Source organism: Melanostigma gelatinosum, assembly GCF_949748355.1.
Source record: "Melanostigma gelatinosum genome assembly, chromosome: 3".
Taxonomy (NCBI): Eukaryota; Metazoa; Chordata; class Actinopteri; order Perciformes; family Zoarcidae; genus Melanostigma; species Melanostigma gelatinosum.
Genome location: NC_136636.1, coordinates 26,486,246 through 26,625,090, shown reverse-complemented (window position 1 = coordinate 26,625,090; position 138,845 = coordinate 26,486,246). Strand labels below are relative to the sequence as shown.

The window sequence follows — 138,845 nt, the reverse complement described above, 5'->3', positions numbered from 1 at the left end:
ACCCAACTGAGAGTAATACTGATGTGAGCGTGATCGAGGCCTCGTGGAAAGGTGGTTTTATTCACTGGCTGCTCACAAGGCCAGCTGCAGCAGTCACAGTGCAGCAGTACAGAATAGTTGAATTCATTTATAAACCAACAGCACAAGGTTTTGTTTTGTGTTCATCAAACGTTTAGACGTTCACATGTAGTTTTTATGGTGGAATAAAGACCAGAATGGTGTACTTATTCATACTCAAATACATGATCATGACCAAGCACATTTGACATTTGCTTTGACCATGCAATAAATATCAAACCATAGAGGTCAGAGGTCCCCCCCCCCCCAGTCATGTAATTACTAATCCCAACTAGTCAGCAAGGTAGCTGGCTTGCGAGATACCGACTGGTAGCGTTAGCTGAAGTGACTTCATGTATTTTTCGGAGCTGGTAATTCAGTGTGGTTTCCCAGCTACATTAGGCTAATTAGTCAGGCGGCAACCTCCGGTTCTGCCGAGTGAAGCCAATGCAGAAATGTCTTAAAACTTGCATTCTCTCTACTGACCAGCAGGGGGCGACTCCTCTGGTTGTATAGAAGTCTGTGAGAAAATGACTCTACTTCTCTCTTGATTTATTACCTCAGTGAACATTGTAAACATGAGTTTATGGTCTCAGTCTCTAGTTCCAAGTCTTCTTCAATACAGCATGATGTTCATTTGGTAAATTATGGTCCAGTTAGAGTCAACTAGACCATAAAGCAGAATATGATTTAGGGCGGGACTACTCGTCTCTATGTCACTCCTCCACATTCCAAATATGGTAACTTCCGTTCTTTGGCTGCAAAAGAACCAACATGGCGACGGCCGTAAACCAAGATGGTGACAGCGAAATCACCGAGCTCGAGGCTTCAAAACGGCAGTCCACAAACCAACGGGTGACGTCACCATGACTACGACCACTTTTTATGTACAGTCTATGTAATTAGTTCAATACATGTTATACAATACATCTTGATGGAGGGAAAACGAAACATCAGCTAAGCTAGTCCTGCTAGTGGCAGGACTAGCTTCAACTTTTGACTCCTGTGGAATTTAAACTATATTTAAACTTATTAACATAAAGATTGTTTTATTATATCTATCACAGTATATTGTCCGTAATAGAAATGGGAGCTGGACAGACGGATACAGCAAAACAATGACACATTTAATCAACATGAAGTTTTGTTAAACAAACCAGTACAAAAGGCACATTGCATTCTCTGAAGGTTGTCCAGTTCACTTCCTCCCAGCATGTGTTTTGAAATACATATTTTTATAGCTGCAGCACATTAACGTTTTTCCACAGAACCTCGACTGCAAATGACTCTTCATTTCCTTTTCTTATTAGCGGACCGCCTGCATATTTTTTCATTTCACATTATTTGTGTTTTGCTATCCAACTCCAACTGCTGGCTCAAGGTCAGGACACATGTAGCTGCACGCCGTAAATAAATGTGTTCAGCGTTTTTGAGCGAGCGTGTGTTACTCAGGAGTGTTGTACACGGTCATTGTGCCGAGGCCTCGTGACACAAACATCTATGATCTGCACTTTGTGCTCGAGCTCTGTAAACAGAGGAGCCAACCAACAGATGCAATGCATTTAACTCTGCAACACACAAATGCAAACATCTGCTAGCACAGTTGAGCAGTTATTTTTAGAGTATTTTTGTTTCTGAGAGCCAGCTCAAGCAGAATGCAGTAGATTGGTAAATCAGTGATTGTTACAAGCCAGACTACTTTTACTGTTTAAATGTTTATTATACTTCACAAAAGTTTAGTTGTGATATTCTCATATTTTTATCATCTATAGTTTGTAAATTAGCTGACTTTAGTGTAGTTATTGTACTGTTATATTCATGGTCAGTGTTATGTATTTCTATGTTTCAACTGTAAAATGTCTTGCTGCATCAAAACTCTAAGAACCAAATTTAAGGGATTCCTATCAAAAATGTTTTATGTTATGTATTATTAATAACAAAAACCAAATAAAAATAAATCACTGTAAATATATCATCATCAATATCATTATATTTGTCTAAAAATTCAGCATCAGTGGGGCTGTAATAATATCAGTAATATTTGTGAGAAACGGTACTTGTATTGCTGTCATAACAGTTATCATAGTATCTCTGATTTCATTGTGGATGACGTGGAAATAAATTACACTCAGCTGGCACTGGGAGTCTCCCAAGTACAATTACTCTGTTTACATGCAGTAGTAGGGGAGGCAAATTGCTTTTAAAAGCGCTCTTTAAGGTCATGCTTTTGTTGCTGTACATAAGCCCAATGTTTACCCGAGTATTTTAAGGCAACTGAAAGCCACGCCACGCATCAACAAGTGTCTTAAATGGCTGCACAAAAGGGCCCGACTGAGGCAAAGAACGCTCACCTAATCCTCTGGAAGAGGCTCCTGCCGCCGCCGAGAACCAAGCGAGGCCCCTTTAACAAGGTGCCGAAGTCTTTTAAGCACTGAGCAAACAAACAAACAATCATTCGCTGCATTTCCTGGACTCGGTTCCCGAAACAATTGCACGCACGACGCATCTACCCGGCGGCGCGTCCAGAGCTGTGCGGGATGAGCGGTCATCTGTGTGTGATTATTGGTTCTGCATGGGAATTCCAATGACGTGCTGCGCTGGCGAGGCAGCGCTACCCCTCTCTGAAACAAGCGGGGATTTATTTTCGAGCCTCTGCCTTTTCTCCACGGCCAGATTGCCCGGAGAGATTGGCTTTCTCCGGGCTGTGTAACAGATACCACCTAAATCATTAGGGCTCATTCATTGCCATGTGCCACTCTGCGGCTCAGGTTCCTGCGACCCCGAGGTCAAGCGGCTGAGAGCTCCCTGACCCCCAGCACTTCCTCTGAATATTAACAGGGTAGTTATGTAGTCAAAAGCCCTGATATAGAACATTGGTTCATTTAGATAATAGCCAATCAGGCGGAGCGGCGAGGAGTGCAGTGATCTCCACAGGATGGCTGGGCCTTTATGTGGCTTACTGAGGGCATAATGACAGCAAACAGAGGAAGCGTAGGCCTCTCTGGCTGAAATTATGCGGTCACATGCCTGCTGGCTGTAATGCTTTCCTTTAACCCAGCTAAGTTGGGCTCCTGATGGGGGGACAAATGCACACCCGGTGGAGTTTAAAAGGGCCACCGTGGTGAAAAAGACATTTACCATGCAACCTCCACACACAAAGTGTTCCAAAAACTATCGGCGATAAAATATTCAAATGATTTTTGAAAGATTGTTTGCGTGAGTTGAAACTGGAAATGATTAGATTGTGGTGAGAGAAGTCAGCGCGGTCCCGTGCGATCCAAACTGGAGTACACAGGCCTAAATCACTCATGTTAAATTACAACTAGCTGGTGTCGAAGCCTCTTGGACACGCATGCCTTGTTAAAAGGAAATTGTCCCTGCAATCAGTGAAGCGTCTTTTAATAGTTTGATTGTGGCTATTCAATTGGAAGTTATCTGAAGCAATCCTGTCCTGTTTGACTGCCAGCTGTTCACGCACAGCCACGCTATCAGGCCTTTAATCAGTGAAACATGGCTGCGTGTTTGTGGAGCTGTAATGGAGCATGGCGGCCGCTCGAGGCTCTCATGGAGACGGACAGCAGCCACATTGTCACCCCTTTTGTGCTCAATCGTCCATGTGCCGGAGGAGACATGTGAGGGGAGGATGAGAAGTTGTCGGAGAGCCGACGAAAAGATAAGAAGTTATTTTCTTCTAACTCATGCTTTAAGGCAGGCCTACCTAGTATTTGACCTACCAGAGCCGTATACAGCATATCTACCATGGCGTCATTCCTCTGTCGTTCCCTGATTGCAAAGAAATAAAAACAAAATGGCAAAGGCCAAAATGCCGAATCAGGGCTTCGAGAGGGCAGTCCAAAACCCAATGGGTGATATCACAACGACTTCGTCCACTTCTAACACACAGGCGATGCTGTAGACCTGGCTTTGTACTAAGGTCTTACTAGGAAAAGAAATGATGGAAACAAATGGACTCAATGAGCTGTTGAGATATTTCTACAGCGTAGGATGACAGGTTCCAAAAGCGTTACTAGACTCTTTCCATCTTGACGCCGTTGGTCACTGCTGAGCGATTAACACCTACTCTGTGTGTGAAATGTTCCACTGGTTTGGGTGCATGCACCTCGCACACATTAGACATTCCAACTGCAGCAGAAAACAAAGGGAAGAAGTCATTCTGCAGAGAACGTGAGATAACGAGCCTCCCTCGCCGCCGCTGGACGCTCCCATACGGAGCCCGAGGGACCGCCATCCTAAGCTTGAACGCACGACAATTACAGCCACATTCTCCCCCAACCTCAGTGAGTAAATAAACACCCCGAAACGAGTGGATAATCATCGCGGCCACTTTTGTCTCATTGCTGAATCGAGAGGACACACGGAGGCGGCCCTCCACTATAAATAGTTGGCGGCAATCAAAGAAAATAAATGAACTGTCAGAGCGAAAGTATTCACAAGCACGACAAAATGTTAAGTAATTATCAGTAAATTTGTTGCATTTCTGAGTAAGTGGTAGCAGATAAGCCTCTGACAGGGAGGCAGTGGTGTGTGACTGGCTGATTTGGAACGCTAAGGCGGCCCGGCTCTGTGTAAACCCTCAACCCCAGCAACAACAACAGCAAAAGAAATGCAAAAGCCCACTCTACATCCCACACTGACCGCATCTCAACGGGGAGGAACGCTAAAGACATCTGCAGGGCCATTACACTCACTTATCTGCACATCAAGGAGCGCTCGGCTGCTGTGCCACTCCTGCTCCCCCCCTCCCAAAAATGGCTATTTGTTTGTCTATTAATGACCTATAGGGGCATTTTTTACATCTTCCACTTTGCTTTTCTTCGCTCACTTCTCCGCTGACTTTCTTTAAAGTTGTTTACGGAAACAAATTCTGACTGAGTGCGCAAAATAAATGAAATGCGTAATGGAAAATTGACAAGCATAACATTATCCTGCGCTCATCTGAGAGGTCTGAAGAAAATGTAGCGTTCGGGTGCCTCGAGATTCTCCCAACATTACCATATTTGTGCACCATATGACATGATTTATAGACAATCATGTGATGATTTACATCTTGTTGTTGGCCTCATTCATGTGGCTTACTGAGCAGGATTTGCAGAGCCCGCCTCGCTGATTACAGAGAGAGTTGCGCTGCTAAAACAATGTACTGCAGTCAGCGCGAGCACTGAGAAACGCTTTATAATCAAGGGCTATTTTTAGGCATTTTGAATCTTGGAGTAATTGTGGAATTTGTTCAAAGTCTTTGTTGGAAATCTTAAACAACACAGATTGACAGTGAGCGAGTGGAGCAGAGAGCACATCATGCATGCAGTTGGATGGATGTGTTACCTGCACAAAGTTGTGTTTCACCAGCCCATTCGCAGAACAACAATTGTCGCATTGTACGTTTCTGCAAACCAGATACAGTCAGCATGGACATTTTGTATTTTTGTTAATGTGGACTTTTTGTATTCCTGCAGAGCAAGGGACATAATATATGGAGAGGCCTTTATTGAGATTGTGTAGTAAAGTGACGAGTATAAATAGTGAGAAAGTGGGTGGGAGGGACTTCACCCAGGAGACGGGGACAACCATGTAAAACCAAAAGTAAACGTTGACTTTAGGCTTGTTACGTAACGTTGTTATGCTTGTTAGGCTTTGTACGTAACATTACGTAAGAAGGTCTGCTAAGGGCGGGTGGTATTTATTCACAGTAGTTACGTTGTTACATTACGTTGTTACCTTGCTACCTTGTTAATCTACCTTGTTAGGCTACTTGTTAATCTACCTTGTTAATCTACCTTGTTAATCTACCTTGTTAATCTACCTTGTTAGGCTACCGTGTTAGGCTACCTTGTTAGGCTACTTGTTCATCTACTTTGTTAATCTACCTTGTTAGGCTACCTTGTTAATCTACTTTGTTAATCTACCTTGTTAGGCTACCTTGTTAATCTACCTTGTTAATCTACCTTGTTAGGCTACCTTGCTAATCTACCTTGTTAATCTACCTTGTTAGGCAACCTTGTTAATCTACCTTGTTAGGCAACCTTGTTAGGCTACTTGTTAATCTACTTTGTTAATCTACCTTGTTAGGCTACCTTGTTAGGCTACTTGTTAATCTACCTTGTTAATCTACCTTGTTAGGCTACTTTGCTAATCTACCTTGTTAGGCTACCTTGCTAATCTACCTTGTTAGGCAACCTTGTTAATCTACCTTGTTAGGCTACCTTGTTAGGCTACCTTGCTAATCTACCTTGTTAGGCTACCTTGCTAATCTACCTTGTTAGGCAACCTTGTTAATCTACCTTGTTAGGCTACCTTGTTAGGCTACTTTGTTAATCTACCTTGTTAATCTACCTTGTTAGGCTACCTTGTTAGGCTACTTGTTAATCTACCTGGTTAGGCTACCTTGTTAATCTACCTTGTTAATCTACCTTGTTAGGCTACCTTGTTAATCTACCTTGTTAGGCTACATTGTTAATCTACCTTGTTAATCTACCTTGTTAGGATACTTGTTAATCTACCTTGTTAGGCTACCTTGTTAATCTACCTTGTTAGGCTACCTTGTTAGGCTACTTGTTAATCTACCTTGTTAGGCTACCTTGTTAGGCTACTTGTTAATCTACCTTGTTAATCTACCTTGTTAGGATACTTGTTAATCTACCTTGTTAGGATACCTTGTTAATCTACCTTGTTAGGCTACATTGTTAATCTACCTTGTTAATCTACCTTGTTAGGATACTTGTTAATCTACCTTGTTAGGATACCTTGTTAATCTACCTTGTTAGGCTACATTGTTAATCTACCTTGTTAATCTACCTTGTTAGGATACTTGTTAATCTACCTTGTTAGGATACCTTGTTAATCTACCTTGTTAGGCTACCTTGTTAGGCTACTTGTTAATCTACCTTGTTAGGCTACCTTGTTAGGCTACTTGTTAATCTACCTTGTTAGGCTACCTTGCTAATCTACCTTGTTAGGCTACCTTGTTAATCTACTTTGTTAATCTACCTTGTTAGGCTACTTGTTAATCTACCTTGTTAGGCTACCTTGTTAGGCTACCTTGTTAATCTACCTTGTTAGGCTACCTTGTTAATCTACCTTGTTAGGCTACCTTGTTAATCTACCTTGTTAGGCTACCTTGTGTCCAGCAGTTAAACGTGCACGGACCTAGAAAAGGTCCATGATTGACATGAGTTTTATTCTCAACACTTGATTGACATGAGTTTCATTCTCAACACTTGTTAATCTACCTTGTTAGGCTACTTGTTAATCTACTTTGTTAGGCTACCTTGTTAATCTACCTTGTTAGGCTACTTGTTAATCTACCTTGTTAGGCTACCTTGTTAATCGACCCTGTTTGGTTACCTTCTCTGTAACAAATTAGCTTAACAGCGATACCTTGTTACATTATTCTCTCTACACAAACTATGACGTATTTTCTAACCTCAATGAAGTAGTTTTGTTGCCTTAACCTAACCAGTGGTTTCACTTTGATAACCACGTGTTGTTGTGAGTTTCTGCAAGCGCGTCAGAAGACTGATGTGAAACGTATTGGTGAAACATATTTTTGGTTGAGAAACGTCACCATTCTTTGTTGTTTGCAGAAAAAAAAATGCAAAATTTTTCTGTGACTGGTTTGGTTCACCTAAAGAGTGTAAAGGTGGGACTTTCCAGAGCCATGTGGCGGCAACCTCCTCCACACAACCCCTTTTTGGAGCTCCTCAATGCAACAATAAGCAAATGACAGATAAGGAATGATTTGCGAAAAGCAAAACCTCAAAAATAAACAAACCATTACGCCGTGCCACGGGAGAGCTGGGTTAGCGCTTCTAATTCAGGTGAATTGCAGACAAATTTCCCCCGGCTGGCACACTTGCAGCTGTAATAATACAGAGCGAGCTGCAGAGTGGCTGGGGCCACAGACCGGCCTGCACAGTGTCCACACATGGCCAGTCTGGCAGCAACACCTCCCATGGCAGACCTGACTACAGAGTGAAAATGGTGCATATATTATTAACATATGTTTTACAAAATGTTCAAATGTAATTAAGGTACTTTTTAGGTAACCTTATTTATTTAAAATGTCAATCTTAAAAACACGTATAAATAATATACACACCTGAACTGTATGCGTGTGTGTGTGTGTGTGTTGTGTTTACGCAGTGCTGAACGAGGGCCGAACCCAGATCAGAAAGACAAAGCCGGGTAAATTCGTCCGTATTTTCTTTACCAGGAGCAGCGTGTTTATTTTCTGCTTCTTCGGTTTCAAAGCGTGGGCACCAAACTGCAAAGGAAACACGAATGATTAAAATGAAAGTGCTTTGATTGGACGCTGTTTTCTAGCCCGTGGCACAAACATTTGCAGTCTTTTGTCCTTTTATAGGGATTTTAATGACCTGTTGGGATCACTCGGCCTTAAATGATGTGTTACAGGAAATAAACTTCAGAGACATATGCCTCACCGTTGCCCTGAGTCGCATTATGTAAAGCACATTTAACGGTTTGGATGTTTACAACTGTTAAAGCTTTGAACGCTTAAAAAAAAAAGAAGAAAAAAAAAGAAAAAGCAGTATCCAGCAGCTCTCACTTATGATTAAGCCGAATGTGAACAGCGAAGTGGGAGTTCTGCAAAGAGGCCAGAAAGCATCCAGGACATGTTCACTTTGAATCCCCCGTCAGCGAGGCCACACACTCTCATGCATATTTTTCACCACGGACACAGTTCGGAGTCCGAGGAGACCTCGCTCATCAGCGGGCCCCCGGACCGGCCGGTGTGTGCCGAGCGCGGCGGCAGGCGGAGCAATGACACGGTCCCGAGCGCCCTGATTGCAGGCATCTTGAAAAGATCTGGCTGGCTCGGGCTCACTACAGGTCCCGCTTTCAGTGGGCTGTCATTACCGCGGAGGTGAGCTCTCATACGCCGACCATCACACACATACACACACACACGCGCGCGCACACACACGGGGATGAATGAGCGCACTGAGGCCTGGGCCTGATCAAGCGAGCGCCGGCCCGGGAGTCGGTGTAAGGAAATCCTCTGGTGGGACTATCGGAGAGCATTAGAGCGGCCCCGGCTCCGGAGCACGCAGCTGCAGGGAGAGCACACTGGGGCAGTATTTCAGCCACCGCTTTAATCCTAACATAAATATGTTTGCCAAATTGGGGGGAAGAATAGGCTTAATTTACCTATTTCACAAATATTCTATGTAACGGGGATTAATTACTTATGCAGACGTTAATCATCAAATAGCAATGTGAGGCAGGAGCAAATAAGGACCCACCACCTTCACCCAGACCTGACGGAGCGGATAAAGCTGCCTTTTCATTCAGTGTCACACGGCTAGATTTCCTGTCATTCACTCGGTAGAGATAATTTATTAACGTCTGCGTACCTTCAGGTCAGTTTCTGTGTGTGTAGGTGTGTGTGTCAGAGCTGTCTGACAGGTGTGCTGTACCTCTCCCTCATAGACTTAACACATGCAATCAGAGACTGTTTGTAAACAGTCTGCCCTTTCTCAAAAGTGCCTCGGAGATTTGCCCAAGGAAGTGAAATTGCTGCAAAACGACCTCATTTGGCAACGGGCTTCAACTTGTATGCTTGGGTGAGCGTAATTGCTGGTGCTGGTGCTGGTGGTGGTGGTGGGGGTGGGGGTGGGGGTCCAGCTTTGGGTTTGCTATCTCTGGGCATTCCTTCCCCTAATAACAACTTGCGAGTGAAATCAAAACCCGCTCTGTGTTCGCTCCGAGAGGTGATTATAGCTTGGGGGGGGGGCGTTAGGATTTCAAATGGACCAAATTGGGCTGCTCTGTTTACGTTCGCCTGAGATTTATCATAGAATTTGTGATTTCATTTTAAATGGATTAGCCCCACGCATTCTGTTTCGGAGCAATTGTGCTCAAGTGGAGCGTGCACGGCGACGGATTGGCCTCGGAAAATTGGTTTCATTATTGGAAATGATCTGCTGTTTGCACAACAAGCAACGAGTGTAATCTGCCTCCTCTTGTTGTCGGTGGAGAAAATGAGGATGTTACTGTTGGCCCGCTGATGTCAAGCATGATGCATCTGTGGAGACTAAGAGCTGAGCTTGTTGGTACTACTGGTGGAGTGGTTTGATCAGTGGCGGCTGGTCAATAGAGGGCCATGGGGCCCCACCATGAGCCACACAAAAAAACAAAATATTAGAATAATCATAAATTATACAAATTGTGAATATTTGTGTTTTTGAACTATGGAATGTACCCAGTAATGTCTGTAAAATATGATATCTGCGCAAAATATATGCTTTTCCTGCTCGTCCTCTCAGCCTGTGTGCTCTCTGCTCGTGCTCTGTCTGTGTGCACGACACTCTGAGAACGCGCAGCTTGGGGGGCCTAATCGTTTTGGCCCAAAAGAGGCGGGTCTATGAAGCAGTTTAGCCAATTGCTGATTCAAGATATAAATGAGTGACATACAATTTAGCCAATCAGCGTCCTCAAATAGATTCAGTGTGGGGCCTGATCGATCAGGCCCCCCTCGCTGCGCGTTCTCATCAGGAGAAGTCTCTACAGGCGCCCGCACCAGCGCGAGCACTCCTCCTCCAAGACCCGTTTGAGAGGAGAACTTTGGTGGAGATTCTGCAGCCAAAGAGCTGATATCAGATCAGCCTGACCTCACAATCAGACAGCAGACTCGCGGGAAAGGGAAGCAGTACATGCGAAGCTTCTGTACTAGCTGTACACCAGACAGGTTTGGCTAGCTGGATGACGTCATGCTAATCATTTATTTAGCTTTTTAAAACAACGGGGACGGATCCAGCACGGACAGTTACAGGAGTGAGGGATGAGGAGGTAAGGAAACATGAGAACACCAGGGTAGGGAGTGAGGGATGAGGAGGTAAGGAAACATGAGAACACCAGGGTAGGGAGTGAGGGATGAGGAGGTAAGGAAACATGAGAACACCAGGACACACATGAGAACTCTGTCAAGCTACATATTAGACAAAGTGAACATCTTTTCTTCTACATAGCTGTCCTCAGTCTCATCTGCTTAACTTGGTCATGGAGGCATCAACATGTAATAGAGATGTTAAATTAACAGTGAAAACTCATCATAGCTTAATTTAACATCAGTATTCATAATTACACTTCATGTTTACTTCTCCTGATCTTTACCTCCTATAACAAGGTCCATAGGGGCATCTCAATAAATTAACATGTTATATTATATTATATAAGTGTTATTTACTGATTGTTTTCGTGTTGGAATACATGTTAAATATTTAACTGCCAATGAGTGTTTGATACTTACATTTTTTTTGCATTAAATCATACTGGGATGTTTGCTGAAATTGATAGGATGGCCCTACCTAGAACATTTTCCACCAGCCGCCACTGGGTTTGATCTGTGTGTGTGTGTGTGTGTGTGTGTGTGTGTGTGTGTTGGTAGACGTGACCCGGGCCAGGCGCAGAGCTTCATGTCAGGGGTGTCAGGCAGGCCGAGCCGTAGCTGTCAACAGCAATGCTTTATGGCAGCATTTCCTCTGCTGCTCTGACATGTGCTGTCACCTCGGTGTGGTAGACACTTCCATCTGCCCGCCAACAGCCACTGCTGTCAGTAAACACACACACACACACACACACACACACACACACACACACACAGGAGAACACCCACTATCAGATATCCCCGACACACACACACACCCCTGTTGTCTGCCAAGAAAACGATCAGGATACGGGATTAGGAATATTTCAGTCGTTGACAGCTTTTCCCCGGAATAATTTAACGACTTGGCTCTGAAGTCGGTGACATTCTTCATCACATATCATTTTTAATTGTGTGTTGTTTTTGCCGCTATGAGTGCATTTGGCTTTCACTAATGTGGGTACTTGAAGGCCAATATAGATTGCTGTTATCTTGTGCTGTTTTTTTCACTGTCTTTGTGTGTGCAGGGTTCTTTTATTTGGGCTTTGTGCAGGCACCTCATTGATATCAGTGATGGACTGTAAATGGGTACCAATGCTGTTCTGGGGAGTTTTAATCACCCGCTGCAGAACCCTCCTTTCCTGGGCCGTGCCCAAACCACAGCAGGTTGTAATGTTTCCAGTCAGGAGGCTTTGCAACTTGTCTGTCTCGTGTTTCCATAAGAAATACAGCTGTTTTTGAGCACTCTATACCAGGGTGGCGATGTGAGATGACATTTTTCAGGTTTTCTGTGATGCCGATTCCCAGGAACCTAAACTAGCTCCAGTTTAACTGCAGTGATGCAAACACCCTTGTCTGCACCAGTGGAGCGGCTGTGTGTCTTCGCCTCCTTTTTCTCTGAAATCAACAATCAGCTCTTTGGTTTTGTTGATGTCGAGCAGTAGGTAATTCTCTGAGCACCGTACTCTGAGATTGTTGACTTCCTCCCAACATTAAGTCTCATCGTTGTAAGAAATATGGCCGATAAAGATGGAGTTCCTTCCATGTCGGGGACATTTACATGTTAAAAACCCAAGTACTCAGGGCTTTTCTTTAAAATGCTGTTAACCAGGTGGGAAGGACTGCCTGAACCTCAACTTTAGCCATTTTAGCAGCGTGTGACAATGTCTGTCCAGTGGTTTGGCATTTGACTGACTTTGTTCCAAAATATCTATACAACAATCTACAGTATTGAAAGGATTGAAATGGATTTCTTCTACCCCTATATTGACAGGAAAAATAGGACTGGATTCCTATCCGCTTCGGATTTGACATTAATGCTATGATAGCCACATGCTAAACTATAGAAAATGCAGTTAAAATGATAATACAAATTTTAGAAATGTTTCTATCGGATCAGAGTATAAAACTGACAAAATGTAAGACAAAACATAAAGTGTGCTGGTGTGTCACAACCTAGCTAAATGCAAAATAAGACATACATAAATGCATATGAACATCAATGTAACATTTACACTTGTATATTACGTTAAACATACATTAAAAACATGCTAATTGTAACTTGTCTTTAACATATTAACAAGCTATCATGATGAACATGTTAGCATGATGCTACATGGTACTTGTTTATTAACATCAGCATATTAACGTGTGCGTAACATGCCTACTGTTAGCAAATCAGTTAACATACTGTACATTTGCTAGCATAGCATGTCAACTGCTAGCAAGACTACAGGCTGTCTTGTTTTAGGATAACAGCTCCAGAATATATTTACTGAGATCACAAAGTTGACTAACATGTGTCTGGCTGAATACCCGGTAAATATGTATAATGTAGGTCTTCTCATAGTTTATTTAGATTTCAATACTTTTTTTCAAGTGGATACAAGAGAGTGCACAGCCCACATGGGATCAAAACACAAAACCTAAAAAACACGAATTGTATCAGCAACGTGATTAATCCGTCTAACATACATGTTCTAAATGTGAGTAGCAATAATCAACACACACAGGATATCAGTCTTTTCAACTTCCTGTTACAGGGGTCACCTCCATCTTTGGAAAGATCATGGTGCAGCCCAACAAAGGCAGCAGATGAGTCACGCCGTCAGCGAGGGGGCGGGGCCCCGGACGGACCACCCCTCTGGAGCGGCAGGACACGCTGTTTGTTAAGGCGTGATGAATTGGCCGCATGCTTGAACCCAAAGGTTGGCAAATTAACAGTTAATTAGCGCTTGATAAATGACAGATCGGCACAACCCCTCCACCGCTGCAGTCCGCTCCCTCTCCCGCTATCTCGCCGAGGCAAGTGTTTATGTGCTGGTAACAAGTGTCGGGGCAGACTGTTATGTCTGCGTTTTGTCACACGGCGCGATTGTTTTCAGATGTGCCCCCCCCCCCAACACACACCCTCCACAGCCAACCACCCACCAACCCATCCCTGTTTCAGTGCTGCACCCATATACCTCTGGTACATCCAGTGGCGTGAACCTCCTAACCCCTTCACCTGGCTCTGTAAGTGTAAAAAAATATTGTCAAAAAGGAACAATTATATAAAGCTAATGTTCCTCTCCTCGCACTGATTAAACCCCATTAAAACTGATATATTTAGCATTTCTTTCCCCATTAAAATAATTCCTTCATGCTGTAAAGTGGCTTGAAGTGCCAAAGTTATTTGGGAAGTTCATTAACTGAATCTTCACTGTTTAAAGGAGCCATGGCAGAAGTGAATAAGTAGAAAGACCTATTTATGGTAGCAGTCCCAAGAATCCATCTCCCTTTAAACTTCTGCTTGTGTATTTGTCCATTCACGAAGAATTTATATGAACAAGTAGGCTTTTCTTACTTGACCTCTGTGAAAAAAATAAATACTGGATATTTTGTTATTAGGTGCAAATTAGTGTCAGTTAAAATGCGTTTCCTCCCCTGACGTGTTCTTCACTGAAGGTAATTTCCAAATAAAAGCGAGCAAAATTACACAATAACAGTGCGTTGGCCTCACCATCTGTTACCCTGCATGCCATTTGATTGAGTTGTTCTGAGGGGAGAAGACAGTTTTGTGAAATATGTCCCGAACTGCTTTCGAGTCATTCATGTTTCAGCAGCAGGGGGGTAGAGGAAACAGCAGCATGTATGGACATTCATTACTGAGGACTTGGCATGGGGCGGGGGAGGGGGGGGGGGGGTAGTAATGGTGTTTCAGCTCGGTGAATGACTGCCAGAACAAAGTACACACAGTGCTGGGGCTCCACCGCCACAGAGGGCCGTGGCTATTCGCTGAAACCTCCAAGTAGGAGTATTGTGTGACAAAATCATCACAGGATATGAATTCATGCGTCTCTGACGGCCTTGTTTTCCAAAGATTAACAAAACAGTTGGTGGGAAATCGAAGCGTCCACACCGAATTCAGCAAAGTCTGATTCGTTTCAACCCCCCGTGCCGTTTCTTTTCTCCTCGGATCATTTCTTCTGAAAAGGCTTATCGGGGACGTAGCATTCATCACCTCTGAATTAGCGGCAGCGAGAAAGCAGGAAAAAAAAACAGAGACCCCGCAGACCTGGAAGGTGATCATTATCATTATCCTGAGCCAACCCAGTGAGCACTAACCCGGATTTCAACGTTGATTTCTGGTTGAAAAAGCGTTGATATGGGGTCTGAACGTCTAAGACGTATTTTAACCGTCTTTTGAACCGGCTAAATTACGGTTACAATATCAACGTGTCACAAACACCAATTTGTTTTAAAATATTGATGTTTGTTCAGTTGTAGGTTGAAAGACACGCGATTTTGGTTACTTTAAACGTATTTCTCCAAAATCATATTCCGCTGTCCGTTCATATGTGGTCTACACGAAGACGTTATTTCAACGCATTCAATGTCTCATATAAAACGTCGTAAATATGGAACTATAGACTGTGTGCTGTCAACAAGAAGCTCACAGGACATCATAATGAGAGCAGAGCACATTATGTCTGCATATGTTCACTAAAATACAACTCTGTGTTTACTGCTGGAATACGCATGCGCACGGACTCTGCATTGTTCTAAGTTAGAGGCTGGAAACACGACAAGGTTTGAGCTAGCTAGCTCTAACTGAGTGATGAGGAAGTGAACGAGCTAAACGGAATAAACGAGGCTTCACGCTAACGACACACTCTGTAAGTACTTGAACTACTTTATTTCAGTATTGCAAACCAAAATATCATTACCATACCATTAATATCATGTTGCTCATCATGCGGGCGAGGCTGCTAGCTTGTTAGCATGTAGCGTTAGCATGTTACGAACAGTAAACCTAAACAGTAAACAGTAGACATGTGTTAGTTAATGTACTGTACTAACGTTAATACGATCGTGGTCAAAACATTGTTGTTTAGGTTATGGCAACATATAAACAATATTGTGTAATATCCAGGTCAGCATCGTTCCGTTGAAGACACGTTTAAAAGACGTCTATGGTCTCCGGTGTAGAGACGTTCAAAACTGGTCTAAAAGTCAATGCGTTTTTTAATACAGCATCCTCAAACGTTTGCGTCCCCCTTTTACCCATCCGAAACAGAAACAATCTGGTTCCGTCCTGGACGGCGTGGCACGTCCTCTGTGTGTGTGTGTGTGGGGGGGGGGGGGTTGTTCTAGTTTCTGGGTGCCATTTTATGCTTGCTGAGTGCCGGGCGCCATGCGTCGCTAACGTCAGCAGCATTACTCTTATTGTTTCATGGTTAGTTGAACACACAGCTAATATTCAGATGGCAGGAGTTGAAGCGAGCAGGCCGTGGAATATGAAGTGAAAATATGCGAGTGGGAGGTCTGCAAGTGTGTGTGTGAGTGTGAGTAGGGGAGGGGCATCTGGAGTCTGTTCCTGACAGAACAGTGCCTCTCTCGGCCATTTCCTTCAAACAGCAATCAGGCAGAATCAAAGCAGCTGCTCTGCTCTTCAATACTCCAATTGCGCTAATCAACTCCGTTTTGCAGCTCCTCGACCCGGCTGCACCGCCTCCTGAACACACACACACGCACTTCCACAGACTGGGTGCAGTGTGGCTCAGACCACCATTCCAAAGTCCAGTCAGAAATAATAACACTTATTTTATAGGGACTGAACACATGTTGAAGAGAACGCAGGCGGGGAAATGGTGACTGTTAAATATCCGCACAAACCATCCTGCTCATTTCTGGTAAAATGCAGCAGGGGAGGTAAAAATGCCACATTCTTCTCCTTGGATCTGTTACTCTGCAGCAGCTGCTGTGTCTATTGTACATGACAATTCCAGTCCAAACAACATGGCACTAATCCGCCCAATTTCCACCCGCTCAGACGACACCAATTCAGGTTAATCTTGCATGTTGAAAGCTGCACAGCGGTGATCCAAACAAACGTCTGGAGCAGGTTTTCGCCTGTACCTCTGGGATGCTCCGGTAAAAGAAAATAAAAAATGGCGCTAATTGTTCGGACTTTCCGGAGCGGTTTCAGTCCAGAGTGAGCCTGCAAATTCGTTTTGGGACTCGCTGTGATCACCGTTACATCAATCCGAACATTTAGCAACACAAAGCGGAGGAAGTGAGAAAGCGCACAGAAAGTGTTTCAATGTGGTCTGGCCGCGTATAGCCTTGGCCCTGGGAAAGACTTCCTCTGTGGAGTATTTAATGTTGGAAGCTCTCTCTCTCCAAACACAGAGCACCTGGGACAACAGCGGGCCGTTCCAGAGCCGGTGTTAATCAGCAGCTACGCAGGCTGGCAATCAGCGGCACCCACAAGAATACAATTAATACGGTGTGCTGGCTCTGGATGCGGCCCTGCCGCCTCACTTATGCAAACAAGAAATTACAGCGCTAAACTGCTCTTCATTCGGGAGAATCTGTGTGGTACATCCAGAGAAAATCTTCTTGATTGCTGCGAGGATTTCAAAGACTGCATGGGAACTGGATGAAAGACGGGGGGGGGGGGGGGCACAAGCAGCTTTAAAAGCATTCTTTTGCTCCGCTGCAGTCAATTACTTTCTTCTGTTTCAGTCAGACAAAACACGTCCTCTGGAATTTGTTCAGAGTCACTCCACATCGCTCATTCCAGGCAGAGGTATCCCTGACTCGTTTCACTCTCAGCTGCCAAGGAGTATGTTGCCATTACAGGATCATTCTGGTTTATTGCCTTGTAACTTATTTTTTCATCGGTTCATTTCTGTCAATCATCATATACTCCCCAAAGTAATGCCTGCGATCTAGGGAAACAATGACATCGCTACGTTCATTGACTTGATAGTCCGACAATTGAAAACATTACAGACGAGCCTGAAAGAGGCTAAAGCGGAGCGGAGGTTGAACTGTGTAAATCAGCTCTCTGTGGGTCCAGCACAACAAGTGACCCCTCTCACATGACACATGTTAATACAAAATATTGATTATTGCAGCTTTAAAGTGACTCAGTGGAGTAACACTTCTCACACGTGTTGTCACTGCATCGGGATCCTGACCTGAAATATTCCCACTGTTTACCCTAACCTCATTATCGCTCGAGACCAATTTAATTGACCGTAACATTATGAAGAGAAATGAAGCGTAACATGACCTCAAAACCAGCGAAACTGCAGGGGATGCCTCTGAGAGCGCACTTCTCAGCACTGCACTATCGAACAAGCTGCAGACTAATAGCCTGCTTAAAAAAAAGAGAAGTGCACACCGGCAGCGTTTTAGAGTGGTCAGTCCCGTCATTAAGTTAATGCTCGTCCACAGTTTGGTCTAAACACAGTGCCTTTTATGGAATTATCCTAATTAGTGTGACCATTAGCCTTAATGGGGAGTAATGGCCAGTTAGATGTTATTTGGTAAAACAACACGCCAGGGGCTGGAGGTGTTTTATTACAGCGCTATATTGGGCTGATTTCTGGAAGGTAAAGAATGTTTCCAGATCGCAGGCAAAAAAAAAATTGGCCGGGTGCTAATTCAGTTTCCACATCCAGCAGAGCGGGGACCACCCACCAGGAGAAGCAAGACGCTCGCCGCACGTTAATAATTAAGCCTGCAATGACGGCTTCACTCAGCTTTGTGTTTGACGGACTTGATTCATGAACTCGACCCGTCTTCTCTCACACACCCAAATTCTTGGATCTGGTCTTTTTCCACTCCACGGATAATTCTTTAAAAAAAAAAAAATGTTACACTGCTGATTCCGTTATTCACAGCAATGCAGGATTAGATCAAACAAATGTCAGATACGATTTAATGCCATTTCTAACCGTAGAGCGCCTTCAGGGGAATCGTTTTCACATTACACCACTCCGTTTCTTGCAGGAGTTTTGCCGGAGTGTATTTCACAGAGGAACTGTAGCTTCTTAAGTTTGTGACTAAATGTTTTACAGCTTAGTTTAGCAGCGGTTTGGAAAGCGAACCCTGGGAACACAATCAGCTCTGGCTCTGCTCACACGGCGGGGACCACGGTCTGCAATGTTGATTCTCTGTGTTTGCACTGCTCTCCCCGTGGGATGCCACGCAGGCTGAAGCCACATATATGAAATGTTGTGCGTATCTGCAGGGCTGCTGAAATCACAAACGGGCAAGGACAAAAAAAATTGCATTGTGAGACAACTTAACTCACGTGTCTTCAAATGATTTCCAGATCGGGCAATAATCACCATTTCCAGGGGAATTCCTTCACACCAGAGCTTCTGTAAACACAGCCAATAACGAGTTAATTGCTTTCACGGGGTGAATGATAACCAGCTATTCGGCGAAGTCCCGAGTGTGAAATGTGGATACAATGTCACCACGTGCGGCGTCTCAGAGATTTATGACACATCCACAAACTAGTTTAATTCCAGCGTCTGTGTTTGAACTTTGCCACGGGCCATTTGCCTCACACAAGCCACCACCATTCTTGAGCTGACTGCGTATTGTCTGTCTTTATGAATCACGGACAGTGAATAGGACACGTCCTCCCCTTAGATAAACCTTTCACGTCCGTGATGAATGGGGATATAATCACATTTCAATCACAGATCTGTTACTAACACGCTTCATTGTGTTTGTCGTTGAGGTCAGTGGGTAAAAAAAATCATTCAAGTGCCATTGATGGTTTTACTCTTGAAACACAAATAAATGTGATATTTGTGGCTATTATTTTGTTTTTCTTTTATCATGCTAAATACTGTCTGTTTATAAACAATATCTTTTCCCCCTTTAATAACACACAAAGGTGACTGCCAGTTGTTTGAATCTTGGCTTGAATGGAGTTTCATGCGCATGTGTCGGTGCTCGTTGGTGAGCCTTTGTCTTTAACAATTTTCGTAGCGGAGAAAGCTGACTCACAGCTGTAAGTTGATCCAAACAATGTCGGGGGACCCATTTGGAATGTTATCAGCTGATTGAATGGGCGTTATCAGCAGTTATCGCTAACATTTCAGTGCCTCAGACGAGGTAAACTTGCACCCTCCAAGTTGTGAAAGTGAAACTCAAAGTTGTGAATTCAAGCAAAACAACTTAAGGTTTAGGCAACTCAACTACTGTAGGTTCAGAAAAATATCGTAGTTTGGGTTAAAATAAGTAGGCTACTCAGTAAAAGTACAGTAAAATAAGTCGTTGACTTGTGGTGTCACAAACAGTGGTCTCCTGGGTGAAAGTCCTGTTTGTTTGACCCATCCATCGCCCTCAACCACCACCCCAAATAGTCGCTCTTTATTAGGGTTGGGTACCGAAACCCGGTGCCAATATGGCACCGGTATCTACCGGACCGAAACACAATGCAGATTTCGGTGCCTGAGCCGATTTAAATACTGTTTTTACACTACTCTGATGACTCCGTCCTGGCAGCCTCGGTCCTCCGCTCCGCACTCATAGTATTATTACAACCGGACGAGCCGTGCGCGCTTATAAACAAACCCCTCCGTCATTCTGGCGACGCTTCGGCCATGATTTAAAAAAAAAAAAACGAGACCGAGATCTGTCAAACAGCTGGCAGGCTACTCACTTCCTCCATCGACATCCGGGTACTTAGCGCTGGCGCTTATAAGGACAACATCCACAGGCCCGCGGAACCTTCTTCTTCTTTGAGGTGTAGTGGCGGTTGGCAAACGATGAATTGGCGCATTACCGCCACCAACTGGTAAAATTAAATTAGTCAGGAGAGGTGTTTTATTTTGCCAGAGAAGGCAAATATGCTCATATTTCTCCGTCATCATCTTGGATTACGACCGTCACCATGAGTGATAGAGATGCTGTATACGTCTCTGGTAGCGGCAGCAACCTGTCAATCACTGTAAGCCCGCCCTAAAGCATACTCCTCTTGACCATAATATACTAAATGAACATCATGCTGACGTGAAACTAGAGATTGAGACCATAAACTCATGTTTACAATGTTTACTGAGGGAATAAATCAAGAGAGAAGTAGTCATTTACTCATAGACTTCTATACAACCAGAGGAGTCGCCCCCTGGTGGACACTAGAGAGAATGCAAGTTTTAAGACACTTTCGCATTGCTTCAGTCAACAGAACCAGAGGTTTCCTGACGTTCCAGCCAAACCCTCGACAGAACTGTAAGCATCAATAGGAACAGCCAATCAATAGGCCTGTGCTGAACAGGCATGCACATAGAGAATGTGAGATGTCAATGACATTTGCAAAATATCTACACTATCTACTGCACATCTGTGCCTCCAAAATGGCAACTGTAAAATCCTGTAAACTTGCACACAGCGTGCTTATTTCCATCAAACCAGCAGGTTTGTGCTGATTTAATCACAGATACAGAAGAAGAAGAGCGTCCATAATCTGACATCATTATTTATTTAACACGGGTTGATGGTGGAAACCTTTTTCACAATTGTGACTCAATCTGAGCATCCATGTAAAACTGGGAGAATGAGATCACGTTGAAAACATGTTGAGCCTAACAAACGTCTCATCAGGCCGTGGAATGCTCCGGCTCAAACTCCACCCAGCTCCACTCAACAGAAACTCACAGACAATGATTTCAGTCGTTTGACGTACAATCAGAGACAAGCTGCTGCCCATCTGACATGTGCTGGCTTATCAATTTCAATCTTTCTGCCTTTTTAAACACATGACCCAAAGTCAACGAGAAAATCACGTGGATGCTTTGAGTCAGACATGAAGCTCTGTGATTGTCAGGCTACTTCATTTAGCGTGACTGGAGTTTCTGCAGCCACTGCAGTGTTTGCTCTGCACACTCTGATTCAAGAGGTGCACTTTAGAGCCTCTGTGGGTTCTATTTGCCTCATCATCATTCAGAAGATCTGCTTAGCACTAAACATGCTTACATATACTTGCCCAAGAAATGCACTTTATGCAACAATGGCTTCACTATATTTTCACACGATTGATCTCCGATACGAGTACAAGAAGATGTTTTTCTAATCCTAACTGAGCAGTTTTGTTTGTTTAAACCTAACGTTGTTTTGTTTCAATTCACAATGTTAAGTTTCACTTTCACGTGTTAGGTGCAGTTTGGCCCATTTGAAGCATTACGTTGTGTTCACACCAAACACGAAGACAACCTTAGTGTACGAGGTCAATGCAAAGACACGAATAGACGCTAATTCGTGGCAGGAAGTGACGTGACGTTGCACAAATACATGAAATTCGTGTCATTCATTCGCTGTTTGGAATATTTCAGCTCGAGGAAATGTGCGAGACACTGAAGCCTGTCGGCGTTGAGCTTCTCCTCCTGTCGTCCGGACGTTGTTGAGTCAGAAATAGTTGAAAAGAGCCGTCTGTCGTCACCCAGCAATCGTGTTCAGTCAGCTCATAACATTGAAAATGGCTGGATTTGAGATGTAGTTTCCCTTCAACAAAATTCATGTAAGACCCAATTCTACATAGTGAGAAGCTGAGTGAGACCAGGGGTTTGAAGAACCCATGTTCTCACTCAAACACTTGTATTCATTTTACAAGAATTAACTCACGACTAGGATTCATGTTTGTCTTTATTGCACACTGAAGCAGAGCTGGTGTGCACTTCATCATCTGCATGGCTCAAGTGTTTGCTGCATGTTAAATGAAAAAAAGATGAAAACCTCATTAGGTACACCTCTCTGCTCATGTGGAAACCTCGTCTTCAGGTGTTCATTATCTCTTCTACTATCAGTTCCACCTGAGTGACTTCTGCCTTCGGCGCCGTTATCAGACTTGCTGCGCTCGTCTTTCAAAAAAAGGCAAAGAAGTGTTCGTAGCATGAAAGCAAGTTGGTTCATTTGTGATCGTGAGATGACAGCATGAAAAGTTACGCAAGCTGAAAATGAACCTTGTTACCTGCCAACGTACTTCTCAAGTAGGGCTGCTTGATCATGAAGGTGCATTCCCTAATTTGAATTGACAGTCGCTTTAGCAATTTCATTCAGTTCTGTCTTTCAAGTTGAAAATTCAATTTAAGAGCAATTATTACTTTAATGTTGATGTATGTATGTGTGTATATAATATATATATACATCTATATATATTATATACACACATTCTAAAGCATTTTTTAAGTTTTTTTCAGACAACCTTCAGAAAATCCATTGCTCCAAATCCCATGAATAAATTCATTTTTGATGTGTCAATGACATTAAAAGTAAATAAGTAGAAATGAAAAAAAAATGAAATATCTGATGAATAGTATATTTCTCAAAAACACTTTTTATGGGCTATTTAAGACATTTTGAATTATTACTTTAATTATCGTACAACATAACGTGAAACACAGCACTGCCTGATTAGAGTTCAACAAATCCTCATCAAATGTGTGCAGAAAACGTGCGCGTCTGTCAGCTCATGTTTTAACACAGCTTGTGAGTTTACGTCCACATCACGAGGACCCCGTGTGGAAGTCTCATGTTTCAGCGTGGAGCTGGCAGGAGGACATTTGTTTTCGTTTCTGGGGGTAAGTGGAGGAGAATGAATGGCTGCACAGTGATAAGTAACTCTTGTAATTAAATGCTCAGTATTTCACACAAACTAAAATAATTTCAGACACAATATTGAAAAACATGTCATAAATCCGTATGCCATGCAGACTGGAAACTACAGTATAGTTATTTTGATTTAATGAGAAAATGTGTGTGAGTTACTTTTTATTTAAAATTGGGCATAAAATAGTACTACTTCATGTAGTATTTCTGGATCTTTTTTAAATTTTATGAAGTTTGATGCAACGTTATTTATCAGGGCTGCAACTAAAATCTACGGAATAGCTTTTATTCTGTAGATTAGTTAAATTTATTTTACATTTAAAAGCCGCTTTACACTTCAATTACAGGTATTGCTGTATACAATAATATAATACTCTGCAAGTAGCCATGAGTACTTTTGTCTAATACTTCAACAAACATAGGACTTTAACACAGGAGACCGATTGTCGTGTCTCGTGTGTAACAAAAGCCAACGTTGCCTTTACGTCTTTTACGCTAAGTTACGTGAGAGAGTCTGAGAAGTTATTCATTTATGCACGTTGCATTTTTGCATTGCATTGTTACATTATGTTGTTACATTAAGTTGTTAAGTTGCGTTAAATTGTGTAATTACATTTCGTTGTTATGTTATGTTTTTGTTACGTTTCCTTGTGACGCATTTATGAAACGTATTTTTCGTTCAGAAACATGCATAAACGCACAATGGCATTTTTTCGGCCTCCTTTGTCGTCACTTTACTCAACAAAAAATGTAATGCAAGACTTGTAATGTACGTCAACATTGCTACTTTCACATTAATAAAAGATAATAAATGAAAATGATAAATAATACTGCCACCTCTGTGAGACCGAATGTGTGTCATTTATGTTTCTGTTTCCACTTCCTTCTTTTGAATAGGTCACAGTGAAAACCGCTTTTCATTGTGACCTATTCATGTAGACAAAATCAACAAAAATGATTCTAACTTCTGTCTGCAGTTTAATTGCTGCTTAATAAGAAAACTAAAATAAAAGCACATTTATATTCTTCTTTAATGACCCCGGGAGGAAAAGGGATTGTTGCAGCCGAAACAGTAACAGGATACAGCAAAGAAACAGTGAATATACACAGCTGTAAATAAACATAAACCACTTTAAACTTGTACGTTATTTGAGGATTGATAGCATTATTCAAAGTAACAGCAGCAGCGTCCATGATAAACAGTGAAAAACGTCATGATAATATGACGCAATGAAGAAATAATGTTCCATTATTACAAATAAGATGGATATAGTAAAGTGAAGAGATATATATGTGACTGCAGATCTAAAGGCTGGACAATGGATATATTTTGTAGATATTTAACTTATTTCATAAAATTAAACATTGACATGTTAATAATTGACGTATATGTTGTAAATAAGCCTCCTAAATTACACTTCTGTACACAGACTGACTCTGTCTCCCTACACTTGGAGTATAATTTATTTACCAAAAAAGAGACAAAACACACACAAAGATGATTTTGACTGATAGCATTTTTATTTTGTTTTTCAAATGTTCTATAGATATTAAGAGAACATTGTTTTTGTGAATTATTTTGCCCACAATAAAGCTGAAGTGAAAATCTGACAGTGTTACAGCCCTAAAAAGCATGAAACAAATGACCAATATATAGTTATTATTAGATCTCCATTTTCAGAGAGTGTGCCGCTCACTCGTGTCAAAACGTCACTCCAATCTAAATTAGCGTCAGCACTCTTGAGATAAGGCGGGACAGTTTTGGTCACCATGATCGTCTGATCTGGAGCATCACAGCCCACAGTTGTGTGCTGAAGGCCCTGAGTGTTGCAGTATTGTTTGTTAACTGCTGTCCTGTGCATGCGGCTGATCCACGTGCCGCAGTGAGGGCGAGCAGGATCCCATCTGGGATTGGTAAAAAGTCCCTCCAGTTCCCCCTGGAGACGTTTCTGATCTTCCCTGATTACATGTGGCAGCCTCTGACCTGCACTGAAGGCCCCTCTCCTGACATGGGGGATTGACGATTATCGATGCAGAAACCTCTGTTAATTCAACGTACTGCTGCAGCTGGATAACTGTTTCGAACATCATTCTGACGGAATCAAGTTTATTTTGGGATAAAGAACGATGGTTGTGAGGTATGCTTTTTATTTTACATTTTTTTTCTATGCTGTAAAGTCCCAGCGTTGAGCTTGTATCTCTCTGATGCTGCATGTAATTCCAGATTTAGTCCAGGGCCTGTGGAAACTGGAGCTCCCGCTTTGATTGAGTGAATCACCTGCTGTGGAAATTATAAACACCGAGCAGGAATTTACATTAGGCAGCCAGTGGAAAAGTGCTCTGTGCTGATGGCTTTGTCTGAGCGACGGAGTAATAAAATCTCTTTTGTATACAAGACATATTTCATCAAGGTATCTGCACTTCTTCACTCCGACTCTTTAAAAGCCATTTCATCCATCTTCAAATGGAGCAGCGAGAACCGAGTGTGATGATGTTGAAACATGTTAACTGCGAGGACACTGCGTCTTTTGTGCTTAGCTTTTCGGAGTGAAAATTGCCGCCCTTCAATCTCATTTTTGCCGTAGTGGAGAATTGTCATGCTGTGCAGGAAATCGCACAGACACGATGAAATGCCTTCAATTAAACGATGAGTGATTGCAGGCAAAGTTCAACCGAGACCAGGCACCGAGGAGCACGTACGCAGTGGGAAAAAAGCGACCTGTTTTTGCTGTGTAGTCATGGAAGTCTGTTGAAAACTTCCTTCTGATGCTAAAGTGCCGTTGCATGTTAAAACACTTAAAAGGAGCAGAATAAGCAGTTTGTTTCAAATCATGTGACCATAAGAAGCCTACGAAAGTGGGACCAATGAGTGCAGACTGAGCAATATTATTCAAAGAAACCAAAAGGCACACCTAAAGGGGAGATTTTGTCCATTATTAGTGTGAGATTGGAGTCTATTAGCAGCTCTCTTTTGCCCGACCATGTGTACCAGCCAGAGGCCTTTTGCCCTTCTACCTCTGTGACTCGACTCAGAGCTCACCAGAGGGAATTCCTCTAAGTTTGTTTTGCTGTTTCTTTTGGCCAAAAGCAACTCCTGCTGCAAAAGAAACCCCGGGAGCGCACAGAGCTAAAGTGTTGCAAGGTCTAATGGCGTAAATGAATGTTGCCGAGTTTTTTCCTTCACAGCTATCTGGGATATGCTGATTATGTGGGTTGTCTACAAAAAAATAAATAAGCACCATTTGAAAAAGGCTTTTGTACGTCTCTGATTGGTCTTTGCTCGAAACAGTTCCTGGGCCCTTTAGCTTGTTAGCTTTGTGCTCAAAGTAAGTGTTCATCCGCAAGTTAACCGTCCAAACCAAGACAGTGAACACGCCCGCCCCTAAATGTCAAAGGAACGCAGCGTTTTCACTAACAGTAATGTAATGATTGATTTTCAAATAGTAATCCATAAAAGAGAAACTTGACTTTTTCTGTGGTGCACACATCAGCACATATATGCTTGTTGGCATATGATGTTAATACAGGGAACTTTCTTTCTGCTTTAAAATGGCTTGTATCCGTCTGCTTGGATTTGAAAGTTTGGTTATGTCACATTCTCTTGGCCCCCCTAGCTCCACCCGACTCCCTGTGTTTGCAGCAGAGGCACAGAGAGCTTCTTATAGCTGGTAAGCTCTAACCAGCAGCTCTACGTCTCCATGTCCCCCCCCCCCCCCCCCCCCATGTCCCCTCAAACATATACAGGACTTTCACCAAGGAAACCGCTGTTAGTGTCCTGTGTTTATCCAAATAAACATTTACTTATTTTACACTACTTATGTAATGTAACTTCTGTTCTTCTCTAATGCCAGTTACGTAACAGGCATACTTATTGTACCTACTAGAGGGGTAGATAGAGCGTCATACTTCGGTATTTGACGAGATGGGAGTGAGAACGTGTTGGTCAAATGTCGCTGGGAAGTAGGACAGTGATATATTCTGATCCTCATCAACTTGAAGATCTCCCACTCGTGTGTGGGCTTTTCATAGAAAACAATGGGTGCTGATGTTTTCATACGCATCTTTTGCCGCCCTTATTGAAAAAAAAGTAACAACATTACTGTAACATGTCGGTCAGTAATGCTTTTCCACTCAATCACCTGTCCTTTTCAGCTTTACCCTGACAACATATTTACCATACCAGCTTTTCAGTGTGGTTTGAGTTAAAAAGTAATTTGTTGATACTGAGCTGTTGATACTGGTCCAGATCGAGGATTTAGCTCCACCATTAAGGCTCCGTCTGAGCACGAGCTACAGTTGCTGTGTGCAGCTCTTCAGCAGCAGCAGCCCCGGGCCCCGGAGTAGGGCAGGCATTTAAATCCACACTTGCTGTCACTTTAAGTGCACTTGAGGCCTCATTTATCGCAGAGCACTTGTAAACTTTCCCATTTCCACAAGAACGAAGAAGAAATAAAAACGAAGTGTGCGTCGATTGAGGATGTTAAGTGTAGTTTTCCATTTGTCAACGGCTGGGGAAGCAGCCAGGCAGATGTGCGCGGCGTCCGGCCTTTCTCGGGCTTTTTCTCTGAAGACATTAGCGTGCCACAGCGAGAGAGCACTCTCATCCTGAAGAATTTCAATGATGCGATTAATTGCTAATCTGCTTCACCGTTTCGACCAGCTCTGCTTCGGGACAACTCTTCCGACAAAATCCGGAGTTCTTGAACATCTCACGGAGACCACCAGAAACAAGTGGAGCGTGCAGGAAGAGGCTGAGCTCAGTGACAACATAAATGGGCATAAAAATGTTCTAAATATCACATTGTGGTTTGAAAATCTTTTAATTAGACGGCTTTGGCTTTCACTCTGAGGGGTTATGACCAAAAAGGTTTCCAGTGTGGTGAAGGCCAGGTACACCTTGCTATCATAAGAAAGAACCAGTCTGGGTTCAGTTTGATTGAAACGCTTGTGGAAATGGCAGAAGATGGGTGAGAGGGAGCGACGGAGCGGGGGCGTACACTCCCTTCAGCGAGAGAACACATGGATTTGGGTCTGCTAAACGTCAACATGAGTAAGCCATGTATCACTTAGTTTCCATGATTCCTACACAATTAAATCATTAAGTGTCATTAAGGGACTTGTGTAATAGCCCCTCTGGTGCTGGCGGAGGACTGCAGAGAGATCCAGCTCAGCGCCTGCTGCTTTGCCCATACTATACTTTACTTGTTAATCTGCAGGTTATTACAACATCGTATCTCCGTTATGAAGCCGCGTTAAAGCCACACACTCGCTCCCATTGTGGTCTTTGCCCAGAACTGAGTAAAAAATCTGAACTCGGCACAATCACTGGGGAAGTATGAAGTTTTACTGTAAATTTTGTGACGGAGGGGAAAAAAAGGAGGAAAAAGAGGTTTAATGTTCTGCATCCACTTTGGATGGCCACGCCAGGTCAACATTCTGGAAAAATGAAAGAGCGGTTATGAGTGGAAACACTTGTATTTAGATCATTACTTCACACGGCAATTATTACATACGGAGCGTAATGAGTCATTGCGAGAAGATTAACTCGCTAATCTCCAGGAAACATAAGACCTGGAGCACACCGAGCATGCAGAAAAACATCCAGAATTATGAAATGATGTTTCATGCTCGCTATTGTAAACAGAGTTAACCGATGCTGTTTTTTTTAAATAGAAAACAAAGCGTCACCGAGGGCCTCGGCCGTGCCAAAGCTCTGGAGAACATTTGCTGAAGAGGAAACGTAAGCTATGTTCCGTCCTCGCTCCTTTCGACGTTAAAGACACTAACTGGAAGCATTACAAGCTGGGCAGCGCGCTGTAGCGTTTCACCTCATACCTCTTAATGAATAGACTCGTAATAACTCCAGCAGGCGGGTCTGCGATTACCCTCTCTTGGAAAACAAATGGCTTTTATTCCCCGGAATACCAACGCAGCATTATGCGCGTCTATGCAAAATGCCTTGTGTACTCGCTGCTTGGGTAACAAATTGCCATATCATGTGTTACAATTACCTCCTCAGTTTGGCCAGCCAATACATCTTCCCCAATGGAGTGAGTTGAAAGCTATGAATTATGGCCATATTTCAGTCTAAAAGAAACAAACCACTAATTGCGACGTGGCCTCTCGGTAATTTTCAACAAGGAGGGCCCAGAAAGGCACTCCGGCATTGGGGAAATCATTTGCTGCTGCTCCTGCTTTATTTTGGTTTCAAATAACAGACACTACTAATTTGGTGTGGGCCTGACCCCTCGCCCCCCCGCCCCCGCTCCTCAAACCCCCCTCATGCCCCGTGGGGAAAACTCCAATCAGCCCACATCTCCACCAACTTTTTTCCCCTCCTACCTCTTCTTTTGCAACCCCCCCCCCCAACCGGTGAACTGAGGACCGCCTTTCTGAAATGTTTCTGCTAATTCCCATTTCCTTTATAATCACAGTCTTTCATGTGAGTGGCTGGCTTGGGCCCGGCTGGGGTGGGGGGGGGGGGGGGGGTTGTGGTAATTACTCCAGGGTCCCGGGCATTAACCCGGCCAGGTGTCACTGGATGGCCTGTTTACCTCTGTGATTAATGAATGGACCGCCAGTCTCTCGCCCACCCCCCACCCCGCCGCTCTTTTATTCGGCACGGAGCGTGCCACTGAATCAATTTGCCGAGCACTGACAGGTCTGAGCCACATCAGGCCTCCGAGGCCAGTCGGTCCACCCGGGGGCCCCGTCTCTCCTTACCGGACCGGCTCATCTGTTAGCGGCGCTTAGCTAATTAGGACAGAGTTTCATGGATCGGCAAACAAAGGGAAGCGCGCGCACTGAGATAACATTTGTGTGCAGCGGATTGACGCAACAGCGTTTAAGAAGCGTATTTCTCTCATTAATAACGGAACCAAGTGGATAATAATGGAGTATACAAAGAATGAAGGCTGTGTGCCCCACATGGTAGAAGAAAAAGAAAAGACAAACCTTTATAACTTTTTGTAAACCATAATTACGTCTTTTCTATCATCCTGTCTTGTAGTGGCAGAGGGAAAGCTCACGAGCCACTTCAGGTTCAGGATCCAGAGCCGATAATAAGCCTCTACCTGGCTTGCATTAAAAGATTAACTTTTCATCGTTACCCCCGACTGTACAATAGACCAGGCCAGACCTCACCTGTCGAGACGGTAAATATGTTTTACCATCTCGCAGGCCTGCAGCAGAGCTATTATCCACAGTGCGATGAAAAGGGGTGTGAAAGCAGAACGGTGTCGTCCTGCTCACGTCTGTCAGAGAGGATGTGGAGGGAGAGGAGCGCGCAGGGCTTTGTGTACACAGGTGATTACCGAATCAGCATGTCCTCTCTTAAGAGGGGCCAACGAGGGTTCACGTCACTCAGCCGCGAGTGAGCCGCCCAAAAGCCAAATGCGGCCTCATTGCTATGATACTAACACAATAACACATGAGACACAGTGGGGTGGGGGGGGAGCTTATTTCCAGCTAATGTGCATCTGTCTTTACAGTGGTGGAAGCAACAAGTAAGTAGCTTTTTGTGCAACAGATTCTCAGGGTCAGGAGTTCACATCATATAGTAGGAATAGCCACATATTTAATTCAATTTAATTAATTTTATTATTATATGTAGCCATGGGAGACATGGTGTTTTTCACTCTTTCTGATGACTTTTCAGATGTTATGTCGGTTTCCTTTTCCAGCTCTTTTTTCTCTCTTCACTTTTACAGCCACACACCAATAATTACATTCTTCATCTTCAATCAGAAAAACTGTGAGAAGAAATTAGTTTCAGTGCTCCCCGAGCGGTGTAGAAACACTTTAGAGGTGCCAGTCCTTTCAGCCAAGTTGTCACTTCTCACTCCAAACCTTTATGAGGCCCATTCAAGTGAGTCACTGAGACGTGATAATAAAACGATCCTGCGCGCTGTAATCACTGCGTGTCACGACAGAACACATTCCTTCTTGTGCATGGAGGCTGAACTGGCGTGCCATGACATCAGCTCACAGTGAACATTAAGACAGACCATTAACAAAGCTGGTGAGTTACAAACCGCCGCTGCTATCATCCCGGAGCTCTTAATGGATTGCGTTTTCATTGTGTCAGCCAACACTCGGGTGACCTTTACTTACGGGGCGGTTGGAGCTTTGCTGTACACTTCCAGCAGCTGTTTATTCACACACTTGTCTGTCAAAACAACACGGTTGAGTCAGGCGGAGGTGGGCTGTTGGGTCAGAGGAGCGGGGGGGGGGGGGGGGGGGTAAAGTTGTTGTGACTACCACAGGTGGAGACGTGGAGAGGGAGAGGCGTGACAAGTGGAGCTGTCACTGAGGAATGCTCCAGTGTAGAGGAACGCGTCTTGGGTTGACGGCACAGGTGTACTGGACGCTCAGATGGATTAATACAGTGTTAATGAAACAAAAACATGTCAAAATTACCCTGCGCTCAATGCAGTGTTTTAACACCTGCGGTTGGCTCTGCTGTTTGCACTTGCATGTCAGCTTATGCTGCGTTTCACAGGCCCGGGGCGGACCGGAGGAATTAGGCTATCATAACATCGCTGTGAAATATTACATTTTGTGACTGCAACGCGCACAATTACAATTACAAAGGGATCACAGTGGTGATTAGTACGGAAGACAAAACATACTGTTTCAGACGCAAAGTATGCATGGTGTCCGTGTGTGGCCTTGTGTTATTTTGTTTTACAAACTGTAGCCTGATATTTATTCCATTACCTAAATGCCATTATGATTAACAAACGTGAACTAAACTGGGGGCTCTTAACACACACATGGCAATAGGTTCTCTTTCACGGTGCATCCATTTTCAGTTTAAAAATCTTATGAGTCACATTTATGATTAATAATTACTGTGTGTATTAATCAGTGGTGGAGGAGTATTTACTTTCAGGGCGGTTCAGCTGTGTTCTCTTCTGTTATTTTGCGAATGGAACCGCCCACTCAGTCGTTAGCAAAAAGTTGTGACGTAGGTTACCAAAGCAGGCTAATCTATGAGTTGCTGAATGATGTGAACGCTAGCATTAGCTGAGTCAACGTTAGCTGCGTTAAGTTTGGAAATAACTGAAAGGGTTGGTTTGGATTTTTTGAAGTGGGGTTGTATGTGTTCTCCCATGTTCTGCAAGGTAAAATCACTGAATTTGTCAATGGAGTCTATTGGCTTTGAAGAGAAGCAATATAACTGATTCAGTTTCCAGCCAAACAGAAGTGTCTGGCGGCGAGGTAATGCGGCTGTGAACGGGGCAGCAGGAAAATGTATTTTAGCCACCTGAAAAAAATCAATATTAGTTTAAGTGTACGCTATAATTATAATATTTTCACCGCTTTATCTATCCCAACCTGAAACTGTTCTACCAGTCTTCAAAGCCACGGGACTCCTTTTGACAAAAAACTGTATTTTACTTCACCCCTGTGAGCATTAACCCGGATTTCAACGTTGATTTCTGGTTGAAAAAGCGTTGAAATGGAGGCTGAACGTCTTAGACCTTTTTTCAACATGTTTTAAACCGGCTAAATTACGGTTACAATATCAACCTGTCACAAAACACCAATTTCTTTTAAAATATTGATGGTTTGTTCAGTTGTAGGTTGAAAGAGATGCGATTTTGGTTACTTTAAACGTATTTCTCCAAAATCATATTATGCTGTCCGTTCATATATGGTCTACGCGGAGACGTGATTTCAACCCATTCAATGTCTCATATAAAACGTCGTAAATATGGAACTATAGACTGTGTGCTGTCAACAAGAAGCTCCCAGGACATCATAATGAGAGCAGAGCACATTATGTCTGCATATGTTCACTAAAATACAACTCAGTGTTTACTGCTGGAATACGCATGCGCACGGACTCTGCATTTTTCTAAGGTACAGGCTGGCTGGAAACACCGCACTATTTGAGCTAGCTAGCTAGAGCTTACTGAGTTCAAGAGCGAAGTGAACGAGCTGACGACGTACTCTGTAAGTACTTGAACTACTTTATTCCAATATTGCAAACCGAAATATCATTGCCATACCATTAATATCATGTTATGCTCATCATGCGGGCGAGGCTGCTAGCTTGTAGTTTAGCTTGTATAGCGATAGCATGTTATGAACGGTAAACATAGACATGTGTGTTAGTTAATGTTGGAGACACTTTCTTTGTGGACTGTCCCTGTAGCCCAACGTTATAAAATAGAGTATACTGTGTAATATCCAGGTCAGCATCGTTCCGTTCAAAACACGTTTAAAATACGTCTATGGTCTCTGGTGTAGAGACGTTCAAAACTGGTCTAAAAGTCAATATGTTTTCGAATACTTGTTTTATTTACAGATGTCCAGCTTGAAAATATGGCAGGTCTCTTGAAACCGGCTCCTGTGTGGCTTTGAAAGCGACATTTAAAGAAGGAAAAGGAGATTATGTTTTTATATGAAGAACATTGTTGTATTTATATTGTGCTTTAATAAATACAAATTAACTGTTGCTGTGTCACTTGGTCTTTTGTCCTGTAAGTGGAAACTGTTGATGTGTTATATACCCAGAAGCACTGTAAGCATTTCGGCGTTGAATACACGGTTAAAACACGGTGAGGTTGAATACACGGTTAAATCACGGTGAGGTTGAATACACGGTTAAATCACGTTGAAAAGTGAAAGGTTTTTAGCCGACTATTTGTAGACGTTGATTCAACGCTCACGTTTAGACCAGATATCAACGTGATGTCCAATACTGGCTTTCAACTGATAAATGTGGATGTGGTTTCTTAGTAAGCCTCTAAGTCATGATATATTAGTATTAGCACAATGTAGAGGACAAAAAATTGTAGTATTGCAAATCACGTTTAAATCTGGTCTAAGCTTCAACGTTGAATCAACGTCTACAAATAGTTGGCGAAAAAAACCTCACTTTTGAACCAATTCTGAACGTCTTTTCAACGGAAAAATGGTCACTGGGCTAAGAAACCACATCCACATTTATCAGTTGAAAGGACATCACGTTTAAATCTGGTCTAAGCTTCAACGTTGAATCAACGTCTACAAATAGTCGGTGAAAAAACTTTCACTTTTGAACCAATTCTGAACGTCAGTGGCGGCTGGTCAATAGAGGGCCATGGGGCATGGCCCCACCATGAGCCACACAAAAATATATATATATATTATAATAATCATAAATTATACAAATTGTCAATATTTGTGTTTTTGAACTATGGAATGTACCCAGTAATGTGTGTAAAATATGATATCTGCGCAAAATATATGCTTTTCCTGCTCGTCCTCTCTGCCTGTGTGCTCGTCTGCTCGTCCTCTCCGCCTGTGTGCACGACACTCTGAGAACGTGCAGCTAGGGGGGCCTGATCGTTTTGGCCCAAAAGAGACGGGTCTATGAAGCAGTTTAGCCAATTGCTGATTCAAGATATAAATGACTGACATACAATTTAATTCAATTCAATTCAATTCAATTCAATTTATTTTTGTATAGCCCAAAATCACAAATTACAAATTTGCCTCAGAGGGCTTTACAATATGTACACATTTGACATCCTCTTGTCCCGGGACCCTCACATCAGAACAGGAAAAACTCCCCAAAAAAACCCTTTAACGGGGAGGAAAGAGGAAGAAACCTGTGGGAGAGCAATAGAGGAGGGATCCCTCTCCCAGGATGGACAGAAGTGCAATGATGTCATGTGTAGAACAGGATAGTGAATTACAATACATTCAATGTATGACACAACCACGACAGGAGGTAAGACCAGGTCCAGGTTTAACCCAGATACACAGGAACCTGTGAGGCGAGAAAGCACAGAGACTCTGGTGAAGAAGCAGGTCAATAATGTGCATTAATGGTATCGGTAGTATGAAATAGTAATGTGAGTAATAATAAAAGTGATATTAGCAGTTGGAGTCAGCAGGGCCATGGTAGGAGGAAGGACCAGGGTCCAGATGAAACCATGCTCCATGGAAACCTGTGAGGAGAGGAAGCACAATGACTCCGGGGAAGAGACAAAATCAGTACTGTGCATTAATGGTATCGGTAATAGGATTAATAATGTTAATAATGAAGATCGTAGTAGGTGTCAGCAGGGCCATGGCTGGTTGAAGAACCATTGTCCAGATAAAACTGCGGTCATCCTGTGAGGCGAGAAAGCACAAATACTCCGGGGAAGAAGTAAAGTTAGTAATGAGCATTAATGGGACATCAATGCATACAGACGGAGGTGAAGAAGAGGAGGAGAGAGGTGCTCAGTGTAGGAAGTCCCCCTGTAGTTTTTGCCTATACCAGTTTGTCCATGGGCCGGTCCAAGGCAAGCCAGAGCCAGCCCTAACTATAAGCACTATCAAAGAGGAAAGTCTTAAGCCTACTCTTAAATGTGGTGAGTGTGTCTGCCCCCCGGACTGAAACGGGAAGCTGGTTCCACAGAAGAGGAGCTTGGTAACTGAAGGCTCTGGCTCCCATCCTACTTTTTAAGACTCTAGGAACCACAAGTAACCTTGAATAAATGGATCGCAGCTCTCTAGTAGGGCAGTATGGTACTATAAGCTCTTTAAGATATGATGGAGCCTGACCAATTTGGGCTGTGTAGGTAAGTAAAAGGATTTTAAATTATATTCTAGATTTTACAGGGAGCCAGTGCAGAGAAGCTAATACAGGAGTAATATGATCTCTCCTCTTAGTTCTTGTAATGCTGCGTTCACACCGGTCGCGTTGATTTTTTGACGCACTGCAAAAAAGCGTCCAACGCACTGCACAATCGCGTCCAACGCGCCGCCGGTCGTGTTCACACCAAACGCCGCAAAATCTCGTAGCGCCGGAGAGGGGGCGTGGTTTATCGTCCTGGAAGCCGTTCACATGGCCGCCATTTATTTCCGCTGTCAACCATGAAAGGAACAAGGACAATTGCTGCTTTGTACGTGTTGTGGAAGTCCCTCAAACATCGGATTGCCAAACGCGGTCATGTCTGGTTCATAATATTGTCCAGAGGAGCTCCGTGGATTGTATCGAGCTGTATTCACTGTGTCTAGCAAGCCACAGGTCGCTGTTTACACCAGCTGTATGAACACAACATAAACTGATTTGGCTGTGATTCAACGGCAATAAACCGACAAAAAGGGACTCCGAAATAACTACGTAATGATGCAGATTTGTACTTGTCTTCTCCGACAACAAGGGACTCCGAAATAACTACGTAATGATGCTGATTTGTACTTGTCTTCTCACTGGAGCTCGGACGGATCGGTGCTAGGCTATGCTAACATTGTAGCAGCTCCACCAACAGTTAGAATAACGTCATGTAGACGCTGATAGGCTATTGCGCCGGGGCGTAACGCGAATATTTCGCCGAAGTTGAAAAATTTCAACTCACGCGTTTGGGGCAATTTGGCGCAAATTCGCGTCTGCCGCGCCATCGTAAATTCTCATCGCGTCTGTGCATAGACTTTGTATGTAATCTACTCGCGTGAATAATTCGCGCCGCGACATTTTCATTATAAATGTCTTCCAGACGGCAGAGTTGATAGACCCAAAGTTATTTGTATCCACTGCAAAGGCAAATTTTCTTATCACCGGAGTACATCGAGTCTGAAGTATCACTTAAATGCAATACACACCGTTGATCCCAGCAAATCACCCACCCTTACAAACAGTGGAGGGAGGCTTCGGCAGACTACGTTCTGCCTACTATAGATAGACAAAAGCAAGACAAGCTGCCACAGCGAAGTGGATAGCTACAAACTGCAGCCGATTAGTATTGTGGAAGATGTCGGTCTGAGGAACGTTCTCAGGATCACAACAAATGATGGCACGTATGAGCCTCAAGACGCACCATCACAAGAAGAATACACGAGTTGTATGAACAGGAGAGGACTACAAAAGCGACAGCATTACAACGTGCACTAGCTGTTGCTCTCACTGGAGACTACTGGACATCACTGGGTAACCATCATCACCTCGGAGTTACAGCATTATATTGATGAACAGTAGAGCTGCATTCACATGCTCTGACTGTCATGAAGACACAAGACAGACATTTTGCTGAAATGTGCTAAAACATTGTATTCCTGTTGCACAGCAGTGGAACGTTTCACATACAGCCAGCACACTGAGCGCAGAGAGTGAAGAGATAGAACTGCGACTGTGTAAAGGGAATACTGCTGTTAAAAAGAACCTTTGTTTTAAGTGTTTGCAAACCAAATGTTATTGCACTTTTGTTCATATGGCAGTACTTTTAAAATAAAAGTCCGCAATACACTACTTTTGAATTCATTATTGAACTTTGCACATAACAAATTTGTTGCGATTAATCGCAACAAATTGTACAAAAATCGTAATCGTTGCCCAGCACTAATGTATATATATATATCGAACGTCATCATGCAGAACTCTAGAAGGGCTTGGGAAAATAGCATTTTTTGAGCTAAAACAGACATACTTTGACCAAAATTTGAGTGTTAGGATTTGAATACACCACAGCTTTATATAAACTATAACTACAGATTTATATAAAACTGCGGATTTATATAAAACCCTCAAAAACTAGTGGACCTGCCCTTAAGTACAGAGATATATTCGAAAATGCACTTATACGATACAATATAGTAAAGTTAAAAGAACTCATTGTGCATCATTCAAGGAAGTTGTTACCCACTATAACTATCAGATACATGTGAATAAAAAATTCCCATATTCCCTTTTGAAATGTAATGAAGTGGCATAAAGTGATGGTTTCGTAAAGTTGAAATACTCCAACATTTAACTAAAGTACAGTACTTGAGTAAATGTACCGAGTTACATTCGATCAATGTAATTAAAGACTTTATATTTTGTTCAATTTGAGTGCATTAGCTGTGATATTAATCCTCCTGGTGTTCGAGCTGAAGATGTGGAAAATGTCTCAGCGTATGACTTTGACAGATGATAACAAATGTATTATTGAAAGGTATGAATTTCTGATGAATTACGGCACAGATCCATTCGCTGAAACCTGATGAGGCAGAGCCAAACTTGACTGGATTTATTGTATGGAAATGCCGCTTCGCCATCTTGAATGGACATTAACAACTCTTCAACATTGTGGCAAGAAATGGCCTCGTCTCTGCGGTGGCAATATTAGACGGTTAATGAAAAGTTTTCGGTGAAATAAAATTGTCTTTTTCTCACTTATGTCTCCCATTTTTTCCTTTCCACACCCTTTCAGTGAGTTTCCTTAATAAGATGCAATTTGTCACACTTCTGTGTGCCATTTGGAGAAAATGGGAACCTTAACGATCAGCAGATTTGAACCGCTCCGTCTGCAGAAATTTGGAGGCAACAGAGCATTGCAAAAAAATCATCGCTTGTTATTTCCAGTACAATGGAAGGAGGTGGTTACTTTAAGAGCTGTGACATTACCTTGACACCCAGCTGACACTTGTCACTACAAGTTCAAACTGCTCTTCTCTTGAATGGGAATTGAAAATAAAATATTTGATAACTGATGTTCTGTTCAAATAAATTTCTCTATCGGATAAATTAGCTATGACAACATTAGGCCCAGTGCCCGTTCCCCACTAGGCTAATGTTGTCTTAGCTAACAATCTCGAAACGAAACCGTCTGAGAAGTAATGTGTGGCAGAAAAATAATGGCGAAATGTACGGCTAATGCTAATGGAAATAACGTTAGCTTATCACTCAGGGAGGCAGCAAAGGCCCTGTGAATGAATGAAACAACTTAGTTCCTGGTTTTGGATTCGGCCACACGAGTTGCGTTTGAATTTATTTGCTCAAAGCACTTACGGGTTTTAATTTGTTCTAACTAGAAAAACCCTCAGTTGGTGCGTACATAGAAGGCGAGAAGCAGCTGGGAAACTCTTATATACAAACATGCGGCAAGAGCAATCTTCGACCGCCATCCATCAGAGGCTTCCTTTGTAGGTGCAGGTAGTTTGGCAGGAGGGTCATCGGTCAGCGTCTGGTTTACGCTTCCATCTCCCTGTTCCAGGCCGGAGTAGGCTGACTAGGGTGGGGTGGGGTGGGGTGGGGGGGGGTCACGGCAGAGATCGGGGTCCCTTGGATGGGAGCCCTTGACCTGCGCCTCCATTTAAAAGCTATAAAGGAAGCCCTGCTCCAATCTAATGTTTTCCACCGAGGTGCCAGGGGAGGCAGCGGCGGACACCTGCACTATGTCATCGTGTTTGGATTGGGAGCTGACGCTGATAGGGCCAGCTGGACCTCTCTATCATTAGATCCAACAGCGCTTACAATAACAGAAGAAGAAGGCAACACAGAAACACATTAGATTTCACCGTATTTACGGCATTCGATGACAAGAGCGCGGCTCACAATCCAACTTGGACATTAGCTGGCTAAATTGATGCAGAGCACTTACGGAGCTCATCCAGCGCTCTAGTGTCCGGCGCGAAGATGCTTGTCTGCTGTAAATATTAGGCTGGAGGAACATTTTTAGCTTGTCAAAACAAAGCCCCGCAATGGCTTTTAACGTCCTTAATCTTTTGGATGATTGTTCAAAACAGATTCTTGACTCACTCCGCCTTACATCTGTTCAAACAGCTCCCTTCACATTTTCCTAAAACTGTGCGGCCGTGGAGGGCAAGGCAATGGCATTTCAGTTCAACTTACCCCGGCTCAATTTATGGTCATTTAAAAAATATATAGAAATAACACATATATTCTACACAGTGAAAATTACAGAAGTTATTGGATTACTCATGTATATTAGCTTGTTTATGAAAGTCTTGTGAATAAACTTTTTTCCATAATTAATAATGAAATCTGAGTGAGATTTCTCAAAATTACAGGAATATTTTCCCTTCTTTGTAGGCTGTTATGACTGAAGTCTACCACCATTTTGGCTTCAACATTTGCTAAAGATACATTATTATTAACATCAGAGATGACAGGTCCAGAGTTTAACCAAACAATGTCATCCTGAAGTTAAACATTTTTCTTTCAGAACTATATGAGTGTTTTGCATGTTTGAGGAACTACAAATCATGTAAACTTTACATTTTTGAAAGGTACAATTTTTAAAGTTGTACAGCTTTTTTATACGGTCTCCAGTCTCCCTTGGTTTTCATACATTTTTTAATTTTAATTATAATTGTCAACAAATCCCATAAATGGACCAAAACCAACAATGGAAGTTTATCCATTAATGTTCTTTGACTTCTCTACCATGTCTGTGGCCTCCATTGGTTCCAACTGGAGACAAAAGAATCCTCAATAATGGGTCACGAATTTATACATTCATCCAAAATTAAATAAAAGATCTCAGTTATTTCATAAAACATCTTGGCACTGTAGTAAGTCATTCAGTGCAGCGGTGGTGCTCACTGATGTATTTTCAATGACGGTGTAGTTTTATTAGAGGAATAGGAAATATAAAGCTTTGAAGAACTTGATACTTGATCTTACATTAAAGCTACAGTCAATAACTATAATACAAATCAATTTTTGTCACATTTGCTCAAACAGTCACTATATACTAACCGTAGTACACAAGACAGATAATCCTCTGCCTCCTTTTAGTGCTCTTAATGGCTTTTGCAAGATTCCACCGTCCCCTAAGAAAAACACCCAATCAGAGCTGAGGAGTCTGTCAATCAACTCGTTAAGTTCATAAACTACGGCCAAATTGGGCTCATCAAATATGACTGAAGATTCTGTTTCTGTGTTGTCTTTTTCTGGCCTCAAATGTTTTTGGAAAATGATTAGTAAACTGTTCAGCTGTAAAATAGGAACGTTTGTGACCAACAGTCGAGGCAAAACCAAGCTCCGCCCACTGACCCGAGCAAACATTTTACAGCTAAACAGTACACCAAAACATGTCCCTCTATTCTAACACGATATTTATTGTAGTAATTTTACATATCACATGTAAGTCTCCAAATTAATTTTTGTGATGGTACAGAAATTATGGAAAAAATTTGGAAAAAAGACATTTCTCAAACACAACAGGTTTGCTAATGAGCAACAATGCAGACATAGTGAATGAGTTAAAACACTGGTAAAAGACCAACTTTGTCTTTTTATTTACTTTTTTTATTTACAGTGGATAAAATCTTTTCATTTTCTGTGAAATCTTTTGAGATGTCCCCCCCCCCCCCCCCCCCCCATGCAGGCGAGGTGAGGAGTGCGTACAGCGGTTGAGCTGCTTTCCTTCACTCAGTGTGTGTGTATGTGTGTGGGTGTGGTGGGTCCTGTTGCTAAATCTAAATTGAAGCTAATTACTGGATTTGTTTTCTGTCAAGGTTTCCCCCTCACTGTTTCCATAAACATGAACACCTACAGAACTCGCTTTATAATTGGGCCACAATTCTGCTGCTTCTTGACCGCAAAACGTTTTACACTGTCGCTCGTCCGCAGCTATCGCGAGCCACGTGAACTTTCATTCAAAGCCAGCAGCATTCCTTCAAAAGGAAATCAGAGATATCGGTCGTTTTTTTTTGAGCTGGCGGTGCTAGGAGGGAAACGGAAAGAGAGGAAAAAGACGAGAACGATAGGGAGGGTGGAGAGCAGCCTTGGGCAAGGTTAGCAGAAAGGCACCCATCTGGCAGTGGGAGGTTTGACTGGCACATAGTTAAACAGTGATGCAGTTTGACAAATTTCAAACAGAGCTTATGAAAAAGATAACATAAACACAATAGTCGGTCCAGGGCTCGGCATCCACCTGTGTGTCACCCCGGAGTGTGAGCTAAAGGCCACCGCTAATGAGCAGAGTTGCGCTGCATGCTCGGATTAAGGTCTCTGTAAAGTAAATCACTGTCAGATAGAGGCACGGTGTTTATAGCGCACCATTAATATTTTGATCGGTGTGTTTAAGAGAGCCGGCTCCTTAATGCACACTGTCCAGGGGCTTTTAATGGGATGCACTGGCATATCTGCCTCTGCCCCCCCAGAGTATGTTAACAGGTCATGAATCTTTTGCCAATTTAGGCGCCATACTGTTAAGACAGATTTTTTTTTCTTTCCTTCTTCGTTGAGACAAGAGTCTGTGTATGGCTCAGTGAGATATTCTTGGCGGCTGCAGTGGTATTTGGTCAATATTGGGGGGGGGGGGGCAGTGGGTGGAAGGGGGGATATTGATTGTACACCCATCTTTGATATGACTGTAGCAAAGTAACACTTGTATAATGTGTCATTGTGGCCTGGGTGGCCATGGAACAAGACCTTTTTTACATGTGAAGTGTCATGACGAATGTTTTGAAGTGTGGTTTGGCAGCAACAACCTTCAACTTTCATTTATTTATTTTCTGGTGTGAAAATATTACGCTGCTTCAGTCACCCTAGAAGTACTACATTAAAGAGCAGTTAGCATTATCACATCAGGAAAGTTTTTGTAAACCTCACAATTTGCCCAGTCTTTGTGTGTCTGTTGAACATGTTTATGTAGCAATTAAAAGCTATTGATCATCAATAGTGAGACCAATGTAAGCTTCTGTTCAGCAACAAAATTAATCCAAATTACCAAACAACCTAGGCCTATGAAAGAAAATGCACTAGGATGAGTAGATAAGCCAGTTAATTGTTTCTAATTTAATCGTGAGCCAAGACATGTGACGCAGTATAAAGAAAGTCCACACGGGGAGGAGGTCAGAGGTGGTGGGTGGATCTGAGAAACACCCACCAGACAGTAGACCAGTGTTTGTGTCCCATGTGAAACCATAAGGCACATGTGTCAAATTCAAGGCCCGCCACGTCATTTCATGTGGCCCGCGAATCCGCCAGCAAAAAAAATAAAAAAAAGATTTCTTTTTTTTTTTGGAAAAATAATTAAAAGTTAGACTTGAAAATAAAAGTATCCCCATGGTTGAAATTATGAGATAGAAAGTTAAAATTATGAGACAGCATGTTGTCTGTGTACCGACATTAAAACTATCACAACAGGTGGACAGGAGAGGCAACAGCCCGAAAAGAGGTTTTCCAACGATTGAAAAAGATCGACAAATAATCCCAAAATGTCCACGAAGAGAAAAATTGATGCAGAGGGAAGAAAATGTAATGAAAGATGTGAAAGCGAATACATGTTTGTGCTTCAAGGAGAACAACGGGTCTGTCTTCTGTGTTATGAGGCGTGTCGGTGATGAAGGATACAATTCACGTCAGCATTTTGACACCAAACACGGAGCTAAATTTAGCCTCCAAGAAAAACATCAAATTGTCCAAGAATTAAAAGGCAGACTGCAATCACAGCAGAATATATTCACACAGATACAGCCCAGTGCATGCTGAAGGTATGTGAGCAGTGCTCCGACCAGATACAGACTTTTACAAATGTCAGTTTGTGAAGAAACACCATCGGAGACCGAGTTCATGAACTAGCAGCAATCTAACAACACAGCTAGCCGAAGAGACGAGCAGGTACTTGTGTTTTTAATTAGCTGTTGATGAAAGCACAGACAACACAGATACATCATCTATCCATGTTCATCAGACCTGACTCTCAGTGAGCAGCTCTTGGATGTAGCTGCCATGCACAGGACGACGACAGGGAGGAACATTAGTGATGCAGAGAGGTGACACAAACAGCTTTAAACAAAGTTAATGTAATACCTTGTGTTTGATATTTGTCTTTGTTATTTTCTTTAATAGTTTGATATTTGATAGAGTCATGTGGGTTTCTTAACCCTCAATTAAAATGATTTATGTTATAATAACAGAAATGTGTTTAAATATCATTTTTCATTTATATAACTGCATGTACAATATTTTTACACTTGAATAAACAACAATCAAATGCAGAGAGTTATTTAACAATATGTTAGGAGAAGTTAGTTGTACAGTCTTACAGTTACAACCGGCCCTTTGAGGGCGACCGTGATGCTGATGTGGCCCAGAGTGGAAATGAGTTTGACACCCCTGCCATAAGGCATTGTTGACTTATTTGGCACATAACTCCCGTAGTTAATTAACACCAATTCCACAGTTATTTGAACCCTAACAGTGACTTATTTATCACGTAACATATGTTTGTGACAAATAAGACTGTTTATTTAACCTCAACATTGACCTTTTGTGTCACATAATTTCCATAGTTATTTAAACGTTGATTGACTTGTAACTTCAGTACTTAGTCGCCACTTCCGCAGTCGTTTTAACCCAACACTAAATAACTGAAACCGAAACCGATACATGAAACCGTCTACTCTAACAGAGCCAGAAATGCTTTAACCAGAGGTATGAATGAACAATTCCAGATAATTAAAACTTGGGGTTAAGCTTTTGCAGCTTTGTCCATCATTTCTATCAGTTACAATAACATTGTAACTGATACAAGTTAATTGCTGAGATCTGGAAACATGTTGACATTGCTACAGTAAAGTCTGAAGGGCCTACAAATATAAGCAATGGCACAATCATAGAGGCCAATAGTTAAGCTTGAAAGTCGCGAATAATTCCTATTTATAGAGGAAAAATGTGTGAGGAGTCAGCAGTTCAATGACTGAGTATAAAACAGTCAATAAAATATGTCTTTCAAAAAGTGTGAATCACTGCAACCACGAGAGGTCTTTGAGCATACAGTCATAAATCAGACGAAAAATATTAGGCTGATGGATCCAGTAGTATGCGAGATTAGCTGTGGACAGACAGACAGATACACACATGAGTGAACACATAATCTCCCAGGCGGAGATACGGTAATAATTCATCGGTGCACTCTCTGTGTGTGCTATATCACAGTTGAACTAGGATGTCGATATGTCACCTTTATAATGTGATCATATGATCTGATGTCACTATCAACATGGAAGCATTCCAACTATTGTTATCCTGTTTCTTTATTGTTGGAATGCTATTAAGCATTCCAACAATGCGTAATTCAGCTTTCCGATATCTTTTAAACTTTTTGAACTGCAGCAATTTAACTTTTATGATTTTTCAGCCCTTTTCTGACTTTATAATGGGTGTGTATTGCACAGCTTAGAGTGTGTGATGTCACCGCTAGAGTGAAGAGCAGCTTGAGATTCTTGTGAAAAAAACATTTGTGTTTTGCCACTGTGTCCACAATCTTCACTCTTCATGCATAATTTCTGGATGTAGAAGTAGCTAATATTGTCCTTGTCGTAGAAAAATTATTCCACAGATTTCCACATTTGACACAGAAGCCGTTAATTGAGAGGAAAACCAACTTTCTGCTCCATAGAGACCAATGTTAAATTTTGCTTCAAAAACATCTTCCACAGAACACGGTACCCCATTTCTATATCTTTCCCCCCTCCTCCACCCCCCCCCCCACACACACACGCCATTTTAAAATAAAAGCCCCACAGAATGAATCCTAACTGAAATGCTTGTGATGAAGCCTGTCATTTAATAACCTCTGTTTATGTGTGTCAAACATTATGATTATGTCTCCTCTCCCCCTCCCTCCCCCACCCAGTCCCACCCTTTCAAAATAAAAGCCTCATGGATTAACTGTATTTAAACGTTTAGCTCAAAATTTGGCTTTTTTGTTGAAATAATGAATGCTCTTACTAATACTGCGACAACTACTACTACTGCTAATATTTCTTATTATCACTACTACTACTTCAACTTTTGCTGTTGCTACTATTACTACTACTGCTACTGCTATTACTGCTACCATAAATATTATTACTACCACTACTGCTATTACTTATACCACAACTGCTAATACTGCTATTCCTGCTACTACCAGTACTAATAACCTGTACTAATACTACTACAGCTATTAGTATGACTGCTACTAGTACTACTACTACTGCTACTTCAAAAACTGACTTTACTGTTATATAAAATACTACGACCACTACTACAGCTATTACTACGACTACTTCTACTACTTCTTCTAATTACTAATACTTCGACTACAACTTCTACTACTACTGCTACTACAAATATCACTACTGCTACAGCTAGTACTTATACAAATGCTACTAATACTTATACTGCTAAGAATACTTCTACTACAACTTCTACTACTACTACAACAAATATCACTACCGCTGGAATTCTTTTAAGCTACAGAAACCGTTCGAATATCTAAATGTTCAGCTCTTTCAGGAGGGGTGATATGACTTCATATTTGTAATCTTTCAACTTTTTGAATTATTAAGCTTTTTGCAATTTTTTTTAAATTGGATATCTATTTTCAGCAATGTTTTTGAGATTCATTTCAGCTTTCAGCATTCCAACGCATTTTCAGCAGGAAATGCATTTTCTAGTTCCACTATTTCTTCCGTCGACCTTTTTTTGAAACTCTTCTTCTCCTTCATATTTGAAGCTACAGAAACCGTTCAATGATCAAAATGTTCAGCTCTTTCAGCAGAGGGGTGCTATATATCTTCATATTTCTAACCTTTAAACTTTTTGAATTATTAAGCTTTTAGCAACTTTTTTTTGAATGGGTTTCTATGGAGAAGATTTTCAAATCCTCTTAAACTTCTTCAACTTTCAAATCCTTCAACTTCCTCATACTTTCAGCTACTGTCACCATTTCAACTTTAAAATGTTGAGAAAACCCTGAATTATTGCCGCATAATTCATAATTTCTGATATCTTTTAAACTTTTTGAACTGGAGCAATTTAAGTTTTATGATTTTTCAGCCCTTTTCTGACTTTATAATGGATGTGTATTGCGCAGCTTAGAGTGCACCAATTAGTGATGTTGATAAACACACAGACACACATGCACTCCTCTCTCTCACTCACTCAGTCACTCACACACGCATGCACGCACGCACTCTCTCTCTCGCACGCACGCACGCACTCTCTCTCTCACACGCACGCTCTCTCTCTCTCTCTCTCTCTCACACTCACCCACGCACGCTCTCTCTCTCTCTCGCTCTCATGCAGGCACGCTCTCTCTCTCTCACACGCACGCTCTCTCTCGCTCTCTCACACGCACGCACGCTCTCTCTCACACGCACGCACTCTCTCTCTCACACGCACTCACGCAAGCTCTCTCTCACACGCATGCATGCACGCTCTCTCACTCTCTCTCTCTCTCTCACACACACTCTCTCTCTCTCACATGCACGCACGCACACTCTCTCTCTCGCACGCACGCGCCCTCTCTCTCTCACACGCACGCACGCTCTCTCTCTCTCACACGCACTCACGCAAGCTCTCTCTCACACGCATGCATGCACGCTCTCTCTCTCTCTCGCACGCACGCACGCTCGCACACTCTCTCACTCTCTCTCTCTCTCTCACACACACTCTCTCTCTCTCACATGCACGCACGCACACTCTCTCTCTCGCACGCACGCACACTCTCTCTCTCTCTCTCTCTCTCACACGCACTCACTCACACACACACACACACACACACACACACACAGTCATTTCAGGTCTTTTAGAGCAGTGATTCTTAACCATAGGGCCGCGGCCCATGATTGGGCCGCGAGCGCCACCTAGAGGGCCGCGAAAAACTTTCAGTTTTGCACTTGTGGGCCGCGAGGGCCGCGGGACCGCATAGGTTATCAATTGAAGACACCAGAGATATTACTGTTATCCTTGAGACGCTCAGTTACGATATAGCTTCCCACCACCTGGTGGCGGTAATGCGTCAGTCAGTTGTTTAACAAGCTGCAATAAGCAGAAGAAGACACTCAGCTAGCCGCTAGCCTGTAGCGAAAGTTATGGATAAGTTATTAAAAAGAAAAAATGAAGACGACAGTGGTGCCATACTCCCCAAAAGTCTAAATGTGTGCGCAAGTACAACCCTGACTTTCTTAAGTACGGCTTTGTGAACGGAGGCAACGAGGCAGAGCCGAGTGCTCAGTGTGTGGAATGTGAGCTAATGCTATCAAACAAAGCTCTGTAATGCTATCAAACAAAGCTCTGAAGCCTTCAGAAATAAAGCGACACGTAGCGACGAAACATCCAACGCTCGTGGGAAAGTCTGTTGGGCTTCTTGTTGTGTATGCAGGTTTACATACACATGATAATAAATGTCTTTGTGATCATCACATTGTATCATCTCATTTATTTAACAAGGGTTTTGCCTGTTCAACACCGGCATCCTCGATCCCCTCCCCTTCCGGTCCTACGGCTTGTTTGCGCAAATGCGTCACAAAACATGTCCGTGTTTGGTATCCCAGCATGCCCAAAATCCTCATCTTTGCAAAGAAATCATCGATTGTCTTTCATTTCTTATGATTTCTCCACAAAAGGAGCCCCCACACACACTGTCCAATGTCGCCATAACCGCTGCAAGTCGTATCTTGCAGAATTTCGACGGAAAAAGACACATTACAGACCCGACAACGTGCTAGCGGATGTTACCATGGAGCTACTGCCTTCAGAAAACGCTAGTACTTACAGTACAAACCTTATCCTCCTCTTCCATAAGCCGTCAACCAACGTTTGCGGAACTGAGCTATTCTCATTCTCGTTCGTGTCGCAGCCATTAAGCGCAGCAAGTCCGCTACTCACACACCATGTCTTCGACCATATATACATAGTTTTTGCAATTTGCAGAGGCTAATAATAAAAGGAAAATAATATAATATCAAAATATAAAGGGAGAAACACCTTTAGTGTGTCAGAATATCATGTGGTTACCATGTGTCCATTTGGGTCTCCAAATGTCCTTTTAGAGCTCCACCTGGATCTCTTCATGGAAGAAACACTGTAGAATGGTCATACTTTGTCCAATCTTCTTCAAATGTGAGGCAGTTGTTCACTGATAGTGTAGTTAGAGCCCTATACTGTCCTTTACCTGTACAGATACAGCCACCGGCAGTTATTTATACTGAAAGATACTTTTTTATTTTATGCAGACAAAAATCTTAAATTTTTACTGACTCCAAAGGCCCACTGCTCTGTTTCTGTATGACCTACAGGTTGTCTGACACTTTTGATGCATATAGTCAGAGTGGGCCCCGGGACACTTTGTACTTGAAAAGTTGGGCCCCCAGGTCAAAAAGGTTAAGAACCCCTGTTTTAGAGGACCTCCCCCCCACACACACACCCACCCCATTTTAAAATAAAAGCCGCACACATATGATTTGTTGCAGCTGTTACGTGTTGCAGCTCGGCCAATCAGATATGAGGATTCTGATAAGTTTCCTGATTCGAGTGACATTTACACACACCGCGACACAAGAGGGAGAGACGAGGAAAGACATGGCAGAGCAGGACATTAGTCATGTAAGCTGTAAAAGATAAAACATAGTACAATCTCCAAATGAGAAAGTTTGCCAGAGATATCAGAGTCTCTCTTGCCCTCTCTCTCTCTCTCACTAATTCTTTCCTCTCTCTCACTAATTCTTTCTTCTCTCTCTCACTAATTCTTTCCTCTCTCTCTCTCTCCCTGTCTGTGTCTCTCTCATACAGTCATTCAGGTCTTAGAGACTTTTAGAGGACCCCCCACACACACACACACACCCCATTTCAAAATAAAAGCCCCAAAGACTGAATTCTAATTGAAATGCTTGTGATGAAGCCAGGCATTTAATAACCTCTGTTTATGTGTGTCAGACATTATGATTATGTCTCCTCTCCCCCTTTCCCCCCACCCAGCACCACCCTTTCAAAATAAAAGCCCCATGGATTAAGCTCAAAATTAGGCTTTTTTGTTAAAAAAATGAATGCTCTTACAAATACTGCGACAACTACTACTGCTGCTGCTAATATAGTATTACTGCTACTGCTACTACTACTTCGACTATAACTTTTGCTGTTGCTACTGTTACTACTACTGCTACTGCTATTACTGCTACATCAATATTATTACTACCACTACTGCTATTACTACCACTACTACTATTACTTATACGACAACTGCTACTACTACTACTGCTATTCATGCTACTAAAAGTAGTAATACTACTACAGCTATTAGTACGACTGCTACTAGTACTACTACTACTGCTACATCTTCTACTGCCATTACTAGTACTACTACTACTACTACTGTGATATTAAATACTACGACCAATACTACAGCAATTACTATGACTACTGATACTACGTCTTCTACTACTTCTTCTAATTACTAATACTTCTACTACTAATAATACTTCTACTACAACTACAACTTCTACTACTACTACAAATATCACTACTACTACTAGTAGTACTTATTCTAATGCTACTAATACTTCTACTAATAATACTTATACTACAACTTATACTACTACAAATATCACCACTGATGAATTTTTTTAAGCCACAGAAACTGTTCAAATATCAAAATGTTCAGCTCTTTCAGGAGAGGGGTGATATGACTTTTCATATTTGTAATCTTTAAACTTTTTGAATTATTAAGCTTTTTGCAATTTGTTTTTGAATTGAATATCTATTTTCAGCAATGTTTTTGCGATTGATTTCAGTTTTCAGCATTCCAACGCATTTTCAGCAGGAAATGCTTTTTCTAGTTATTATTATTATTCCCAGGGCTTCAACTACTTTCTTGCGGCTTCTCTGCGGCTGATCCCAACGCACATTGCACCATTTAGTGTCTGTATGAGACACACCAGGCTTTCGAGTAAGAGCAGGAGGACGGGCTGGATGGATGGGTCAAACAAACACTTTGACCCAGGTGACCGCTGTTGGTGTGCCAACAAAAGTCACGAACTTATTTCAAGTCTGTTACGTAAAGTACTTAACTTGCGCCTCATCAAGTTAATGATGCACCTCATAGCCTACGTAACTATCCTATGGAATAAAATACTTATTTTAACCCAAACAGGCAGGGGGTCCTTACCAAGTGTCTCTATGTGATGAGCCAACTGGTTGGAAACGGGAAATGAACAGCAGTGTCCTGTGTTAAACTGTTGACCCAGCCATCCACCTCTCCTTCCTCCCTATGTGGACTTTGTGGCTCTAATGAGGTCACCTAACTCCCTCCTCTGCTCCTGTCGAAATCACGCGGCCACTAGAGGGCGCTGTCAATATATCGTAAACACATGTCGTTTTTGTATATCTGCTGATGCTGTCGCTCGTGGTAGGAGGACGGCCTCACTGAATTAGATGGACTGAGGAATAGATCATAAAGCTTGAGCAGATAGGAGGATGGATAAGGGATTAGGTCCTCTATCGTCGTCCTCCATGTTTTCCATGCACATCTTTTACATCCATGTTAAGGAATCCTTTCCACATATCTTGCCACCAGTCACGGCTATACAATTGCGATTATAACTGTCACCTCTTGTTACCGTCTCCAAGGCCATCATAGAATTACTTACAGTCCCTGTGCCAGGAGTTTCTGATTGTTTTCACTGAAATCCACATATGGCCCATGAGGAAACCTCTCCAGTGATTCCAGAGCCATGTGAGGCACATCTGGGAGATTACTACCGCCGCATCTTCCAGTCGACAAACACCGAAGGCCTTATGCTATTTTAATTCACGCTGAATAGTCCAACAGCCCGCAATCAATCCAAATGAGAGAGGATTGGACACACCACAGAAGGTTGTAAAATGAAAAGCAATTGCCGGAAATTGTGAAGTATAATTGTGTTGTGCATGTCTTGTTCAAATAACTACCCAGACAACATGGATTCAGAAACCCTCTGCAACCCACGGGGTCGCCGGAGATCCCGGCCGACATTACTGTCTGGAAAGCTGAGACTCTTGTGGACTCATTGAGCCCAATTGTATTCATGTGTGATGATGTTAGTCCCCATAGTAGCCATTTCACATAGGGAGACCATTTTTGGAAACTTGACGTCACTGTATAAAATGACCTGTTGTGACCTCAAGGATAATCACAGCGTCATGAAACTCCATGTAAACCACCAACTAATAAACCTGGAGAAGAAGGACAAAAATGCGTCCATGTTGGTCTCAAAGAGTTAAAGATGTCACTTGTAGGACTAGTGTTTGTGAAATATTGTAACCCTACGGCTGAAACAATACCCTGAACAAAACGTCATCGTGGATTTGTGACATAGCCACACCGATTTTCTGCTTCATGCTTTCATCTTTGATCTTTGTTTAATGGATTTAGAATTACTGATAATTGCAATAATATGATGCAGCTGCAGTCAAGCTGTCATAATTTCATAAACGGTGAAAACATTCCTTGTACCTGTTTGTAATTGGTCTAACGGGAATCATTTGTCCATTCATACACGTTTTTTTCAACAATGTATTAATCTTTGAAAACAATCTTTCACTGCACTTTCCTATAAAGTTAAAAGACATTTTGGATAAAAATGTCAACACAAAAAAATAAGGGCAGGATTTACACTTGGGTTGGGGACTTTTCAAAATTCAGTTTTTGGGCCGGGCTGTGTCTAATCTATGTAGTGCACTAAATGTACTGTCTGGTAGTGGCACAAATGAATGATTAGTAAGTGTCAATTCACTTCTCAATATAGATTAAACAATGTTTACTTGTATAGAAGTCTATGAGAAAATGACTCCGCTTCTCACTTGATTTATTGTGTCTATTGTTTGTGGTCTCAATCTCTAGTTTCAAGTCTTGTTGACTCAAAATCTTTCAAAAAGTGTAAATCACTGCAACCACGAGAGGTCTTTGAGCATACAGTCATAAATCAGACGAAAAATATTAGGCTGATGGGTCCAGTAGTATGCGAGATTAGCTGTGGACAGACAGACAGATACACACATGAGTGAACACATAATCTCCTCCCAGGCGGAGATACGGTAATAATTCCTCTGTGCACTCTCTGTGAGTGCACAACTACAGTACAATAAGTCAGAGTGGAGCCAGGAGGTGATTCTTTAACCTGTGACGGGTGTTTACAGTTTAAGTAATAATCTTACCGCTTGCCTTTGTTTTCCCTTCAAAACAAGTTTGTCTAACCTGATGGTTTGTCTCAAACAACACAAAAATATAAGTCATGTTGTTATAATCCAGAGGAGTTAAACATTTAAAGCTTCGAGCTTCTCAAATGTGATGGATGTTCTCCACCTTTTATCATTGTACATTTCTGGACAAAAACAAGCAATTGATGACTTTATATTTATTGAACATTCAAAGAAGAATCACTTATCAGTTACAGCCCGAACCCAAACTCAAACTGCTTTAATATTCATAATGTCAGAGCCTCGTGGAACCGTGACTGATTCTTGAACTAGAAAACAACCCTTCAGAGGATCAAGTGGTGCTTTAAAGCAGCTTCTCTGAAGACCGTCTGCTGATTCCCCTGTTAGTACAGAGCACGTCGACCTCCACTACCAATACTTTACATCATAACTTCAGATAATAACCTCTGAACTAAACATGTTCTGTTTAGCTTCTGGAGTCACCTGGTGAGTCATGCGACATGATAAGAATCAGCAGTCAGTAGCTCTAAAGGCTCTAATGTTTTCTCACAGTGTTTCTCTGGTGTTCGAACTAAGTTTCCGCTCCTTGAGTTTCATCTGTTTTCATAATCTTTATCACTTAAGGCCCAGTGCCTTTGTGCGGCCCCTGCCCAGCTGCTTTCCCCCCTCTAGCCAGGGCAGAAATGCTTAAGGCTATCAGCCACATCTAAATAAGAAGATAAATACGAACACGGAACACATCCGCAGTGAGTCATGGAGGGCTTTAATGAGGAATGAAGCTTTTTCCACACAGTTGTACGGCGATAAGAAGTCCGTAGTGAAGGATCTGTCCAAACAGCTCTTTTGGAAGCGATGTGAAGAGGGTGTGACAAACTGTCACGACTTTGTATTTAGTTTAAAGTGTTGGGAAGAAGCCTCAGTGTTTTAGGGAGATATGTATAAGAGGTCAACCCGGTCGATTGTTGGCTTTATCGGTTTCTGCAAAGCAGGGGACACGTTTAATGTTGACGTTTCTGAATAAAACTAAAACTTGTTTCATAAATAAGTTTCATATCTGCCTCATATCAGGCTTGCAGAAATATGTGGTCAACGTTGTGAAATTGGTTAGGTTAAGGCAAAACCTCATGGTTTGTGTTCAAATATGGTTGCAACGGTACATCGGTATACCACAGTATACCACAGTATTACAATTCTCATACCCGGCATTGATAAAGAAAACAACACAAGTGAGTTTGTGTGAGTTTAAGGTGCAGGCGGGAGCTGCCCACCTGCAGTACATCTGAGTGCTAATAATCAGAGAATGTTATTTTAAAAGCTCACAGCTGATGTTATTTTTCAATTTGTAGGTAATTTCACATGCTATAGTGCTGATAACATGTAAAGCATGACATGATAACATGTTCAGTTATATAACATGTTATAGTTGCATGCCAATATTGATCAGGTTTAAAATTGTGTTTATTATAATTGTGTTCTCAATCATTTAAGGATCATTGTAACTGATAATAATAATACAAATAATGATAGTAATAATGATAGTAATAGTTTAATACAGTGAAATTGTTCATCAGAGATGGTTATGGTTCTGTGAAAATCTCATACCGTTACCTAACCCTGGTGAAAATAATAACCTTAAAATGTAGCGTTAGAATGTAGCGTAACAACGTACCGTAAACAAACTGCCCAACGGTTACTTCTGGTTTTACATGGGACAAGAACAGCTGTCTCCTGGGTGAAAGTCCTGTGTTTGTCGCCCTTTGTGGACTTTCCTGCTGGTCATACTCGTTATTAATCTGTGGCAACTGTGGCTCAGTGGTAGAGCGGGTCGTCTTTCAATCAATCCCTGGCTCTGCTCGTCCATGTCCTCGGGCAAGACACTACGCTGTTTCTGTGGCGTATGTATGGTTATGTATGGTTAGATAGTCCTTGAGGGCAGGTGGCACCTTGCATGGTAGCCCAGGTAGTATGAATGGGTGTGAATGGGTGACTGAACACGAAATATTAAAGCTCTTTGAGTTCCATTTAGCATTTTAACCATGTAAGTCTCAGTAACTGTCGCTCATTTTACTGCATCATGTTCTCTGACTGAAAGCAAAATTTCCACATTGAACTGCTCCCAAAAAAAGGAACAATGTGTACGCATTGTGCACTAATTACTACAAAAGTTAAGCAAGAATATATATTTCTGGGGCTGGAGAAGTAAAAAGATTTGGTTGCGTTCTGAAGAGCAAACTAAAGAGGAATCTTTCACTAAAGCGAATGAACGACTGGATAAATCCTTTAGCTATGCACCACGGGTAACATGAGTCTTGAAGTTGTTACCAACGATAGATGGCCGCCTTGTCATGTCTTACTTTTGAAAAGCCAGAGAAAGTGGGATTGCCTTTCAAGTTGGATTTTGAAAGGGAAAGGGGGTTTTGTGCTGTAATTGCTATATAATGAGGGTATTCACTGACCTCCTGCCACATCTTGGCCATGTTTTTATTATTTACTCGTCCAACGAAAGGCACAGACTCCGCTAAACAGATGGAAAAAACATGTCTCTCCAGCTCCTGCAGGAATTTGATTTCTCCCCAACAGCTGTCTTGCTTTATACAAGCATGAAGTCAGGGAATCGACCATCTCAAATCAATCACGCCGGCTGACATTTCCTGCAAACTGTGCTCGCGGAGGGGCTGAGGGGGGAGCATCGGGACACTGGAGGAAACCGACGGGCTGATGTGCTCTTGTTTATGTCCTCTAATGCCTTCTCCCATTAGCTGTGAGACGGAGAGCCGTGATCTGAGCCACAGGAAATCACCTGACACCTGCAGGAGGAAACTTTACTTTTACACAATCTCCATTAGGTCTTGAAATGAGTCTGAGTGCATCGTGATGATGATGGACCAGTTCGCTACTATGAAAATTCACATTTCTTTTTGTTGACAGTAATAGGCAGCAACACCATTAATGGGTAAATCCCATGATATTTTCATGTATGAAAACGTTTTTTAACTACCTACTGCTAAACTGTTACAACCCAGATTTTAAAAACAACCATCTCAGTGGTCAATTTAGAGATTTTGGGCTATTTGCTTTCATGTTTTCTTTCAGATTTGTGAAAAGAAAACATCCAAAATATACATATAGGTGTTTATATTATCAATTTGTTTATTTGCATCTGTAGATTTATTCTAAATTCACCAAAAGTTACCATTAGATATGCTTTGTTTGGATTGTATAAGGAAAACTTAATTTGTAATACAAATAATAATCGTACAAATGTCAGTAATGAACTGGTGAAGTTTGATGGTGATATCTATTAGTTAACATGTTTAACCCTGTTCACCTGGAGTGTCTTCAAAATTATATATAATGTAATTTTATACATGTCGCCTAAAGGAGTTTTTTCTCAGACTCTGATCCAGAAACCTCGACTTCAGCAGCTCTTACATACACCAAACTTTACACTTTCATTCCTCTCTATATTATGAAGGTTTTTACAAAGGGGTTTGTTCATATATTATTCAGAGCCTGATTTATGAACCATTTTATGACTAAAAACATGGAGAAAATGTTTTGTTTTTTTGCCTGTTGACAGTGTTTTCTGATTTATGATAGAAATGATGAGTGAACAATGATTGAACAATGCTGTCACAGTGCCCAGTGGAGTTTTCTTGTAAACCAACCAAAGTTATATTTGCATTCAGTGTTGCTCGCCAAAACTCATTGTGTGCTTCTAAGAGGTCCAGCAAAACGTGTTGAATGAATTTGCGTCCATTGTATTGGGGAAGCAGTGGAAATCTCCATGCGGCTAAATACCTCCAAAGGTAGGAAGACAATATGTTTGTCTGTCATTTTGTGGTGAACAGACCCTTTAAACGTCATCGTTAGAAAATAAAATAAAAAATACAATGTCATAATACTGAGTACAATGCGAGACAGAGAGGTGATTTATGGGAAATGTAGTGCAGTGAAGAGTCTGCTGAACGCCAAATATATTCAAAAATGTAAAAAGCATGACTCTAATGGATCAGTATAGTTACCATGATGATCATAATAATGATACTATTACCAGTGTTGATATTATATTTCAGCCACACTTTGCATGTCTGACAATAGGTCTTATTCCCAGGGGTGTATTTTTTGGAGGAAAGAAACATAAACAAATTATATAAATTATATCTATATGGCAGCTAGAATGTTCATTTGGCTCCTTCTGAATTATAAAACGTGACTCTGAAGTCTGAGTACACATAGAAAATAGTATTTATTTGAACTGCAGCCCTGGGTGAGTGCCCACTCGCTGGCACAAGTTGTCGCAGAGAGTGAAACAGTGAGGGCTTTTATTCCCCGTCGCCTCAAACTGCAAATGTTGCTCCGCGGTTCACTTCATGCCCCCCTCAGAGTGCTGAGAGTTCAGCCCCGTAATGAATGGGAGTCACACTGAGCTATTTATAAAGCGCAGTCTGTGAACGCGTCATGGGTTAATGTGGCTGCAGCTGATTACCGGGATAATTGATTATCATGCAAAATGGAGAATTACTTTGGAAATGAATCATTAAATGATTTTTAGTTACAGTGCATATTTACATCACGACTGTTGAAACGGTCATGTTACTAAGAGAAGTGTTGCTAAATCATACCTGACTTATGAAGAACCTAATTGGTTGGCAGCTTGAAGCTTTCAGGTTTCTTTAGTTCAAAAATATACCTTTTCACTTAAGTTTTGTGTGATTTAGCCACGCACATTGTTTTTCATTTTTACCGGTATTGCAGCACATTGCTGGCTGGCAGAAACAAACATGCCACGTGGTTCTGGTTAACTTTGTGAAACAGTTGGTTAGGTTTAGGCAAAGAAATTGATGAAATATGAAAGTTGATTGAAGTTAGTGAAACATACCACACAACAACCCTAACAACGTACCTACCATAAATAAACATCAGTCAACGTAAACGTAAACAAACGTAAAGTTAACATTATTATAACACCTAACTTTCATACCAGCTAACGATCAATAACGGCGTCACAACTTTGTCACCTGCTCTGCGTGTCGCTCATTTTTTTTACGTCGCTTGCTCTGTCCGAATGCAAAAACAGCAACATTTAACGTATCCGTGGTTTACAGAAAGGTACAATGGCAACATTTTTTCCTGGCGACTGGGCTGTGAGATATCTGTTTCTGAGTTTCATATTGGCTAACAAACTAAATTCTCTACAGGAACACAGGGCCTTAGGTTCAGGTAAGAATGCAGGACCCACCTTATGGCGTCTATCATTTATTTTGGCAGCAGAACAAGTAAAGATCACAACACGGACCGACTATCACCTTATAAAGTTGTTGTGGACAACAGTTTTGCTTGTGTCCACCTGATGAATGAAATATTATCTTCTCTTTCGCCACCCATTTTGAATGTTATCAGGCAATTGAACTACTACTACACTAATGCTTCAAACAGTCCAAACTGCCTCACGTTGAGTGAAAGCTTCATACATTCTACAGTTGGCCAGGTGGACAACATGTCTCAGCAAGATGATGTTCAAGAAGGACCATCAACAAGCACAGATGTGCTTAGTTACACTGACATTCTGTGACTGTTCTTCTTTTTTGTGGGCTTCACCAGAGCTTTGGGTACATTATATAAACTAAACCTGAATGCTCTGCTATACCAACTTGTACCAACTTGTGAGAAAACGGAAAATCCAGAAAAAAGTATTTCCTATATTTTAAATACAAAATACATGTATTGTATTTAGTTACATTTTCTGAAAGTATAAGTTCAGCTTCAGGAAAAGACCCAATCACCGACCTCCTGGGTGAAAGTCCTGTGTTTGTTTAACCCAACCATTCGTATCAGTGATCAACCATGTGAAGAAATGATGCCGGCCTTCTGAACCTTCTACCACTGTGGGTGTTTTAGCTCTGCTTTGGTCCCCACCAAGTCCTGACTCTTCAGAATATAGGGAGCTGAGTGGTGCTGAGGTTCATTACTATGATTCTACTTGGTCATTGTTAATAGAAGAATATAGCAGCTTTAAGGCCCTCATCATGTCAGTTGATACTGTGCTCGCTAATTCACAATAAACAAGCATCAACTTTAGCACCACAGAACAGATTCCATTCACCCAGTGCTGGAGGAAGTATTCATATCCTTTACTTGAGTAAAAGTACGAATAACACATTGTAAAAATATTCAGTTGCACTGGAAATGTGAAAATATGTAAGTATAATCAGGAAAATGCACTTAAATGTATGAAAAGTAAATGTACTCCATGTGGCTGTTATATTGATTATACCGTATATTACAGGACGGCAATTAAGTATTATTGACATTAGGGAGTAATATGTTGAGTATTTTCTCCATTGATTTTTTTTCAATGGAGAAAATACTGAAAACTGTAAAGGGAATAATGAATAAAATAAAATGTAAACAAATAAAATATTAAAGCTACTATCAAAACAGTTTCCAATTCATTTTCAGTCAGTCCGCTAATTGTTTAATCGACTAATTATTTCATACTGTTGGGTAGCTTAATTTATAACAAAATATCATATGATATAACTGATTTGCATGTTTTATTTGTGTTTAAGTAAAAAGTGCAATATTTGAAGGGTTGTGGAGTAGAAGTAGAAACCACAAAAAAAAACTCAAGTCAAGTACAAATACCTCAAATTTGTACAAAAGTACTTACTTACATTCCAACACGGAATTCCCCTCAGGCAGAAATCTTGCAGCCAAATATCTTAATATGTAAAACCCAAACTATCGACATGGCTACATGCCACTATGGAAGGTGAGAAAATATATTTTTAATCTTGAGATATTCTGGTGCCCTCAGAATAACAGTAACTTACCTAATATAATAACACTGAACACTTGTTTCATATTTAGCCCATCGTGCCCCGATGTCACACCAGCAGTATCTGTAACACTGGTGGGCTTGGTAATGACACGTGTAGCTTCTTAAGTCTTTTTCTGTGAATGGACGTAGACATTCTGGTATTCACGGGATTCTGAAATATTTTTTCCTTTTGCTCCTACTTCCTACGCCTATTGAACGATAACAACAAATAAATATAATAATAATAATTGAGAAAAGAGGCATGTTGGGTGAAAACAGAAGAGAGGAACAGCAGAGCCGATGTGGAGCCGGGGCCTGCACAGAGTTGGGTTTCAGTCTAATTGGGATACGGCCGCATGTGCAGTTTTGGCACATACGTTGGATTAATCAGGGGCTCTTTAATCGTGGAGAACCCCCACCAGACCCACCAGACCCCCAGCCTGGGCTCTGTCTAAGCGCGGACCTTTTGACTCCACAAACACCCGCTCTCTAAAAAATTGGGGTCAACCGCTCATTGCTTGCACTGGAGCGCCATTTCGTGCCACCACAAAAAAGCCCCCCCCCCCCCCCCCCCCCTCTTTAATGAATAAATTGCTCCAAGTGAGTGTGGCTGTTGGAGAATCTGCGGATTCCTGGCGGCTGACTCTTCCCTCCTGATTGCAATTTATGTCGGAAGTCGTTTGCTGTGCCGACTCCAAAGCCCTGCAGGAGGGAGGATGTGCATGTGGACAGAGCCTTCGTCCTCCAGCAGAGGCCTCCTCACACACTCACGAGGAACACTTACTCATCGATAATAGCGAGAAATGCTTCTTTAAGAAATGTGCTCACGTTTCTGTTCCTTGTCACTGGGACTCTTTTTGCCAACCTCAGTTCTGAAGTTTGGGTCAACCCATCATTGGTCTGCATACCGATTAACCATTTGCTTGGATGATGATGATGAGGATGGTGTGTGTGTGTGTGTGTGTAGTGGGGACGTGCAGATGTCCATGTGGCTCTTTAGGTGCAACTGAGAACTGTACAAGACCACCGTACAGAAAAAGAAAAGAAAAAAGGAAGGTATTGCAGATGATTAGGAATTTGAAGAATCTGGATTCCATGATTTTGCACACAGAGAATGAAAATAACTATATAAAGTTCATTAAGCCTCAGAGGCATCGCCGCACTTCCACTGCTTAATATAAATATAATGAGCTCATAATTTCAAGTGTTATTACATATAGAATAGAATAGAATAGAATTAATACTATCTTTATCCCTTTAAGGGGGAAATGTTTCTCTGCATTTGACCCATCCCTGTATAGGGAGCAGTGGGCTGCCAATGACAGGCGCCCGGGGAGCCGGGGGTTCAGTGTATTGCTCAGGTACACTTCCACACGTGACACGTCCCAGTCGGGGATCGAACCGTGAACCGTTGACCTTCCGGTTCCCAGACGACCTCTTAACCCAGTGCGCCATGGTCGCCCAAAACTATATATATATAAAATATATATATATCGTTATAGTTATATATAGTTATATATATATTTTTGCATATATATAAAATATATGCAATAAATAATTTATGTATATATATGTATATTGTAACCAAGAATAACTTGCTTTTGTGTTGATGTGATGACACTGAAATAAGTGCTGAAAACTGCTGATAAGTGGAATGCGTGTGGATACAGATGTTTAATTCAGACCGTTAGTTCGTATTTTTAAAAAGACACGTTTCTTTTAAAGTGAATGACCTCTTGCTTTCTTCTTTCTGTTTGCAGCGCTTTCATACGCGCCGACCCTCGCCACAGGATGACCTCCTTGATGACGACGCCTTCGCCTCAAGGCCACCATGCAGGGCCGCAGTGAAAGCTCGTGGAAAGCAGCAGCAGAACGTGGAAACGTGTAGGCCAATGTTTCCAGTGTTTGAGCTGCTTTTCACACCGCGACACATTTAACAAGCTGCACAGTTGCATTGAGTTGTTTTCTGATGCAAAACTGAATGAGCTGTTTTCATGTCCGTCACAGATGTTTTTTTTTAAATCACTTCAGCCATCAGTCTCTTGATTTGGCATCATTTTTTATCATAAATATAATTATTTTGTCTACAAAGTAAGAGTGAAACGTTTGCGTATTGCTATTTTTTACAGGTTGTTAAGTTTGAACGGTGCCCAAATACATCTCTTCACTCGATGTCAGTGTGTATTAATGTATATGTGCATAATGCAAATGTGGATGATTTTAACATTATAATTCAGTGGGTTCTATTGTCCATCTCATGTTATGCATAATCTTATTTTGATTTGACCTTATTGTAATTTAAATCTTATTTCATCAAGTGTTTTTTTTTTTATTTCCCATTTTATTCTAACCATGCCTCTCTATCCCTGTTTTTAGGTTCATTTTAAGCCTGTCTTCTCTAATTCTAAAGCACTTCGTGCTGCATTTCTTGTACGCCAGGTGCTATAGTTTATTGTTCCTATTACAATTATTATAATTAGTATTATTATTACAAGCTTAAGCACAGTAGCAGGAAACCAACCATGACTTGATGGAAGTTTTATGATAACAGTAATTTACTCATTGGGTTTTTGACAATATGTCTTGATCAAACAGGTGTGTTTCGTTGTGAGACAGACTGGAGGTGTTAACACTGTTCTCAATCAACATGCCATAATAAGAGCCTGCAAGTTGGAGCGCGTGTCCCGCTAAATTAATATGAAACACTGTGTCGTCCTCAGCTGCGTCCGCTCTGTTCATTCATCGGCCGTTTTAATAGTAGAATAAAGAGCGCGAGACTATGAGCCCATTAAATGAAACGTGGTCGTGTGCTGCCGACCCGATGTGAGCTCACGTGACAGATCCACTTGTTTTCATTTTTCAGATGCACAGATGTTTGTTTTTGACGCAGAGAGCGCGAAATACATACTTCATGTTTCCTTTAATTAGAGAGCTGAGCAGCAGGTTTACTGTATGAATAAGCACTGAGTAAAATATGTATATTCACAACGAGAAGTGAAACAAACCGTAACAACGCGCATTTAGCTTATTAAATATATTTACGCCCTCTAACGGGTGGCTTTATTGATCTGATTTCAATAACGTTTTTTAGATGCATATTAATATGTTCTAGAAAACAAGAAAGTAGCATTGAAATATTACCTTACGCAAAAAAAATGCAAGGAAAAACCGATATTATTTCAGGAAAGTAGCAGTTAATTAATTCGTATTAATAAACAGAGCACGTGAGGAAATGTGTGTGTGTGTGTGTGTGTGTGTGTGTGTGTGTGTGTGTGTGTGTGTGTGTGTGTGTGTGTGTGTGTGTGTGTGTGTGTGTGTGTGATCCTTTAAATTAAATCTATTTGATCTTTTCAAACTGATTTGGGTGCTTTTGTCCCTCTGGACGTGACAACATTGTTATTACATTGTTATTATCAAGTTATTAGACGTCATTATCAATTACCAATTGAAGGATTTTAAATGTAAATGCTGGAAGAAAGCACATGTGCGATATGACAAATATAATGTCTGTGGAAATAAAAGGTCTCCTCGACATCAAGGAATGATTAAAATCATGTTTAAAAAAAGCTGCGGGTAAAAGCCGACCTGCTGTTGCCGTTGATGCTAATACATATATTAAACTTATTAAACCTGTGTCTGGTCTTTGAGGGCTGATGTGACGTTCAATGGTAACTCGTAAAAAACAAAACAAAGTAAAATTTAAAAAAATCGGATCTCTATGTAGTGTGACTCCTCTTGCTTTTAAAAGCTCATCCAAGAACAACCAACAGCCCAGCCTAAGAAAATGTGTCCGTTGGCAAAAAGAAAAAATGGAGGTTTTCTCTGCTTTAGTACAAACACACAGCAGTAAGATGGATCATGTGAATACAACACTGGGCCTTAGAAGTAGAAAAATGAATTATAGCAAAGCCAACACTTTAAGCAGGGAATATGTTTTCTCCACCTGCAGCAGAAAATGTGTATTTTTCATCGGTGGGAAGAGTCAGCATCACTTCCTCTTTCACACAACACAATCATTAATCTGCATCGGAACAAGAAAGCCACTCAACCAGCAGCCGGAAACACTGAATAAGTCTGGCTGTTATTATCAATGCGTGGGCAGCGATAATGCAACATGGAGAGATGTAACCATATTAGGCCCTGAGCCGCGTGAACGCCACTGACTGATGAGCCTGTAAGCTATATCATCATCACCATCATCATCACATCCACTTGTTCTCATGAGGCTGCCTCTTCTATAATAAATATGAGAACAGTATAATTGTGAAAATATATTTAATCACTAGACATAGCATAGTTACATAAAGGTAATGCAAAAACACAGATCTCCGTAGAATATAAAGGGGTAGACCTACTGCGAAGGTTTGAGCTCCCTCCTCAACAGCAGCAAGTTCACCACGAGGGGAGGGCGTGGTAAAAAACAACAACAACAACAACACGCGGCTGCTAGAGGATGTCGGCGCGTGTTAACAGTTCAGGCTATCCTGCAAAGGGGCCCGCGAGCCTTCTTTGGAGCCTGCGCGAGACGGTCCAGCTAAAGAAGCACCGGCGCCCTCCTGCTCCATCCGGAAGAAGAAAACACAAAAATCACGCCGTGTCCCCGGATGCTCTGCACGAGCCGGGAGTGTCCGCGCGGGGAGTGTCCGCGCGGCCGGGGAGTCACTCCTCCAGAGCGTTCTCCGAGTGGGAGCTCGAGCCTTCGGACTGCCGGTCGGCGGCGGTTCGCTCCTGTTCGGAGAGCTGCTCGCTGCTGGGGATGGAGTTCTTCTTCGGGCGGCCTTTTGGCTTGGTGGGGGACTCCAGGCCTCCCCCCTGCAACACCTGCGGGTTGAACATGAGCAGAGAAATCTGTTGATGATGTACGTTCACATAAAGAAGAAGAAAAGTGACTCACACCAACACACACACACAACAAATACAGTTACAGACAGCCGTTCCCCCTCAATTCCAAATTAATTAAGATATGACAGATGCCATCTCATCTCCTAAAAAGGTCCAAACAGGCTTAAATCTCCACCACTGCGATGCATTCACTCAACGTTTCCCATCGACATCTGTTGAAATAACACAAAACAGACTACTCGCTGTTTTTGTGTTGTTGTTCAGGCCTAACCTCATATCAAATGACCACTACCGCATTATCATCATCATATTCGTAATCATCATCACCATCATCACCACAATGAGGAATAACTTACAATTTTCTTCCATTTCATCCGTCTGTTCTGGTACCATGTTTTCACTTGCAGCTGACTGAGGCCCAGAGACTCAGCCAGGTCTATTCTGTGAGGAACAGATACATCAATGCGATCAATAACTCCACATCACATCATGCTGCTTGAGCTTTGTTTCTATTGTCTGTATTATGGATCAGTCGCTTCTATAACTCAGCATAATCAATTATTTAAATGATCTTATGCTGATAGGGTTACCAATTGCTGCTTGCAAACAATACCCTTTGCATTTTGATAAACCCCTACATTATAACATTGCCTGTTTTTGTGAAAATGTTGGCAAAATATTGTAGTTTGGTGGGTAGTTTTTTTGACTCCACGTGTTTGTACTTGATTACTTTTATAGGAACACAATACAAGTATTTTAGCATTGCAAAGAAGACTTTGAAACATAATTGTAGGGGGAAGCGTTTACAAATGGTAGGCCAAGCGGTTAATAGAGAAAATAATATCAATAATAATACACAAATTAGATAAAATAGCGACAGTTATTTCGAGTCAAAATGTTGGCTATAAGGGCGGTAAAATCAACCAGTCTCGTAGACCCACCTATCGGGCGTAGACAGATACTTCTGCTTCTCGAAGCGCTTCTCCAGCCCCATGAGCTGCAGCTCGGTGAACACGGTGCGGCTCCTGCGGCCCTTCTTGCTCTTGCCGCCTCCGTCGGCCCCGTGCTCCAGCTTCCCGCGGAGGTGCAGGTCCAGCGGCAGGTGGTGAGACGCCGGGCCGCCGATATGCAGGCCCGACGCCGCGGACAGCAGCTGGGCGCCGAGCGGGGAGCCGAGCGAGCAGGACAGCGGGGACATGGGGAACTTGAGGAGGCTCGTCTGGTCGGCTTTTAGGACTGGAGGGACCGGTGGGGGCAAGACACGGAGAGGTTTGTTTTTAGTATAGCTCAAGTTACTGCTATAGGTTCGCTTCAGGACGCGGTTTGACCAGTCTGATGGGTGTGCGGTTGTCCATAGGCGCCACACACATTTCTAACTACTTCAGGTCAGACTTCAGGGCCGATTTATGATATGAATATGCAGTTAGGTTAAACTAGCAACAACTATGGGGCCTCATAATTGAATGCTCTGAAACGTTAGAATAAGACATGTCCTGTTATTTGTTTAGTATTGTGTTCTATTAAAACAGATATAGGCCCTATGCATCTGTATTTTTAATAAGGCAGGAACCAGCTGGACATAAACTATAATTTCATCTGTCTACATGTAGGCCTAGATCAATTCTAACATCAGTTCAAGTGGAAAAAGGCCTGGCACTGAGTTTATATGTTTAATGATGAAGTCAGTAAATAAATATGAACAAAATAAATCTAAAATATACAAATATAAATGCAGATGTCTGATTATAACGCTTGGCCACATCATATTTTGAAAATATTTATTTTTAAACAGGAATGAATATCAGTAAAAAACACAACATTTATAATTATTTGTTCTTTTTATCCACTGATTATTCTGAAACCTGACCGAGAATCCACAATTTACTCATGCAACTTAAAAATAAATGTCGTATTTTATTTTATATGAAAATAATTTTATCTCGTTTGTAGCCGTTATGTTGTTTTGTTTCCCCAAGTAAACAAATGAGACGTTTACTTTTCTTTTCAATAGACTTGAATTCGCCCCGGTTGTCTCCTTTAACTGACACATTTACTCCATAATGTCGGTTGTATGTCACTCTTGCACAATTGTTGCAAATCATTAGCTGCAACTCGATTCAAAATTATTTTCTTTTTAATCCTGCATGTGTCAGAAGTTTCATTATTTTCCCTCGAAAGACTCTTTTTTAATCAGGAGCAAAATACGCACTTAAAATTGTATATGCATCTAAAATTTATGAATCTAAATTCAAATTTTAAATCTATGTTATCCTTATTAATACTATATATTTACAAATATTACATATATTATATTATCATCTATTATCTTCAGTTCTCTCACATCGCCTCTTTCTACTCATTCATCCGCGCACAGCCGCCTCTTACCCAGCTGGTTATGGAAAGGCCGGGCGGACAAGAGAGCCTGCACCCCGAACTTAAGCAGCTCCCCGGCCGGAGCCGACGCTTTGTGCTCCGGGTGGTCGGTCAGGATCTCCTCTATCATGAAACTCCTGTAGCGGTGAGTCCTGTGGTCGTGCAGCGGAGCCTCCGGAGCATAGTAATGCGCCCCAATGTCCAAATGATGCTGCATAGTCTGGCCGTGCGCTCACCCCAAAACAGACACCGAGCGCGTGCACCGAATATCGCTCCCTGCAGTGGCCCAAGCCAGCTGTCACATTCCCGCTGCGGAGCCTCTGTAGTCCGGGGATCGAGACGGCGGATCAAAGTTATCCTCCAGGTGGGGAGAAATACTAAGCACAGGCCGCGAGACGGCTTCTCGCGTCCCGTGTCGGTTTACTTCGCGCCGGGTTTGGTTCTACTTGGAGAAGAAGTGTGGAACCAGGAGCGAACCTTTGACCGAAAACTCCCGAAGCCGGCTGCGTTCATGCCCACTCCGCTGCTCCTGCTGCTGTGTGTGTGCGTGTGTGTGTGCGCGCGAGCGGCGGAGGTCTGAGCTAATCTTCAGCCGCTGAGCGCGTCACCTTGGCAGTGAGCGGAGGAATAAGGCTTTGGGTTTTATGGGTCTCGTCGCGGAGCTCCGCCTCCTCTCGGGGCTCGTCCGCTTGGAGCCAAAGTTACATGCAAAGCCGCACTTGTCCTGCATGGATTTATATGCAAAGGGTAGAAAATAAGGACGGACACTTGAAATGTCCTGCAGGTGACTTTGCGACTTATAAATCATGTTGACGATGGCAGGTTGTACAATAAGCGTATCATTTATTTTCTACAATTAACACTTGAACTCATGAAGGGCATTTAGAAATGGCAAGGTACAAAATGTAAACCATACTTTGGTGTTTACTTTTTACCATTTTACTTAAGATTTCATATAAAAATGTTTTTCTTTTTCCAACACTGACGATGAGGAAGTTCTTGGGTAGCTGATGAGATTTAATATAGAAACTACATTTTTGTGATTTAGAGGATATATCAGTGCTCCACTTCAGTCTGTCAGGCGCCACTGAGGTAAAAGGAAAACAAATTAATTCTAGAGGTTAAAAACAAAAAACACACCAGAGCACCTCTGAGATTTCTTTCCCCTTTGTGGTTATTTGCCTCAAAAGATTGTGAAACATCTCCCACAGCATATTTTTAGCATGCCTCAGGGCTGCTGCGAGAAGAGCTGAAAACCTCAGGGAACCGTTGAATGCTTCACAGCTGGTGGTCTATTCAAATGTGTTTTTTACATTTGAAATCTCATTTTGTTGAACCCTTTCGTTCACATGACACAGTTTACAGCCGACGAAACATAACTTGCATCATCACTGAACACGTTGGAAACTAAACAACGCAACAATCAGATGTTCATCTCAAAAATGGTTTCCAATATAAGCAGCATAGAATAACATGTTGTCATGGAATGCACAACTGGGAAGGCCCATTGCAGTTGTAAGTGTAGAAGTACCTGCTAAATGATGCAGTATTGTTCGAGACCCCTTTGAGTAAAACTGGAGAACAGCGTTTCCTAAAAAAAACACTAGTTTTAATGGCCATACGTTATCCAATAAAGCATGAAATGAAAGCATGAAATATTAATATATTTTACACTAACACGACTTAACAAAGGCTCATATTTTAAACTATTTTTACTTTGAGGAACTTTCATTTTGTGTTTTGATTTTGGTCACCTCTGTGGACAATAGTGGTAGTGCTTCAGAGCACCAGAGTCCCTTTAGACTCAGTCTGCCCCTCTCAGTCCTGGTTCTGGTTCTGCCGTGTCTCCCTTCCCTCCAGGGGGTCCAGCAATACGGCCTGGGTCTCCAGCAGCGTGGTGTCAGTGTTGGCTTCCAGCGGGGACCGGAGGAGCAGAGAGGAGAAGCTCTGCTCCTGGAGGAGCTGAGCTTCTCCTCGTCCTGCGGGAGCTTCCGAATGCAGGTCGAGGGCGGAAGCAAAGCCGGATCTGGGTCTGTCCACGGTGGACCGGTCTCTGCTGGAGGAACTGGGTCTGTCCACGGTGGACCGGTCTCTGCTGGAGGATCTGGGTCTGTCCACGGTGGACCGGTCTCTGCTGGAGGATCTGGGTCTGTCCACGGTGGACCGGTCTCTGCTGGAGGAACTGGGTCTGTCCACGGTGGACCGGTCTCTGCTGGAGGATCTGGGTCTGTCCACGGTGGACCGGTCTCTGCTGGAGGATCTGGGTCTGTCCACGGTGGACCGGTCTCTGCTGGAGGATCTGGGTCTGTCCACGGTGGACCGGTCTCTGCTGGAGGATCTGGGTCTGTCCACGGTGGACCGGTCTCTGCTGAAGGATCTGGGTCTGTCCACGGTGGACCGGTCTCTGCTGGAGGATCTGGGTCTGTCCACGGTGGACCGGTCTCTGCTGGAGGACCTGGGTCTGTCCACGGTGGACCGGTCTCTGCTGGAGGATCTGGGTCTGTCCACAGTGGACCGGTCTCTGCTGGAGGATCTGGGTCTGTCCACGGTGGACCGGTCTCTGCTGGAGGATCTGGGTCTGTCCACGGTGGGCCGGTCGCTGCTGGAGGACCTGGGTCTGTCCACGGTGGACCGGTCTCTGCTGTAGGACCTGGGTCTGTCCACGGTGGACCGGTCTCTGCTGGAGGATCTGGGTCTGTCCACAGTGGACCGGTCTCTGCTGGAGGATCTGGGTCTGTCCACAGTGGACCGGTCTCTGCTGGAGGATCTGGGTCTGTCCACGGTGGACCGGTCTCTGCTGGAGGATCTGGGTCTGTCCACGGTGGACCGGTCTCTGCTGGAGGATCTGGGTCTGTCCACGGTGGACCGGTCTCTGCTGGAGGATCTGGGTCTGTCCACGGTGGACTGGTCTCTGCTGGAGGATCTGGGTCTGTCCACGGTGGGCCGGTCTCTGCTGGAGGATCTGGGTCTGTCCACGGTGGACCGGTCTCTGCTGGAGGATCTGGGTCTGTCCACGGTGGACCGGTCTCTGATGGAGGATCTGGGTCTGTCCACGGTGGACCGGTCTCTGCTGGAGGATCTGGGTCTGTCCACGGTGGGCCGGTCTCTGCTGGAGGATCTGGGTCTGTCCACGGTGGACCGGTCTCTGATGGAGGATCTGGGTCTGTCCACGGTGGACCGGTCTCTGCTGGAGGATCTGGGTCTGTCCACGGTGGACCGGTCTCTGCCGGAGGCCCTGCTGGAGTCTGAGCTGAAGCAGTTTCTGGTGAACCTGCATGATTTCATCCGGTGGCACCGATGACGAACATTAAGAATAACTCCATAGAAATAGACAATCTTCTCTCCGATGGTCTTGTTTACTGATGTAGGTCATGAGAATCAGGATTAAACTGAGACGGTTTCATAATGAGGTTTAAAGTTCCTCACAGAAACGTTAAGTGTGCAGAACAGGAGAATCGGGATAAGAGTCTTATTGATCATTTGAATTAGTTGTCTTAGCTCTCGATACAATAGAGTGTTCTGTAAAAGCAATTTTGTAAAATCATGAATCCTCCAAAATAATGTGTGTTATGTCATGTTGTGTGACACAAAGTCAGTCTTCTGAGGAAAATAAGAAGAAAAAAAGTTCAGAATTGATTTGCCCTTGCTGTATTCAAATGAGTTGGCTTCGGTCATAGATAATACATAAGCAAATGATCAAATAGTTCCTGTGAATCGTAATCAGTATTCTTTCTAACATTGTAGAAGAAGCCGTTCTTCCCATCTGCCAAGTCAATCAAACATTTGTGTGTAAAAACTCATCTGGTCTTCAGGAACAAGTAGTAAATAACGGATTCGTTCAAGTTGTTCATATTTGCCACAATCGAGTTTCCATCTCCAGCTGGCTTTCGTTCAACACGCCTTCCCCCGCTGGTCACTTCTCAGACTGCAAGGACAGTTTCCATCATCATCGCCACTAATGCAGTAGAAAGGAATGAAATACACGATACCCAAAGATAGTAGCAACATGTCTGACTAACAACACCAACAGCAGGTCATAACTCTGTTACTTGCACCAACAACATTGATCAAATCTTGCAAATCCTTTGACATTCAGTCCATTCTTGTGCGAGAGATATTTATCGACAGTGTTGTAAACTATATGATCAGGCCAATATGTTACTTTTGCATGTTTAGTGTGTGTTCTGTCAATGTAATGTGTTCATTATTTTCAAAAGTCATTATTGCCAAAGTCAGAACTATTGTACGAACAACGTAGTTGATTTTTGGAAAGAAGTGAGAGCTCTTAACTGTAAAACATCTTTACCATGCACTATAGATGGAATCTCAGGAACAGACAACATTGCTGAGTTATGGCGACAGCATTATAGCACCTTATTGAACTGCATCAAAAGTGATTTGTACAGCGTGGACAGTTCTGAGAGTAATGAGTCAATGGCAATTACATCATATGAGGTGCACCAAGCTATCAACAAACTGTCTGAAGGCAAAGCAAGTGGTTTAGACCATATTACTGATGAACACCTTAAATATGCTAGTCCGAGGTTAGCTCCTCTCCTCGCTATTTGTTTTACTGGCTTCATGATTCACGGCTTGTTACCAGACTCAATGCTGTCTGTTCTCTTAGTGCCAGTCATTCAAAACAAAGCTGGTAAAGTATGTAGCCTAGAGAATTACAGGCCCATTGCTTTGGCCAGCGTCCTGTCAAAAGTCCTGGAAAGAATTCTGCTGGACAGAATACAGGACTTCATCACCTCCACAGATAACCAGTTCGGCTTCAAAGCCAAACATGGCACTGACTTGTGTATATATGCCTTAAAGACATTGTCAACAAATACAGAGGTCAAAACTCATCACTTCTTATGTGTTTTATTGATGCCTCCAAAGCTTTTGATCGTGTTAATCATAGTAAATTATTTTTTAAACTGAGCCAAAGAGGTGTCCCCACATACATTGTGAGAATTCTGGCTTACTGGTATGCGCACCAGACTATGCAAGTAAAATGGGGTAAAAGTGTGTCAGCCCCATTTGGGGTTAGCAATGGTGTCAGACAAGGGGGAATTTTGTCCCCAATTCTGTTTAATCTGTATATTGATGATCTGTCCAAGCAACTGAAAGCCTGTACTACTGGTGCATGATTGGAAATACTCTGGTTAATCACATCATGTATGCAGATGATCTGGTGATCTTTAGTCCTTCTAGCGCTGGTCCTAGGAAATATTAGGTTTTTTTCAATTGTGTATTTTATACTGATGTATATCAGTATAAAATATATATATTTATTATTATTTTTCTCCCATTGCAACTCAACAGCATGATTTTAATAAAACAGCCACTAGGCAGCACCAGAGGACCTCAGAAAGAGATACACGGAGCTATCGCCTCTCTTTTCAGGGATCTTTATTCTGTCAACCAGTCACAGACCGCACTGCTTCTTTTACAGATTAGGAAGAAATGATTTTCTCTGAGAGGTAATTAAAGACCTCAGCGTGGAATTCAATCACACCCACAGACACACACGATTCCCTAATGTGGTAGGATGAGCAAGACAGTTCTACAATACGAGATTTAGTCAGTGAAACAGTTGCAGTATTAAAAAAAACAACGGATAAATGGGATTTAAATAAAAAGAATAAAAAAGAATGAAAAATAAACATAAGTGTAAAGAAAAGGCCTTCAAATGAAGTTATTACAGGGCTGTGTGCTCAGTGTGTAAACTTTCACCAGCACAGCACCAATATGTTCTCTTTTTAATTTCTCATGGAAGAAAATGATAATACAATTGTATTATCACGAACCCCTTCAGTATTTTTCAATGAGATATCGACAGTACCACCATTACAACGATGATAACTGAGCTCCGTCTGTGGTCACGTGACGCAACGGCACCGGTCTATGACAACATGTCAGGTTGCTAAGTTAGCTAGTGAGCTAGCTGCACTTAGCGGACCAAATGATGTGGCTAGAGAAAAATCCCGATTTGCTACGTGCCACCAACAAAACAACCACGCAGTCAGAGAGATGAATCGGCTGTGTCAGACATTGTATAGACAACCCCGGACTCGGACGAGAGGATAACGGTGAGTCAGGCCCTCTCCAGCTACCATGCTAGCTTCAGTTAACGCTAACACAGTACGGCGAGCTAACTAGCTAACGTTCGCGTCAGGGCTCGCAGCATCAGCACCAGACACAACATTTCACTGGCCAGCCTAACGCTAGCCTTTCTGCGCCAAAAGACACGTTGTGACTTCCAAACTTGACAGTACAACCACAACTAACGCGACGTCAGTGCGCTTTAACGTTCAGCTCATTAACGTTAATAAGAGAGCTGAAGTTAATGCAGCTTTGTTCGCCGACTCAAGTGTCCAGACGTTGATTTGTATCCGCCGGCACACTCTCACCGCTCGGTATCAGGTCTCACACCCGTACCGTTAGTCAGACGAGGTGATATGATATCTGTTCGGGCTTTTAAATGGCTTTAATATTGTTGTGTAATATACGTGTTGCTCTCGTGCACACACCAGCGTGCTCTCCCTCACCATCATCTGACTTCAATGAGAAGAAGTAGTCCCGTATCCAGCATGTGTAACCTCGTGCTTCTGTAATAGACCTCATGGCAGACGCTTGTCATAAGAAAAGCACGGGTGAATAACACCGTCGTTAATGTCATCAATTACACTTGTGCCATGACAAGTCAGAGCCATATTTACTATACAGTGCGTCATATTTACTGTGCCATTTGATTTGAGTGACTGAAGTCTATAAACTACTAGTGCCCTTGCGTGTTGCATTATGTAGAAGTCTTAATTGACTGCTCAATGTTGAGTGAACTGAGTGTCTTGTCTAATAGGGAATAGTGAGTGAACGACATCGTAAATTAAGACACAGCATAGAACGTCTGTTTAAAATTCCTAAAGAGCACCACATGTACAGATTAACCCATTTAAAACATGTTAATAACAACTGCTAGTCTTTGCTAGCTCGCTCTTACCATGATGGAAGTAGCTTGATTGAGCTAATTGCAGAGTTTTAATTCATCTATTTCCATTCGTTCTTTATTGTGAAGCCCAAGTATCTCCCCCGTTAGTCTAGTTGCTCATATTATATGCATTTGACAAATTAGTTGATTTATTTGGCAAATGAATGGACTATGTCTGCTTATGATGTGGTAAAAGCTTTGTTTCCATCTATTACCCAGTTGTTTCCATTTCTGTTCTTGTTATTTCCTTTTTATTTCCATAAATTCCACTTTGAATATTCCTGCCATTTCCCGGGCACAGACAGATTTAGATGAAACATGGTGTGAGGAGCGCCATATTTCTTTATCAACACACTCAGTGGAGTATGACTCTCACATCCCACTCTCGTCAGCAGCGTCCCTGAGAGACTCGGCCTTCACACCGTCTCTCTCGTGTCCGTGAGCGTATGGCTCCACCGCAAAGTGTTTCGGTTCATCTGCTCTCGATCAGCGGCCGAGTGAAAACATTTATTTGCCGTCCCTATATTAGCTCGGTGTCATATCATTGTTAATATTTGATGTGCATACGTCACACTTGTCATGAAGAACAGCCTTCTCGTTCACCAGCCTGTTATCAAGAGCTTCCTACAAACGGTGCCAGGCGGTGTCGGGCTCCGGCAGGACGGGCCGCTTCTTCTCCGGCCGTGCTGCTGGAAACGCTTCAACCGGTGTCATACTAGATCTTGGTGCCATATTAGTTTGTACCAAGAAGTGTGGATTACAGTGTAAAATAAGCCCCAAAATCAGCTGTGGGGGGGAAAGACGGGCTGTTAACTTTACACCATCAATATTCATGTGCTACAGAAGTCTTGCTCTTAACACGAGTGCACAGTGACATAAATGTGACTTGTCTCTGAAGCTGTCAAAGATGTTTTTTACGAACAAATTGTCGAACTCGACGGGTGACGTCACAATGACTACGTCCACTTCTCACATATAGTGTATGGTTTTATCCAGTGACTCTTTATCAGACAGTACCCTGGGTACTTTGGGTCTTTCTCATGAAGTATTTTAAGTCTTATACTTCAACAGTTTTTTGAAAAACAATTTTCCCAAATAAGATCCCGTGGTGGTCCACCAGAAGAGACGGGACTTTGCCTCTCTATAGTACAGTTTAAATACATGTAAACAACTTCCCCAAAATCTAGAGTCCTGCACTAATTAGCCTCCTGCTGTTTTTCTGTTCCCATCATGGTAACTACTGCTGGTGCAGTCCGACAGCTCCGGGTGTCCAGCAAAAGTCTCCACACCTAGAAAAACATGCTAATGATGGAGAGAGGAAGGAGAAAGCAAAAGGTCAGGGAATCATTTGCCCGTCGAGAAGTTACCCTGCTCAATTGTTAATGGAGCTGTGAAGGTGCCCAGTTTCACTCCTGCAGCACCAGTTCAGGCCGAGCACCGAGGCCCATCAGAGCTCCGGGTGTAACGGGAGACGCCCTCGGTTCCCGGAGTGATGCTGACACACCGGGAGACCCGTGTGTCACGACCCTGATATCAGGCTGCAAAAAATCAGATGTGCAAGTCAAGAAGTGCGGCCCTGGAGCAGCACACAATAGCAGGTGGATGTGTGTTCACTTGGATAATTGATGAGCGTGGCATCAGCCCAGGGACATAGGAGGGATTTAGCTTCACCTCGCACATGCAGTGTAAAGCGTTCTTTGTAACTCAGCACCTCCTCAGCTCCCACCGCTGCCACCAGGCCCTTCCCACCTGCCTCCCAGAGGTGCAGCCGTCAGACTGACACGTGAGCCACTGTTGCCCGGCAAAGACGACCCAGGGGAGAGAAGGGGGGGGGGGGGGGCAAAGTGGCTCAAAGTGCCCCCCCCCCCCCTTCTCTCCCCTGGGTCGTCTTTGCCGGGCAACGGCGCTCCTCGCATCTCATTTGCGTGTGCACCTTGTTAACGTTTGCGTTATCAGCACCACCCCCGAAGCTTCCGCTGGCGAGGCTGTGTACTTCGTTTCCTTTTGTTGTTGTTTTTTATCCGCCTTTGACACGCAGTGTTTATCCTCCCATTTCAGCCCCTGCCATGGCAGCCGGTGTCAGCATACTGAGCGACCTGCCTTACTCCGTCAGTGGAGCTCGCAGTGCAGAGAGCGGCACGGAGATGGAGACAGGTAGGAGAGCTCAGCAACACTAACGCAACACAAGAGCTATTTCTTTTGTAATGCAGTGCAATGGCACAGGACTGTAGACTTGAAATGGTTTCATTCAGTGAAGATAATTTGCCTTTTTTATATCATGTTGAAGAGATGAAGACGAAATTGTAATTGGGGCTGAGTGGTAATTTGCAGGCCGGCTTCAGCATCAAGACAAATGTTGTGGGTGAAACAAACAAGTGATTTATTCAATAATGTGAAGGTTTTCATGTAGCTGGACACGGAGTGTGAGATGGATAAAGTCTACTTCAGGCTTCAGATGAAGGGCACAGCACACCTATTACCCGACAAGGATTGTTTGCTGATGATGACTTTACAGGTTAAACAACACCCGTCCACTCCGTTTACATTCAACAGGAGAACACTCCAGGATCCTTTTAGTACTGATGCTGGATATTAGTCATTTGTCATGAATAAGACATCTGTCATCATGGATGTGACAGATCACGATCACATCTTTTCAATAATTCATTTCTTTCTGATGCAGTCAGAGCTTCAATTGGTTTTATAGATATCGCTCTGATATCTCTGCCACGAGGAAAAGATTGAAACCTCTCACAATTTCTCTCTTCTGGAGCAATTTCCTAATTTGACCAATCCTTAAAATTGCTGTTTTCAGTCACTATGAGGAACTTTCAACGGGCTGTGAAACCGTCTCAGTTTAATCCTGATCCTCTATATGACCTACATCAGTAAACGAGACCATCAGTGGGGAGATTGTCTATTTCTATATAGTTATTGTTAATGCTTGTCATCGGTGACACCGGGTCAGATTTGGCGCGGAATTTAGAGTAAATGGAGGACCAGCAGAAACTCCTTCAGCTCAGACTCCAGCGGGGCCTCCAGCAGAGACCAGCGGGGCGCTGACAGATCCGGCTCTGCTGCCACCTTCAACCTGCAGGCGGGAGGAGGAGACATCAGCTCCTGGCAGCAGCAGCATCTCCTCCTCCTCCTAATTATAATAATTGAAAATCAATCAACAACCAAAAAAGCCTTTAACTGTAAGATACGTAAGTGATGAGTATCAGTGATTAAAACAATTTATTAAATATATATAACAGGTGTTTCAGATTACATTACATTATATAGCACTAAATGAATTGACGTTATTGTCAAATATTGCCATATTTTTGGGGGATTTGGGAACATAATTAAGACTGGGAGTAAGCAGTGTTTCTTCCTTAGCACGCTTATGTGCTCAAATGTTCCCTTCTGATATATGAAGGTCAGGTGTTGCTCTGGTGCTGATTGTAAGACGAGATAATAAGCCAGGTGAAGAAGAGAAGGAGAAGCAGACTGGTGAATGTCTGTCATGTCATGTGATCTCTGCTGCTCAGAGTACTGTACTAAGGGGTCTGTACTAAGGGGTCAGACACACTAACAGTTTAGCGTACTAAATAGCATGCTAGGGTGGAATTTTGCCAGTCAGCTCTTTGATCAGGCGACAAACAGGCGTTTCCCATCATGCCCTTGGGTCTTGCAGCCGGTGGAAAAAAAACGCTGGGGCCGCATCGATGTCTCGAGTTCATCGTTGCTCAAATATTAATTAAATATTTTCCTAGGCCATGGAAATAACACATTTGAATTCTTCATTTAGGGGGTGTTGCCCTTTAATTGCTATTGTTTAATGGTAGCAGGCAATAGGCATGATGTTCTCCATGAAACGATCTCGGAGCTCCAGCTGGTGGATGGTTTTATGAGTAGAAGTGTTGTTGATTCAGTGCTTCACTCCTGTGTGTACAGTGCTCAATGCACGGCTCCTCTTCCTCTTTCATGAACAAGCCGCCCCTCACATCTGTGTGTGTAATCGGTGTGTGTGCAACATTCGCCCCCGTCCACCTCCCACCGACGACTTTGGAGACTGTCGTCATGGCGACGCATCAAATGCTGCTGATGAAACTGATCGGCCGCCTCTGTTTGCCGACGGGTGATTGTCGGGTGATGATTCACCACTGGCACAGAGCCGTCCAGCCGGTCACTTCTGTCAGTACAGAGACGCCGGCAGCAGTGACATGCGGCCGCACAGAGGACGGCGCTCCGTATTCGGGGAGATGGCGGGAAGCGTGAGGAGGCGTGACCGCTGGCACTCGGCCCCGGAGGTCCTGCTGAAGGTCCTGCAGCGCAGACGCAGCGCCGCCCTGGAGACGCTCTCCTCCTCCTTCCACAGAGTCATGGCGACTGTCAGAGAGAGACGTATCCACCACACTGGTTTATTTAGGGCTTTGACGATGACTTCAGCTGCAGGGAAAGCATGCACTAAGCACCGATGAGTATTGTCAAACTGTTCTTATGTTTATTTTCTTTGTTGTTGTGTCCCCCCCCAGCCAATGCCAGGGTCCCTACAGCAAAGTACACCAAGATGGGGGAGACCCTGAGGCACGTCATCCCCGGTCACATGCAGTGCTCCATGGCCTGCGGTGGGAAAGCCTGCAAATACGAGAACCCCTCTCGCTGGAGCGATGAGGAGCAAGCCGTCAAAGGACTCTACTCGTCCTGGTACGTTGGCCGGTCTTCATACTGTTGTTGTTCCTCTCAGCGCTGTGCCCGGTCGCTGTGGGTCACTGGAGTCCACATCAATAGTTACATGAAAAGCCAATACGTTCGTTCTGCCTTTTGTGTTACACTATGGTCTGATTGTTGTTTTAAATGGAAACATTGAACACGCTTTTGTTTCGGTGCATCAGTGTGTTTGCAGGGGAGACTCTACAAGCAGAACCATAGTTGTAGAGCATAGAGCACATAGAGGATAACAAGTGGAAAGAAAACATCCACAATACATCTTCAAGTGTTTACTTTACTAATTTGTGTATTTGATTTGTAGATTTCTCTTAAAATTCAAGAAAAGTTTCAATTAGATAATGCCTTATTTGCATATTTCAACAAAAAATACAAACAAATAAATGTGTATTCATGAAAGCAATCAACTGTGGAATATCTTTACCGTACTCAAAATATTTCATTTTACTAAACATATCTGTTTCTTCTAAATATTATTTTTTTTACTCTGTTTGATATTATGAGCTCTTTAGAGTTGTGTTTGACTTGATAACTACTCCATATTTCCACTTCTTTCTTTCTGATTTTTCTGATCAACACAACTCCCCCTAACTTGTCATATTCTCCACTTCCAGGATTACTGACAACTTGCTAGCTATGGCAAGGCCTTCCACTGAAATCATAGAGAAATATAATGTAATTGATCAGTTTCAAAGGTACAGTAGTCTCCTTCTTTCTCACCTCATTTGAATCTGAGCTTTACTAACATTTCGATTCACAGTGAAACGGAGGCTGCTCGCCGTCATTGCTCTGGAATGAATGTGTTGTGTTGACTCAGGTGTGCTTTGAAGACGGTCATTAACCTGCAGCGGCCTGGAGAACACGCCAGCTGTGGCAACCCGCTGGAGCAGGAGAGCGGCTTCACTTATCGGCCCGAAACCTTCATGGAGACAGGAAGTGAGCGTCCACATCCACCAACACATTCTGTAGGCAGACACACAGCACACCTGAACCAAATGCTGCTTGATTACAACAATTAACAGTTAGCAGAAAGAGCTAGCTAGCCAACAACGACCCATAAATGAACACATACACACGCATGATTCATGAACTACGAGCTAGACATAACGTTTTAGCATCTTCTCATGCTCTCACACGCTTTTGAAGCCTAGAGTTCAGCATTTTAGCCATCGGCATCTTGGATTTTGGCCGTCGCCATCTTGGTTTTTGTCGATGTACTGATTAATGTATTTTATTTCTGTGCCTAACGTAGCGAATGCTAAGCTTGTTTAGCCAGCAAGCTCACGGACAGTCTGGGAGCCTTGATCGATCAATGTGGATACAGTTAATATGTTCAAAACACATGTATATACAGCGGGATATTTGTGTGATTTAAACAGCCGCCTATGTAGATTACTCGTCACTAAACGCGACAAAAATGTCCTTGTAGCGTAAAACAAAGCGTCAGACATGCGTCTCAAAGATTCAGTGTGAGTTTAACAAGATGAAAGCGTATCTGCTCCGTGAGATGTGCCAGTGAAGGACAACAGTTTCACTGAGGATTGGGCAAAACCGCTGAGAATAGACTGGACAACAGCGTGGTAGTGACCTGTCAATCACAAGGTAGCCCCGCCCTAAAGCATACCCTGTTCTATTTGACTCTAAATGGAGCATAATGTACAAAATGAACATCATGCTGTATTGAAGAAGAGTTGAAAGTAGAGCTTGAGACCATAAACACATGTTCACAATGCAATAAATCAAGAGAGAAGTAGAGTCATTTTCTCATAGACTTCTATACCACCAGAGGAGTCGCCCCCTGGTGGCTAGTTGTAAGACTGCAATCAGGGTACTTCCATATTGGCTTCACTTTTCAGAAGCGGAGCTGAGAGTGGTTATTTCCACAGAAGGCTCACTGATGTAGTTACACTATGGGAGGAGTAAAGCTTACACATGTGTACACTAGAGAGACAAACACGTTCCAACATGTGGCTAAGATGCGTCTCAGTCACATTTCTGTCTCTCGTGAATTCTTCTCAGAGGCCGTGACTTCTGTGTTTACATTGTCGATCGCTGTCTGATTAGACGTGAATGGAAATGTACATATTAGTGAGGGCTTTACGAGCTCACTTTACTGAACATAAATCATGGTTTTGTTTCTAAATTTGTGGTGCAACCCATTTTTGATGAAGAGTAGACTGCATGGCCCCAGAATAGAGGTGGAAATCAATCTCAGTAGTGGGTATAAGATAAGGGACTACTGTTGATTCAACATGTACTTCGGACCATCAATGTTTTATGTTTTTCCACATCGGGAACGTGATGTGATCCCTAGTAACCAAGGATTACCGAGGGATCCCACTTTTGTTGTCTTTGGAGGTTGATTCCTTACTGAGAAGCTCTCCTGACATCTTTCCCCAAGAAAGATCCTCAGAGCATCAGAGCATCAGAGCATCAGACTGATCATCACGAGTCTGACCGTGCTGTAGGAATTAACTGCTGCATCAGAGGAGTACTCTTTTAATGTAAAAGACACATACTGTATGTCTTTGTGATGCACTTCCATCACTTTATCAGATAGATGTATTATCATGTGGATGCTGACCAGCTCTGAATTCCTCTGGCTTTGTGTGTCTCAGTTTATTACTACAACTTTGGGTGGAAGGATTACGGTGTGGCCTCTCTGACTACGATCCTTGACATGGTGAAAGTCATGTCATTTGCCGTCCAAGAGGGGAAAATGGCTGTCCACTGCCACGCCGGTCTTGGAAGAACAGGTGTGTAACACTGGTCAATTTGGCATATGGCTTCAAGGGCATTTGTGTTGTTGTTCAGGTTTTTATATCATTCTGTATCTTCCCAGTGGTGTTCCTTATGTATCCAAACATTCACATTTTGGTCGAAGTACGTATCTTTTAGCGGCGTAATTCTATTTTCTCAAGCCCTTTTAAAAACTGTTCCCCATGTGACCTGATGTATACGATACATCCTTAAAGTCACTGTACGACATACAGTAAATTAAGAGGTGGTCGGCACGCTCCCAGTTTGGAAAAGCAGACCGGAAGCTAAGCAATGTACCGCTGTGGACGCCACGTTAGTTGGGATCAGAAAGTCAAACAAAGTAAACCTATGGATGCAGCGGCGGACCACCAACGCCCGTGTTCTGCGAGATGAAATTACTGTTTTGGTCAAAGGAGTCCGGTGGCTTACAATACAGTGATATAATTGCTTCAGTTCTCCGACAGAAAGGTCTGTCTGACGGAAGGTAAAGCTGTGAAAATATTCTAAATATAGCTTAGGACGAGGAACTGAAGCCTAATATTGACACAGCTAATGCTAGTATTCACATTATCCGTAGCTTTATTGATTAGCTTTCTTTGGTAGCCTTCTTCCCTGTTTTTTGCTCACAGCTCAGTAGGTGTTTCTATTTAAAAACCCTGAAAAGAATGCAGATGGACCCGCCCTTTAAATCCTCATCTATTTGTTATGGAAGAATTTTACCTCACAACAAGAGAGAAGGCCAGAGCACATGTGACTGCCATGTGGCCGGCTTTGTGCCGTCGACACACACGCTGCGATAATAACGCTACCCAAACTGGTTTACAATTATAAGGAATTTAATTCCACTGATGTAAGTACATTTACAGTTATACATTGGAGTGTACACTCCTATGACATATTAAAACAATAAAACCCCATTTGCAAAAACCTCACCCGGCTCCTCCGGTGTAACACGTCTGTCGTCCGGGAGCCATCACAGAACAAGGGCGAGGAAAAAAGTCTTAAATTAAACCTCCCACATCTGTTCGAAACACCTCCTCCTCCGTTTATCCCGATTCCTATTGGCTATCCTCCAGGAGCGTATTCACTTGTCTGGCCCTGTGTTTACTATCACATTCAATGACTGTCAGTTACGTTTTAATCTCATCTATAATAATCCTTCAAAATAAAAGTTTATACTTCTGCAACTTGGCAGATGTTTCATGCTTATGTTTATCTTAATTATGCATTCTCAAAACCCTTATGATTATGACTAACTATGAATTATTAATTATGAATTATTAAACACTTTTATTATATCTACTAACTACAGTTTTTTACTCAAATTTCTTACAATTCCCCCCTAACTCACAGTTCACTGTGAGTTAGCTACTCAAATGTAGTTAGTTATGCAAATGTCCCTGGAGACCTCCCCCCTACTCAATCCAGGGAAAGGCTCCCTATCTATCTAAACCGAGGCAAAGAATTCATGCACACAGATATCATTTCAAGTATTTCTGTTCAGTTCGTTTCAAGATAGAGTGCGTTGAGAGTCACTGCCTTCCACGTCTTGGGGCTGGCAGGATCAGGATACACCCTGTAGGCTAGAGAACACATACTGAGAAGCCTTGACTGTTCTTTTACACGTGACAAAATTACATTTCTTAATCTTTACACCCTAAAATCCCTTTATAACCCAATTAAACAAAAAATTTAATCTCCAAATACTCATCCAAAACAATCCGTCTATTTTCCAAACTTCCAACATCTCACTGGATGTTTTAGAAGTCCATCTGGATGGTCAGGAACCGCTCGTGAAGTCCCTCTGGTGGCCTCATCTAGACTGTGGCCATCAGAAGCTCCAATTCGTCCTCATCCTCGTCACATAACTGGTTGCCTGGACTGGTGTCTGGCTCATCGGTGAAACAATAAACCCCTGTAGAGGTCCACGGATGCACGGGAACCCCCATCCACAGACAACTCGGAGGCTTATGATGACAGCACACAGAATAATTACGATTGCCAAAAATGTATGTTTTCACTGGCTAAGCATACTTCCCAACCAGTCGGTGAATGGATTCGTGACACCAGAGTTGTCTGCTAGCTCTTGGCTGAGTGCTGTCAGTCCCTCCAGAGCCCTGGTCACCGATCCATCAGGAGCTGTGTTATTTGGAATGAAAGTGCAGCACGCAGACCCAAACATCTGGCACACGCCACTTTTCTCTGCTAAATCATATCTAATGCCATTCTGTTCTGCAAGGTCATTAAACTAGTCTTCGCCAGCTGTGCATGCAGTCCTGATATGGCGTCACTGGTGAAGTTTACTAAACGCTGTTGGTTATAGTAAATGTAGTTGATCCAATCGACATTTTTATTAATCATCACCCTCTGAGAGAAAACAGATTCTAAATCTGCTGCTATTTGATTTCTGGCTTGAAAGTCATTAGACACCCCCCTTGGCAGTCTTATGACATCTTATGTACACTTGGTCATCAAAGGCCCCCTTCGGGCCGCCGGCATCTCTTTTGGATCTTCTGTTAGCATGTGGGCGTGGAGAGATGAGTTCTCCATAAGTTGCATCAGTGACAGGCAAGATATAGGTGACTGTTGCTACAATTTGCTTTAATTTGCAATAATACTACCTACATTGGGCCCTTAGCGGTATCTGAGACTATACAATCAAATGGACCCTCTGTAACTTTGAACAGAGGTGGGGTATTATATTCTACAGGTGGGTAATGCCAGTGCAGCCTCTGACAAGTGTGTTGGAGGGGCAAAGTGTCATCAGTAAACAGAGTTAAAATACAACTAATTCAGGACTTAGGAGTCTGAATCTTGAAGGAACTGGTGTTGCTAGGGGTCTAGATCCTAAACACACAATACAATCTGTACTACTGGCTTGAAGCCGTATATTGTACCCACCATAAATTCCCATCTGCCATTCCGGTTTCCACCCCTTACCTCATTCTCTGCGTCAGTCGTATGTCGAACCTGGTCTTTTACAGGCTTAACAATAATCCTAATGAGCCCTTGTGGGGCAGGACTATCAGTAGCCTTTCCCTGTATTACGTAAAGTCCTCAGTCAGTCAATTTAGGTAAGTCTTAAAGGATTACATCTACCCACCCCCTTTGTACACATCACAGGCATAATATGATAACAGCTTCCCATACTTTTGTGTGGCAGGCCCACACTCGTCAGTTATGATGCACACGGTTTTGGTCATCCACCCGCAGGCGTGTTCATACTTGGGACTGGAATTTACTTCACAGAAGTCGAACTGGACCGTTGATGTTGTACCTTCTTTGAACATAGGAGTGAGAGTTACATTTTCATAGGTGAGTGTCGTCAGAGAAGCCTCTCTACGTGGTCTAAGATCGGTTTGATTAGCTACTGAGGCTAAATGTCGAATCCTGATGTAGTCATGCATGTGTTCTGGTTCCTGTCTGTGGTTAATTCCACATACTAAGAGGGAAGCTACTGAAATCAGGAAGAAAGTAATTAGAGACTTCCATAACCCACTGACCCTAGAGTCTCCTAATGGACGCCCTCGCTTAAACTGTGGGGGAAAACGTCATCTTCAGTACTGTCTAAACCCCTCTTTTGAGGTGTCTTTGGCTTCAAATTTTCCTGTCTGATGTTCAATCCTGTCTCTGCGAGTGTCTTACTCGTTACCTTCGCTGCTGCACAGTGAGTGAGGTGGTGTCATGTGAGGTTGCCAATACTACCTCCCATGGACCGGTCCACCTTGGTTCACTCCACTTGCGTTTGTGGACTTTTATCCACACCAGACTGCCTGGTGACACATCAGCCTGCTTCCTTTCGTCAGCTGCTGCTTCTGCGTTTGTCACCTGAGGAAACAACACTCGGCTCATGTTAGTTAGAGCTCCCGTATATTTCTCAATTTCTAGAGTTAGCAAGTCTAGTTGTGGTTTATCATGACGTTATTAAATCTCAAAATTTGTGAGTAGCACCTTTACTGAAAACGATTCTAAATGTGGATCTACAAAAAATGTTTGACACCTTACCATATCCCCCCTTCACCTCGATATCTCTGCTGTAAGGGATCACATGGCAACCATCTATGTATCTTGCCTATACAGTGAACCCCCCCATGGTCCTGGTGACAGCATGGGCATCTGTTGATGTCTCACGGGAGGAGGTCCAGCTGGACCTGGTCGTAGGTGCTGCTGATGTTGTGGTGGGAACGGAGCATGTTGTGGTGCTGCACTGATCTGTCTTCCTCTCCTTTTATGTGGGCAATCTCTTACCCAATGACCTTCTCTCCCACATACGTAGCACACTCCTTTACTTACAAGACCCCCACGCCCCCCTTTATCGTTACCTCTCCCTCTGTTGGATGCACCACTTCTGCATCGTGGTGGGGGCTGATTGTACACCACCGTGGGGGCTGGTACTGCTAGATTTTGTTGCTGCTGGGCTTCTGCTGCTATCATCTGTTTCTTGGCCTGAACTTTTCTATTTAATTCTCTGTCGACCTCTGCTACTTGCAGTTTCAGCAGTCGCCGCTGCATTCTCTTTATATCCTCGTCTTCTTTACTTTCTGCTCGTCTTTCCTCTATCTGCTGTTGCAAATCTTTTCTAATGCGTTCTACTTCTGTTACTTCACATTTTAGTCTTCTTACCAGTGCTCCTACTTCCTTACTCTGCTTCTTTAATGTAAACATTATGCAGCCTAGGAGTATTCAAATGTGTGTATTAAATGTGCATGCTTGTCATCACCTGAATCAAAGTCAACTCACCCTCTGTGCTGTATGGCGTGTGGCCGCTGACTCCAAAACTGGGATCCGCTGCTCCACTTCCCAGGTCTGGACCCTCAGCCACGCACCTTGACTGAAACAAACACAGAACTGCCAAAAGTTCAGCAGTAAATGTTAGCATACGTCTGTAGTGTAAGAGAGGTCAACGATCTCTCAAATATGTTGCGCCGTCCGTGTCAATATTGATTCTTAGGAACTATGTAAAATAGTAAATGTACCAAAATTAGTCAATACTGGATATGTGAAGGAATCTCGAATCCAAAATTGAAGCTGGAATTCCGAAATCAAACTCAACATCTAAATCCGAATCACAATCACAATCCAGTTCCAAATCAGAATTCGAAAGGTTTAAAATTGGAAGTAAAATGAAATTAAAAAACAATGAATAATTAATCAATTAAATATTAAATTCAACTTTAAAAATCAATAACTGTGTTCAAAGATATTCAACCAGAAATACCAATGTAAGTCAAACTGTTGAACTGCACTTACACTCTGGTCTGCACAATACTGAGTCACAATTAAGTTCAAGAATTGAAGAAACACAACTGAAACCATTAATCTTTGTTAAAATGCTGAACTAAAACCAAAGTCAACGACTAAAGTTATAATGCTTAATTAAAACTAAGGTCAGGATATAAGCTCACAGCTCTTAGACAATGAATCTCTGAAAAATTCAGATTCTAAACACTTCTTTACGGTCACCTGCAGTTATTCCTTCTGTTTAATTGTTTTTAAATCTCCTTTTCTTTTGCCTTATGTTTTGATGCTTTTAATGGTTTTATGTGAAGCACTTTGAGCTGTGCTATACAAATAAACTTGCCTTGCCGTCTGCGCCGAACCGGAAGTTGTTCTGCGCCAAACCGGAAGTTGTCATGAAACCGGCTTTTTTACAGATATGCTATCCGCAATGCTAACGAAAAAACGGAGCTTCTGATAAAGCGTACGCACACACAAGTATCACCAAAATCCCACACTTTAATTCCACTCATACGCCTTCTGTCTCCTCTCTCAATCCAGCCGTTATTTTATTTTATAAGCACTTATTTTACATACATCGTACCGCAACGCCGGAGCTACACGTAGCTAGCGTTAGCTCCCCACAGCGCGGTCATGCAATATCAATCATTTTAAACGTATTTCCACGCTGCTAAAACACAGACTAGTCACACGTATTATTGGACTTATTTAGTCATCATTTTAAACGTATTTCCACGCTGCTAAAACACAGACTAGTCACACGTATTATTGTTATTATTAACCCTTAAACCTCCGGTTAACGGGCTTTAGCTCCGCCGGACCTGAGCTCACTGTTACGTATATGAAACGCGAGTTATTCACTTCCAACGCCACAAACCACTCACCCAGTCTGTCTAGTTTCACCAAAGCCCTTATTCTACGCCCTCTGAATCACCACATGATCCACTAATTATATTCACAGCCAAAGCTAGCGAGTGTGTCTTTCCTGAAGCCTGCGGCCTCAGAAGCTAACTCCCGCTAGCCTAGCTCTCTAAGCAACTTATGCGACGTGACCCGACATTCGTGGACTAAGCCCACAAAGGTTTGCACACCTAAGCCCCTCAAAGCCACAACATCTCAGTTCGCCTCGCTACATAACTGCTTTAAACTAGCTATCTGCAGGCCTAACAATACTTATGTTGGGCCGAAGGAGGCTCCCAGCATGAGCAAAGCAGTTTCGCCCGTACCACAGCTTGTTTGATTCCAATGTGGTGATTTACTTACTTACACAGCGCTGTCCGTCTTTAATTAATTCTTAGGATCCTTATACTCTTGACTAATCCCTTAAGTTCATCATACTTCAGACAGCAAATCGTACTTACCTCAGTGGAACATGGCCTCCCTCGTGGAACATGGCCACCGGCAACGTAGCGTTAGCCGTTAGCAGCGCTTAGCCAAGCAGAGATTCCCCTAAGGTTCCTAATAGCTAACTCACAGATTTCATGAAACGGCTCTGCCGACCGATATTGTGGGCCCAGGATTGTCTGCTTGACTACCGCCGCCGTCAGCACACACAGCGAGGCCGGCAAGACTGTCCCATCTGGGGTTCGCCAAATTTGTTATGGAAGAATTTTACCTCACAACAAGAGAGAAGGCCAGAGCACATGTGACTGCCATGTGGCCGGCTTTGTGCCGTCGACACACACGCTGCGATAATAACGCTACCCAAACTGGTTTACAATTATAAGGAATTTAATTCCACTGATGTAAGTACATTTACAGTTATACATTGGAGTGTACACTCCTATGACATATTAAAACAATAAAACCCCATTTGCAAAAACCTCACCCGGCTCCTCCGGTGTAACACGTCTGTCGTCCGGGAGCCATCACAGAACAAGGGCGAGGAAAAAAGTCTTAAATTAAACCTCCCACATCTGTTCGAAACACCTCCTCCTCCGTTTATCCCGATTCCTATTGGCTATCCTCCAGGAGCGTATTCACTTGTCTGGCCCTGTGTTTACTATCACATTCAATGACTGTCAGTTACGTTTTAATCTCATCTATAATAATCCTTCAAAATAAAAGTTTATACTTCTGCAACTTGGCAGATGTTTCATGCTTATGTTTATCTTAATTATGCATTCTCAAAACCCTTATGATTATGACTAACTATGAATTATTAATTATGAATTATTAAACACTTTTATTATATCTACTAACTACAGTTTTTTACTCAAATTTCTTACATATGCTTGTAAAATATCAGTCATGTATTTATTTTTTCATTATGCAGGCGTGTTGTTGGCTTGTTACTTGGTTTTCACGTCCCGGATGAGCGCCGACCAAGCCATCCTGTTTGTGCGAGCCAAGAGGCCCAACTCCATCCAGACCAGAGGCCAGCTGCTGTGCGTCAGGGAGTTCGCTCAGTTCCTGGCTCCCCTCCGAAGCGTCTTCTCCTGCGCAGAACCCAAAGCGAGTGCCGTCACCCTCTCCCAGTACCTCACCCGCCAGCGCCACCTGCTGCACGGCTACGAGGCCCGACAGATGAAGAACGTGCCAAAGGTCGTCCAGCTGGTGTGCGGGCTCCTCGTTGACATCGCGGCCGACAGACAGGTGGTGATCGACGAAGAGTGGCTGGAGATCCCCGACCTGACAGCCGAGGTGGAGAAGACCGTGTCCCAGCAGGCCCTCCAGCAGCTAGGGAAGGAGATGAGGGGGAAGGGGATTCCCGTCCCTGCTTGTTCGTCTCATCCCCTCGGCCCACCCGCTATGCAGTCCGGACCCCCTCACGATCAGCCCCTCGCTAGTGATAATGAGCTCGACCCTCTGTGGAGGAAGCAGAATGCAGGAAGCCCCCTGAAGCCCTCCCTGTCCAACAGCAGCAGGCTCAGTTACAGCGATTCCACCCTTCACAAACTTGGACAATCGCAGTTCCATTTAGGAAATCTGAAGAGCAACAAACCAATCCAATGCTTGATCAAACATTCCTTGTCTCACAGCAGCCTTACAGCTTGCACCCCGCCCAGATTTTATGACCTCTCTCCTCAGGACATCACCGCCAGCATTCAGGGCCCCGATACAAATGCAAAACAAGACATGGGATCCCCCTTATTCAAAAAGCAGCTTCGCAAAGGGCTTCAGAGTTTGCCTTTCGACCTGTCCGACCAGGGAAGAACACCTCACTGTGACGCCACGCTGCCAGCCTTAAGGAACAGGAGCAAAGCGGTGACCGGCAAGGAGAAGCCGGATGTGGGCGTGTCAGCGGGCGGAGGAGACACAGGGAATGTCAGAGAGGTTCCCTTCATCACCTTCCAGTCTGAGCTGTCCCCAGAGGGCAGACGCCTGCTGGTGGCCAAAGCTCTGGCCATGGACCTGACGGACAAGGACTTCACCTCCAAGGTCTTGATGTGGCAGGTAGTGTACCTCAGGAAATACTCTCAAATATACCATGTAGTAGGGCTGGGCGACATACAATATAAATACCGTTTGATGCATATGATCATACCAGCGTGGTCATTCTACTGTCATAAACTAATCTGAGTTCAGCTCGTAGCATATATGACATTTTAGAGGTCTTGATATTGTCTGACACTCTGAGGTGGTCTGCTATCATTTTGAAGTGGAATTGGCCGATGGAAAAGTATTCTTTATTATCAAGTTTGACGAATTATTCATTATCATTCATTTCATTTAGTATGTAATATGTATTCTTTTTTTAATTGACAGACTGACTGACTTATTAAATAATGTACTAAATGAACATCATGCTGTATTGAAGAAGACTTGAAACTGGAGATTGAGACATAAACTCATGTTTACAATGTTTACTGAGGTAATAAATCAAGAGAGAAGTAGAGTCACTTACTCATAGACTTCTATAGAACCAGAGGAGTCGCCCCCTAATGGACATTAGAGAGAATGCAGGTTTATGACAATTCCTCATTGGCTTCACTATTTAGAACCGGAGGTTGCCGCCTGATTTTAAACCTGCATTTGTTTTTTGTTTTGTGACACTTTGTTTTCAATCCTTCTCTTTGTTGTGACGTGCAGACGGAGCTGAACTCCAGAGAGGGAGCGTGGGAGAGGCTGTGCATGGAGAGAGATCCTCTGGTCCTCTCCGGCCTGATGTGGTCCTGGCTGGAGCAGCTCAAGGATCCAGTCATCAGCAGCGAGGACGTAAAAGCCCTCAGCGAGAAGAATGTCAACCCACAGAATGCCCTGGACTCGCTGGAAAAGGTAGCTGGGTTGAATATCCTCCATGGCATCACTGTGTGAAGCTCTCTGACACCGTTTAACGGCTTTGTTCCAGGCAGAAGTTTACCACAGTGTCCAGTTACACTGTACCCACTGGACTCCAGTGGGGAACCAAACTGGATCACGTCATGTGCTTGCTATGCATACAGTTCTTGCAGTCCCAAATTTCGGGCTACACGGTGACGTCCACATAGGGTCAAAAGCAGAAAGTAGGAATTGGCTTTTAGAAACACAAAATGAGTTTCCCCACTGGGGATTAATAAAGTTTTCTCATCTAATCTAATCTAAACTGCCAAGTGAACCCGCTAACAGATGCCAGGCATTTCCCAGTTCTGCTCTACCCTTTTCTCCACCACGCTAAGCTACTGATGTGCTTCTTTCTTCAATTTGAGTTACAAATTTGGACTTCAATTAAATTCTGAGTGGCATTGAAAAAGTCTGAAAAAGATTGTATAGAAGTCTATGAGAAAATGACTCTACTTCTCTCTTGATGTATTACCTCAGTAAACATTGTAAACATGAGTTTATGGTCTCAATCTCTAGTTTCAAGTCTTTTTCGAGTCCAGTCTAATCCAAGATGGCGACGGCCAAATCAACGAACTCGAGGCTTCATAACGGTAGTTATGTTAGACTCCTCCACAGTCCAAATATGGTCACTTCCATTCACTGGTTGCAAAAAGCCAAGATGGCGACAGCCAGAATGCGGAACTCAAGGCTTCAAAACAACAGTCCACAAACCGTTTGGTGACGTCACGACGACTACGTCCACTTCTTATACACAGCCAAAGGTTTGACGACAAGGCCGTCACCTGGCTTGGCATTGGACTGTCCTTGGTTCATATGATTTATGTGATACTGTTACTGCTTGTTCAATAATCTGATGGTATCATACATTCTTCCCGCTGCCAGGGCCACAGACTCACTCTGCTCAGCATCCTCGACTGTGCTGCTCATCTCCTGCCAATGCCTGAAGAGGTGGAGGCTAGTTTTCTCCACCAAACAATACGAGTGTTTACTAAGGTGAGCATCAACATTACGGTGCGTATTGATTACATTAAGATGCTTGTTTTGCACGCAGGAATGATCATTTGTTGTTCTTCTCTCTCTCCAGATGGACCCCTCCTCAGAGAAGAGCCCTCTGTACGCGATCCTCAGAGAAACCCTGACGCCCGTCCTTCATGAGCTGCGTGGCAAAGCTGTGGAGGAGAACGAAGACTCCTGATCCGGGCCTCAACGGGACCGGTCCGACGAGAGGAGAGAAGACACGGGGTTCCACTTTCACTTTTGGGCATTATTGTATTTTAAGCCTGTTCCTCACATCGGATACTGCTGAGATCTGCCAATCTTCAGTCTCTGATATTGGAAGACTGCGTAATTTAAAGGTTTCGTGTTTTTGTTTTCCTTTGGAAGCTCTTCATAGTCTCGAAGCACTGCCATCCTCTCTGTCAATGTGCCACGTACTCAGTTTTTTGTTCGTCATCTCTTCTCAGTGTAATTTATTTGTGAGGGACTAGATGTCGCTTTTATTATTAACTGTTATGTCGGTAGGAAGATGACTGAGAAACGTTCTCACGACGCTCTTTGAACGTGTGACTCGGGCTGTCAGAAAGCTGCCGGTCTTCGCCTCCTTATTTAAACCAAAATAATATTTTTACACTGTGCAGATGCTACAACGTGTCTTATTTATTCAGAGCTCCCTATTTAAGAACGCAGCGATTGGTTTCTACCACGACGAGCTGCGCGGTCGTCTTAGTCCCCGTAGAATGTAAAGTGTTTGCTGAGAGTCAAATGCAAACTGTGGCTTCTGTTGTGGCGATGCAAACTGGACGGGGCATGTTCCAATCGATTTCTATGTCCTCAATACCGCGTGCACCAAAAAACCTCTCGTACTGTTCTGTTGTTCATGCATTTGTCAAACGTCGATCTGCCTCCACTGTTGCATTTAGCACAGTGCTGCCTGCCTCAACTCCACTGGCCTCTCGCCTGTGTCATGCTGCTGTGTGTAACGTCGCCTCGCCCGTGTGTGTGTGTGTGTGTGTGTGTGTAACGAGTCGGTGGACGCCTCGAATGTCTCGTACGTGGATACAATGTAATGTAGATCTGCTGACACGTTCCGAATGTGGAACTCTGATGGTAATAATGATAATAATAATAACACTAAGGACATGAGACGTTTTACTGTGGGGAATTTTTCCGACGAGCACTATTTCTTCATTGTTACAATGGGCTACTTCTTACTGAATTAAACACAAGTTACTGCAAGCCGTGTGAAGCGTGTGAATCTTTCTACAGTGTGATCAGCTTCATTATTAGCATACAGCTCAGAGAGAAAGTGTGCCTCCTGGTGCCGCCTCAGTAGTCTAACATCAAACGCATGATGAAAGCCATGCAAAGCATTCAGTCGTTGCTGTAAAGGGGGAAAGAGTTTGGCCAGAAAAACACAGCTTAGAAATGTGAATTTTTAGTGTTTATGTTTGCCATGTATTATTTTATAACGGTCATCATCAGTAGATACAGAGTCCCCTCGTGTTCTGGGAAACCTGGAAAAGAGTTGACCGATTTCCAGTCTTTTAAAACACATGGAAAATTAGAGGGAGAAAAGTAGAATGTCCTGGAAGATCTTCTGTGGTCTTGGAAAGTTATTTCAACATTCTGCTATTGAATGAATGACTGGGCTGTTTATCAGAGCTTCCCCAAAACGGATAACGTTGCCGTCTGAAAGGGCTAAGTTATGTTCAAGATCACACTAACGTTCACATGGTCGTCTATGGAGTATTTTAGTTGTGTTGTGGAAACGCTGTGAACACACACCGCAAAGTCCCGTCATGTGGTAGCACATGGAGTGCAACTGTTGGTTGGCCAAATGAACACACAATCCTGCACACACTATGTCGAACTGAATCCTGAAGAGACACTGGCTCCAGACAACATCAGTACATAATATATTAGTCGGCTGATGTATATCAGGCCGTTTTTTCACAAGCTTTTGCATTATTGGCAAATGCAATCTTTTTTTGTCATCCCGTCCCCTGTGAAATTCATGCATTGTCAATGTGCCTCAGTGTTTTAAAATCTATTTGCTCATTTTATCGAGATTTAAGTTCTTAACCAAAAACAGAAGATTTGTATGGAAATCCAACATCCTTTTACAAACATTGTCAAAAGGAGTTGAACATATTGATATTAACTGCAGGGAATACAATAAAAATAATTAAGAAGGGGGTTTGCAATGAGATGAACTCGATTCCGTTTTGTGAAAGAAAACGAATCAAGCAGGTCACTTAGAATTTATTGCACATGGATGTACCCAGTATTGATTTATTTATCTGTGAGTCATCAATTCATTCACTGAGTTATTGCTGTAGTGTACATTACTAAACACCAGGGGGGGATAATGGGCCCCTTAAGGTCGTTGTGAGCTGCGCCAACAAACCACGAAGAAGAAGAAGAAGCAGTCAGAGGGTGTGGAGGAGCGGTCCAGACATGCCAGTCAGGTGGGTAGACTGTCGTAATTACACATTTCGAATAAATGTACCTCAGTGCCCGTGCACGTATTCTTTAAAAAGCTGTAGAGTAACCGTTGGAATGGTTTTGTTGCGGAAGAGCCAGCTGCTGTGCTGTTATCCGACGCTTTTCTGGACAACCATGCTGGAACGTGCTGCTAGCTAGCTGTTAGCTAGTCAGGGTTAGCTAGCAAGTTGTAAGGAGTGGTTAACTGACGTAACTGGCATAATGTGGTACAACGTGTTGAGCACTTTAGATGTACTCTTCATTGCCACATTTAATAGGACTTTCCTAACGGTGAAAATATCCAAATACGGTGTTGCACTTCTTAACTGCCCAGTCACGCTGGCTAGTAATTAGAAATAGCTTGCTAGCTTCCATTGCCTGTTAAAGGAGTGTCGTCCAGGTCCCCGTCTCGTGCAGAGACGTGAAGGGTTACTTAATTCCGAGTTTGCAAAATAACAGAGTAGCCCCTAATTAAAGGGAGTTTTTTTGATTTATTTTGTTATTAGTCATGGACCGCACTGTGTAATCACTGGTGTCACGAGCCTCGCCTGTCTCATTTAGCGTCAGTTAATTATTCCTCAGACTGGTTTCTGTAGTGTTTTGGCTGATTATATTGCACTAACGTCATACAAGTATAAATCCATGTCCTCGTAATGAAGTTACTCATTTCTCCAGAAACTGGTCTTAAGTCGTCAACGTATCAATGCATTAATGTTACGTACTTTACGCCGCAATTTTGATATCAGTGAATCGTCATTCTTCGAGCTAAATAGCCAAAGATGCTATAATTTCAAGTAATCAATTGAGAGGATTCGCTGCTTTCCTCTGTTGCATTGTACATTGGGTCTTTGGTTTAAGACTGTCTGTCAGACAAAACCAGACACGTAGAATCCATCTATCTTTAATGATATATGGATAAAAAAAATCCAGATTCAGACTTTTAGTCCTCAAGCGATCGCCTGCTCAGTTGAGTCCCGTGTGATCCTGACACATCTCATCGTTAATGAAATAACTAATGTTAGATGATTTAAACTGCCCCTTGTTGTTGCACCACTGCTCATTTCCCATGATAGCTTAATGAGCATAACATTATCTCTCATTCAAACTATTGTCTGATGTTAGTAGAGGCCCTGTTTAATGTCTGTTGCAGAAAACCCTGGTCTATAGTCCCAATAAAATGTACAGCTAAAACTTTAAATTAAGTTAAAAATGTTAAGTGTAAGCTACTTGTGAATTTTTTGCCACCAAGAGCATTGACATACAAAGTTAAATGAACTATTGACATTCATCCGATGTTTACGCCAGTCGTCTCCAACCGTACGTCAGTAATTGTGGACGCCCTTAAGTTCATGTTTGGTCGTCTTTGTCAGAGTCGACGTGGACAAATGAAGAAAGCGGAACGGTCCAGCCGCATGTCCGACGCGCCCGTTTCGCAGCACAATATGTGATACTGCCAGCTGCTGTCCATGGTCCTGAACTTCAGATGGACCTCCAGCGTGTTGCTTTTGGCTCAGATCATCTTGTAACTGCATCGTGTTCTCACTTTATTATTTGGAGTGAAAGTTTGTTAATCACTCCAGAGTTGAAATGCTCTGCCTTGTTCACACCTGTTGAGAAGCTTCCTCAGTTGTACTATTATTGATGTCGAGCCTGACTTCTCTTTTCTCCACACAGGTCTCAGCTGTCTGCCCGTGTCAGCAGACCTGGATTCAGCCGGTGGTTGTCCTCGACCCGAGGAGTCTCTTCATCGTTAAATCTGCCACGGCTCCGTTTGCACCGTGGGATGAGGTAGTAGGTTGTATAGTTTTAGGGTCACACCCACACTGGGAGATAACTATTCAGCCTACTGTCTTTCTCAAAGTGCCAGGTACACGTCTCAGTGGACCCTCCATGTCTTCTGAAGGCCAGCTTCCATCATGGTTCCACGGGAAAAGATGTCTCATCGCAGCTGCTCCCACAGTGTGAGGTAGTAGATTGTATAGTTAGAGGGTAGTGATTTTGCCCTGTTTGGGAGATAACTATACAATTTATTGCCTTCCCTGAGGAGTGGCATCTCTTCACTGTTATTTATAATATATGGTATTCATCTTCAGAGAGAGCCTTTGGGACCACTAGACTAGGGCTGAACGATATATTGTCACGTCAGGATGTGCAATGTCAGCAAATGAGCTCAAACACTTCACGCCTCCACTTCTGAGCTGCTTGAGACAAAAATTATTTTTTTTCATGACTGATCAAGTGTTTCCCATTAGTTACAATCCACATAGTCCCACTACAGTTTCATAAGAGAAGTATGCATTTCTACACTCCCATCGGGTGACGGTGGCTCTGACTACGAGCGTTACAGCACGCCTCGCCCCAACCAAACACTTTCCCAGGCCATGGACTCAATGCCAGGGATGGTCATGAAATTCATCCTGACAGCAATCGATAGATCAAATGCTCTGACAAAAAACAATCTGGTATGTGTGGCTGTGGCGGGACGGTAATGAGCCCGTCCAGTGTTTTCATTCATTCCGGCTGAAGAGCTACAGACACCGGGCTGATGTAGCACACTGTTGCTAGCTTCTCAACATTACCAACCCTCGCTCTAATGCTTTGTGTCATCACCATTCATATCTATGCAACCGTGTTCATGATTAAACTGCTTTCTAAAACACTATTAATCTAGCCTCTTCATTTTGCTCTGAGTGCACCAGATTGATTCATTTAACTTTGAAATGTAAGCTGAATATTCCTGTGCATATCACAATATACAGTCAGGTATTTGGACTGTGACACAATTTTTCTAATTTTGCTTCTTTACATGACTCCAGTGGATTTGAAGCTAATCAGTCAATATGTGGTTGAAGTGTCGACTTTCAGCTTTAATTTAATGGATAAAACTGAAATATCACAATAACCGTTATGGAATTCCAGCTATTTTTACACATCCCCCCACATTTTCAGAGGCTCAAAAGTAATTGGACAAACTAGCATGATTGTGGATATAATCGTTCTTTTTAATACTTTGAGGAAACTCCTTTGTGGTCAAAGATTGCCTGAAGTCTGGCTCCATCGCCAAACGCTGAGTTTCCTCCCATGAGATGCTTTGACAACTTTTACTGCAGCCTCCTTCAGCTGCTGCTGTTTGTGGGTCTTTCTGCCTTCAGTTTTATCTTAAGTGAGGTTGAGATCAGGTGACTGACTCCCCCCATTGAAGAATATTCTATTCCTTTGCCTTGAGAAGCTCTTGGGTTGTGTTCACAGTATGTTTTAGGTCGTTATCCATTTGCACTATGAGGCGCCTTCCAATCAGTTTTGTAGCATTGGGCTGAATCTGAGCAGATAGTTTCGCTCTAAACACCTGAGAATCTATCCTGATGCTTCTATCAGCTGTGACATCATCAATGAACACCAGTGACCCAGTTCCATTGGCCATACATGCCCATCCAAAGCACTGCCTCCACCATGTTGTGCAGATGCTGTGATATGTTTCAGATCATGAGCCGTTCCTTTCCTTCTCCATCATTCTGGTACAAGTTCATCTTGGTTTCATCTCTCCAAAGAATCTTGTTCCCAAACTGGTCAGTCTTTGTCAGATGTTTTCTGCTAAAGTCTAATGGAGCTTCCTGGTGCATTCCTTCTTTTTAAGAATGTACCAAACTGTTTGTCAATCCTAATGTTTCTGCTCTCTGACTGATGGTTGAAGTGTTTTTAACCTAACAATGGCCTCCTTCACACCTTTTTGTTTCACGCTGAGAGTTACATTACATGACAGTCATTTAGCAGACGCATGGTGACAGTAGTTGCACCGTGGTGTCGATAGATGGTGCTACAGTCCTTTATCTCAGTCTGAGCCATGGAAGAGGTGATGGTCTTCAAAGAGGAGAGAACCTGAGCCGGACTAGTCACAGCAACACCTCCCTTTGTTTACACTTGTCTTTGCTGCTCTGATACGTTTCATTTAGGAAGTTGGTATTTTCAGTTCTAATGACGATTAAAGTCTTTAAGTGTGTTGTGTTCGGGAGACGACCTGTACACTGTGTAACTTGAACTCATACATGTAATATTATTAACATGTGGGTCTGTTAGTGGTGGAAGGACCTCATTACTCAAGTAAAAGTGGCAATACTACAACATTTTGACTTAAGTCGAAGTACAGAATTATTATCAATAAAATGTACGGAAAGTATCAAAAGCAAAGGTACTCCTGATGTTTGATTAAATTGTTGAGTTAAATGATTTTGGATAATTCTTTTTGATCCAATAGAATGTAAGAAGCATTCTAGAGTTGCAGTCAAGCCGAAGCCAATTGTAACTATTTAGTGTTTTTTATGTAAACCAGTGCATCGTGTTTGTTTGGTATGAAAGATGTTCCTCTCAGTAAGCAGTAAGGAGCCTACAGCTGTCCGATAAATGCAGTAGAAGTATTACGTAAAACACAATGGACATATGAAAGTACAGTAGGGGAGACGGAGCTATAGCGTATCCTTCACACAGAAACAGTGAAACATCCAAATGTTTGTTTTCTTGAACTGCACTGATCTACAAAGTTAAAACACCTGAGAGTCACAAGAGCTCCATTTATCGGTGGTCAACTATCAGATACATCTCCAACTAAAGGTCCATATTCTCACGAGGGAATATTCTCTGCTTTCTTTGCTCTTCTGTGAACAGAATATCTTTGATGTGTGGACAAAACAAGACCTTTGAGGACGTCATCTTGGAAATGTGACAATTTACATTTTTCACCATTTTCTGACAGAGCAAACAGACAACAATTTAAATTATTTGCAGCTTAACCATTTGTCTGAGGGTAACATTTAAGTTGTATAGTATCGGGGGAGTGGTCTCTGGACTGATATCTTATTAAACTGCGTTGGGGTGGTATCAGGTATCGGCTACGTTTTTAAAGTCTGTGAAGAGAGATATATAAACATCACAAAGGTGCATGGGTCAATTGTGAGCAACCCTGTGATGGGGCTGGTTGCCATGCATGACTCTAATCCTAATTTAAGAAAAGCTTTGTGATTAGGGTGCCGGAGGAGGGGGGCCGATGGGCCTTTGAATCCCCCCGTACAGCCCTGTGCCAAATCACTGTGTCCTGGCACATAATGCCCATATATTGCAACGCGGTAAAAAGACATTTCACAGAGGGTGTCCGAGTGAGTTTTACTAACACCCACATTTTTCCCACATTTCCCATCATGCAGTGCTGGTCTGAGTATTGTGTTAAGGCTGCTGTTATATGTACCAAAATGCATATGTGTTTTTTTGTGTCTTAGTTTGAGATGTGTCTGTTTCGATCATTGTGCTTATTATTGTAATTGTTGTGCTCGTTTAACCATTAGTGAAGTCGCTGATATATTTATTCAGGACAGTTTATTAAAGTATGGACTGCATATTATAAGTCATAATGACACTCAGAGGTTTATGGACTGCCGTTTCGAAGGCTGGAGTTCTGTGTTTTGGCCGTCGCCATCTTGGTTTTATGCAACCAGTGACTGGAAGTGACCATATTTGGAGTGAGGAGGAGTGACGTATGCCATATATGGTGCTGCCAGCATCCTGTCAATCACAGTAGCCCCGCCCTAAAGCATACTCTGCTTTATGGTCTGTTTGACACTAAATGGACCATAAGTTACGAAATGAACATCATGCTGTATTGAAGAAGAATTGAAACTGGAGATTGAGACCATAAACTCATGTTTACAATGTTTACTGAGGTAATAAATCAAGAGAGAAGTAGAGTAATTTTCTCATAGACTTCTATACAACCAGAGGAGTCGCCCCCTGCTGGACATTAGAGAGAATGCAGCTTTAAGACACTTCTTTGGCTTCACTTGTCAGAACCGGAGGTTGCCGCCTGTATTTACAGTAAAACGAGTCTTTCATCTTTACATAGTGTATATTCTAACGTGTGTTATGCCAGTATAATATGGTAGGGAATGAAAAGTGCATACACTTGAGTGCAACAAAATGAAATGCACGCAGCCATGGTCTCGACCTGTAAGCGCAAGATCGCATCACGTGCCATGTGATGCGATGGGAGATGCAGCGTCCCAGAGCGTGCCAAGACAACAGGCAGTCAATGGGAGGGGCGTTCATTGTTGGGGGGGGGGGGGGGGGGGGGGGGGGGGCAGGAGAGCTGGTTGTCTGTCAGACGTGAAGTGAGCGCGGAGAGAGCTCATGACCTGCGACATCTGACCGGCTCCTTGAACCCTCAGCTGGTCGCAGGTCTGCCGCGCGGAGAGACCGATGAGCTGAGCGTGTACCTGCAAGCTGCTCAGAGGCAGATCCTCCGCAGAACACGCCCTGACAGAAAAGGTAGACACACACACACACACACACACACACACACACACACACACACACTCTCTCAAGCCGGATCACTGAGGAGCTGAGCTGCGCACCTGGAAAACAACAGCCCCAATGCTCCACCGCAGGCTCGCACCGCCGGACTCCTACCACCAAATGAAATCGGGACGCGTTGATCACCACGGACTTTGGTTTGTCCCGAGGAGCTCTTTAATTCACGCGCGCGGCAGCTTGGAGCACCTGGACACCCCGCGGGACTCTGCGGAGGAATAGAGGCCGGTTTTGTTGCACCGAGCGGAGCGTCGCCTGCGGCCGAGCGAGCACCATGAGTAGGAAGACGCGGCGCTGGATCTTCCACTTTTTCCTCTGCCTTGGAGTGTTGTATCTGAAGATCGGGTGAGTCATTGGTGGGGGGTGTCCTGCTGTGCATTCTCACACAGTTACGCTTCTGCAAATGCAGGAAAAAGAAAATATTTTAAGAACATTTGAGAAATAAAAGTTCCCCCAAAAGTGAGAAGTAGGGGCCTTTCTGGCTTCGCTTCTCTTGCAATTCATCAACTGATTATTACATTCATTTTGGTGGAGGTGTAGGAACGCAATGCAGTTCTATGCATGCGTGATGAGTCAGAGAAGTGTCCATAATGTCTCCAGAAGACAAAAGTCCGTCTTAAAACACCTGCAGAACCTGCACAGGGAAGAACAGCCACATTGTAACCTGTCACCTCCACCGCAGGGGTCTGTCCTCGGTGGTCGCACTGGGAGCGAGCATCATCTGTAATAAGATCCCCGGCTTGGCCCCCCGTCAGAGGACGATCTGTCAGAGCCGACCCGACGCCATCATAGTGATCGGAGAGGGGGTTCAGATGGGGATCAACGAGTGCCAGTTCCAGTTCAGACACGGACGCTGGAACTGCTCGGCCCTGGCGGAGAGGACGGTGTTCGGGAAAGAGCTCAAAGTGGGTATGTTGCACTTTTGATTTCATTTCAGCCAGCTGTGCACCAAGAACAACACAAACCAAAAATAGAGCTATAATCGAATGTATTGTTCTCATATGACACGCACTGCTGTGTACTTACGGTGCGGTTGAGTATCAATATAAATATGACTACATCACTACAGCTGCTGTTTGGAAGGAGACAGCTATAACTGCTTCTTAAGCTGAGAGCTCCACTTCATCACTGAGCTCCATATTGTTGAAACATGTCATCCTCACAGTTACAGCGCCCACAAGATTGTTTTCAACCAAGTCAGTAGTTATTACTGAGAATGTTTAATTACTGCATAACATAGTAATAAACACAGCATGTTTTCCTTGATGTCCTTGAGTCGTATATGCTATCTTTACCTTTTAGGAAGTCGTAAAAAAAACTTTTTAAAATTGCTATAATTTGTCAGAAGAAGAAGAAGAAAACAACCCAACAGGGCATTCCTCCCACGTTGACCTCTGACACTTTGACAAATGTCTGTACGTCTGAGAGCTCAGACTCGGTGCATCTGCTCCCGGTGGGGAAAGAAAAAACAACCAAGCCACAGATTTTTCATCCCGTGTGTGGAACAAGGCTCGAGGCGATGTTCTCTCCAAAGAGAAGGACTGCGGAAATAATTGGGGAGAATCAGGTTTAACGCACTGGTGTTCAACTGTCGGTTCTATTAGTCCATTACATTATAACGCCTGCAATGGTTGTACTGGATGACTCGGCTTGCTTTAATACGATGTGTTTCTGTTTGATGTGTGGATGAGCGTACACTGTGGCTCTGTGCATGCAGTGATGAAGCCTCATTCATAACCTCTGATCGCTACCGTGACTACGTACTGTAACCGTCCATGCTCTCCTGCAGCTGGTAACACGCGGAGCTACATGCTCTTTATCTGCTCTCAGCTAAAGCTCCGTCATGTATGTTCATAAATCACCCCCCCCCCCCCCCTCCTCCTCCTCCAAAAAAGAGCTTCAAGTTCAGACAAGTACTCTCTTCTAGGTTTACAAATCTTTACCTCCCGGTCCTGCAGCTTTGGCTGGGGATGTTTTATGTGGAATGATTTTAGACCACTACACTATTTTATATTTTTTAAAGCATATCCTCAGATTTTGAAATGTAATTTCCACGTTTCCACGTCCAAATTCTATCCAAATTCAGATGAGGTTCCATGTCGGGTCCAGCTGCCCTGCACACAGTCTGTCTGACTCCATTGTTCTGTTTCAGCAGGCTGGAACACTGATAACTGACAAGAGCACCTCAATTTGGGATTGCGCTTGGCAGCGATGCAGCGATGTACAGTATTTTGGCTTTAGGATCAAGAATGTTTCCCCTCACCCACCAAGTGAGCGCCATGAAGCAGCTCACTGTGGGCACTGGCTGCTCCTCTGCTGGCTGTGAGGGGTCAGTCATTGGATATCAGGAGGCCTCTGTTCAATTCTGAAAGATGATGGCATTTTCAGAGCATTGTTCTTGCATCTTATGCTCATTCTTTTGAATGTTTTTTACATGTGCTCCGACAGATATTATTTTCATTTTTATTTAAAAAAAAGAAAAAAGATAGTTGACCTGAAGCGCTCAGATTTATGGAGTGGAAATCCATCCATGTAGGGAGGCACTGCATGCCTCTCAGATGCACCTCACATGTGCGACGGCGGTTTAGTCGGCCATAAATGATGCCTAAACATTTTTTATATTTTTATCAACCGCTCAATGGGCTAAAAAACAACATCTTTACCACTCAAATATATACTCGGCACATTGACTGTTAATTGGTGAATTTATTCAAATATAAAGTCTAGTTTGACTTTGATCATAATCATCCCAAAGACAATGTCTTCTACTCCATTCCAAACTGCTCTGTTATATTTTCTGCATGATTCAGAGCTTCTTCCTGTATCTGCTGTAACTGAGCTTGATTGAGCAATTGGACTTGGCTCGTGTGCTTTATGATTTGCTCTGAGGCAGCTATGCCAGGTATGCGAGGAGTCTTGACAGTGCCTGAAATAGTGAATCCTGTTGTCGGCAATTGTGATTCAAATATGCATTTTTCTCTCTCTCTCTCCCAATCGCAGGCAGCAAGGAGGCCGCGTTCACCTATGCTATCATCGCAGCCGGGGTTGCCCACGCCGTCACCGCGGCCTGCACCCAGGGGAGCCTGAGCGGCTGCGGCTGCGACAAGGAGAAGCAGGGCTTCTACAACCAGGAGGAGGGCTGGAAGTGGGGCGGCTGCTCCGCGGACGTCCTCTACGGCCTGGGGTTCTCCAAGGTGTTCGTGGACGCGCGGGAGATCAAGCAGAACGCCAGGACTCTCATGAATTTACACAACAACGAAGTGGGACGCAAGGTACGGCTCGTCTTATTCTGGAGTCTGACCTTTTGATTTATCTGAACAGATCCAGAAATCCACTTTATTTCATTTTTCATCACGACAATCCAACAATAAGTCATTTACAGTAGATGGTTTTAGAAATATTCAAGGGATATTTTTGGGTGGGGTTTTGTCGTCAGTGTTTGACTACAGTAGATGCAGTTTGGAGAACCAGCACAGGCCCAACGCATTGTACTGCTGTGGAGGTATTTTAGACTTAATTTGATGCTGTATTTAGAATATTCTATTATAGGACACACCATGGAGTCCAAGGTGCACCCTTCCCTTCTATCTCAGGCTTGGACATGGTGTCAGTCTGTCTCAGGGTTGATGCTAGGAATGCACCGGGCCAACTTATTCTCATCCAATACCTCAACTCGGGGTACCTGCCGGTACCGAGTATCTGTCCCTTTAGACTGATGCTGGGAAATTATGAATCTCTTGCACAAAAATGTCTTATATCACATTCTTCAATAAATGTATTTTAGCTGACAGTGGCCAGCGGCATCTCACCAGACAGGCTGGTCTCATCCAGCATTTGTAGCTATACCTTCGAAAAATAATCTGCCCCAATTCGTAGATATGCCACGAAACTACCACAAGTTCACACACAGGGCGGGCGGTCCGACAAACAGTGATCTTTCAGCCAGGAGACCGCAGTTCGTTCCCCGTGTGAAACGTGAAGTCAAAGTTGATTTATTCGTCATGTAACTTGCGTAATGTAGTCAACGCACTTCCGTAGTTATTTTCCCCAAACGACGACCTTTCCCCAAACTCAACCAAGTAGTTGTGTTGTCTAAACCTAACTAAGTAGTTTTCTGTGGAGACGGTGAAAAGTCCGTATTAATGTAACGAGCGGAAATTGACACGTGTGGCTGGCTTTCGTAGGAAAATGCATGAAAAATAAGAAGTAACTTTTCATGAGAGATATCATACTGTGTGAGGAAACATTGTACCAACCAATCAGACAAGAGCCCAGTATGTAACTGGTCATTGAGTAATTTCACAGCAACATATTACAGCAGATATATGTGCAGAAATGTGCAGTAAATAATTATTATTAGGTAAATTGTGTCATTATCTCCGCTAGGCCTGTGGGCCAAACCTTACCTAGTCTGTTGTAGGCTACATTGGGGGCTTTGCCATGGCTCATAAACTGACATCGATTGAAAAATTTGGTGTCATTTTGAACCGAAGCATATGCAGATTATTTCCAGACCCAATATGTGATGATCCACAAACGTTAGGCAGGATACGAGATGAATAAATCCCCGTTTTTGTTATTATGTTGAGTGAAATTCAAGAGGAAGATACCTGGTGGACTGAGTGCACGACTGACTGCACTTATTATTCAGCCCTGCTTTTGTCTGTACAAGTCAGTCTATATCATTTTCTCACTTTGGGGCATTTATCATTTTGTTATTAGACATTTGTTAATATACAAGGTTTACACATGGTTTGTTGATCAGCTGATGGGTAGAATTTTGGTCGGGGTCTGAGATTGGCAGCACACTTGTTTCAATGACACAGTGAGAGAGTACAGCACCAGCGCAAGTGAGAGTTGCATGTCTAGAAATAAAGCCAAATCGGAGGCCAAAGAGGACAAAGTGTGGTCAGATCCTACTGGTATTGAGAGAACACAAGTAATGTAGAGTCAAGAGGGAAACAGCGTCCGACAAGATGCACAGTGAGGTGAACCCATGACCATATTAGAGTGCATTAGCTCGAATGATGTTGTTTGCTAGGGGACAGACGGAGCCAAATAACAGATCAATAAAAACTGTGGGACTGTCCACAGAATGGCCCCATAAGAAAGCAATATGTTGGAAAAAACATCCCAGCAGGAACATGCTAGATCAGTGGAAGACTGAGAAAGGCTTCTAAGAATAGCCAGGATACTGTCCTCATCCTCGATAACTCAAAGTGTTACGACTTACCGGCTAAGGTCTGTAAATCTGCGCGGTATATATGAAGCTACAGCCTGTTAGCTTAGCTTAGCATAAAGACGGGTAACGGGGGAACAGCTATCCTGGCTCTCGTTGGACAAAACAAGCAATGTGAAGACCATACTTTGGACTCTGGGAAATTGTGATGAGCACCATTAAACCGTGGCTTACATTTGAATAATGAATTGATTCAGTCGAAAACAATACTCTTTAGAACTACTAGTTTAAGCTAACGAGGCTAGCATAACAGATAACACGGTCAAAGCATATATAACAACCAAATCCCAGGTGCTGTCCATCTTGTCTCATTATTTGTTGATTCCTATAGAGAGGCGAAGTCCCGTCCCTTTCGGTGTCCTTATTTTGTCAGGAAAATTTGTATGGTAGTCATCGGCGAAAGACCAATATTTTTTTTGATCCAGTGTGAATTCTTCCATGAATTACACATACGATGTTGCTTCAATTTAAAAGATAATTTTGCAAGTTAAGAAAGTTGAAAATTGTCATAGGTTCGTGGTGGAACCATTTTGTTTTGTGTGAAATCGCTCAGTAAACTACATCTCTCCACACCAACATGGCCCTTACCATGTCTTGCTAGCTAGCTGGCTGCCTCAGCTATATTCCAAGCTCACATGTTATGCGTTTCATCCAGCGACTGGTTTTATCAACCGTGAAGAGAAATAACAAGTAACACCCGTTGTTGGTGTGATCCCAGTACGAAAACACACTTCTAACTTCTAGTCACGTATTTTTACGGAAACAATTTTATAACAAAATGTGACTTTCTTGACAAACAAAATTATCTTTTGAATTGACAAACATCATGTGTGTCAGTTATGGCACAATTCAAATGGGATTAAAAAAATGACTCGTTTCTCGCCGTTGACTATCATACATATTTATTTCTGAAAAAGATCCCATGGGGGGTCCACCGGAAGGGGCGGGGACTTCGCCTCTCTATTTCATTGCATAGATGCGTATGAGTGGTTTTAGAACTTACCGTAGATGCTGAAGCTGGGTTGTTCCCGGTGATGTTTCAGTTGTTTTCTGTGTGAGAGCGTCAAAAGTATCTTCTATTGTTTCTATCTGTGAAAATTCCTCAATATGCATTACTTTGAGGACTATCCATGAAAATGTGTATTTGGAGGACTGTGCTTGTAAACATTGAAAAGCTGAGAAGTGAAAATGCTTACAGAGATATCATGTTGTGCCAAAGTGACAGGTCGTGTTCCCATTCAGGAGGAAAGAGGAGAACTTCCATCTCTCTTTAGTCTTCGGGGCTTTATGTTTGAGGTCTGGCACCAGTCAGTGTGTGACACAGCGTGTGAATCTCTTAATAATCGACTGAACTGATACCTCTGTAATTATTGTAGTAAGGCTTTCATGTTTAATTGGAGATGAGTGTGTGTGTGTGTGTGTGTGTCACTGTGAGTGCCAACCTTTACATTTCTTGAGAAGAATAAACAAAAAGATGAAATAGAGTAAAAGGTGCCACGGGAGGCTTACAGGGGTTCTGTTAGGCAAACAGTGGCAGCTTGGTTGGCACTTCACTTCACTGAACGCCATGAATCAAATGCTTGTCAGGTCTCGGGGGCATGACCACGCTAAGCCGTATGCATCCAGGGCTTTTGACAATTGCCCCGCGGGACTCCAGAGAGTCTGAGGCCACATCAGAGCGGAATGATTGAAAAGCAGGGTGAGGCTTTCGCTAACGCCGGCGAGGGTTCCCGCTCAGGGAGGAGGAGGGAGAAGGGTGAGCTGATGTCGCTCAGCCCGCGGCACACACAGAACACCGCGGCCGCTTCGCCAATCACACCGAAACGCCTCCACTCTAACTCTGGAAACAGGCCTTTCACCGCTGCCATCAGCTCGCTGTAACCGCCTCCATGTCTCCAGTCACCAAGAACTCGTGAACTAAGCCATGCTTCTGACTGGATTAATCGCCTCGTACTGATTCATTCTGTTCTAATCCCATACAAAGAATAGTTTTGTGGTTACGCTGCCTGTTTCTCCATTGAGGTCCATAGTAAAGCAATGAATGATCTTTGAGGTTTAGGGCTCTTTAATTTGGTTTATATTACAAAGTATCCCATCTACTCTAGTTATTAAAACCATATTAAAATAACAATGTAACGCAAAATAGCATGTGCAGCACAAATCAGTTATTGCTTTTCTAACTTAGAGGGACTTTATCACTTACTCCTCACAATTTTCCCAGGATGTTTACTGAAAACTGGAGTGATGATTGTATGTTTGCAGCAGGAACAATACAAACCTTAAGCCATGGGTTTGTTCAATAAAAAAAAAAAAATCAGTTCGAAACGATCATTTTAAAAATCAGTGAAAGACAAAAACGGATTCTTGGACAAACACACTTCCCTCAATGCAACTCAATAGTCCATTAATGCATTATGATACAATGTTATGTATATATGAATCTGAAATGGGCCTTTCTGCATGTTAGTAATTTTACTTTTCATACTTTAGTATTTTTTAGTGCTAATACTTTTGTACTTCTGTAAGATTTTGAATGCAGGGCTTTTTACTTGTAAGAGAGTATTTGTGGTATTCCTACTTTAAGTTCACTAGCTTAGGCCCCCACCTCGGCCGGAGCAAGCCTTCGTCGGTTGTTTGGAGTGTTGAGGAATGGTTGGTGGAGATTTGGCCTGATGCGGTTTGGGGGAGGCTTAGCTGAGGATCCACTGCGGCTCCCGGGCCTTGCAGACCCCCAAAATAAGCCTGTGCGCTGGTCGGCAAGATCGAGTGAGGATTTGTGGGTTTAAAGACGGCGTTGGATGTGGCCGAACCGATGTTGGACGGGTGTCTGCAGGAGGGCTGAACTTCTGGAATGAGAAACGAGAAAGCCATGGCGTTGCGGTGGCCCAGACGTGAGCTGCATCGAGGACGCGCCCTTGGCGGACGGGTGTCACAGCGCCATTTGATGATTGGGTAACCGACTGCTAGGTTGTCAGGAGTTTAAGGGATGGACTGCTGGGCCATCCGCGGCCCCACGTGATGGCTGTGGCTACTATTGGTCCGATTTCACAGCATGAGGGGAAACGACTTGGCATCTGCTTGCAAGATCCGAGGCTGGTCTACGGCAAGCGTCGTCCGTCGTGGAAAACCCCCCAAAAGACAGCAGAGGGAGCGGCATCGTTGTTGGCGAATTGTGTGGGTCCATCGCTGGAAGTGGGCAGGGTGGGGGCACTGGCATCCCGGTGCCCGGTGTCCCGGCTACGGCAAGTTGCTGTGGTTGCTGGAGTAGGTGGCCGGGGGGCGCTAGCGTCCTACGTTCCGTTGTTGCTTTGCGTTCTGTGCTTGCTGCGTCCCGTTGCGTTGCGTGGCTGCGTCATTGCGTCGTTCCCTTTCTTTCTCTTTTTTCCTCTTTTCTTTTTCATTGCTATCTTTTCTTTTTCTTTTCTCTTTCTTTCTTTTTTCTCTTCTGCTTCTTTCCTTCTCTCTTTGCTTATCTCTTCTACTCTTTCGTCTAACGCCTTCTCTTCTCTCTCTTTTATTCTCTTTTTCTTCCTCTGGTTGCGTTGTTGCGTTCAGTGGTTGCGTTGTTGCGTTCGGTGGCTGCGTGGCTGCGTTCCGTGGCTGCGTTGCGCTTAGAGGGGGGGACAGCTTAGAGAGGCGGACAGAGGAAAGAAGACCTGGCAACCCGGTGCCAGGAATCTGCGTAGTGGGAAGAGCAGGATAGAGGGACGGAGGACGGAGGAGAGGGAACATGGCAACCCGGTGCCAGGAATCTGCATGGTGGGAAGAGCATGCGTAGTAGGAAGAGCGGGATGGGGGAGGGGGACAGGGGAGAGGGAACCTGGCAATCCGGTGCCTGGGTACAGCAGAAGAAAGGTGGTGTGAGAGAACAGTGAAGGGACGGGCAAGTGAAGGGCAACCCGGAACTTTGTGGGTTGGGGGGCAGAGTTTCGGGGTGCGTGGTGGCGTCACGGTCGCTGGCGTCACGCCGGTGTGTTTGGATGTAGGTACGTTTGTGTTTGTTTGTTTTTTTCCTAACGTGACTTTGGGAAAGTTGTGAGGAGTTGGCACGGTTTGCTTTGTTGTTTCGATGCTCTTAGCAGGCGGACTGTGGTCCAGTTGGAGATATCAGCTGGTGCGTCTTCGATGGGGGACCTGGCTGGAGCGTGGAGGGGTGGCGGCGTCTTTGAGCGCTGCGTGCCGGGTAGCCAGAGTCGTCGGGGCTGGGTCTGGAGCGAGCGAAGAAGGAGAGAGCTGGATTTACGTTCCCGTTGTCTACGTCTGGAGGTAGCGGGTCTCCCTCTGCCGCCGAGATGTGAGTTAAAGGAGGACGGCCGTGAGTCCGACTCTTTGTATTGTCAGATGCTGGCGGGTGGATGCAGCTGGTCGGCGAGGTGGAGATCGTGGGTTTGGCTGCCCGGACCCTCTCGATGGCGGTTGGCGGCGTCCTCTGCATTGTGTTCCGGTTGCGAGTGCAGGAAACGCGAGTGTACCGAGGCTTAGAGTGGGTAGGTAGTTATAGGAGTGTGGCCGGAAGTGGGCGAGTGGCTGAGGTGTGGTCCTGCTCCTGAAATTCAGCTAAGTTTTATCTCCAATTAAAGATCTGAGAACTTCTTCCACCACAATTTCAGAAGTTTTTATCATTTTTAACTCTCAATAACATGACCTACATGAACTTAGAAGGGTTAGTTTCTTCCGTGAATGTGTTTTCAGACTCACCCTGTCTTGTATAAAGAATGGCACACACATAGCTGCTGGCCATAGGGCGACATACTGTAGCAGCTCTGAGATCTCTGGAATGCTTACATTCATTTGGAATTTAGAAAACTTTTGTCTCAACCTGTTGAACTATTCATGCAATATGTTAGACTCGGTATTTCTGCAAACTCATGTGTTTCTTACTTGCTCATTATGGGAAGACGGCAACAAAAGAGCTGTAGGAAATAAGAATAATTCATAACTTTGATCTTATGATGGTGGAAAACATTTAAGTTCAACGCAATTTATCGGGCAAAGCTCGATCTAAACAAATTGAATCATTAAATGTGACTGGATTTCAGTTGGGGGGCTGCAACTCAGCACACTTTTTGGTTTGAAACCGTTGCTCCATCTCAACTTTCCCCTCTACGTTGTAGGTCCTGGAGAAGGGCATGCGTCTGGAGTGCAAGTGCCACGGCGTGTCGGGATCCTGCACCACCAAGACGTGCTGGACGACGCTCCCCAAGTTCCGCCAGCTGGGATACGTCCTCAAGGACAGGTACAACCAGGCCGTGCACGTGGAGCCGGTGCGGGCCAGCCGCAACAAGCGCCCCGTCTTCCTGAAAATCAAGAAACCCCACTCCTACCGCAAGCCCATGGACACGGAGCTGGTCTACATCGAGAGGTCGCCCAACTACTGCGAGGCCGACCCGCTGACGGGCAGCATGGGAACGCAGGGTCGCCTGTGCAACAAGACGGCTCTGCAGCCCAACAGCTGCGACCTGATGTGCTGCGGCCGAGGATACGACACGCACCAGTACTCACGCGTTTGGCAGTGCAACTGCAAGTTCCTGTGGTGCTGCTACGTAAAGTGCAACACGTGCAGCGAGAGGACAGAGGTGTACACCTGTAAATAGAAATATTCATTGGGCATGTATTTGGACGAGCGTGGCCGATACACGCGTGCGGAGTGACTGACATTCTCTCAACAATCACGACACCCGGTTCCTCCAATGTGTGCCGATTATACTGATGCCAATGGACATCTGCCTTGACACTGGACTCAACCTATGAGCTTATACATTCCTTTTTTTATGTTTTTCATTTGAATGCCATTTCCTGCCCCAGGCTTGACTTCTCTGCTGGCATGACTCACCTCAAGCAGTTGTTTTTATTTCTAGACTAATAATTTATTAAATGAGAAAACTACTGATGATTTTGAAAAATTCACTGTTGACTAAATCTGGTACGGTTTTAAGTTGGTGTAGATGCCTTCAAGTGGACTTAAAAGCATTTTTTTTTTTTAACAAGACAACTTACACACTGGAGCTCGACTGAAAGACACATTTGCGAGCCTGCAGCTCATGTGCTTTAAGCCTAGCAGAGGAACATTAAACTACTGATCCTGGGCTCGCTATGATAGTATTGTTTCCACTCGTCTCTGTCCCCGTCCCCCACAGTTTGCTGCTAGTTGTCTGGAATGTTACAGAGTTTGTAACTGAGCAGCAATATTGACTCTTCAAGCTAAGATGAACGTCACCAGGAGCAAATGCGAGCTTCCAGACATGACTTCCCCCTTAATGTTGATTGACAGAATATATTTTGTAAGAGATTATTTTTATATAATATTTTTTTTAATTTATTCTCTATCTCTATGTAAGATATTTTCCCTTAGCATTTCTAACTGTTGAGTTACTGAGTTTGCCACTGAAGCACTGTTTTGAAAAATTGTGCCTTGTTCCTCGGCAGTGGAACACGATAACGTTGAATGAAATGTGCAGCATTGTGATTCATAACCCATTTCAGGAAACTTGATCTCACCTGGCTTTGCCACCTGTAGAGAGACAAAGTCCTGACGTCACCACTATGCTAGCTGCTGTTCCGCTAACGTTAGCTTACGAAGCTTCTTTCATCTGCCATTCTCAAAAAGTCAAATGTGTTTTTGTGGTTTACCATCCATAGCCTAAGTTCAACTAGTATCTGCAACAGCTTTTGCCATTTAAATTCAAACCCGTGTAAATTTAAACAAAGGTGAAACTAAATAATCATTAGCATAGTGCTACTATACATTTTTAATGGTGCGGTACGCCTGTGGTACGTATTAGCAGTAATACGCCATTGTAACTGTGGCTCTCTCTGTTAGCTATGATACCCACCCTTTTTGTCGTCTTTCCATCTTTTGAGCTGTAATCTCTGCTGTCTAAACAACGTCTGGGTCATTCTGCCATGACTAGCATGACGTGTGAGTAACAAAGGTCTTTAATGGTGTTTGTTAAAGGTTGCTAACAAGGAAAGATTAATAAACATAAATAAATATTACATTGTTTTCTAAAACTATCTATCCATCTATACATTGATTGAACCACATGATCAACCCATTCTCACTCCCGACTCGTCAAATTCCGACACTTGGTCATTGGCATGATACAGACGCCAAGGTGCACCCTTTAGCATCTGTATGGGACGCACTGGGCTTTCAAATCTGCATCATTATTAGACTTCATAGCAACCGAGAGAGTATCACGGAGGAAATCTGTTATGTGAGGGGAGGTTGGACGGGTCAAGCAAAGGACTTTCACCCAGGAGACTGCTGTTCATGTCCAAGATAACTTATGCACTTAACTACACTGGTTACCCAACAAGCATACTTATTTGAACCCAAACCATGATGTTTTCCTCAGCCTAACCAAGTACTTTGGTTGTTTAAGTCAACCTAAAAACGAAGTAAACCTACGTTGGAAGTTCATTTTAAAAGACACTGACGGAAACTGTACGTTTCTTGTGAACACAGAGGACTGCTTTGAAAAGAAAAGCATCATATTTTGAAGTGTAGGGCCACTGACCAGGCGCTGGTATTTAGCGAGTTGGGAGTGAGACTGTTGAGGTTATTATATTTCAGGAACAGAATCTGGGAGTTACAGTTTCACTGTGGCTCTCTATGTGGATGAGCAGTAATACACAGCTCTCCTTTGGGGCTCTTTGTCTATTCTCTCACCAACACCAAGTAGGGCTGGGTATCATTTCATATGAATACTTTAAACAAAAGATCATTAGACAGTCAGAAGTAGAGAGATTGGGAAGAGATCGACAGTGGAATGATATCCAACAAATGTCCATGAGTGGACGTGAACATGGGGTTCATGGTCAGATCCTTGAACTCTACACGTCCAGGACATCAGCTGGACAAAAATGATATCCCTGAGTTTCTCTACCAATACAATAACAAAATGAGTAAAATGAATAAATATGAAATATCTGATTGGGGAATAAATAAACAAGCCAGACCAAGCATTCAATCCAATCTTCTAATACTTGATAGTCTGAACTTAATGACTGACATTGTGATACCCAGCCCTAATACTTCAACATATAACAACCAATCCTAACCGGGACACTAGTGGCCAGTTAGGATTGTACAGTATACAGTAGGTTGGTGGGTGCAGCAAACAATGCAGTGTTAAATTCACAGTTCTCTCGTTAGGTTGTTAAAAAGTCTTTCTAGTGACGTGACATTCAGTACTGACTCAGTCCTCGTTAAAGCTTCTTCCTGCATGAGTTTGAACTGACGAAGCGATATCGCCCGCTGCTGTAGTGCTCTTAAATCAGAGGTCACTGTTGAGTAAAACCACGTTGTCTTTTCATTCATCTTTTGGCAAATAAAAGTTGTTGTTGTGGGAGGTCATTTTGTATTTGAGACACATCTTTCAAGTGTTATGATGAGGACGGATCAGAGTGAAGTGGGCGTGATTGAGGGTTGCAGAGGCTGTAGTGTGTGTGTGTGTGTGTGTGTGTGTGTGTGGGAGTGCGGAGCTGCTGGCTGATGGATTACTCTGACATCTGCTTCATTCACTCCTCAACGACGTTGCTACAACAACCACACTGTGCCCCCCAAAAATGCTCTTGGTCTCATCAAGAGGCCAGACTGCCCATTAACAAAATGGTAACCATGCAAAACCCAGATCAAATTTGGACGCTATTTATTTTGTGGAAATGGCAAACGGGACGAAAGCGGGGAAGGGGGGGGGGGGGGGGGGGGCTTTACAATTGCAAGGAGATGATGTCAAGAAGGATTTCAGTCCGAGCAATAGAAAAGGTCTTCGCTCCCAGAATAATCGGCACAAAACATTCCTCGGCTAAACTTCGCCTCAATAGAGTGACGCTTTGAAAAGGCAGCTGGCCAAACAGCCTCACCAAGAGTAACACCAAGGCTCTGTCACTGAGAACCCAACAACGTTATCCCAGTGTCTGACAGAGCGCCGGCTGGTCACATGCTTCGCTTTTCTATTCACAGGGCTGATAATGATATGCTCTCCAACTACGTCTGTCAACATGAAACAGACACATGGATACCTGAACATGCTGATTGCCTATTTTCCTATTTTCTGTCTTATGATACTCCTTCTTTCCACTCACTAACCTGCCGCTGTATGCACGTGACGCTGGTTCCACTTCCTAACAATGCATCCTTCCTCATTAATGTGGATTGTATTTATTTATATCATATAATATCTTGCTGGTCAAAACTGAAAGGTCATTGTTGAAACAATCATTGACAAAACAGTGTGATGACAGCCACAATGTCCAATTATATATAAACAGTGTTTCATATATGATCAACAATTAAACATTGTTTATCATTCAATATTAGAATGAAAGTACGGTTCACAAGCACTCTGGGTAATATGACCTTTTCAGGTATCATAGCGATTCCCGTCATGAGCATCGCACTACTTGAAGTTATGTCAGAAGTACCATGTACTACAATAGTACTATACCATGGTATGCGGCATAGTTTACTATAGTATTTCAACTGTCAACTCCAAGGTCAACAATGAACTTTCAATCTCAACTTTTCAGACAACATGGACAAGAAGTCTTTGAAGAAAATGGTTAACGTGGCAAACACAAATAAATAAAGATTTGGTCAAAAAAAACTTCTATATTGTTCAAAACATCCTGTTTTATGTCAAACTGAACATTCATGCAATTCATCACTCACCTTTTCACAATTTCTAACCAAACCCATATGGTGTCACCGCTCCAAGCAGCACGGTTCACAAAGTTTAAACTCCAAGCAAAATTAATGCAACTCTTCAATCAAGTACAGAATGATAACACAGATGTGTAATTGTGAAAATGCTCTTTTTCAAAGTCCAGGCACAAAATATTTTGTCGGTTCTGATCAAAAAGAATTTGTCCCAGAAAAAATATGACATGGTGTGACACTATATTTTGATCTTTAAACAGGCACATTTTTTGGTGGCCCTTTGTGAGGAGGGGTCCTTGTACAACCAGGAAGAACATCTCAGAAGGACATGGAAGGGTTTCAAAGTGAGTTGTCTCCTGACATTTCTTTCAATAAATCAAATCTTTTTGGCCTCGGTACCCTTTAGTGTGACACTTTTTACACAAAAAAGCCAAATATAAATGACTCTAATTACATTTAATTCATGTCATGTTGCAGTACGTATGCTGCTAGCAAAACAACAAGGCTCACAACGTTGCTCTGCATGAAACCTTGGTGTGATACTACATCAACACATAACACAGGCCGTCGGTTTGTTACGCTCTGGAATCATGACTGGCATATGTATAATGAAGTGTGAACGAACACCGACACAAAAACGTCAGCTGTCATAGCAAAAAAGGTCGCATACTTTTGATGTTAATGTATTGTTCAGTTAATTTACTAGAATGAGCTTGTATGAAATGGCTGTTTTAAATAAATGTTTTTATGAAAGCAGAGACCACACTGTTCAGCAGCCTTATTGGAAAGACTGATCGATACCTGACCAATGCACTGGGTACCACTTTAGCGTCATTATTTCAATGTGCAGCTTAGTCAAAGTAGACTTCAACAAGTGGTTACGTGTTACGTGCTGCTTGGTTAGGTTATTACATTAAAAAATCTATGTTTGTTGTAACTTACGTGGATGGCATCAGGAAGGTACGTAAGTTACGTGTCAAAAGTAAGTAACAAAACCTTTTTGAACCATTTTGGGCGCACATGGGACATGAACATGTATAAAGAGGTGCTACAGCGTTGGAGGAGGGCACCCGTTCATTCCCATGAAAATTGCTCAGTTGTCTTTAAAATGTCACAATATGGGGCCAATTGCAATTCTCTCTTGGTGAACATGACATATTCATATTGCTTCTTTAGTCTGACCAACAGCCCAAACCCTACACATATTAAATCAGCATTAAGATAAGATACATACTTTCTTCTCTCCAAGGGCAGTTGTCCTTCACACAGCTGCCATCAGTTTAGAACAAAGCTAACAAGACAGTGTAGTGTACGTATAGGCAATATAAAACAAGAGAATCACAAAATCCATCAACCCATAATACATAAAACAAAATGTAACCGCGCAAACGTGTTTTCTTGTTGAGCAGTGCTGTAGACAAGCGGTGTTTGAAAAGACAAATCGGAGAAGTTAGCATTTTTCCGCATTTTTGTTTGACAATGTACTTAAGTGTTATTTTTGTTATTAATGATGAACAAGCTTTTCTGCAAGTGTGATATTGTGAATCTCACTTTTCTTCCATACACCGTGCCACATGTCTCCATGACGTTTTGTCACACATCCTCTTTCCCTGGATATCAATATAAACCATACACTTCCAGAGAAAAGCCGAACGAGCACAGCAGCGGCTCGTCCTCCAAAGGCCTCAAACCGCACGCGACAGGGGATCACTCAAGCACTAATGAACTGCTTCGTGGTGTTTTTCTTATAAACACCAGTACGTCACTGCTAATGTTCCAGGTGTTGCCGCCTTACACCTGTGAACACCTGCATTGTGGTTGTACTCTAAAACGTATGACTGTCAGTTGCTGCAGCTGCCTCATCTCTGAGTCTGCCTCCTGCTCATGTAAATTGTAATCCGGAGTAGATATTTTATTTGTGCAACGCTTTCTTCTTAAATCTAGACGTTTGATGTTTTCAGATTCCGGCGAAAAAACTGACGGTGCTTGTTCTGCGCAGCGAATGGTGCTGGAAGCCGTCACGCTTGGCTTGCGCAGGAGAGATTCTTTGTCAGAACGTTGATTATTTAAGACAGGGGCTGCTTAATAACTATCATTATGGCAGTACCTTGAGAGCGAGGGCCAATCAGGGTCCAAACAGAAATCTCTGCCAACAATGATGTCGTAGGCGAGGAATGAGACAGAAACAAAGTAGACATGCTTTGGAAAAAAACCAAAGGCTGTTATGAAGATTTTAATTGAGGGATGCATAAATCAAAGATTTCATATCACGTACTTTAAGCTGCATCTACAATAAATCATCATTTTGCTCAGAAGGGATTGAAGAATGAATGATGTGTTATTTGTTGGTTAAAACAGGCCACAGTCGGGGCATGCCAGATAATGATAAATCTATAGCCCCGAGCTAAACTTCTGCTCTCTGGTTGTAAAATGTTTTCAGCGTTACTCACTGTTAAAGAAAATGCAATCAAATTGTTTGTAAAGGTGCTCTGCGTAAGTTATGAGTTAAGAGATCGTAGAAGTTATGGCCTTACTCTTAAACTTTTCATTAAAAAAACAAAACACTGAACAACTATCTCTTTTGGCATTTAGCCATGCTGATGGTTTTGTTTTTGTTTGATCAGCTTTTGAGATCTACCCCAGAAAATATATAATAATGGAGGTGAATCTTGTTTGAGGAGCTCACAACTTTGAAAAGTGACATTCGTAAAACTCTTCACAGAATCATTTCCCCAGGTTGTAGAAAGCAGTTTCATTGCTTTATTGTAATTTGGGTGAATTGGCTGACAGGAAGTAGTCCTCTGCTGCAGCTCAAGGAAGATACCAATGTGATTTTGTTAACTGAGGCTCATATTAGCTTGGGCTCAATTTTGGTATGCATTTTGCACGGTGGATTTTGTTAATCTTTGACAGTAGAGTTGAGGTCACTTGGTTATTATGAAAAGGCAACACATTCTCACTCCCAACTCGTCAAATATGGCCGCTTGGTCAGTGGCCCTGCGCTTCAAACTATGACGCTCTAGGTTCCGCTCCAGCATCAGTTTTAGATGTGCCATGGACGGCATGTCAGGTTCTGGTCATTACAGTGGCGGGCTGTCAGGGCCTGCAAGGCCTTCTCTGCTGGCCTAAACAGAATCACAAAGCTATACATGTAAAAAATAAAAATAAAAAATGTATTTTATAATTTAATAATTTTTCTTAAATACACTACATGTATTATAATTTATAAAAATATTTTTCCCATTATCTTATTTTCTCATTGCACAGCTAGTCTTCCTCAATTGCTCTGCTTCCAGTGCAGCTTGTTTTAAGTAGAGCTTTTATCCAATCAGATCTCACCTCTGTGTCTCTATGTAAGAAGAGAGGCAGAGGCCTGCAGAGTCTCTCATGCAGCCAGTGCAGATTAAAGTGAATGGGGACGATATTGTTGATTGTCATAGTGTTCAACCAATCAGATCTTTAGTTTGACATGTTGGGCGTATTCTTTGACGTGTCAGCGCCACTAGCCGGCCTATAATGACGTCAGCATTACATACAGCTCAGTGTTCATCTGTAGCTTTCCCGCTAGTTGCAGAGTGTGCTGTGATTGGTCAGTGGGCGAGCACGTGACTATCGTGAACCGAAACTTAACTTGTCAGCAGAGCTTAGTTGGAGTTAAAGAGTTCAAATTGAAAGATATGGAAGAAATTATAACATCTCTAGGGTTTTGCTGGGTGTAGATTATTTATTTTTTTACACCTAGCGTTGTTTTTTTAAACACTCAATGGCTGAATAAGGAGGAGAAATGGATTTAGTGGCGGAGTTACCCTCCTCCTACCCAACCCTTTCTCAAGAAAGAAGGACATTTAAGGAAAAGCTGGACATCATAAGAAATGGTCAGTCAACACCACAGCTAGCAGCCTGACTCAGCCAGGAAAAGGATTTGTATGAACGGTATTTCAATCAGGAGAGACTTGTTTCATAATTTAACAATGATTTGTTATACAAGCTTCAAATATGAAAAGTGCAAAGTCTTTGGCGATTGGACTCCATCCTGAAGTACTATCACCGAGGGTAGGGATACTGAGGTCCAACAGGCCTAATCCTCAAAAAGACATGTATTTATATGAGTCAATAAATACATACCCTACCTACTGCTGTGGTGAATTTCCTAAGAAAATAGAAAATTAGTCATGAGAGAAATCTAAGGGTAGAACGTGAACGAGTAGATGTTAGACCAGAGGTGAGAGGTCGAGTATAGTCAAAGCAAAGGATAGAGGAATGTCACGATGGACTGCAGACTAGGATACGGGGGTCTGGAAGACCGCAGAGACAGGATAGTGCGGGTCTAGATAGCCCATAGTGGAGTATGGCAGGATTACAACAGATCCCGAAATATATGGCGGGGTCGGCCCTGCGGAGGGTCCGAGCGCAGGACTGGATAGGTGAGGGTCAAGCTAGACCGCAGACAAGGACAGGTTGGGTCCTATTTAGACCGCAGCGTAGGATAGTAATGGGTCACGTTTAGACCGCAGAGCAGAATAGGGGGGTTCAAGAGAGAACGTAGAACAGCACGGTTAGGGGTCTTACGGCCCCCACATGTTTGGGGTCTGACTGCCTCAGCACAACCAGACCGGGTGAGCTCACCCGGGAAACCAGAACGTATGTCATACTTTGACAGGTCTCGCATCACTCGGACCGCGAAACAGAAATTATGTCATATCTGACTGCGAAATTAGAAATTTGCCAACTCTGGACGGGTCTCTTATACGGACCAGGAAATTAGAAACGGAGCACCTCAGACCCACCTTTTCTTTTAGGAAAGTAAAACGGTCCCTTCGGACCAGGAAACAGACACGTTAAACCAGGTCACGTGAGACCAGGAGATTGGGAAACAGTGTTAGACCAATCAGATGGAGAAAACGGTCGAGTCACACCAGAGGAATAGAGCAAGATAAACGCAGAGCACAGTAATATACAGTGCTGATAGGATATCCATTTGCACAATATAAAGTGAACCATACCTTAGTGTTACTATAAGGAACATTTCAAGAAGGGTATAATGCTATCCCCTGCTATGAACCAATACCAAAAATGTGACCTACCAACGATACACCAATCGATGTAAACATGTCACCACCACCAGTTATATGCATTCCTTACCGGATTTTAAGGCTTCAATGATCTCTGATTATCGAGGACGGTGTTGAGATCGGGGTGAATGTAAGATGTGAAGGTAGAGGATGACCAACGTCCCAATTGTTGTAGGGTAGTAGCAGAGATGCCTTAGTTAGCTGCCGAAGTAGCAGCCCCTATTCTAAAAGAGTGCCCTGAGTATAGCTGGAGTAAGAATAGTAGAGTCTATCCAAGCCACAACTACCATGCAAGCACCTCCGCATTTGGAGTATTTAGGCCATGAGTTACCAGCCAAGTCACGTACCCATTAGACCAGAATAGTGTGAGTCCAACAGACTTTCGTGCAATGGCCTTATACCGTGATGCGCGAAGATCCACTTGACCAACAGTATGCGAGCGGTAGCTCCAGAGAGAACACATTTTGCATGAATGAGATACTGCTATTAGACAACTTGCATGACGAGCCACAATGCCAGAAACAATGTCAACATGACGCATGAATTATGCATGACTTACCGTACACATTGTTAAGGCTTTAAAGAGCTTGAGTTACCCTTTGTGTCTAGCAAACCACTGGCCTTGACAGAATCCCCCAAAACCCACGGATGGTCTGCATCCATGTCGACGTTGTAGTGAATCAGCGAAACTCACCAGCTTGTTACACCATTCAAGTGATCGCACAGCGACCTGTCACGCAGGTCTGCGCGGCACCCAACATCAAGGTAGATTGTGCATCTTAGGCCAAGGAAGATGCCATGTCCAACGAGCAGGAGAGGAAAAGCGCGTCCCTAGGGGATGAGCCTGAATGGAGCTGATCTACTTTATGTATAAATGTCCACGTATGGTTTTGCCACTTAACCGTCCCCGTCAGGAGTCACAATAGCGCCGTTGTGGCAGATTACTGGCTGCAGAGCCTCTGGTCCTGGAGCTGTGAGGAATAACAGCCCTACTCCATTGCTCTTCTGCGCACATGAACTCTTCTCTGCCAGTGCTGCCCATTTAAAGATTTGGTCTTTTACTTCCGCTGACCAAGCCCCACACTTCAACAGGCAAGCATTGTCGTTACATTACTGATGTTACTGACTGACACACCTCACCATTGGTAGCCGCTCTTTAGTATGTTATCATAACTACCTTTAAATCCCATCCTGCCTCGTGTCCTTCCGTATTTGTCCTAGCTTGGGAGCCGGGTTACGACATTACACATGGCCGCCTCCCACACACAGAATGTGGACATTTATAAATCAGCCTTAACCAATATGGACAGACTCTTAAAAGTTACTTCCTCCCATGCAGTTTAACCCAGTGTGTTTCATATGTCCAGAGACCATTATGATTATTCCAAGCAGCCAGGTGAAGCGCCACCAAGCTAATTATTTTGAGCAACCTCACCCGCTCAATCCAAAATAGAGGCACCGATATGAGCTACGAGCCCAATAATCAGAATCCTATCACATGATTTCACTGCCCAACTATGATGTACCAAGAGGAATAGAGCTGAACCAAATGTTTAATGACAAATAATGTTGCTGCACACAATCCTCTTTAACGTACGATGTAATACTTCCATTTACATCGCTTCACCCTGACTGTACTGAATTTAAAGCTGCATGACGATACAGTTGCCTTAATTTACTAAAATTAGGTACTTTATCTTTTTAAGATGACAGTTCTTAAAAGCTTATGCTACGTAATTTAATCTATGAATGCATCCCTTACTTTACCTGACATATTCCTTCAACTTCTTGATTTAATAATCAGCTGTTGACTACGAACCACCCCACGTTGATACAACTGTTAGGCTACTTCAATTTATATGGGACTAAATCATCCCGCACGTTAGACCGACCGTGATGTTCCGGACCTTTGCATGAGGAACCTCTCTCAAACTGGGCTTATTGAAGTTCATTTGAACACCCTGCTCTATGCGTTGTCATTCTCTGAAACACCAGAGGCGTACCAACACCATGGGCTGTGAAGAATAACAGAGGCCTGTTACTCATAGAACGTTGGCATAGCTGACACAAGCCATGACCTACCTCCACAATGCCGCGGAGGGATTGTAGTCATCTGTAACCTCATATTCATAAACTACTGATCGCCTTAGCCAAGCCCTGTTAGGGAAAAGTAAAGTATTAAACGTACCATAAAGAAACAAAGGCTAAATATCCTGTAAACTACTGGATTTGACTGCCAAACATTTACTCCAAATGCAAACCCTGCTGTTCTGAAGCCTCTCAAAATAATTGGCCCATCTCCTATAATCCCCAGACATGTCAATAGTGTTTTATCAGTGCACTATTTGTGATATACAATTGATCATGAGAACCGCCCGTGCCAGATTGAATTCGGCGGTGCATGACCGAACCGTGATCACTTGCGGGCCTACCCGCATCACGCGCCTGCCGTGATTCCTTGCCGCGAGTACCCATCGCGCCCATCACTACGAAGAGGATAAACTCACTGCTAACTAACTGCTGCTTAGTTATGTTTATTTCGGCTCATAATGATTTGTAGTCTCATGAATGCGCTCCACTTCCACTCCTGGGACAGGCGCTTTCATACTAATGAAATGCGAGCGATGCTCCGGAGCTCCAGACGTGTGTCAGCCCCATGAATTCCTCATTTGTCGGAAAATGACCAGCAGCGGAAACAAAGTCTCCGTTTAAACAGCGAGCAGCCTGAACTGTCCCGTGGAGCTGATTTACCATGGCGGCTGGTGGCGCCGATGTTAACAGTATAACAGAAGCTGCATCGTTTACCAGAGATTGAAGACCAGCATCGCTGGAGTGGATGGAGCTACCTGGTGGAAATGACGGCTTTGTCTGCATTGGAGGCCAGGAGTGCTGGTGGAGAGAGTACGGGACGCCGCCTGCGGAGCTCGGATGAGCCCAGCGATGGATCGACTGATCGCGAGTAACTGTTAGACTTACTAGGATACCACCGCAAACTACTAGCTGAGCCAAGAGGCTTCTTGCTCGACTGAGGGGAGCCGCTGCGCCGCGCTGGGCGAGTGCTCCTGCGCCGGCCACCTGGTGAGCTGAATGCCGGCTCCGGCTAAACACGATGTTGAGACCCGACTCTTCCTGAAACGATCAAAGTCGGAATCCGTCATTGTCTCAGTTACCCACAACTAGTTATTTAAAATGTAAGGGAAATAGTATCGCTTTGCATCTGCTTAGCTGAAATAACAACTGACAGCAGCAGAGAGGAGAACACTATTTAAAGTTTGACAGCAACGACATGATTGGCTTGAGGAACCGGTGTGCAGAATCTGGTTGGTTACTTAAAAGTGCACGCCCCCAATCAACTGATAGAGTAATTACAAGGAGAGGAAAGACAGAGGTTACTAGTGAGTGTCTTCCTGACTGAACTTGCACTTGAGCTACATTTCTTGCTGACAGCGTCGGAGAAGCGTTGCACATTGTATGGCTGGGAATGCGTTTCATTTTAAGTGAGCTGTTGGTGTTGGAGCTATGCTAACCTGAGGATACCATAGTATTTGAAAACTTTTGGAGAGAAGTGGATCTACAACTCAACGAACACGTTCGCAGGGAACCTGCTCCACAACCTGGCATGCGGTCTGCGCCGGCGGAGGTGGCGAAATACAACTGGAGGCTCGACTGTCACTGGTGTCCATGAATCGAGAAGGACCTCTTACTGGAACTGAAACGATGTACTGGGATTAAACTCTAAGTTTCGGTAAGTGACAAACTGCGTTTGTTTTTTACATAGCAACGTTACGACTGTTCATTTGTCTATCGTGTCGTTTTTATGAAGAATATTTGAATGGCTCGTGCTCTTGTGTGGTGGAATGCGTGGATCTGCTGCAGGTTTGCTGGATTGATGCTTCATAATGAGGTTATTAGGAGGTAATTCAACTGTAATCGGACAGCACTGAAGGCCCAGGTATAAAATCCACGGCCCACCACTGCATTACATGCATGGTGTCTTTTCAAAATGAACTTCCAACTTGGTTTACGTAGCTTTTAGGTTTACTTAGGCAACAAAGCTACTGGGCTAAGCTTAGGAAAATATCATGGTTTTGGTTAAAATAACTATGTTTGTTGCGTAAAATAACTGTTTGTTATGTAACTGCCGTTGGTAAAGTCAGAAAGTTACTCGGGTTTAAATAAGGTAATGTTCTCCTGGGTGAAAGTCCTGTGTTTCATTATCTACCAACCTCCCCTCCCACCAGCACTACACAGCCATGCAGTCTTTACCAGGAATTGTAAATTGTCAAGAATAGACCAAGAATTGTCTCCTGGTCTCCGGGTCTGAAAAAGGAAGCCAATGTGGAAGTGCCTTAAACTTGCACTCTCTCTAATGGCCATCAGGGGGCGACTCCTCTGATTGTATAGAAGTCTATGCGCAAATGACTCTACTTCTCTCTTGATTTATTCCCTCAGTAAACATTGTAAACATGAGTTTATGGTCTCAATCTCTAGTTTCAAGTCTTCAATACAGCATGATGTTCATTTTGTAAATTATGGTCCATTTAGAGTCAAATAGACCATAAAGCAGAGTATGCTTTAGGGCGGGGCTACTTTGTGATTGGCAGGTCTCTACCAGGGCGGTGTCTGATGTGGGGGTGTTCTGCGTTTTCCTCTTAGATCTTTAAACCTTTCACAGTGTGAGTTCATTAAAGTTAATTGTAACATTTGGGTTGCCTAAAAATGCCACTTCTCATTCCCAGGGCGTCAAATACTGACGAACAATGCACCCTTTAGCGCCTCTATGAGGTGCACCGGGCTTACAAGTAATTACAATGTAAACCCATTCGTGGCCTTATTAGACACTCAGAGAAATAGCTCTGGGAGTGGGTGTAGTGGGTGAGACAAACGCAGTACTACCTGTGTTTGTGACCCAAAGTGTTGAGTTATTGTGAAGTTGTGTTAGTGATGTTTGAGACGTTTTACTTAATACATACTCATGTTGAGCCCCACCGTGATGTTTTTCCTCAACCTTACTAAGTGGTTTTGTTGCCCAAACGTAGCGTGAACTCACAACGTCAACCAAGTGTCTACTGCGACTGCAGTGGAGCATCATAGTTTGACGCGCTGGGCTACCCAGTGCGTTAGCAAGTCACGCCAAAAGGTCTGACCAAGCGTCGGTATGTGACGAGTCTGGATGAAAACGTATTGTTCAGCGCTCTGTTGTACTTAGCTCCATCAACACATGTTACTTCTGTGACAAGATGGCAACGGACACAATGCTGAACTCGAGGCTTCAAAACAGCGATCCACAAACCAATGGGTGACGTCACGGCGACCACGTCCACTTCTTGTAAACAGTTTATGGTCTTTATACAACATCAGTTGTTCTGTCTAATGAGCAACTCTTTTATGATGTGGATGGCTTTACATCGGAGATAGTTGAAAGACAGACTTGACTCTAGTGTCCTGAATGACATCCAATTTCCAGTTGTTCTAATTTCACTGCTGATCTTACCTGAGTAAGGATGTCATAAATGTGGATGCAACTCTCTCATGACATTGGTGACAAAAAGGGATTTGGTAGAAACTACACAGAACTCTATGTTTAAAGGATTACATGGATTTCTAGTGTTGCAGTTGTGCCAACTACCTGCTTTCCCCCCTCATCTCAGTCCAAGCAGAGATCAGTGCACGGAGCAGGTACAGATCTCCTGCCATCGGCACTGAGGCGTCACCTGAAGCCATGCAGGAGGTCCCAGGCCCCCTTCGTTTCCTGCAGTGATTGACAGGCAGCTTAATCCCAGAGAAGCCAAAAGGATATAACATCAAAATTCACTTAATTACCCTTTTTTCTTCCTCCTGCAGGCCTTTCTACCACATGTGTGGCATGTAATTACACTCCGCGTATGAAAAGGCTGAGCATTGATTCTCGTGCTTGTGTTAGCATGCACCTCAGACCAATTTGTGGAGCGTATGGAAGAGTGTCACGCTGTTATTAGAGCTTACAGAGCCGAGGAACTAAATTATGAGTTGTCCCTTGTTTACATCAGACACTACACCCTCTGCTCTTCTGACTGTAAAAATGTGTGAAGAATGTACTAATGACACATGGTGTGCACCGTATCAACCGCCGTACTCGCAGCACATGGGAGGTATGTCCCTGTGGCTATGCTGACATGAAAACCAAATAAGCGAGCATCAGCTACACAAACGACTTCCTGCTTCACGCCGAGAGAGCTATCATTATCTCCCAAATAAAAGGATGTAAAAAAAAAAAGTTGTCAAAGCATATTGAGCCGTTATGTGAGGAGAAACGGTGACGTCTGAAGCCCAAAGCAGAGTGCGGGTAAAGTCGAATCAACAGCTAAAACAAATCCTGCATCCTGTTCTAGTTTACTGCAACGAACGGCACGGATCACTCGTTCACAGAGGGAGCAGGTATACGCTTCAAGTGACGCTTTAAATTCCTGTGTAGGATTCGCTCATTCTTGATGGTTTCATCACCTCTCACCATTCACAGTTGATTAAGGCCGAGGAATGCGGTGGATCATCCCCGCAGCCAAGGGGGCAGCTGGAGGAACCTGGAAACAGTTGTGACAGTCATGCTAAAATAGGTTTGAGTAATGAACAGCCTGATGACAGACTAATGCGATATCAATACATCCACTACATTTGTGCCCTCTTCAGATGCTTGGAATGATGAATGATGAAGCGTTTATGGGAACTTCAAGCAATAATCAGTGATATTTTCTGATATTACTGATTCTACCTTTCAGTTGATCATTCAGAATGGCCCATTTGCTTGGCTGCTGGTATTACTGCTTAATGATATTGATATTTGCCATTTGCAATGATAAAGAAAAAAAGAGACCTTTCAACTTTATGATGAGAAGATTCAAAGTAAAAGGTACTTGATCTGACATTTGATAAGACACTTTTACAGTTGGCCTGAAACATTTACATTGTTACACGCAATATTTACATAATATTACAATTGATGTACGAATAATACATCGCTTTTCATTTTCTTAAAGCTACATTAAGATTAACGATTGGACACAAAGAGAGAAACAAGCCAAGAATTGTCACCCAACTGTTTTCGCGACCTGTTCTCACTCCCGACGTGTCAAATTCCGACTTTTGATCAATGGCCCTCAGTGTCTGATACCAACGCACCAAGGCACCATTTATCTGTATGATACGCACCATGCTTTCAACTAACTCCAATGTCAACTTATCTGTGTCATTATTAGACGATAAGAGCATCTGACGTAGTTTAGCGAGAATGTCCAGCGAGCAGGAAGTTAGGGAGAATGGGTCAAACAAACAGGACTTTCACCCAGGAGGTTGCTGTTGGTGTACTGTGTAAAACCAAGTCAACAAGACTAATTTACTGTAGTTTTGTTTTGAAACTTCCGCAGTAATGCCGGTTATGTAACAAGCATGCTTATTTTACAAAACAAACATACTTATTTTAACTCAAACCACAATCTTTTCCTCAGCCTAACCAAGTACTTTTTTTGTTTAAGCAAACCTAAAAACTAAATAAACCGAAGTTTGAAGTTTTTTTGAAAAGACACTGTATGCATGTAACGAGCGGGAACTGACACGTCCAATGCTTGACGGGTTCCTAAAGCTCTGATAAACTCGCTAACACAAACTGCCCAGCGCCACACAACAGAGAGAAAAAGTTCGCTGCGAGCTGGCGAACAGAGTTGAGCATGGTGGAGCCCAAAACAGAGCTAAAAGGAGAGTGAAGATTGAACGAATATTTGTTGGGTGGATAGAAGCGTTCAACTTAACTTTTTTGTCTCTACCAACTCGTGAGGGACATATCTTTCTCTCTGCTTAATACTCCGTTATGTTCACCAGCTAGTCGCTAACTGCGTCTGTCTTCTGTTTGGAGCTGATCAGGTAGTTTACAGCCGGTTGCTTTAAAAAGCATTTGTTACATTGTTATTACAAGAATATCTGTTATAGCCACTTTTAAATACGTCACCAAAAATGTGTTCTTTTAAGATATTGCAGATTCTCCCTCTTACAACAAGTGTTGATCTTGACAGTGAAAGCAGCGGTGGTTCACCCCAGAATCAAATGTTCCATTTCCGAGACAGACACCAGACCAGACTCGGTTACATGCGACAGATCAAACCCTTTAAAAACCTGCGAGGCCTCAATCACCACTTTAACGTCTCCTCCTGCAGACAGGAAACCCGAGGAGCTTTGTTTTTCCTCTGAGGTCTGGGTGTGCTTTACACTACCTGGGCAGGACCTCGCACACCTTATCTTTACGTCCAATCACCTGTCGGGTTTTTATGTTTGCATTGCTTCGGTTAGGAAACTATTCCGCTCGCATTCATCAAGCGCATATCTTTATGAGCTTCATGAGGAATTACTGAGATAAGACACAGTCATATTGTCAATGCATGCTTCAACAGCCTCTGTGATAGAGCTCTTAATCACAGTGGAAAGGAAGTTCCAGAAGATGAATGCAGAGGCAAACTTTAGTATTATTCATTTTTTATTTCCCATACTGCACAAAAAATGTTTTGGAGTTTTCCGTTTTGAGGTTCACAGTGAGGTCACTACAATGGCACAGATTTATAAACAGTGGAAAGTAGGAGATTAGTACAATAATGATGACTGCAAGGCTTAGTCATTCACGCTGGCAACATTAGCCCAGGGTTGGATTGGGGCGCTCTCCACTCCAAAACGAGTTTTAACAAGTGACAAGACATGATATTCTGAAGGGAAAAAAAGACCTCAGCCCACTTCTGTGCCAAGCGTCAGGCTCTGGAAGCCCTCGCTGCTCGCTGCCTGTGATGCAGATCCTTTGTGGGTCTCTGTGTGACATATTAAAAGCCAGATTGCATGTCAGCTGTCAGGGTAATGATACTGCAGAGAAAACAATAGCGACAACATCACTGTACCTGTGGGTTTGGTGACCTTTCATCTCGCTGCAGCCTCTGATGTTCAGACAAAGTCTGGCAGAGGTAGAAAGGGAGACAGAGATCACCTTCTGAAGATCTATAATGCAATTATACTCTGCAGCTTTTTTTCTGGCTGAAAGAGATTCCCTTGTACTTTGTTGTATGGGCCTTTGTCCATGAAATCTGTGACTAGTACTGTTGGGATGGGTCAACCACTTGTTATTCTTGAAAGAACAATTACATAAATCTTGTGAGAAGAGCAGGAAGCCGAGGCACACTCACTATTTACCTTAGTAAAGTATTCTTAAGAATTACGTCTCTTACTTTGGCCTTCAAAGTAAGGGAGCGGTGGTAGATGAGTGTATAAAAACATTGCACACAAAAAACGCTTAATTGACTTGTAGTGGTGGCTGCCAAACAAAACATTTAGAACAAATTAAAAAATCCCAAATCAAATAAATGTCAGAAACAGTACATTTACAGACATTTTCATTCAATGTTTTGCAGAGTAACACTGTTATTTTACAGATTTTTCCTAAATTATTATGCGTTCATCTGACCCAGAGAGTGCCACAGACCTCCATTTGTATTAACTCTCAGCACTATCTTTGCCATGTTAGGAAATACGCTCACTGTATTCTCCTTCTAGCAGAGAGTAAGATGACAAAAACGATATCGTTCGTCTGTCTGCATCATGAATTCAAAGGCTATAGCCAGCAGCCCAATAGCTTAGCTTAGCATAAACAAAAACAGTGAATTTTGGAGCAAATTAACCAAAGGAGATGGGATTTTGTTACCGTTGGACAGAACCAGGTTAGCCATTTCCCCCACATTTCCTGTCTATATGCTAAGCTAAGCTAAGTACCTGCTGGCTGTGGGCTTAAATTTAAACTGCTGTAGTCTTGAGCGGACAGCCATGTGAGTATCGATCTTCTCATCTGGCTCTCTGGCAGAACGCAAACTAGCCTATTTCCAAAAATGTTGATCTATTCCTTGCCTTAACCATGGTCTCGCTCTAACCTTGACCAAACTTTAGTTTTCAAGCGCAGAAAGGAGAGGAGGAGAAAGTGAGAATTGGGAGCCAATCCCAGCTGACATTGGGTGAAGGCAGGGTACACTATCACAGGGCTGACACATACAGACAGACAACCATTCACACCCACCGGCAATTTAAAGTCATCAATTAACCTGCATGTCTTTGGACTGTGGGAGGAAGCCGGAGAACCCGCAAAGAACCAATGCTGACATGGGAAGAACATGCAAACTCCACACAGAAGGGCCGTCCTGCCCGAGAATCGAACCCTGGTACCCACTTGCAGCCCGTGCAGCTCTCATTTAATGTATTAATTATATAAATACAGTGATTGTATTTTTAAACCTTGAAATGCACAAATTGTTTCTGTCTGACCTGGCCTCTGACAATATGTCTTAATGTGGGTTTTGATAATAAGAGAATGTAGGGATGCGCTGCACCACCTGGTGAATGTAAAAAGTCAAACAAACACATTTGGGATCTAAGCTCATATTTCTCAGAATAAGAAAAATAAAGGCTATTTCTTCCCTCTGCTTCCTGAGATGTGCATTCTGCTTTCCCATGGCGGCTCCACGTTGCTTGTTTCTGTCCCCCCTCTGTCATTGTTTAGACAGCTTGAGGCCTCCTCAAGAAGGGAAAGTTGATATTTATGCTGAGGCTTTCCGACTGACCGTAAGCAGGAGGAGTTTTTGCCCGGGCAGCCTGCCACTGATACAATCTTTTGATTCATACTTTTGGGGGAAAGAACGGACAGGTTCAGACAGCGGCTCTCAGATTGAACAGGTGAGGCTTTCTCTGCGTCTTTTGTATCCGCGCTGCAGGCTACGTCACCCAAATGCTCCACTAACACACATTTTCCACGGAGCTCTTCTCAGTGCTCCTCTTTTTTTTCCAATTGATCTGGAAAGATGTTCCATCTCTATTTAGCCCCCGAGTGTGTTCCAGTGGTAGCTAACTGCAGGAGCGGATCCCCCCCGCTGCCGCCTGATTGGCTGAAAGGGTAGTTCAGCATGAGGTCAGAGGTGTGCGTCGGTGTCATCCTCCGCCCAGAAAAACACAGCTGGCCGGACCAGTGATGTCAGGACGGAGGATAATAATTAAATAACTGATGCCGGCCAGGCTGATTGACATGGAACTAATACTGTGTAAGGACATGAAGCGATGTACAATCACAATACTACGGTGCATCGGTTGCAATCACAAATCAATCAAATGGATAGATTATGAATTATGTAAATAAAGTTTTTTTTGTTCTCTCCCAAAAGAGCTGCTTAAGCCTTCTAAAGAATAATTCATCTCTATCAGTTTTAATAACATTGTACATTTGTGCCAAAGGCATTGCAGAGATGTTGTAAAATGAGCTAACAATCATGTTAACCTCTATATTTAAATGTGAGTGCATCCGAATTGTTGATTATTTTTACCGTTCGCCATCAATTTATCTTCCAAATGAGGCAAAGGCTGTTTTATTAGTCCCCTGTGTTCCCAGCGCCCAGCAATTAACTGTTGTTATTACCAAAAGGAATGTTGGCAAGTCCAGATGTACTCCTCTCATTTAATTGGTAGTTCTCCTAGTTCTAGTAGTAGAAAAGCTTTGGGGGGTTCGTGAAGACGTTGCTAACTTTGTATTTCTTCAGTTTGGCAGGTAGCGTACGTAGGGGAACTGCAGGGTTGGGGTGACTCTGTATCACTATGGACAACACATTTGATCCAACGTTAGAAACGATTAGAAATATGACGAGAGTAGCTTTAGTCTTTCGTGGATTTGGTTCAAAGGCTACGCAACATACATTCTCATTCATGTAGGGATATATTGCATCACATTTTCAATCCCACCTAGTCAAGTACAGCAGCTTGGTCAGTGGCCCTACGCTGCAAACTATGTGATACTCTACATAACCCTCTAGCGCCAGTCTTGTAGGTGTCAATGAGTATGTTTGTTATGCAGTTAAGTGGGCTACATTAAGAATCCTAAAGTAACATTGCATAACTTAACATACATACATAGTTCAAGTCAATGGCGGCTGTTGGTTTCACATGGGACACCAACGGCGGTCTCCTGGGTGAAAGGTGTTTTTCCATCCATCCATCCACCCTGACCTCCTCCCTTCACAGACTTTATCGCGATTTACACTACGCCACCTGACTTCCTCCTTTATTCCCGCCATAAGACTGTCATAGTTTAAGGCGTAGGGCACTCTGACCAAAAATACTAATCAAAAGTTGTCTATAAATACAGAAAGTGCACCCTGCAGGTTTATGAAATACAATTTGAAACAATTCTAAACAATTGTGCACCTGACTTAAATCTGGAGTGGGGAACTTTTGTCCCCCCCCCTGGCAGTGAGAGGAAAAAACATATTGGCGAGACAAGTCGGAGCAGCATGAGTATCAAAGAAGCTATGGCGGAAACATTCCAAGAAGCGTCCGAGAAAGGTTTTATACGTACGCCAGCGATCACCAGACACCACCAGTCTGCCATACTGCGAAATACAGAGAGCTTCCCTTGGCGGCGATAGACTTAATCAGCATTATATGACCTTGTTTGGCGAGCGCTTGAATGTAATGGACTTTCATTTATATGTAAACGTCTCGCACTCCGGCTTTAAAAGGAGAAAATCCGATCAAATCCGGCTATTTACAAACTCGTCCTTAACTCCTGGGCCACACGATAGGTCCGAGCCAGCGGAGACACAATGGCCGTTCCTCCCCCCCAACCCCCAGGAATAATGTAGCGCTCCTCTAGAATGCTTAGCGGGTTCCTGGAGGCCATTCCCCCATTCAGCAAACAAATACTGCCAGGTAATAAAAGAAGCATTTGTGCGATATGTCAGCAGTGTGCGCGAGGCTTAAAAGCAGAGCGATGGTGTGGCAAGATTGCATTCACGTCGTCTCCCAGAGGGGAAAGCTGTACTATTATTACCAGTAACCATTGACACAGCTACAGTACTTCATTGAAATGAAATGTGGCAAAGGCACTGTCAGACGATACTTGTGCGATCACGGCCGCCGTAAATTGCAGTTCCTGAGGTCCAATGATTCTCTGGTTACAGGTGCGGGCACAACAAAGGCTTGTTCCCAGTCAAAGTCCTTCATGTGTCAAACAGGAGAAATTATACGGAAAAATATCCGAATTGAACTTGTTTTGAAACCACCCATCTCTTCGGAGTCAATTTACAAAGAGCAAAAGAATTTGTCAGTCAGACTTACTTTCCCTATTGATGTAGTTTGAGCTTTTGTGCTGTGTTATGCATCTTTGTGGTGGCTCCCGCTTGTTTATGCTAATGACAGAAGTTGCCGCTGTTGCCGACAAGTGCGTCAAAGGTTTTTCTTAGAAGTTACTCCGGCTACAATGTAAAATGCCAGTTAAATTCCCAACAACAGGCTCTTAGCTTCATCAGCTTGTTTGGAAACCTACTATGTGTGCACAGACTTGAGTATCGGTCGTCCACATGACAGGGTGCCGGAGGGCCACGAAGCCAGTCTGTACATGCATGTTTTCTACATGCTCCTTAAAACACACAGAAACACACAGGTTTGTTTTGTCTCGTCTGCCTATGCTGTAACCATGAGCTACACACTTATTAAACCCATTCATCATTTTTAGCCAGCGCAGACTGTCACAGCTGTGGTGCAGTAGCTGGAGGGCGGCACAAACGTGGTGTGTGGTTTGGAGAGATCCGAATTAGTTGATATGGGGATTCTTTATTTATTTATTTTCATTATGCTAATAACATATGCTCTCATACATGAGACAAGCTAAGGTGTAAAGCCACCTGAAACCACCACTGTTTGAGGCAGGAAGGGCGGAAGCTTGGATGTATATTTTAATATGTTAAAATATACACACTACAGTAAAAACAATAAAGATCTTTCAGGATCAAGCCTCTCAAGGAAGAACATTTCATCACTGCAATCACAGGGAAAACACATCATTTACATAATTATATTTGCTCTTTGTGTCCATAGACTATAAGAAGTGGACATATAGTCATGTAGACGTCACCCATTGGTTTGTGAACTGCCGTTTGAAGCCTTGAGTTTGCCGTCGCCATCTTGGATTACGGCCATTGCCATGCTCTTTTTTTTCGCAACCAATGAAAAGAAGTTCATGGTCTATTTGACTCTAAATGGACCATAATTCACGAAATGAACATCATGCTGTATTAAACAAGACTTGAAACTAGAGATTGAGAGCATAAATTCATGTTTACAATGTTTACTGAGGTACTGAGTCGTTTTCTCACAGTCATTTTCTCTTTTTGCAACCAGAGGAGTCACCCCCTGCTGGTCAGTAGAGAGAATGCAGGTTCCGCTGTGGCTTCACTCGGTAGAACCAGATTGCGTCACAATCTACTACTGAGCCCCCACATCTGGACCTTAAGCACATCCCAGTTAACTAATGACCTCATCACTGTCAAGTCTTTGGCAGATCCATAGGCACACAGTCATTATCCAAATAACGAAACTCATGCTTTCCTTGATAATTAAGTCAGCCAAAGCTATTACGAGGCTTACAGACCGCAGCATTAAGTTCAAATCTATGATGATGCAAAGATGTAGAAAAAGACAGCAAATTAAGCTATTTTTTTCATGTAATCTTAACAGGTTATTTCACAGAATGTTTATGAGTCAGTTTTCTCTCAGAGAAACCAGTTCTGTGATTTATGGCTAAAGGGTTCGATATGAACGAATGAATGTATGCGCCTGCTGAATGCTGAATTGTGAAAGTTAATCCTCTTAGTTCCAACGCAATGTTAACCACTGACAATGAGGCCCCATAGTATGGCTCTCATCAGGAGCAATCTCATGGCTGCGGTGATGCTAAACAGCCTGGTGTGTTGGGTTAGGCCCCCCAAAAAAGGACAGTGCGCCTTGAAAAGAGGCAATATTTTTCAAATTGTCTGGCCGGTGAGCAATGATAGAGCTGCCTGTCACATTTTTCTCCCTGACTACAGGGGCTCCCTTTCAGAATGGTGCTCTGACGGGAGCACCCTTCCGGCCCTGTTTGCATTCAAATGTGATAAAACTAAGAGGTGACTTTCCCCCCCCCCCCCCCACCCCCACAGCTGGGCAGAAAACGGATTAGGTCAAAGTGACAAGGCTTCTCGGGGATCCTGCCTCGGCAGCTAGTCACACCGAGGAAGAAAAGGGGCCTCACTAAGCTCAGCTTTGGAAGCCAATTGAGGGAATTTGCCATCCCTTTCACACTTCCAGTGTTCCCAAATGGCAGCTAGCCAGCCATGGTGACCCGCTCACAGACAAGGTTAGTCATTCAGCGCAGTCTCCTCCTAATGCCAGGGAGCGAACCCTCCCCAGCTCTGTTGAGGGTTGACTGCAATAATGTGGTGTTGGATTTTTTTAGCAAAGATATCGCCAGCGCAATTGTGGGTTTGTTATTTTGCTGTGCCATGAATCTGTATATAAAGTCTAAAGCTACCAATGTATATGCCACAGTCAAAATATATTACCTGATCTGTAAGAAGTCTATAGGTCCCCATCATGTAAAACAAAACTTTTGGCAGAGCCGAAGACAATATTTAGCTGAAGACACCAGATCTGGTAAATGGAGGCTCTTTTGATCCAGGTGCAATTAACTACAATTGCTTTGGGTGAATACTCCAATCTGATTGGCTGCAGGGTGTTCACCGTGCTAAATGAATGCGCTGGCTGGAAGGAAAAAATGCAACATCTTATTTACAACAATGGGTGTAGTCCCTCAGTGCCTCATTTACTGCTTTTCAAACATACACAATATTATTGACTTTAAATCTTACCAGTATAATGTGTTATGGCAGCGTTATATGCCAATCAAGATTTTGTGAGAATATAGATATGGTTTGGGGACAATGACCTGGCTGGATGGCTAGCTAGTCTTGTTGTTAAACGTACTGTCACAAACAACTGTTTGCAATGTTAGTGACTTTGGATCTTGCTAGCATAGCGTTAGCTCCGTGGCTCATAGCTGAATGGCTGGTGAAAAAACTTTCCATTTTCGTTGTAAAGCGCATGGAAATTTTAAATAATGGTCGTAATTTTAGATTGAGTCTTTTGTATGAGTGGGATACTGCCCTTCGAGGTGTTCATTATCAGGAATGAATGGACTTCGTGGAGGCAACCTGTTGACCTCGGCGTCGTCCATTCGTTCCTGATAATGAACACAGGCAAATTTGTAATTTTTGTGATTTTGGGCCATACTAAATAAATTTAATTGAAATTGAACTTCATCGAGCATCATCCCTTATGTAAATTAATATAAGGATATGATATATATTATTCATTGCGACAGTCTGTGGGTTTAGTCTTAGGCGATAGGAAAAATTCACTTTGGCATTATTGTACTCCTCCTGTCCACGTATCAAAGGCTAGACACTGAACCCAGGTCAGGACAAATACATGCAGTGGTCAAATGACCGTTAATGTGTTTTTTTTTTAATCTTGCATGCTCATGAAATATTGTAGTTTAAAGTGTCTCTCTAGCTCACACCAAAATGACTTTCACCAAAAACGAGTTGTGGGTTCTAGGAATGACAAACCAGATCTGTCTGCATGAACGCAGCTTCTAATAGATTTTGGCATCAGTAAAGAACATAAGGAGGCAGTTTGTGTGATATGGCCTCAAACGGAGAACATGTCTCAGTGTTCCATTCTGTGGTTGAACATGGAGGACTAACCAACGTTCGCAAACAAACTGCAGCGATGTGTGTGGAAAGGATCAATTTGATGAATTTATCATTTTCAAAGAAGACGATTTTGCGTGAATATATACTATTTCACCACAATCAATCATTGATAGAAACCTCACTTGAATAAATTTAACTTTAACTTGAATATTGTGATCTTCTTCGTAAGTCCTTTTCGTAAAACAGATTGTCTTTTAAAGACGTGTGTATATACACACACACGTATGTGTATGTTCTATTTGTATGCCATGCTGCATTGAAGTGTTTATTTTCCAGCAGACCCATACTCTCTGGTTGTTGGCCCTAGATTACAAGCAGTTGACTGTCCCTGAAGCACAGTTTGTTTAAAGCTCAGCTCTCTGTTGACTTTGGCTTAATCCACTGCAAGACACAGGATGCTCCCAATTGAAAACAAGCAAACACAGTTCCATTTACATTCTACGGGACACGAGTTCACATCGCCACATGTTGATGATTGTTCTTTTTGTATTTTTTTTCATTACCACAATATGATGAATATATTTGTCATGATTTTCAGACTGTGCTCAAGGACAACAAGAATTTCAGCCAAAATATGTTCAAACTGTCTTATTAGATGACTGATTGAATATGGCCTAATCATGGCGCTATGTTCCTGTAATATGTTGGAGCACATACATGCTTGGGTTGATTTTCAGAGGGCTCAGGAACTGGGGCGCCATCTGCAGGTTCACTCTGTGGGAGAGGGAGAGAATGAACAAACTAGTCCATCATTTGGGGATTTGAAGAGGATGCTATTTTGAAATGGCAATTACAATCAGACAAAAACTACACAATAGTTTTATTTATACTATATTAAATAGGTTTAACTTGATATATGTGACCAATGGGGTTCGGGCAGTTGTTCTTACAGTTCCAATGTCAAGCCAGATGTGAAAAAAATGTATTTGTTACATTCAGTCATGTGAAGCTAACTATTGGAATTTATTATGATGGTGTCTATTTGATGATGCTTCACAGGCTAATTAAGTGAAAGGTCGTAGGTCATGGCAAGACAGACATATTTCTTGCAGGAGCAGATTTTCTCTGTGTGTCCCTACATGGCGACATACACCTCCAGACCTCAATTATGTTTCATATTTGCATCTTCTAATCTTTTTTTTCTGCACCAAAAGCTTTGAGTATGGAACGATATATTGTATATATTGTAATCATAAACTATTTATTATTTGTTATGATGTCACCCCATTCATTGTTTGCTCTGATGTTGTGAGGCAATACAATGTTTTATGCTGTATTCATAATATGCACTCAATGGTTCATAATGTGGGGTTCAATTACAAAGAGTAATTGAAAAGATTGCCTGTGTTCCACCATTCAGTTCATCACTTCAGTTCAATGG

At 43.1% G+C, this 138,845-nt stretch overlaps 3 protein-coding genes across 4 annotated transcripts; 2 read left to right on the top strand and 1 right to left on the bottom strand.

Annotated features, from left to right (window-relative positions):
- Positions 1–64,521: 64,521 nt before the first annotated feature.
- barx1 (BARX homeobox 1) lies at positions 64,522–67,294 on the bottom strand (the record flags this gene model as incomplete). The annotated part of the gene is made up of 4 exons (XM_079265292.1): positions 64,522–64,683; positions 65,061–65,145; positions 65,646–65,940; positions 67,090–67,294. 4 exons carry the CDS (start codon positions 67,292–67,294, stop codon positions 64,522–64,524), a joined length of 747 nt encoding a protein of 248 aa, XP_079121418.1.
- A 5,750-nt stretch (positions 67,295–73,044) lies between these two features.
- Positions 73,045–93,225, top strand: ptpdc1a (protein tyrosine phosphatase domain containing 1a). Of its 2 annotated transcripts, XM_079265537.1 has the most exons (10): positions 73,045–73,157; positions 76,115–76,210; positions 78,577–78,748; positions 79,384–79,464; positions 79,587–79,705; positions 81,388–81,525; positions 89,043–90,163; positions 90,800–90,985; positions 91,913–92,023; positions 92,115–93,225. In XM_079265537.1, exons 2-10 carry the CDS (start codon positions 76,123–76,125, stop codon positions 92,223–92,225), a joined length of 2,127 nt encoding a protein of 708 aa, XP_079121663.1. In that variant the 5' UTR covers positions 73,045–73,157; positions 76,115–76,122; the 3' UTR covers positions 92,226–93,225. The 2 variants fall into 2 exon arrangements, with proteins under 2 accessions (XP_079121663.1, XP_079121664.1); XM_079265538.1 differs by lacking the exon at positions 81,388–81,525.
- A 7,694-nt stretch (positions 93,226–100,919) lies between these two features.
- Positions 100,920–114,452, top strand: wnt7aa (wingless-type MMTV integration site family, member 7Aa). Its single transcript, XM_079296905.1, has 4 exons — positions 100,920–101,209; positions 101,547–101,773; positions 103,865–104,136; positions 111,218–114,452. Exons 1-4 carry the CDS (start codon positions 101,139–101,141, stop codon positions 111,695–111,697), a joined length of 1,050 nt encoding a protein of 349 aa, XP_079153031.1. The 5' UTR covers positions 100,920–101,138; the 3' UTR covers positions 111,698–114,452.
- The last annotated feature ends 24,393 nt before the right edge of the window (positions 114,453–138,845 follow it).

What these genes read in the sequence shown, in the direction of transcription:
- wnt7aa (XM_079296905.1), top strand. Translation starts at nt 101,139, where the DNA reads ATGAGTAGGAAGACGCGGCGCTGGATCTTCCACTTTTTCCTCTGCCTT. An exon ending in GTGTTGTATCTGAAGATCGG is followed by an intron (nt 101,210 to 101,546) that starts GTGAGTCATTGG and finishes CCTCCACCGCAG; the next exon opens with GGGTCTGTCCTCGGTGGTCG. An exon ending in CGGGAAAGAGCTCAAAGTGG is followed by an intron (nt 101,774 to 103,864) that starts GTATGTTGCACT and finishes TCCCAATCGCAG; the next exon opens with GCAGCAAGGAGGCCGCGTTC.
- ptpdc1a (XM_079265537.1), top strand. Translation starts at nt 76,123, where the DNA reads ATGGCAGCCGGTGTCAGCATACTGAGCGACCTGCCTTACTCCGTCAGT. An exon ending in CGGCACGGAGATGGAGACAG is followed by an intron (nt 76,211 to 78,576) that starts GTAGGAGAGCTC and finishes GTCCCCCCCCAG; the next exon opens with CCAATGCCAGGGTCCCTACA. An exon ending in CCCTGGACTCGCTGGAAAAG is followed by an intron (nt 90,986 to 91,912) that starts GTAGCTGGGTTG and finishes TCCCGCTGCCAG; the next exon opens with GGCCACAGACTCACTCTGCT.